Source organism: Taudactylus pleione, unplaced genomic scaffold (assembly GCF_031769625.1).
Source record: "Taudactylus pleione unplaced genomic scaffold, aTauple2 ptg000122l, whole genome shotgun sequence".
NCBI classification, from domain to species: domain Eukaryota; kingdom Metazoa; phylum Chordata; class Amphibia; order Anura; family Myobatrachidae; genus Taudactylus; species Taudactylus pleione.
The window spans coordinates 9,514-153,692 of record NW_028284524.1 but is presented as its reverse complement, the minus strand read 5'-3'; the positions used below and the strand labels follow the sequence as shown (position 1 = coordinate 153,692).

The following is a 144,179-nucleotide window of genomic DNA, read 5'->3' as shown; positions in this document are numbered from 1 at the left end:
CCCTAGATTTTTACTGCACATGAGTGAGATCTATACTGCACATGCCCTAGATCTGTACTGTACATGGGCGAGATCCATACTGCACATGGGCGAGATCTGTACTGCACATGCCCTAGATTTCTACAGCACATGCCCTAGATCTGTACTGCACATGCCCTAGATCTGTACTGCACATGCCCGAGATCTGTACTGCACATGCGCGAGATCTGTACTGCACATGCACGAGATCTATACTGCACGTGGGCAAGATCTATATTGCACATGCCTTATATTTGAACTGCAGATGGACGAGATCTATACTGCACATGCCCTATATTTGAACAGCACATGGACGAGATCTGTACTGCACATGCCCTAGATTTCTACTGCACATGCCCTAGATCTGTACTGCACATGCCCAAGATCTGTACTGTACATGAGCGAGATCTGTACTGCACATGGGCGAGATCTGTACTGCACATGGGCGAGATCTGTACTGCACATGCGGAAGATCTGTACTGCATATGCCCTAGATCTGTAATGCACATGGGAGAGATCTGTACTGCACATGGGCGAGATCTGTACTGCACATGGGCGAGATCTGTACTGCACAAGGATGAGATCTGTACTGCACATGGGTGAGATCTGTACTGCACATGCCCTAGATCTGTACTGCACATACCCGAGATCTGTACTGCACATGCGAGAGATCTGTACTGCACATGAGCAAGATCTGTACTGCTCATGCGCGAGATCTATACTGCACATGGGCGAGATCTACACTGCCCATGCCTTAGATTTGTACTGCACATGGGCGAAATCTATTCTGCACATGGGCGAGATCTATATTGCATATGCCCTAGATTTGTACTGCACATGCGTGAGGTCTATACTGCACATGCCCTAGATCTGTACTGCACATGCCCTAGATCTGTAGTGCACATGCCCGAGATCTGTACTGCACATGTCCGAGATCTGTACTGCACATGCACGAGATCTATACTGCACATGGGCGAGATCTATAGTGCACATGGGCGAGATCTGTACTGCACATGGGCGAGATCTGTACTGCACATGGGCTAGATCTGTACTGCACATGAGTGAGATCTGTTCTGCACATGCACGAGATCTATACTGCACGTGGGCAAGATCTATATTGCACATGCCCTATATTTGAACTGCACTTGGACGAGATCTATACTGCACATGCCCTATATTTGAACTGCACATGGACGAGATCTATACTGCACATGCCCTAGATATGTGCTGTACATGGGCGAGATCTGTACTGCACATGGGCGAGATCTGTACTGCACATGGGTGAGATCTGTACTGCACATGTGCGAGATCTGTAGCGCACATGTCCTTGATCTGTACTGCACATGCCCAAGATCTGTACTGCACATGAACGAGATCTGTACTGCACATGGGCGAGATCTGTACTGCACATGGGCGAGATCTATACTGCACATGCGGAAGATCTGTACTGCATATGCCCTAGATCTGTACAGCACATGGGCGAGATCTGTACTGCACATAGGTGAGATCTGTACTGCACATGGGCGAGATCTGTACTGCACAAGGATGAGATCTGTACAGCACATGGGTGAGATCTGTACTGCACATGTGCGAGATCTCTACTGCACATGCCCTAGATCTGTACTGCACATGCCTGAGATCTGTACTGCACATGCGCGAGATCTATACTGCACATGTGCGAGATCTGTACTGCACTTGTGCGAGATCTGTACTGCACATGGTGAGATCTGTACTGCACATGGGCGAAATCTATACTGCACATGGGTGAGATCTATACTGCACATGCCCTAGAGCTGTACTGTACATGGGCGAGATCTGTACTGCACATGGGCGAGATCTGTACTGCACATGGGTGAGATCTGTACTGCACATGTGCAAGATCTCTACTGCACATGCCCTACATCTGTACTGCACATGCCCAAGATCTGTACTGCAGATGCACGAGATCTGTACTGCAGATGCGCGAGATCTGTACTGCACATGCGGGAGATCTGTACTGCACATGCGCGAGATCTGTACTGCAGATGCGCGAGATCTATACTGCTCATGGGCGAGATCTATACTGCACATGCCTTAGATTTGTACTGCACATGGGCAAGATCTATATTGCCCATGGGCGAGATCTATATTGCACATGCCCTAGATTTTTACTGCACATGAGTGAGATCTATACTGCACATGCCCTAGATCTGTACTGTACATGGGCGAGATCCATACTGCACATGGGCGAGATCTGTACTCCACATGCCCTAGATTTCAACTGCACATGCCCTAGATCTGTACTGCACATGCCCTAGATCTGTACTGCACATGCCCGAGATCTGTACTGCACATGCTCGAAATCTGTACTGCACATGCACGAGATCTATACTGCACGTGCCCTATATTTGAACTGCACATGGACGAGATCTGTACTGCACATGCCCTAGATTTCTACTGCACATGCCCTAGATCTGTACTGCACATGCCCAAGATCTGTACTGCACATGAGCGAGATCTGTACTGCACATAGGCGAGATCTGTACTGCACATGGGCGAGATCTGTACTGCACATGCGGAAGATCTGTACTGCATATGCCCTAGATCTGTAATGCACATGGGCGAGTTCTGTACTGCACATGGGCGAGATCTGTACTGCACATGGGCGAGATCTGTACTGCACAAGGTTAAGATCTGTACTGCACATGGGTGAGATCTGTACTGCACATGTGCGAGATCTCTACTGCACATGCCCTAGATCTGTACTGCACATGCCTGAGATCTGTACTGCACATGCGCGAGATCTATACTGCACATGTGAGAGATCTATACTGCACATGGGCGAGATCTATACTGCACAAGCCTTAGATTTGTACTGCACATGGGCGAGATCTATACTGCACATGGGCGAGATCTATATTGCACATGCCCTAGATCTGTACTGTACATGGGCGAAATCCATACTGCACATGGCGGAGATCTGTACTGCACATGCCCTAGATTTGTAGTGCACATGGGCGAGATCTGTACTGCACATGGGCGAGATCTAAATTGCACATGCCCTAGATTTGTACTGCACATGCGTGAGGTCTATACTGCACATGCCCTAGATCTGTACTGCACATGCCCTAGATCTGTAGTGCACATGCCCGAGATCTGTACTGCACATGTCCGAGATCTGTACTGCACATGCACGAGATCTATACTGCACATGGGCGAGATCTATAGTGCACATGGGCGAGATCTGTACTGCACATGGGCGAGATCTGTACTGCACATGGGCTAGATCTGTACTGCACATGAGTGAGATCTGTTCTGCACATGTGCGAGATCTGTAGTGCACATGCCCTTGATCTGTTCTGCACATGCCCTACATCTGTAATGCACATGGGCGAGATCTGTACTGCACATGGGCAAGGTCTGTACTGCACATGCCCATGATCTGTACTACACATGAGTGAGATCTGTACTGCACATGCCCTAGATCTGTACTGCACATGCCCTAGATCTGTACTGCACATGCGCAAGATCTGTACTTCACATGGGCGAGATCTGTACTGCACATGCCCAAGATCTGTACTGCACATGAGCGAGATCTGTACTGCACATGGGCGAGATCTGTGCTGCACATGGGCGAGATCTATACTGCACATGCGGAAGATCTGTACTGCATATGCCCTAGATCTGTAATGCACTTGGGCGAGATCTGTACTGCACATGGGCGAGATCTGTACTGCACATGGGCGAGATCTGTATTGCACATGTGCGAGATCTATACTGCACATGCCCTAGATCTGTACTGCACATGCCCTAGATCTATACTACACATGCACGAGATCTATACTGCACATGGGCGAGATCTGTACTGCACATGCCCTAGATCTGTACTGCACATGTCCTAGATCTATACTGCACATGGGCGAGATCTGTACTGCACATGGGCGAGATCTGTGCTGCACATGCGCGAAATTTGTACTGCACATGCACGAGATCTGTACTGCACATGCGCGAGATCTGTACTGCACATGCGCGAGATCTATTCTGCACATGGGCGAGATCTATACTGCACATGCCCTAGATTTGTACCACACATATGCGAGATCTGTACTGCACGTGCCGTAGATCTGTACTGTACATGGGCGAGATCTGTACTGCACATGGGCGAGATCTGTACTGCACATGGGCGAGATCTATACTGCACATGCCCTAGATCTGTACTGCACATGCCCTAGATCTATTCTGCACATGGGCGAGATCTATACTGCACATTCCGTAGATCTGTACTGTACATGGGCGAGATCAATACTGCACATGCACTATATTTGTACTGCACATGGGCGAGATCTATACTGTACATGGGCGAGATCTGTACTGCACATGGGCGAGGTCTGTACTGCACGTGCCCTAGATCTGTACTGCACATGGGCGAGGTCTGTACTGCACATGCCCTAGATCTATACTGCACATGGGTGAGATCTATACTGCTTATGCCCTAGATCTGTACTGCACATGGGCGAGATCTGTACTGCACATGTGCGAGACCTATACTGCACATGTGCAAGATCTATACTGCACATGCCCTAGATCTGTACTGCACATGGGCGAGATCTATACTGCATATGCCCTAGATCTGTACTGCACATGGACGAGATCTGTACTGCACATGCCCTAGATTTCTACTGCACATGCCCTAGATCTGTACTGCACATGCCCAAGATCTGTACTGCACATGAGCGAGATCTGTACTGCACATAGGCGAGATCTGTACTGCACATGGGCGAGATCTGTACTGCACATGCGGAAGATCTGTACTGCATATGCCCTAGATCTGTAATGCACATGGGCGAGTTCTGTACTGCACATGGGCGAGATCTGTACTGCACATGGGCGAGATCTGTACTGTACAAGGTTAAGATCTGTACTGCACATGGGTGAGATCTGTACTGCACATGTGCGAGATCTCTACTGCACATGCCCTAGATCTGTACTGCACATGCCTGAGATCTGTACTGCACATGCGCGAGATCTATACTGCACATGTGAGAGATCTATACTGCACATGGGCGAGATCTATACTGCACAAGCCTTAGATTTGTACTGCACATGGGCGAGATCTATACTGCACATGGGCGAGATCTATATTGCACATGCCCTAGATCTGTACTGTACATGGGCGAAATCCATACTGCACATGGCGGAGATCTGTACTGCACATGCCCTAGATTTGTAGTGCACATGGGCGAGATCTGTACTGCACATGGGCGAGATCTAAATTGCACATGCCCTAGATTTGTACTGCACATGCGTGAGGTCTATACTGCACATGCCCTAGATCTGTACTGCACATGCCCTAGATCTGTAGTGCACATGCCCGAGATCTGTACTGCACATGTCCGAGATCTGTACTGCACATGCACGAGATCTGTACTGCACATGGGCGAGATCTATAGTGCACATGGGCGAGATCTGTACTGCACATGGGCGAGATCTGTACTGCACATGGGCTAGATCTGTACTGCACATGAGTGAGATCTGTTCTGCACATGTGCGAGATCTGTAGTGCACATGCCCTTGATCTGTTCTGCACATGCCCTACATCTGTAATGCACATGGGCGAGATCTGTACTGCACATGGGCAAGGTCTGTACTGCACATGCCCATGATCTGTACTACACATGAGTGAGATCTGTACTGCACATGCCCTAGATCTGTACTGCACATGCCCTAGATCTGTACTGCACATGCGCAAGATCTGTACTTCACATGGGCGAGATCTGTACTGCACATGCCCAAGATCTGTACTGCACATGAGCGAGATCTGTACTGCACATGGGCGAGATCTGTGCTGCACATGGGCGAGATCTATACTGCACATGCGGAAGATCTGTACTGCATATGCCCTAGATCTGTAATGCACTTGGGCGAGATCTGTACTGCACATGGGCGAGATCTGTACTGCACATGGGCGAGATCTGTACTGCACAAGGATGAGATCTGTACTGCACATGGGTGAGATCTGTATTGCACATGTGCGAGATCTATACTGCACATGCCCTAGATCTGTACTGCACATGCCCTAGATCTATACTACACATGCACGAGATCTATACTGCACATGGGCGAGATCTGTACTGCACATGCCCTAGATCTGTACTGCACATGTCCTAGATCTATACTGCACATGGGCGAGATCTGTACTGCACATGGGCGAGATCTGTGCTGCACATGCGCGAAATCTGTACTGCACATGCACGAGATCTGTACTGCACATGCGCGAGATCTGTACTGCACATGCGCGAGATCTATTCTGCACATGGGCGAGATCTATACTGCACATGCCCTAGATTTGTACCACACATATGCGAGATCTGTACTGCACGTGCCGTAGATCTGTACTGTACATGGGCGAGATCTGTACTGCACATGGGCGAGATCTATACTGCACATGCCCTAGATCTGTACTGCACATGCCCTAGATCTATTCTGCACATGGGCGAGATCTATACTGCACATTCCGTAGATCTGTACTGTACATGGGCGAGATCAATACTGCACATGCACTATATTTGTACTGCACATGGGCGAGATCTATACTGTACATGGGCAAGATCTGTACTGCACATGGGCGAGGTCTGTACTGCACGTGCCCTAGATCTGTACTGCACATGGGCGAGGTCTGTACTGCACATGCCCTAGATCTATACTGCACATGGGTGAGATCTATACTGCTTATGCCCTAGATCTGTACTGCACATGGGCGAGATCTGTACTGCACATGTGCGAGACCTATACTGCACATGTGCAAGATCTATACTGCACATGCCCTAGATCTGTACTGCACATGGGCGAGATCTATACTGCATATGCCCTAGATCTGTACTGCACATGTGCAAGATCAGTACTTCACATGCCCTAGACCTGTACTGCACATACCCTAGATCTGTACTGCACATGCTCTAGATCTGTACTGCACATGCCCTAGATCTATACTGCACATGGGCGAGATCTGTACTGCACATGGGCGAGATCTGTACTGCACATGGGCGAGATCTGTACTGCACATGCGCGAGATCTGTACTGCACATGCCCTAGATTTGTACTGCACAGGCCTGAGATCTGTACTGCACATGCGCGAGATCTATACTGCACATGGGCGAGATCTATACTGCACATGCCTTAGATTTGTACGGCACATGGGCGAGATCTACACTGCACATGGGCGAGATCTATATTGCACATGCCCTAGATTTGTACTGCATATGCGTGAGATCGATACTGCACATGCCCTAGATCTGGACAGTACATGGGCGAGATCCATACTGCAGATGGGGGAGATCTGTACTGCACATGGGCGAGATCTGTACTGCACATGGGCGAGGTCTGTACTGCACATGCCCTAGATCTGTACTGCACATGGGCGAGGTCTGTACTGCACATGCCCTAGATCTATACTAAACATGGGTGAGATCTATACTGCATATGCCCTAGATCTGTACTGTACGTGGGCGAGATCCATACTGCATATGGGGGAGATTTGTACTGCACATACCCTAGATTTGTAGTGCACATGGGCGAGATCTGTACTTCACATGTGTGAGATCTGTACTGAACATGGGCGAGATCTGTACTGCACATGGGCGAGATCTGTACTGCACATGGGCGAGATCTGTACTGCACATAGGCGAGATCTGTACTGCACATGGGCGAGATCTGTACTGCACATGCCCTAGATCTGTACTGCACATGGGCGAGATCTGTACTGCACATGTGCGAGATCTGTATCGCGCATGGGTGAGATCTGTACTGCACCTGCCCTAGATCTGTACTGCACGCGCCCTAGATCTATACTGCACGTGCCCGAGATCTATACTGCACATGCGCGAGATCTGTGCTGCACATGGGCGAGATCTATACTGAACATGCCCTAGATCTGTACTGTACTGCACATGGGCGAGATCTGTACTGCACGTGGGCGAGATCTGTACTGCACATGGGTGAGATCTGTACTGCACATGTGTGAGATCTGTACTGCACATGCCCAAGATCTGTACTGCACATGGGCGAGATCTGTACTGCACATGGGGGAGATCTATACTGCACATGGGCGAGATGTGTACTGCACATGCGCGAGATCTGTACTGCATATGCTCTAGATCTGTAATGCACATCGGTGAGATCTGTACTGCACATGCCCTAGATCTGTACTGTACATGGGTGAGATCTGTACTGCACATGCGTGAGATGTATACTGCACATGCCCTAGATTTGTACTACACATGGGCGAGATCTATACTGCACATGCCCCGGATCTGTACTGTACATGTGCGAGATCTGTCCTGCACATGTGCGAGATCTGTACTGAACATGGGTGAAATCTATATTGCACATGTGCGAGATCTGTACTGCACATGGGCGAGATCTGTACGGCACATGGGCGAGATCTAAATTGCACATGCCCTAGATTTGTACTGCACATGCGTGAGGTCTATACTGCACATGCCCTAGATCTGTACTGCACATGCCCTAGATCTGTAGTGCACATGCCCGAGATCTGTACTGCACATGTCCGAGATCTGTACTGCACATGCACGAGATCTATACTGCACTAGGGCGAGATCTATCGTGCACATGGGCGAGATCTGTACTGCACATGGGCGAGATCTGTACTGCACATGGGCTAGATCTGTAATGCACATGGGCGAGATCTGTACTGCACATGGGCAAGGTCTGTACTGCACATGGGCGAGATCTGTACTGCACATGGGCGAGATCTGTACTGCACATGCCCTACATCTGTAATGCACATGGGCTAGATCTGTACTGCACATGGGCAAGGTCTGTACTGCACATGCCTAGATCTGTACTACACATGAGTGAGATCTGTACTGCACATGCCCTAGATCTGTACTGCACATGCCCTAGATCTGTACTGCACATGCGCAAGATCTGTACTTCACATGGGCGAGATCTGTACTGCACATGCCCAAGATCTGTACTGCACATGAGCGAGATCTGTACTGCACATGGGCGAGATCTGTGCTGCACATGGGCGAGATCTATACTGCACATGCGGAAGATCTGTACTGCATATGCCCTAGATCTGTAATGCACTTGGGCGAGATCTGTACTGCACATGGGCGAGATCTGTACTGCACATGGGCGAGATCTGTACTGCACAAGGATGAGATCTGTACTGCACATGGGTGAGATCTGTACTGCACATGTGCGAGATCTCTACTGCACATGCCCTAGATCTGTACTGCACAAGCCTGAGATCTGTACTGCACATGCGCGAGATCTATACTGCACATGTGAGAGATCTATACTGCACATGGGCGAGATCTATACTGCACATGCCTTAGATTTGTACTGCACATGGGCGAGATCTATACTGCACATGCCCTAGATCTGTACTGTACATAGGCGAAATCCATACTGCACATGGCGGAGATCTGTACTGCACATGCCATAGATATGTAGTGCACATGGGCGAGATCTGTACTGCACATGGGCGAGATCTGTACTGCACATGCGCGAGATCTGTACTGCACGTGGGCGAGATCTGTACTGCACATGGGTGAGATCTGTACTGCACATGTGTGAGATCTGTACTGCACATGCCCAAGATCTGTACTGCACATGGGCGAGATCTGTACTGCACATGGGGGAGATCTATACTGCACATGGGCGAGATGTGTACTGCATATGCTCTAGATCTGTAATGCACATCGGTGAGATCTGTACTGCACATGCCCTAGATCTGTACTGTACATGGGTGAGATCTGTACTGCACATGCGTGAGATGTATACTGCACATGCCCTAGATTTGTACTACACATGGGCGAGATCTATACTGCACATGCCCCTGATCTGTACTGTACATGTGCGAGATCTGTCCTGCACATGTGCGAGATCTGTACTGCACATGGGCGAGATCTATACTGCACATGGGCGAGATCTATATTGCACATGTGCGAGATCTGTACTGCACATGGGCAAGATCTGTACGGCACAAGGGTGAGATCTATACTGAACATGCCCTAGATCTGTACTGTACATGGGCGAGATCTATACTGCACATGGGCGAGATCTATACTGCACATGCCTTAGATTTGTACTGCACATGGGCAAGATCTATATTGCCCATGGGCGAGATCTATATTGCACATGCCCTAGATTTTTACTGCACATGAGTGAGATCTATACTGCACATGCCCTAGATCTGTACTGTACATGGGCGAGATCCATACTGCACATGGGCGAGATCTGTACTGCACATGCCCTAGATTTCTACTGCACATGCCCTAGATCTGTACTGCACATGCCCTAGATCTGTACTGCACATGCCCGAGATCTGTACTGCACATGCGCGAGATCTGTACTGCACATGCACGAGATCTATACTGCACGTGGGCAAGATCTATATTGCACATGCCTTATATTTGAACTGCAGATGGACGAGATCTATACTGCACATGCCCTATATTTGAACAGCACATGGACGAGATCTGTACTGCACATGCCCTAGATTTCTACTGCACATGCCCTAGATCTGTACTGCACATGCCCAAGATCTGTACTGTACATGAGCGAGATCTGTACTGCACATGGGCGAGATCTGTACTGCACATGGGCGAGATCTGTACTGCACATGCGGAAGATCTGTACTGCATATGCCCTAGATCTGTAATGCACATGGGCGAGATCTGTACTGCACATGGGCGAGATCTGTACTGCACATGGGCGAGATCTGTACTGCACATGGGCGAGATCTGTACTGCACAAGGATGAGATCTGTACTGCACATGGGTGAGATCTGTACTGCACATGCCCTAGATCTGTACTGCACATACCCGAGATCTGTACTGCACATGCGAGAGATCTGTACTGCACATGAGCATGATCTGTACTGCTCATGCGCGAGATCTATACTGCACATGGGCGAGATCTACACTGCCCATGCCTTAGATTTGTACTGCACATGGGCGAAATCTATTCTGCACATGGGCGAGATCTATATTGCACATGCCCTAGATTTGTACTGCACATGCGTGAGGTCTATACTGCACATGCCCTAGATCTGTACTGCACATGCCCTAGATCTGTAGTGCACATGCCCGAGATCTGTACTGCACATGTCCGAGATCTGTACTGCACATGCACGAGATCTATACTGCACATGGGCGAGATCTATAGTGCACATGGGCGAGATCTGTACTGCACATGGGCGAGATCTGTACTGCACATGGGCTAGATCTGTACTGCACATGAGTGAGATCTGTTCTGCACATGCACGAGATCTATACTGCACGTGGGCAAGATCTATATTGCACATGCCCTATATTTGAACTGCAATTGGACGAGATCTATACTGCACATGCCCTATATTTGAACTGCACAGGGACGAGATCTATACTGCACATGCCCTAGATATGTGCTGTACATGGGCGAGATCTGTACTGCACATGGGCAAGATCTGTACTGCACATGGGTGAGATCTGTACTGCACATGTGCGAGATCTGTAGCGCACATGTCCTTGATCTGTACTGCACATGCCCAAGATCTGTACTGCACATGAACGAGATCTGTACTGCACATGGGCGAGATCTGTACTGCACATGGGCGAGATCTATACTGCACATGCGGAAGATCTGTACTGCATATGCCCTAGATCTGTACAGCACATGGGCGAGATCTGTACTGCACATAGGTGAGATCTGTACAGCACATGGGCGAGATCTGTACTGCACAAGGATGAGATCTGTACAGCACATGGGTGAGATCTGTACTGCACATGTGCGAGATCTCTACTGCACATGCCCTAGATCTGTACTGCACATGCCTGAGATCTGTACTGCACATGCGCGAGATCTATACTGCACATGTGCGAGATCTGTACTGCACTTGTGCGAGATCTGTACTGCACATGGTGAGATCTGTACTGCACATGGGCGAAATCTATACTGCACATGGGTGAGATCTATACTGCACATGCCCTAGAGCTGTACTGTACATGGGCGAGATCTGTACTGCACATGGGCGAGATCTGTACTGCACATGGGTGAGATCTGTACTGCACATGTGCGAGATCTCTACTGCACATGCCCTACATCTGTACTGCACATGCCCAAGATCTGTACTGCAGATGCACGAGATCTGTACTGCAGATGCGCGAGATCTGTACTGCACATGCGGGAGATCTGTACTGCACATGCGCGAGATCTGTACTGCAGATGCGCGAGATCTATACTGCTCATGGGCGAGATCTATACTGCACATGCCTTAGATTTGTACTGCACATGGGCAAGATCTATATTGCCCATGGGCGAGATCTATATTGCACATGCCCTAGATTTTTACTGCACATGAGTGAGATCTATACTGCACATGCCCTAGATCTGTACTGTACATGGGCGAGATCCATACTGCACATGGGCGAGATCTGTACTCCACATGCCCTAGATTTCTACTGCACATGCCCTAGATCTGTACTGCACATGCCCTAGATCTGTACTGCACATGCCCGAGATCTGTACTGCACATGCTCGAGATCTGTACTGCACATGCACGAGATCTATACTGCACGTGCCCTATATTTGAACTGCACATGGACGAGATCTATACTGCACATGCCCTAGATTTCTACTGCACATGCCCTAGATCTGTACTGCACATGCCCAAGATCTGTACTGCACATGAGCGAGATCTGTACTGCACATAGGCGAGATCTGTACTGCACATGGGCGAGATCTGTACTGCACATGCGGAAGATCTGTACTGCATATGCCCTAGATCTGTAATGCACATGGGCGAGTTCTGTACTGCACATGGGCGAGATCTGTACTGCACATGGGCGAGATCTGTACTGCACAAGGTTAAGATCTGTACTGCACATGGGTGAGATCTGTACTGCACATGTGCGAGATCTCTACTGCACATGCCCTAGATCTGTACTGCACATGCCTGAGATCTGTACTGCACATGCGCGAGATCTATACTGCACATGTGAGAGATCTATACTGCACATGGGCGAGATCTATACTGCACAAGCCTTAGATTTGTACTGCACATAGGCGAGATCTATACTGCACATGGGCGAGATCTATATTGCACATGCCCTAGATCTGTACTGTACATGGGCGAAATCCATACTGCACATGGCGGAGATCTGTACTGCACATGCCCTAGATTTGTAGTGCACATGGGCGAGATCTGTACTGCACATGGGCGAGATCTAAATTGCACATGCCCTAGATTTGTACTGCACATGCGTGAGGTCTATACTGCACATGCCCTAGATCTGTACTGCACATGCCCTAGATCTGTAGTGCACATGCCCGAGATCTGTACTGCACATGTCCGAGATCTGTACTGCACATGCACGAGATCTATACTGCACATGGGCGAGATCTATAGTGCACATGGGCGAGATCTGTACTGCACATGGGCGAGATCTGTACTGCACATGGGCTAGATCTGTACTGCACATGAGTGAGATCTGTTCTGCACATGTGCGAGATCTGTAGTGCACATGCCCTTGATCTGTTCTGCACATGCCCTACATCTGTAATGCACATGGGCGAGATCTGTACTGCACATGGGCAAGGTCTGTACTGCACATGCCCTAGATCTGTACTACACATGAGTGAGATCTGTACTGCACATGCCCTAGATCTGTACTGCACATGCCCTAGATCTGTACTGCACATGCGCAAGATCTGTACTTCACATGGGCGAGATCTGTACTGCACATGCCCAAGATCTGTACTGCACATGAGCGAGATCTGTACTGCACATGGGCGAGATCTGTGCTGCACATGGGCGAGATCTATACTGCACATGCGGAAGATCTGTACTGCATATGCCCTAGATCTGTAATGCACTTGGGCGAGATCTGTACTGCACATGGGCGAGATCTGTACTGCACATGGGCGAGATCTGTACTGCACAAGGATGAGATCTGTACTGCACATGGGTGAGATCTGTATTGCACATGTGCGAGATCTATACTGCACATGCCCTAGATCTGTACTGCACATGCCCTAGATCTATACTACACATGCACGAGATCTATACTGCACATGGGCGAGATCTGTACTGCACATGCCCTAGATCTGTACTGCACATGTCCTAGATCTATACTGCACATGGGCGAGATCTGTACTGCACATGGGCGAGATCTGTGCTGCACATGCGCGAAATCTGTACTGCACATGCACGAGATCTGTACTGCACATGCGCGAGATCTGTACTGCACATGCGCAAGATCTATTCTGCACATGGGCGAGATCTATACTGCACATGCCCTAGATTTGTACCACACATATGCGAGATCTGTACTGCACGTGCCGTAGATCTGTACTGTACATGGGCGAGATCTGTACTGCACATGGGCGAGATCTGTACTGCACATGGGCGAGATCTATACTGCACATGCCCTAGATCTGTACTGCACATGCCCTAGATCTATTCTGCACATGGGCGAGATCTATACTGCACATTCCGTAGATCTGTACTGTACATGGGCGAGATCAATACTGCACATGCACTATATTTGTACTGCACATGGGCGAGATCTATACTGTACATGGGCGAGATCTGTACTGCACATGGGCGAGGTCTGTACTGCATGTGCCCTAGATCTGTACTGCACATGGGCGAGGTCTGTACTGCACATGCCCTAGATCTATACTGCACATGGGTGAGATCTATACTGCTTATGCCCTAGATCTGTACTGCACATGGGCGAGATCTGTACTGCACATGTGCGAGACCTATACTGCACATGTGCAAGATCTATACTGCACATGCCCTAGATCTGTACTGCACATGGGCGAGATCTATACTGCATATGCCCTAGATCTGTACTGCACATGTGCAAGATCAGTACTTCACATGCCCTAGACCTGTACTGCACATACCCTAGATCTGTACTGCACATGCTCTAGATCTGTACTGCACATGCCCTAGATCTATACTGCACATGGGCGAGATCTGTACTGCACATGGGCGAGATCTGTACTGCACATGGGCGAGATCTGTACTGCACATGCGCGAGATCTGTACTGCACATGCCCTAGATTTGTACTGCACAGGCCTGAGATCTGTACTGCACATGCGCGAGATCTATACTGCACATGGGCGAGATCTATACTGCACATGCCTTAGATTTGTACGGCACATGGGCGAGATCTACACTGCACATGGGCGAGATCTATATTGCACATGCCCTAGATTTGTACTGCACATGCGTGAGATCGATACTGCACATGCCCTAGATCTGGACAGTACATGGGCGAGATCCATACTGCAGATGGGGGTGATCTGTACTGCACATGGGCGAGATCTGTACTGCACATGGGCGAGGTCTGTACTGCACATGCCCTAGATCTGTACTGCACATGGGCGAGGTCTGTACTGCACATGCCCTAGATCTATACTAAACATGGGTGAGATCTATACTGCATATGCCCTAGATCTGTACTGTACGTGGGCGAGATCCATACTGCATATGGGGGAGATTTGTACTGCACATACCCTAGATTTGTAGTGCACATGGGCGAGATCTGTACTTCACATGTGTGAGATCTGTACTGCACATGGGCGAGATCTGTACTGCACATGGGCGAGATCTGTACTGCACATGGGCGAGATCTGTACTGCACATGGGCGAGATCTGTACTGCACATAGGCGAGATCTGTACTGCACATGGGCGAGATCTGTACTGCACATGCCCTAGATCTGTACTGCACATGGGCGAGATCTGTACTGCACATGTGCGAGATCTGTACCGCACATGGGTGAGATCTGTATTGCACATGCCCTAGATCTGTACTGCACGCGCCCTAGATCTATACTGCACGTGCCCGAGATCTATACTGCACATGCGCGAGATCTGTGCTGCACATGGGCGAGATCTATACTGAACATGCCCTAGATCTGTACTGTACTGCACATGGGCGAGATCTGTACTGCACGTGGGCGAGATCTGTACTGCACATGGGTGAGATCTGTACTGCACATGTGTGAGATCTGTACTGCACATGCCCAAGATCTGTACTGCACATGGGCGAGATCTGTACTGCACATGGGGGAGATCTATACTGCACATGGGCGAGATGTGTACTGCACATGCACGAGATCTGTACTGCATATGCTCTAGATCTGTAATGCACATCGGTGAGATCTGTACTGCACATGCCCTAGATCTGTACTGTACATGGGTGAGATCTGTACTGCACATGCGTGAGATGTATACTGCACATGCCCTAGATTTGTACTACACATGGGCGAGATCTATACTGCACATGCCCCGGATCTGTACTGTACATGTGCGAGATCTGTCCTGCACATGTGCGAGATCTGTACTGCACATGGGCGAGATCTATACTGAACATGGGTGAAATCTATATTGCACATGTGCGAGATCTGTACTGCACATGGGCGAGATCTGTACGGCACATGGGCGAGATCTAAATTGCACATGCCCTAGATTTGTACTGCACATGCGTGAGGTCTATACTGCACATGCCCTAGATCTGTACTGCACATGCCCTAGATCTGTAGTGCACATGCCCGAGATCTGTACTGCACATGTCCGAGATCTGTACTGCACATGCACGAGATCTATACTGCACTAGGGCGAGATCTATCGTGCACATGGGCGAGATCTGTACTGCACATGGGCGAGATCTGTACTGCACATGGGCTAGATCTGTAATGCACATGGGCGAGATCTGTACTGCACATGGGCAAGGTCTGTACTGCACATGGGCGAGATCTGTACTGCACATGGGCGAGATCTGTACTGCACATGCCCTACATCTGTAATGCACTTGGGCTAGATCTGTACTGCACATGGGCAAGGTCTGTACTGCACATGCCCTAGATCTGTACTACACATGAGTGAGATCTGTACTGCACATGCCCTAGATCTGTACTGCACATGCCCTAGATCTGTACTGCACATGCGCAAGATCTGTACTTCACATGGGTGAGATCTGTACTGCACATGCCCAAGATCTGTACTGCACATGAGCGAGATCTGTACTGCACATGGGCGAGATCTGTGCTGCACATGGGCGAGATCTATACTGCACATGCGGAAGATCTGTACTGCATATGCCCTAGATCTGTAATGCACTTGGGCGAGATCTGTACTGCACATGGGCGAGATCTGTACTGCACATGGGCGAGATCTGTACTGCACAAGGATGAGATCTGTACTGCACATGGGTGAGATCTGTACTGCACATGTGCGAGATCTCTACTGCACATGCCCTAGATCTGTACTGCACATGCCTGAGATCTGTACTGCACATGCGCGAGATCTATACTGCACATGTGAGAGATCTATACTGCACATGGGCGAGATCTATACTGCCCATGCCTTAGATTTGTACTGCACATGGGCGAGATCTATACTGCACATGCCCTAGATCTGTACTGTACATAGGCGAAATCCATACTGCACATGGCGGAGATCTGTACTGCACATGCCATAGATATGTAGTGCACATGGGCGAGATCTGTACTGCACATGGGCGAGATCTGTACTGCACATGCGCGAGATCTGTACTGCACGTGGGCGAGATCTGTACTGCACATGGGTGAGATCTGTACTGCACATGTGTGAGATCTGTACTGCACATGCCCAAGATCTGTACTGCACATGGGCGAAATCTGTACTGCACATGGGGGAGATCTATACTGCACATGGGCGAGATGTGTACTGCATATGCTCTAGATCTGTAATGCACATCGGTGAGATCTGTACTGCACATGCCCTAGATCTGTACTGTACATGGGTGAGATCTGTACTGCACATGCGTGAGATGTATACTGCACATGCCCTAGATTTGTACTACACATGGGCGAGATCTATACTGCACATGCCCCAGATCTGTACTGTACATGTGCGAGATCTGTCCTGCACATGTGCGAGATCTGTACTGCACATGGGCGAGATCTATACTGCACATGGGTGAGATGTATATTGCACATGTGCGAGATCTGTACTGCACATGGGCAAGATCTGTACGGCACAAGGGTGAGATCTATACTGAACATGCCCTAGATCTGTACTGTACATGGGCGAGATCTATACTGCACATGGGCGAGATCTATACTGCACATGCCTTAGATTTGTACTGCACATGGGCAAGATCTATATTGCCCTTGGGCGAGATCTATATTGCACATGCCCTAGATTTTTACTGCACATGAGTGAGATCTATACTGCACATGCCCTAGATCTGTACTGTACATGGGCGAGATCCATACTGCACATGGGCGAGATCTGTACTGCACATGCCCTAGATTTCTACTGCACATGCCCTAGATCTGTACTGTACATGGGCGAGATCCATACTGCACATGGGCGAGATCTGTACTGCACATGCCCTAGATTTCTACTGCACATGCCCTAGATCTGTACTGCACATGCCCTAGATCTGTACTGCACATGCCCTAGATCTGTACTGTACATGGGCGAGATCCATACTGCACATGGGCGAGATCTGTACTGCACATGCCCTAGATTTCTACTGCACATGCCCTAGATCTGTACTGCACATGCCCTAGATCTGTACTGCACATGCCCTAGATTTCTACTGCACATGCCCTAGATCTGTACTGCACATGCCCAAGATCTGTACTGTACATGAGCGAGATCTGTACTGCACATGGGCGAGATCTGTACTGCACATGGGCGAGATCTGTACTGCACATGCGGAAGATCTGTACTGCATATGCCCTAGATTTGTAATGCACATGGGCGAGATCTGTACTGCACATGGGCGAGATCTGTACTGCACATGGGCGAGATCTGTACTGCACATGGGCGAGATCTGTACTGCACAAGGATGAGATCTGTACTGCACATGGGTGAGATCTGTACTGCACATGCCCTAGATCTGTACTGCACATACCCGAGATCTGTACTGCACATGCGAGAGATCTGTACTGCACATGAGCAAGATCTGTACTGCTCATGCGCGAGATCTATACTGCACATGGGCGAGATCTACACTGCCCATGCCTTAGATTTGTACTGCACATGGGCGAAATCTATTCTGCACATGGGCGAGATCTATATTGCACATGCCCTAGATTTGTACTGCACATGCGTGAGGTCTATACTGCACATGCCCTAGATCTGTACTGCACATGCCCTAGATCTGTAGTGCACATGCCCGAGATCTGTACTGCACATGTCCGAGATCTGTACTGCACATGCACGAGATCTATACTGCACATGGGCGAGATCTATAGTGCACATGGGCGAGATCTGTACTGCACATGGGCGAGATCTGTACTGCACATGGGCTAGATCTGTACTGCACATGAGTGAGATCTGTTCTGCACATGCACGAGATCTATACTGCACGTGGGCAAGATCTATATTGCACATGCCCTATATTTGAACTGCACTTGGACGAGATCTATACTGCACATGCCCTATATTTGAACTGCACATGGACGAGATCTATACTGCACATGCCCTAGATATGTGCTGTACATGGGCGAGATCTGTACTGCACATGGGCGAGATCTGTACTGCACATGGGTGAGATCTGTACTGCACATGTGCGAGATCTGTAGCGCACATGTCCTTGATCTGTACTGCACATGCCCAAGATCTGTACTGCACATGAACGAGATCTGTACTGCACATGGGCGAGATCTGTACTGCACATGGGCGAGATCTATACTGCACATGCGGAAGATCTGTACTGCATATGCCCTAGATCTGTACAGCACATGGGCGAGATCTGTTCTGCACATAGGTGAGATCTGTACTGCACATGGGCGAGATCTGTACTGCAGAAGGATGAGATCTGTACAGCACATGGGTGAGATCTGTACTGCACATGTGCGAGATCTCTACTGCACATGCCCTAGATCTGTACTGCACATGCCTGAGATCTGTACTGCACATGCGCGAGATCTATACTGCACATGTGCGAGATCTGTACTGCACTTGTGCGAGATCTGTACTGCACATGGTGAGATCTGTACTGCACATGGGCGAAATCTATACTGCACATGGGTGAGATCTATACTGCACATGCCCTAGAGCTGTACTGTACATGGGCGAGATCTGTACTGCACATGGGCGAGATCTGTACTGCACATGGGTGAGATCTGTACTGCACATGTGCGAGATCTCTACTGCACATGCCCTACATCTGTACTGCACATGCCCAAGATCTGTACTGCAGATGCACGAGATCTGTACTGCAGATGCGCGAGATCTGTACTGCACATGCGGGAGATCTGTACTGCACATGCGCGAGATCTGTACTGCAGATGCGCGAGATCTATACTGCTCATGGGCGAGATCTATACTGCACATGCCTTAGATTTGTACTGCACATGGGCAAGATCTATATTGCCCATGGGCGAGATCTATATTGCACATGCCCTAGATTTTTACTGCACATGAGTGAGATCTATACTGCACATGCCCTAGATCTGTACTGTACATGGGCGAGATCCATACTGCACATGGGCGAGATCTGTACTCCACATGCCCTAGATTTCTACTGCACATGCCCTAGATCTGTACTGCACATGCCCTAGATCTGTACTGCACATGTCCGAGATCTGTACTGCACATGCTCGAGATCTGTACTGCACATGCACGAGATCTATACTGCACGTGCCCTATATTTGAACTGCACATGGACGAGATCTGTACTGCACATGCCCTAGATTTCTACTGCACATGCCCTAGATCTGTACTGCACATGCCCAAGATCTGTACTGCACATGAGCGAGATCTGTACTGCACATAGGCGAGATCTGTACTGCACATGGGCGAGATCTGTACTGCACATGCGGAAGATCTGTACTGCATATGCCCTAGATCTGTAATGCACATGGGCGAGTTCTGTACTGCACATGGGCGAGATCTGTACTGCACATGGGCGAGATCTGTACTGCACAAGGTTAAGATCTGTACTGCACATGGGTGAGATCTGTACTGCACATGTGCGAGATCTGTACTGCACATGCCCTAGATCTGTACTGCACATGCCTGAGATCTGTACTGCACATGCGCGAGATCTATACTGCACATGTGAGAGATCTATACTGCACATGGGCGAGATCTATACTGCACAAGCCTTAGATTTGTACTGCACATGGGCGAGATCTATACTGCACATGGGCGAGATCTATATTGCACATGCCCTAGATCTGTACTGTACATGGGCGAAATCCATACTGCACATGGCGGAGATCTGTACTGCACATGCCCTAGATTTGTAGTGCACATGGGCGAGATCTGTACTGCACATGGGCGAGATCTAAATTGCACATGCCCTAGATTTGTACTGCACATGCGTGAGGTCTATACTGCACATGCCCTAGATCTGTACTGCACATGCCCTAGATCTGTAGTGCACATGCCCGAGATCTGTACTGCACATGTCCGAGATCTGTACTGCACATGCACGAGATCTATACTGCACATGGGCGAGATCTATAGTGCACATGGGCGAGATCTGTACTGCACATGGGCGAGATCTGTACTGCACATGGGCTAGATCTGTACTGCACATGAGTGAGATCTGTTCTGCACATGTGCGAGATCTGTAGTGCACATGCCCTTGATGTGTACTGCACATGCCCTACATCTGTAATGCACATGGGCGAGATCTGTACTGCACATGGGCAAGGTCTGTACTGCACATGCCCTAGATCTGTACTACACATGAGTGAGATCTGTACTGCACATGCCCTAGATCTGTACTGCACATGCCCTAGATCTGTACTACACATGCGCAAGATCTGTACTTCACATGGGCGAGATCTGTACTGCACATGCACAAGATCTGTACTGCACATGAGCGAGATCTGTACTGCACATGGGCGAGATCTGTGCTGCACATGGGCGAGATCTATACTGCACATGCGGAAGATCTGTACTGCATATGCCCTAGATCTGTAATGCACTTGGGCGAGATCTGTACTGCACATGGGCGAGATCTGTACTGCACATGGGCGAGATCTGTACTGCACAAGGATGAGATCTGTACTGCACATGGGTGAGATCTGTATTGCACATGTGCGAGATCTATACTGCACATGCCCTAGATCTGTACTGCACATGCCCTAGATCTATACTTCACATGCACGAGATCTATACTGCACATGGGCGAGATCTGTACTGCACATGCCCTAGATCTGTACTGCACATGCCCTAGATCTGTACTGCACATGTCCTAGATCTATACTGCACATGGGCGAGATCTGTACTGCACATGGGCGAGATCTGTGCTGCACATGCGCGAGATCTGTACTGCACATGCACGAGATCTGTACTGCACATGCGCGAGATCTGTACTGCACATGCGCGAGATCTATTCTGCACATGGGCGAGATCTATACTGCACATGCCCTAGATTTGTACCACACATATGCGAGATCTTTACTGCACGTGCCGTAGATCTGTACTGTACATGGGCGAGATCTGTACTGCACATGGGCGAGATCTGTACTGCACATGGGCGAGATCTATACTGCACATGCCCTAGATCTGGACTGCACATGGGCGAGATCTATACTGCACATTCCGTAGATCTGTACTGTACATGGGCGAGATCAATACTGCACATGCACTATATTTGTACTGCACATGGGCGAGATCTATACTGTACATGGGCGAGACCTGTACTGCACATGGGCGAGGTCTGTACTGCACGTGCCCTAGATCTGTACTGCACATGGGCGAGGTCTGTACTGCACATGCCCTAGATCTATACTGCACATGGGTGAGATCTATACTGCTTATGCCCTAGATCTGTACAGCACATGGGCGAGATCTGTACTGCACATGTGCGAGACCTATACTGCACATGTGCAAGATCTATACTGCACATGCCCTAGATCTGTACTGCACATGTGCAAGATCAGTACTTCACATGCCCTAGACCTGTACTGCACATACCCTAGATCTGTACTACGCATGCTCTAGATCTGTACTGCACATGCCCTAGATCTATACTGCACATGGGCGAGATCTGTACTGCACATGGGCGAGATCTGTACTGCACATGGGCGAGATCTGTACTGCACATGCGCGAGATCTGTACTGCACATGCCCTAGATTTGTACTGCACAGGCCTGAGATCTGTACTGCACATGCGCGAGATCTATACTGCACATGGGCGAGATCTGTACTGCACATGGGCAAGGTCTGTACTGCACATGCCCTAGATCTGTACTGCACATGAGTGAGATCTGTACTGCACATGCCCTAGATCTGTACTGCACATGCCCTAGATCTGTACTGCACATGCGCAAGATCTGTACTTCACATGGGCGAGATCTGTATTGCACATGTGCGAGATCTATACTGCACATGCCCTAGATCTGTACTGCACATGCCCTAGATCTATACTGCACATGCACGAGATCTATACTGCACATGGGCGAGATCTATACTGCATATGCCCTAGATCTGTACTGCACATGCGCAAGATCTGTACTTCACATGGGCGAGATCTGTATTGCACATGTGCGAGATCTATACTGCACATGCCCTAGATCTGTACTGCACATGCCCTAGATCTATACTGCACATGCACGAGATCTATACTGCACATGGGCGAGATCTATACTGCATATGCCCTAGATCTGTACTGCACATGTGCAAGATCAGTACTTCACATGCCCTAGACCTGTACTGCACATACCCTAGATCTGTACTACACATGCTCTAGATCTGTACTGCACATGCCCTAGATCTATACTGCACATGGGCGAGATCTGTACTGCACATGCCCTAGATTTGTACTGCACAGGCCTGAGATCTGTACTGCACATGCGCGAGATCTATACTGCACATGGGCGAGATCTATACTGCACATGCCTTAGATTTGTACGGCACATGGGCGAGATCTACACTGCACATGGGCGAGATCTATATTGCACATGCCCTAGATTTGTACTGCACATGCGTGAGATCGATACTGTACATGCCCTAGATCTGGACAGTACATGGGCGAGATCCATACTGCAGATGGGGGAGATCTGTACTGCACATGGGCGAGATCTGTACTGCACATGGGCGAGGTCTGTACTGCACATGCCCTAGATCTGTACTGCACATGAGCGAGATCTGTATTGCTCATGCGCGAGATCTATACTGCACATGGGCGAGATCTACACTGCCCATGCCTTAGATTTGTACAGCACATGGGCGAAATCTATACTGCACATGGGCGAGATCTAAATTGCAAATGCCCTAGATTTGTACTGCACATGCGTGAGGTCTATACTGCACATGCCCTAGATCAGTACTGCACATGCCCTAGATCTGTAGTGCACATGCCCGAGATCTGTACTGCACATGTCCAAGATCTGTACTGCACATGGGCGAGATCTATAGTGCACATGGGCGAGATCTGTACTGCACATGGGCGAGATCTGTACTGCACATGGGCTAGATCTGTACTGCACATGAGTGAGATCTGTTCTGCACATGTGCGAGATCTGTACTGCACATGCCATTGATCTGTACTGCACATGCCCTACATCTGTAATGCACATGGGCGAGATCTGTACTGCACATGGGCAAGGTCTGTACTGCACATGCCCTAGATCTGTACTGCACATGAGTGAGATCTGTACTGCACATGCCCTAGATCTGTACTGCACATGCCCTAGATCTGTACTGCACACGCGCAAGATCTGTACTTCACATGGGCGAGATCTGTATTGCACATGTGCGAGATCTATACTGCACATGCCCTAGATCTGTACTGCACATGCCCTAGATCTATACTGCACATGCACGAGATCTATACTGCACATGGGCGAGATCTGTACTGCACATGCCCTAGATCTGTACTGCACATGTCCTAGATCTATACTGCACATGGGCGAGATCTGTACTGCACATGGGCGAGATCTGTGCTGCACATGCGCGAAATCTGTACTGCACATGCACGAGATCTGTACTGCACATGCGCGAGATCTGTACTGCACATGCGCGAGATCTATTCTGCACATGGGCGAGATCTATACTGCACATGCCCTAGATTTGTACCACACATAGGCGAGATCTGTACTGCACGTGCCGTAGATCTGTACTGTACATGGGCGAGATCTGTACTGCACATGGGCGAGATCTGTACTGCACATGGGCGAGATCTATACTGCACATGCCCTAGATCTGTACTGCACATGCCCTAGATCTATTCTGCACATGGGCGAGATCTATACTGCACATTCCGTAGATCTGTACGGTACATGGGCGAGATCAATACTGCACATGCACTATATTTGTACTGCACATGGGCGAGATCTATACTGTACATGGGCGAGATCTGTACTGCACATGGGCGAGGTCTGTACTGCACGTGCCCTAGATCTGTACTGCACATGGGCGAGGTCTGTACTGCACATGCCCTAGATCTATACTGCACATGGGTGAGATCTATACTGCTTATGCCCTAGATCTGTACTGCACATGGGCGAGATCTGTACTGCACATGTGCGAGACCTATACTGCACATGTGCAAGATCTATACTGCACATGCCCTAGATCTGTACTGCACATGGGCGAGATCTATACTGCATATGCCCTAGATCTGTACTGCACATGTGCAAGATCAGTACTTCACATGCCCTAGACCTGTACTGCACATACCCTAGATCTGTACTGCACATACCCTAGATCTGTACTGCACATGGGCGAGATCTATACTGCACATGGGCGAGATCTGTACTGCACATGGGCGAGATCTGTACTGCACATGGGCGAGATCTGTACTGCACATGCGCGAGATCTGTACTGCACATGTGCAAGATCTATACTGCACATGCCCTAGATTTGTACTGCACAGGCCTGAGATCTGTACTGCACATGCGCGAGATCTATACTGCACATGGGCGAGATCTATACTGCACATGCCTTAGATTTGTACGGCACATGGGCGAGATCTACACTGCACATGGGCGAGATCTATATTGCACATGCCCTAGATTTGTACTGCACATGCGTGAGATCGATACTGCACATGCCCTAGATCTGGACAGTACATGGGCGAGATCCATACTGCAGATGGGGGAGATCTGTACTGCACATGGGCGAGATCTGTACTGCACATGGGCGAGGTCTGTACTGCACATGCCCTAGATCTGTACTGCACATGGGCGAGGTCTGTACTGCACATGCCCTAGATCTATACTAAACATGGGTGAGATCTATACTGCATATGCCCTAGATCTGTACTGTACGTGGGCGAGATCCATACTGCACATGGGGGAGATCTGTACTGCACATACCCTAGATTTGTAGTGCACATGGGCGAGATCTGTACTGCACATGTGTGAGATCTGTACTGCACATGGGCGAGATCTGTACTGCACATGGGCGAGATCTGTACTGCACATGGGCGAGATCTGTACTGCACATGGGCGAGATCTGTACTGCACATGGGCGAGATCTGTACTGCACATGCCCTAGATCTGTACTGCACATGGGCGAGATCTGTACTGCACATGTGCGAGATCTGTACCGCACATGGGTGAGATCTGTACTGCACATGCCCTAGATCTGTACTGCACGCGCCCTAGATCTATACTGCACGTGCCCGAGATCTATACTGCACATGCGCGAGATCTGTGCTGCACATGGGCGAGATCTATACTGAACATGCCCTAGATCTGTACTGTACATGGGCGAGATCTGTACTGCACGTGGGCGAGATCTGTACTGCACATGGGTGAGATCTGTACTGCACATGTGTGAGATCTGTACTGCACATGCCCAAGATCTGTACTGCACATGGGCGAGATCTGTACTGCACATGGGGGAGATCTATACTGCACATGGGCGAGATGTGTACTGCACATGCGCGAGATCTGTACTGCATATGCTCTAGATCTGTAATGCACATCGGTGAGATCTGTACTGCACATGCCCTAGATCTGTACTGTACATGGGTGAGATCTGTACTGCACATGCGTGAGATGTATACTGCACATGCCCTAGATTTGTACTACACATGGGCGAGATCTATACTGCACATGCCCCGGATCTGTACTGTACATGTGCGAGATCTGTCCTGCACATGTGCGAGATCTGTACTGCACATGGGCGAGATCTATACTGAACATGGGTGAGATCTATATTGCACATGGGCGAGATCTGTACTGCACATGGGCGAGATCTGTACGGCACATGGGCGAGATCTAAATTGCACATGCCCTAGATTTGTACTGCACATGCGTGAGGTCTATACTGCACATGCCCTAGATCTGTAGTGCACATGCCCTAGATCTGTAGTGCACATGCCCGAGATCTGTACTGCACATGTCCGAGATCTGTACTGCACATGCACGAGATCTATACTGCACATGGGCGAGATCTATCGTGCACATGGGCGAGATCTGTTCTGCACATGTGCGAGATCTGTACTGCACATGCCCTTGATCTGTACTGCACATGCCCTACATCTGTAATGCACATGGGCGAGATCTGTACTGCACATGGGCAAGGTCTGTACTGCACATGCCCTAGATCTGTACTGCACATGAGTGAGATCTGTACTGCACATGCCCTAGATCTGTACTGCACATGCCCTAGATCTGTACTGCACATGCGCAAGATCTGTACTTCACATGGGCGAGATCTGTATTGCACATGTGCGAGATCTATACTGCACATGCCCGAGATCTGTACTGCACATGCCCTAGATCTATACTGCACATGCACGAGATCTATACTGCACATGGGCGAGATCTGTACTGCACATGCCCTAGATCTGTACTGCACATGTCCTAGATCTATACTGCACATGGGCGAGATCTGTACTGCACATGGGCGAGATCTGTACGGCACATGGGCGAGATCTAAATTGCACATGCCCTAGATTTGTACTGCACATGCGTGAGGTCTATACTGCACATGCCCTAGATCTGTACTGCACATGCCCTAGATCTGTAGTGCACATGCCCGAGATCTGTACTGCACATGTCCGAGATCTGTACTGCACATGCACGAGATCTATACTGCACATGGGCGAGATCTATAGTGCACATGGGCGAGATCTGTACTGCACATGGGCGAGATCTGTACTGCACATGGGCTAGATCTGTACTGCACATGAGTGAGATCTGTTCTGCACATGTGCGAGATCTGTACTGCACATGCCCTTGATCTGTACTGCACATGCCCTACATCTGTAATGCACATGGGCGAGATCTGTACTGCACATGGGCAAGGTCTGTACTGCACATGCCCTAGATCTGTACTGCACATGCCCTAGATCTGTACTGCTCATGCCCTAGATCTGTACTGCACATGTGCAAGATCTGTACTTCACATGGGCGAGATCTGTATTGCACATGTGCGAGATCTATACTGCACATGCCCTAGATCTGTACTGCACATGCCCTAGATCTATACTGCACATGCACGAGATCTATACTGCACATGGGCGAGATCTGTACTGCACATGCCCTAGATCTGTACTGCACATGTCCTAGATCTATACTGCACATGGGCGAGATCTGTACTGCACATGGGCGAGATCTGTGCTGCACATGCGCGAAATCTGTACTGCACATGCACGAGATCTGTACTGCACATGCGCGAGATCTGTACTGCACATGCGCGAGATCTATTCTGCACATGGGCGAGATCTATACTGCACATGCCCTAGATTTGTACTACACATAGGCGAGATCTGTACTGCACGTGCCGTAGATCTGTACTGTACATGGGCGAGATCTGTACTGCACATGGGCGAGATCTGTACTGCACATGGGCGAGATCTATACTGCACATGCCCTAGATCTGTACTGCACATGCCCTAGATCTATTCTGCACATGGGCGAAATCTATACTGCACATACCGTAGATCTGTACTGTACATGGGCGAGATCTGTACTGCACATGGGCGAGATCTGTACTGCACATGGGCGAGATCTGTACTGCACATGCCCTAGATCTATACTGCATATGGCTGAGATCTATACTGCACATGCCCTAGATCTGTACTGTACATGGGTGAGATCTGTCCTGCACATGTGTGAGATCTGTACTGCACATGGGCGAGATCTATACTGCACATGGGTGAGATCTATACTGCACATTCCCAAGATCTGTACTGCACATGGGCGAGATCTTTACTGCACATGTGCGAGATCTATACTGCACATGGGCGAGATCTATACTGCACATGCCCTAGATTTGTACTGCACATGGGCGAAATGTATACTGCACATGCCCTAGATCTGTACTGTACATGGGCGAGACCTATGCTGCACATGGGTTAGATCTATACTGCACATGCCCTAGATCTGTACTGTACATGGGCGAGATCTGTACTGCACATGGGCGAGATCTGTAGTGCACATGTGCGAGATCTCTACTGCACATGCCCTAGATCTGTACTGCACATGCCCTAGATCTATTCTGCACATGGGCGAAATCTATACTGCACATACCGTAGATCTGTACTGTACATGGGCGAGATCTGTACTGCACATGGGCGAGATCTGTACTGCACATGCCCTAGATCTATACTGCACATGAGTGAGATCTGTACTGCACATGCCCTAGATCTGTACTGCACATGCCCTAGATCTGTACTGCACACGCGCAAGATCTGTACTTCACATGGGCGAGATCTGTATTGCACATGTGCGAGATCTATACTGCACATGCCCTAGATCTGTACTGCACATGCCCTAGATCTATACTGCACATGCACGAGATCTATACTGCACATGGGCGAGATCTGTACTGCACATGCCCTAGATCTGTACTGCACATGTCCTAGATCTATACTGCACATGGGCGAGATCTGTACTGCACATGGGCGAGATCTGTGCTGCACATGCGCGAAATCTGTACTGCACATGCACGAGATCTGTACTGCACATGCGCGAGATCTGTACTGCACATGCGCGAGATCTATTCTGCACATGGGCGAGATCTATACTGCACATGCCCTAGATTTGTACCACACATAGGCGAGATCTGTACTGCACGTGCCGTAGATCTGTACTGTACATGGGCGAGATCTGTACTGCACATGGGCGAGATCTGTACTGCACATGGGCGAGATCTGTACTGCACATGGGCGAGATCTATACTGCACATGCCCTAGATCTGTACTGCACATGCCCTAGATCTATTCTGCACATGGGCGAGATCTATACTGCACATTCCGTAGATCTGTACGGTACATGGGCGAGATCAATACTGCACATGCACTATATTTGTACTGCACATGGGCGAGATCTATACTGTACATGGGCGAGATCTGTACTGCACATGGGCGAGGTCTGTACTGCACGTGCCCTAGATCTGTACTGCACATGGGCGAGGTCTGTACTGCACATGCCCTAGATCTATACTGCACATGGGTGAGATCTATACTGCTTATGCCCTAGATCTGTACTGCACATGGGCGAGATCTGTACTGCACATGTGCGAGACCTATACTGCACATGTGCAAGATCTATACTGCACATGCCCTAGATCTGTACTGCACATGGGCGAGATCTATACTGCATATGCCCTAGATCTGTACTGCACATGTGCAAGATCAGTACTTCACATGCCCTAGACCTGTACTGCACATACCCTAGATCTGTACTGCACATACCCTAGATCTGTACTGCACATGGGCGAGATCTATACTGCACATGGGCGAGATCTGTACTGCACATGGGCGAGATCTGTACTGCACATGGGCGAGATCTGTACTGCACATGCGCGAGATCTGTACTGCACATGTGCAAGATCTATACTGCACATGCCCTAGATTTGTACTGCACAGGCCTGAGATCTGTACTGCACATGCGCGAGATCTATACTGCACATGGGCGAGATCTATACTGCACATGCCTTAGATTTGTACGGCACATGGGCGAGATCTACACTGCACATGGGCGAGATCTATATTGCACATGCCCTAGATTTGTACTGCACATGCGTGAGATCGATACTGCACATGCCCTAGATCTGGACAGTACATGGGCGAGATCCATACTGCAGATGGGGGAGATCTGTACTGCACATGGGCGAGATCTGTACTGCACATGGGCGAGGTCTGTACTGCACATGCCCTAGATCTGTACTGCACATGGGCGAGGTCTGTACTGCACATGCCCTAGATCTATACTAAACATGGGTGAGATCTATACTGCATATGCCCTAGATCTGTACTGTACGTGGGCGAGATCCATACTGCACATGGGGGAGATCTGTACTGCACATACCCTAGATTTGTAGTGCACATGGGCGAGATCTGTACTGCACATGTGTGAGATCTGTACTGCACATGGGCGAGATCTGTACTGCACATGGGCGAGATCTGTACTGCACATGGGCGAGATCTGTACTGCACATGGGCGAGATCTGTACTGCACATGGGCGAGATCTGTACTGCACATGCCCTAGATCTGTACTGCACATGGGCGAGATCTGTACTGCACATGTGCGAGATCTGTACCGCACATGGGTGAGATCTGTACTGCACATGCCCTAGATCTGTACTGCACGCGCCCTAGATCTATACTGCACGTGCCCGAGATCTATACTGCACATGCGCGAGATCTGTGCTGCACATGGGCGAGATCTATACTGAACATGCCCTAGATCTGTACTGTACATGGGCGAGATCTGTACTGCACGTGGGCGAGATCTGTACTGCACATGGGTGAGATCTGTACTGCACATGTGTGAGATCTGTACTGCACATGCCCAAGATCTGTACTGCACATGGGCGAGATCTGTACTGCACATGGGGGAGATCTATACTGCACATGGGCGAGATGTGTACTGCACATGCGCGAGATCTGTACTGCATATGCTCTAGATCTGTAATGCACATCGGTGAGATCTGTACTGCACATGCCCTAGATCTGTACTGTACATGGGTGAGATCTGTACTGCACATGCGTGAGATGTATACTGCACATGCCCTAGATTTGTACTACACATGGGCGAGATCTATACTGCACATGCCCCGGATCTGTACTGTACATGTGCGAGATCTGTCCTGCACATGTGCGAGATCTGTACTGCACATGGGCGAGATCTATACTGAACATGGGTGAGATCTATATTGCACATGGGCGAGATCTGTACTGCACATGGGCGAGATCTGTACGGCACATGGGCGAGATCTAAATTGCACATGCCCTAGATTTGTACTGCACATGCGTGAGGTCTATACTGCACATGCCCTAGATCTGTAGTGCACATGCCCTAGATCTGTAGTGCACATGCCCGAGATCTGTACTGCACATGTCCGAGATCTGTACTGCACATGCACGAGATCTATACTGCACATGGGCGAGATCTATCGTGCACATGGGCGAGATCTGTTCTGCACATGTGCGAGATCTGTACTGCACATGCCCTTGATCTGTACTGCACATGCCCTACATCTGTAATGCACATGGGCGAGATCTGTACTGCACATGGGCAAGGTCTGTACTGCACATGCCCTAGATCTGTACTGCACATGAGTGAGATCTGTACTGCACATGCCCTAGATCTGTACTGCACATGCCCTAGATCTGTACTGCACATGCGCAAGATCTGTACTTCACATGGGCGAGATCTGTATTGCACATGTGCGAGATCTATACTGCACATGCCCGAGATCTGTACTGCACATGCCCTAGATCTATACTGCACATGCACGAGATCTATACTGCACATGGGCGAGATCTGTACTGCACATGCCCTAGATCTGTACTGCACATGTCCTAGATCTATACTGCACATGGGCGAGATCTGTACTGCACATGGGCGAGATCTGTACGGCACATGGGCGAGATCTAAATTGCACATGCCCTAGATTTGTACTGCACATGCGTGAGGTCTATACTGCACATGCCCTAGATCTGTACTGCACATGCCCTAGATCTGTAGTGCACATGCCCGAGATCTGTACTGCACATGTCCGAGATCTGTACTGCACATGCACGAGATCTATACTGCACATGGGCGAGATCTATAGTGCACATGGGCGAGATCTGTACTGCACATGGGCGAGATCTGTACTGCACATGGGCTAGATCTGTACTGCACATGAGTGAGATCTGTTCTGCACATGTGCGAGATCTGTACTGCACATGCCCTTGATCTGTACTGCACATGCCCTACATCTGTAATGCACATGGGCGAGATCTGTACTGCACATGGGCAAGGTCTGTACTGCACATGCCCTAGATCTGTACTGCACATGCCCTAGATCTGTACTGCACATGCCCTAGATCTGTACTGCACATGTGCAAGATCTGTACTTCACATGGGCGAGATCTGTATTGCACATGTGCGAGATCTATACTGCACATGCCCTAGATCTGTACTGCACATGCCCTAGATCTATACTGCACATGCACGAGATCTATACTGCACATGGGCGAGATCTGTACTGCACATGCCCTAGATCTGTACTGCACATGTCCTAGATCTATACTGCACATGGGCGAGATCTGTACTGCACATGGGCGAGATCTGTGCTGCACATGCGCGAAATCTGTACTGCACATGCACGAGATCTGTACTGCACATGCGCGAGATCTGTACTGCACATGCGCGAGATCTATTCTGCACATGGGCGAGATCTATACTGCACATGCCCTAGATTTGTACTACACATAGGCGAGATCTGTACTGCACGTGCCGTAGATCTGTACTGTACATGGGCGAGATCTGTACTGCACATGGGCGAGATCTGTACTGCACATGGGCGAGATCTATACTGCACATGCCCTAGATCTGTACTGCACATGCCCTAGATCTATTCTGCACATGGGCGAAATCTATACTGCACATACCGTAGATCTGTACTGTACATGGGCGAGATCTGTACTGCACATGGGCGAGATCTGTACTGCACATGGGCGAGATCTGTACTGCACATGCCCTAGATCTATACTGCATATGGCTGAGATCTATACTGCACATGCCCTAGATCTGTACTGTACATGGGTGAGATCTGTCCTGCACATGTGTGAGATCTGTACTGCACATGGGCGAGATCTATACTGCACATGGGTGAGATCTATACTGCACATGCCCAAGATCTGTACTGCACATGGGCGAGATCTTTACTGCACATGTGCGAGATCTATACTGCACATGGGCGAGATCTATACTGCACATGCCCTAGATTTGTACTGCACATGGGCGAAATGTATACTGCACATGCCCTAGATCTGTACTGTACATGGGCGAGACCTATGCTGCACATGGGTTAGATCTATACTGCACATGCCCTAGATCTGTACTGTACATGGGCGAGATCTGTACTGCACATGGGCGAGATCTGTAGTGCACATGTGCGAGATCTCTACTGCACATGCCCTAGATCTGTACTGCACATGCCCTAGATCTATTCTGCACATGGGCGAAATCTATACTGCACATACCGTAGATCTGTACTGTACATGGGCGAGATCTGTACTGCACATGGGCGAGATCTGTACTGCACATGCCCTAGATCTATACTGCATATGGCTGAGATCTATACTGCACATGCCCTAGATCTGTACTGTACATGGGTGAGATCTGTCCTGCACATGTGTGAGATCTGTACTGCACATGGGCGAGATCTATACTGCACATGGGTGAGATCTATACTGCACATGCCCAAGATCTGTACTGCACATGGGCGAGATCTTTACTGCACATGTGCGAGATCTATACTGCACATGGGCGAGATCTATACTGCACATGCCCTAGATTTGTACTGCACATGGGCGAAATGTATACTGCACATGCCCTAGATCTGTACTGTACATGGGCGAGACCTATGCTGCACATGGGTTAGATCTATACTGCACATGCCCTAGATCTGTACTGTACATGGGCGAGATCTGTACTGCACATGGGCGAGATCTGTAGTGCACATGTGCGAGATCTCTACTGCACATGCGCAAGATCTTTACTGCACATGGCCGCGATCTGTACTGCACATGCGCGAGATCTGTACTGCACATGCACGAGATCTATACTGCAGATGGGTGAGATCTATACTGCAAATGCCCTAGATCTGTACTGCACATGGACGAGATCTGTACTGCACATTGGCGAGATCTATACTGCACATGCACTAGATCTGTACTGGACATGGGCGAGATCTATACTGGATATGCCCTAGATCTGTACTGGACATGGGCAAGATCTGTACTGCACCTGGGCAGGATCTCTACTGTACATGTGCAAGATCTGTACTGCACAACCCTAGATCTTTACCGCACATGCCCTAGATCTATACTGCACATGGGTGAGATCTGTACTGCACATGTGCAGATCTGTGTCTGCGATGACGGTCACCGTGCTCCTATGCTGCAGCATGATGGAAGGGGCGGTGACACGGAGCATTCCAGAAAATGCAGCTTCACTGGCTCCGACAGCATAATTTACCAGAAATCCTTAGTAACCTGAGGGTTAATCAGATGTCCGATGGTCACATAGCTGATCCGATAGCAACATCGGATCAGAGAAGCCGGCAGCGGGCGTCTTATCACTTAAGACACCTCATGTGGCTTTTGCAGATTGTAGCACAGCCGCTGTATACAAAGACGCTGCAGCTGTGCTATTGCGTCTATCTCTGAATCAGGCCCTATGTAATAAATAAACTATAACATATACACGTGTGGACTTTTGACATTTTTTGCAGTTAAACAAGATAATTCTGAACCAGTGAGTATTTCCATGGGCCATTCTATAAAATAAATATAATTTAAAGTAGTGTAGGCAAAACATCCATTACAGCAGTAACAATGACATCCCCAGTTACAGTCTACACATGAGTGATCACTTCATACAGGTAAATGTTTAGCTTTTAAGAAGGAGAGGGGAAATTCTTTTGTGATACCTTACTTACCAAGTCAGATTTATTCTATGTGCTTAATGGCTGGAGCTCTGTTATATATACAGTACAGTGAGAAGAGAGATAAACATTTCACATACACAAAGACCTCACAGTAATGTTATGGTGGTGTCACTGGAGAGATATTTCTGCTATATGTTTTCCACAAAACATGAAAGGTAGTCTTTTGTTCATACAGGTATCAATGTAAAATATATATTATTTTAAAACAATATTTAATTTTTTTTTAAACTAAACACCATGCGGAGGCAGCCATTTGTGAAATAAGACGATATTCAATGTAGTCTGTCCATTCACTTGCACTAGTGACCTCATCGAGATTGCAGCCAATCTCTACACAGGGTATCAGTGACATCACTAGTGCGCTGATAGGCTGAATTCCTGTGAATGTTGGTAAAGTCAGAAAATGGCTGCTTCTGCTCTATGAACAGATTCAGTTAAAACACAAACAAGTTTAATTATCCCTAAATTTAAATCTAGATAGGAAAAATAACTTGTAAATGTAGCTACAAGTCTGTGTTATGTCCCTTTCATGACCTCAGTTCAAACACAACACTTTAGTAAACAGTGACTTTAATATCCTCTGAGTAACCCATTAATCCAATAATAAATGTCTTCCGTCCTTTTAGTTGTCATTCACAGTTAAACTTCTAAAGTCAAAGCAGCATTTCTGGTTTTTCTGTAATTATGAAAAGCTCTTGATCTTCCTATGTCTGGGACAAACTAAAACTTATAGCCGATTATCATTATCAGTAGACTTTAAAAAAAAAATGAATTACCAATGTCATCCGGCAATCATGTAAAGCAAATGATTTTCAGCTCTATCTCTCTATCACTGAAAAAGTAGCCAAATAGATGACAAGATGGAAAGTGTGCTCAGTCAACTTTCTAGTGTATGTTTCTGGAATGTAACAATAACTTCAGTTTGACAGTTGCAAGAAATATTATGTGTAGATCTCATTAGTCTTCCTACTATATACTCAGCAGATCAAAGAGTGGGGCTGAACAGTGACTGTCACTGGATTCATAAATATTACTTGTGCAGGTGCAAATTGTTTATCTTAGTACAACTCCTCCAAAAACGATTCTGTTGACAAAATATTAGGTCAATGTATGTTTCCTGAGTAATATAAGAACTTAATAGAATTAGAAATAATAATATATGTAATATATTTTGCTATGATTATTTATTTAATACATATCAGGTGCTGTTTATGGTGTCATTATGTCATTATCTAGTATATACACCTCTCCTGCTGTACCCTATACTACCTACATCACTACTGCTAAATCTTATGCTGTATATATCATATCATGCTTGCTGTAACACATAATGCATGCATCATCCCTGCAATAAAATATACTATTTAAATCATCATTGCTATAATATCTACTGCATTATATTACCAGTGCTATAAGATATACAGTACATTATAGTCCTTCTATAAATGTAGAGTATATAGCATTATTTTAATAACAAACTGCAAACACCACTCCTGATATTAAACATACTGTACTTATCATCCTTGCTATAATATATACTAGGTATACCATCCTGATAATCATATAATAAATCCTATATTTCTTTAATTGTCCCCTAACAGTTTTCCATTTACATGTTCAATGTTCTCTTTTCTTTCTCAATTTCTCCCAGTAGACAGATGAATGCCTCTAAGGCTGGGTACACACCTAAAAATCCGGCAATCGTGCCGATGTTCAGGGCGATTTGTCTTCACCCTGGAACTCGCATGATTGCCGGTACACACCTGAAAGATGTAATGAAAGACAGAACAATCACTGTTCCGTCCTTCATTAACTTGTACAGGCTCACATGCGATATCGTATGATTGACTGTGCAGCACAGCCAATCGCACGAGATCGCATGCGACCGCGGGTACGTGCAAATTGGGCATACACACTGCACGATATGCCGATTTGTCTTTCTGATTTGGCTAAATCGGGCCGATATCGTACAGGTGTGTATGCACCCTAACTCTTTAGCAATAAAGTGTCTGCTTAACAAAATACAAAAGTCTTTAAATATGGAAGGAAGTTTATTTTATATTTTAACATTGTAGCATCTAGTGTACTGAAAACAGATGTAACAAAAATACAAAGCTTTACAATATATACAGTTTTAAACAAATAAATATGTTTGTACATTGCACGAATAATACAACTATGTTAGACTTTATGTATCTACATCTTTGTGTTGCTAGCATGGTCTATTTAAAGTTCAATGAACTTATTTAATAAATACATCCTTTTTGGTGGCAATAAATGCTGCTATTACACTGTACAGCATAAGTAGATCTAACAGCATCTATCCATTATTCTGCACGACAACATGGGGGGAGAATTTAATTCAGCCCGGTGTGCCGCCACCATGCTCAGCTGCACACATTACCACTTAATACGGTAGCCAAACATTGCTAATTCTCATGTACACCTACATGGGGCGAGGGGCAAAATGACCAATGTTATTGGCTGCAAAGTCCCTTCGTACAATCGTTTTGGATGGGATTTGCGTCTACTGCGCCGCACTGAATTCCCCCCAGTGACTATAAAGTTTGTCACTCATACATGTAGCATCTTTTCATGTGTACCATGCATCTTGCTGATCAAGTACAAGAATACATGGAGATATTAGAGCAATGGAAGGGTGATTCCACTGGGTGTGCCATCTTTGTAGGAAACAAAAGCAGACATGACTTTTATATATTCATTTTAATAATGCTTGAAGAATTAGTAGTTTGGGTATCTCTGTCGTGCTAAGCAAACAATAGTACTGGCGCTTGTAAAAAATGTGTTAGTTTAATTTAAGATCTAAAGCAAAAACAAGCCAAAACACAGTAGCGGTGGCCAATGCATCCACAGAGATAAAACACAAAAGAAAAAAGTACATAGCGCTAATCAAATAATTAAAAATGTTAGGTTGTCTCAGTAAAAAAAAAACACACAAAGGGAAGCCAAATGGAGTGTAAAACATAAATCTATATAAAACGAAATAGGCATAAAAATATAAATGAATATAAAACATAAAGCAGCATATGAAAAAAATTATCACTAAATTAAGAGGCAAGCAAGAAAATCGGAGCTATAAGCAGACTACTTAGTCCATCTGGACGAAATACTAATGGGAATGAATGCAGGTATGATCTGGACCAATCTTGAAATAGTCTCATGCCCCAAAACAAGTGTGTGTTTTTTTGCAGAAACAACAGGTTTAATTGATCAGAGCTATACATTTTGGGCCTGATTCAGACCGACTCGCGAGCGCTGAGCGCTCGCAAGCGGGTCGATGTTGGCCCAGTGTGCATGCGAACGACGGAGCTGGCTCCATCGTGCGCATGTGCGAGACCAGGATAGCGACGGGCAAGCCGTCGCGCCGGGTCTTGTACCAAAGGGGGCGTGCTGTCGATGGTGAGTGACAGCACGCCCCCTTTAGTGGGCGTGCCGGGGGAGTGGCTGCCCAGACGGATGCGTTCCCATGGGAACACCTACCATCTGGGGCTGGCCCCACTGACATCACAAGTGATGTCAGTGGAGTGCTTTCGGTTCTGATAGAACCGAAAGCACTCCAGGGCTTGCAGCAACGAGACCCTACCACAAGGGTCTCGTCACAAGCCCGATGATCGCGATGGTCTTGACCTTCGCGACCATCTTCCTGGCCGACTTCCTGGTCACCCACAGCTATACGAGCGGTCAGGAGGCCGCTCTAAAAATTAAAGACGGCCCTGATTCAGAGCGTCCGGCTCTGAATCAGGGCCTTTGTCTTTTTATCTCTGTGGCTTTACCTACCTTGAGACAAGAGAGTTGTTTAGATAAACTAAATGGAATCCCTATATTTTAGTTATCAGGACAACAAATTATCACACATTGCCCAGTTACATGCCAAACATTGTGCTGTTTGAAGACATTTTGCAGTGTGGCTTAGAAAGTGAAAGCACATAAGATTGGTTGTTATAATGACGCCACCTTGTTCCTTCATACAAATTTTCATAAATGCTGAGAGTACTGAGCAGTGATAAATTAGAAATATTTACTGTACTCACAGACACTGTTATTTAGTTGAACCTATTTACTAAGTGCATAGAATCATTTGTTCATTGTGTAAGCAGGTTTGGAGAATAACAAAAGAAAATAAAAGGACATTTAACACCTTTTTAAAAACAATTCCAGGAAACCACATAGTAGCAGAATAGTGTACATATAACAAATGATGATGGGAGAACTGTGTTCAGCAATTTCACAGTAGCAAAAAGTCTAAAGAACAAAATTATATGAAAGCAAAATATATTTGTCTTTTACCATCGAAGACCCAAACAATGGTACCTGATCTAGGTCATGTGACTTCATAGACAAATCTCAGATACTCAAACACTTCTTCAGAGTGTCAGCAGCATCTCTAAGGCCGGATGGGTGATATGGAATAATAGGAAAAAACTAGTGGCGGTGGAATGCAGCCAGTACAATGTAGGGCTCTATATTTTGGAAATTGCAATATACAGTAAGATAGTCAAGTCACCTGGAGCTGTATCAGCCTATCCAGCCCATGCTTTATTTTGGTTGCCAAATAAACTATCCTGTTAGTTTGACAGCATACATAGCAGTTGGAATCATGGGTCAATAAGTGTTGTGCATTTAAAAGATTTCTGGAAGGGAAAAAAATCACAGTTCCTGAAAAACATATGGAAGTCCTAGTACAATGTAACATGGAATAACACACCACAATGTTACAGCATTGACAACCTGTGCGCCTATGTGCTGTGGACAAAGCAATATTCTACCTAACACTTCACTTGAAACTTGTGACATCACTGAGGCATGAGGTACCTGTTCCTCTTTGCCTCAGTGACTCTGTAGTGTGCAGTGAATGTATAAGTTGAATATATTTGTTGGCTAAGGGTTTCATGAAGCGTAGTGGATGTGCATCACAAAATGCTTTAGTAGATCACAGTACACGCCTATTACTCAGGAGGAGGACACATATGTAATGATGTACAATGCAGAAGTGTGAACACGTCATGTCTGCCCCAACCACTAACTTCATTAAATCAATCGTTTCCATTTTCACCCAACGTACTGCTCCGTTTACCGTCATTTATGTCTTATATGAATCATGAGAGTGAGGGGACATTGGCATTGCATCTATTGTATGTGCCACCTTTGGTTGTTTAAAGGTTTCTTTCACATTGGGCAAATGCGCATCTTTGCCAAAGTGCCACTGAAAGGTGCAAAATATGTCCAATGTAAAGTTTCCGATGAGGCCCAATTTCCGCCATCTTTCAGCTGCTGCAAAAATCAACCTGACGGAGTAGAAACGCCCATCCTCGCAGCAACTAGAGACCCTAAAAACATTCCAACTCCAATAATCTTGCTCAGCAATACTGGGATTGCTCCACAGAACTAGGCAACTACTCCAGTCTTTTCTGCTACTCTGCAAATGCCGGTGTTTGTGCCACAAACCCATATGATTTGGTGAAAGTCTAAAATGAGACACAACAACTATAAGCAAATAGCGTGCCTTGATCGATATCCTTTTTATATTGCCTCCATTATGTGCAGTTAATACTGATACATCTACTTTAAATATATGTTTGTATACCTGAACTAGTGTCTATTCACCTGACTGATTGTATTTAGATAGATACCATGAAATAAAGTACTACAATTAATGTTTTCGGCATACAGTTTCTAGTTTGTTCTCTAATGTGTCCAAAAGATTAAAAAATATATATTTTATTTAAAGTGAAGCAATTACCCCAAAACAGTGGAAGCAGCCACTTTGTGCAATAAAGCAACATTCATGAGAATGCACCCCAGGAGCCAGTGTCATGACTGAAAATACTTCACCAGAAACGAGTAACATCACTGAGAATACAGCCTATACATTCACTAGATACCAGTGACATCACTGATCATACAACATTTTGATTCACCAAAAGCCAGTGACATCACTGAAAATCCAGCTTATCCTTTCACCACAAACCAGTGACATCACTGATAATGCAGCCTATCCATTTCCAAGAAACCAATGACATCATTAAGAATGCAGCCTAACCATTCACCAGATATCAATGACATCACTGAGTATAAGCCTATCTCTTTCACAGGAGATCATGACACTCGTGCATAATCAATAACACTTCAGCCAACAAATGCATTTCTGCACTATGTGCAGACAACATGTGTGCTTAGAGACATAGCATACCCAAAGTTCATTTTAAACTCTTGAGGAAGCCATTTTCCTAGTCTCATGAAACGTATAAACATAATTTAAACTCTAAACAATAATACATTTGTTCTGGCAAAACAATCCAGTGTAAATAAGTGAACAGAACATAAAAAAAGGATTATCTACAAAATGTACAACCTACATTACTCAGAAAGTAGCATAAATAACACCTATATACAGTTTAATGATTGGCCCCATTCTTCCTGGTGGTTTTGAAGTCTACGTTATGAGAATCCAGAAAGTGTATAAAAAACATAATAAAAGGCTGAAGTTGTGGAGCGAATGTCTCTGTGAGTTACTGAGGGGAGATGTTGTTGCAAAGATGGCGTCTGTCTCATTCCTGGGCAGAGCTAGGTTACAGATATTCCCTTCACAACACGATGTGCACATCTGGGGGAACAAAGTGAATTCATGTTATTATTACATTAAAGTGAATTACTTTCCTTATACTTTAATCATTTAATTAGAGCAATTACTTTTATTAAAAAGTTGATTACACTTTATAACGATGTCTTCAAGTAAAGGAATACGTTCAATATATGCAATAAATAAACCACTGACATTTCTGTGTAGTTGGCTTAAAGTGTGTGCACATGAGAGGGTGTAAAACACCATCAAAGCTGTACATTTTTCAAATGTCTTATGAAGCCTACAAACTTTATTAATTCATTCTTAAAGATCCGCATAAGCACTTTTATATTTCATCATTGATTCTGATAGAAATCTGAAAAACCTGAACTGCTGGTAGGTGATTGGTAAATCAAAGTGAACCAGTCATCTGCACACAACCCATATAGTGATCGGAAATAGTATTCATGAGAATGAGCCAATCAATTCACTAGAAAACAGTGCCTCATGAGTATAAGTCACGTAGTGTACTGCTATAGGGCCGACAGGAAATCTACATGGCCTTGGTACTAATGGTTGTGAGTATGTATGAAGCAGGGGAGACAATGCTGCACATAAATACCACACAATCTTGGGGTGTGAATGCACCTCCCCTAGCAAGCTCGAGCCTCCAGACATAGACAGGTACTTTACACCGGCTTCCCCACCCCCATCTGCAGCCCTGGTACCAGCGATGTCAATAGTTCCAAGTATAGTTTTGGGCTAAAATGGATTCCTCCAATGTGTGTTGGCGACAGGCCCAATTTAAACCTTATATCAGGGATAGGCAACTTATGATTCTCCAGCTAAACAAAACTACAACTCCCAGCATGCATGCAAGCTTATGGCTGGTTTAGTATTAGAACCTCAAGACAGTTAAAGGTTACTTAAATAGAGTGTCACCTATAGTAGAATGAGGTTCTTACATTGGGGTTCCAGACTATAGACAGACACAGGGGCGGATTGGGACGGAAAACCAGCCCGGGAAATTTATGGAAGCAGCCCTAATAGGTGCAGGGTCTGTTGAGGAGGTGGGGACTGTCTAGGGGGTCGGGATCCCATCTCATAGGGTCTGATTCTGAGATGGACACAGTAGCCTCTGTCCTTGTGTCTTTTGCTGCAGTTGCGTCTGTGACTTTAGGCTATAAACACTACAATGCCCTTCCCTGGTGTATAGCCATGCGTTTGAAAATGCAAGTACTGAAATGCCAACTGTCAGTGTCTAAGGGGTCTATGTACTAATAATCGCGTTACTGCAGCGATTGTTATCGGTTCAACTCGCATGGGAATATTTTCATCTTTAATGAAAAAATCCCCGCTATATACCAAGGGGAGCTCGCAGGGACAGAGGTTGTGGTAACCACTGTCCCTGCAAAGTTGTATCACCAGCAAATTATAGAAGAATTCACGTTTGTGAAAGACTTCATCGGGGGAAGCTGGCACAGCGTAAGCTTCCAGAGCTGGCTGGGGCTGCAGGGGAGAGATCAAAAGATCTCTCTCCTGCCCCTGGAGCCCCCATTGGCTTACAGTGGTTTACAACATCTGAAGATGGTATAAACTAATGGGGCTAAGCCCTGAATAGCATCGCTTTTTGGAGTTCAGTACATAGAGGTCAGATCGTAGTCCCCATTGATAATAATGAGGACTGCGATCTGCAGCGCTAATTAGCACTTTGCTGGAGATTTCTGTGAAATCACCTGCATTGTGTTTTTAGTACAATACATAAAATTATGCAGAAACTGCAGTTTTTGCATAATATTATGTATCAAACAGCTTGATACATAGGCCCCTAAGTCTTTAGACAACCTCCTGTAACTACCTAGGAATACCGAACACATTTCTAACAAACTTCTTGGTGCATGCGTCTAAATCCGCACTGCAACTCAGACCCATGCGCAGACGACAAACAATGCACAAGAAAAAAAATAAAACACTTTGGCCCCCACAGGAAAAAAACACATTAGCCTCCCCAGGAAAAAAACAAAGCACATTGCCCCCACAAGAAATGCATAAAAACACATTATCCTCAACAATAAAAAAAACAAAATACACACCGGCCCCCGCAAAATAAAACAAATACACTGGCTCCCACAAGAAAAAAAAACACATTGGCCCCCACAAGAAAAAAAAACACATTGGCCCGCATAAGAAAAAAAAACACATTGGCCCCCACAAGAAAAAAAAACACATTGGCCCGCACAGAAAAAAATAAGACAATGATCCCCACTGGATAAACAAACACTGGAGAGTAATTCCCTACTATCCACGTGGAAACAGATGGAGAAGATAATCCTGTGGCAAGCGAAGCGAGCCACCGTCTCCAAACCGAGGCGAGCGAACCGAGCCCACGAGGGGACAAATTTCTTTGTTTGGTGGCCTTTATGGGTATGGGACCACACTTCCGCCCTCACCTCATGTCACTTCCAGGTCCTTACAATGAAGGGGAAATAAGCTCAACCCTACAGAAATCAATAAAACACAATGGCCCCTACAAGGAAGAAAAACACATTGACCCCCGACACGTTAAAAAAAAAAACCATTGGCCCCCACAGGAAAAAAAACTCATTGGTCCCTACAGGAAAAAAACACATTGGCCCCTGCAGGAAAAAAACACATTGGCCCCTGCAGGAAAAAAACACATTGGCCCCTGCAGTAAAACAAACACATTGGCCCTTGCAGGAAAAAAATAATAACACAGATCAGATGCAAGCTTGGAGTAGTAGTAGTGTGGGGACAGGCAGGGAGTAGTAGTAGTGTGGGGACAGGCAGGGAGTAGGAGTAGTGTGGGGACAGGCAGGGAGTAGTAGTAGTGTGGGGGCAGACAGGGAGTAGTAGTGTGGGGCAGGCTTGGAGAAGTATTGTGGAGTAGATGAGGAGTAGTAGTAGTGTGGGGCAGGCAGGGAGTAGTAGTTGTAATGTGGGGCAGGCAAGGAGTAGTAGTAGTGGGGGCAGACAGGGAGTAGTAGTAGTGTGGGTCAGGTGGGGAGTAGTAGTAATGTGGGGCAGGTGGGGATAGTAGTAGTGTGGGGCAGGTGGGGAGTATTAGTAGAGTGGGACAGGTGGGGAGTAGTAGTAGTGTGGGGCAGGAAGTAGTAGTAGTGTGGGGCAGGCGGGGAGTGTTAGTAGTGTGGGGCAGGGAGTAGTAGTAGTGTGGGGCAGTCAGGGAGTAGTAGTAGTGTGGGGCAGGGAGTAGTAGTATTTCAAAACAGGTGACAGAAAGGGAGTAAGAGGAGTAGTTCACCTCAGCTTATGGGTCTTCCTGGCCGCCGTCCCTTTCTCTGCCCTGATGGCTGCTACACATAGCCAGAGTAAACCTCCGTATTCTGCACCGCTCCTCCGGCTGCCATGCATGTCCTGCTGTCTACTCCTCCATCCCAGGCAGACTGACCACTGCATACACCCCGCCCCCCTGAATGGTCCCGCCCCCTGGCTCATCTTCCGCAGCCTTGCTCCTACACATCCCACGGAGCTGACGGTGGGCAGAGGAGGATGAGTATGCCAGCAGGTAGAAGTCATCGCTGTGCAGTATGAGAGAGTGTGAGTGAGGGAGGGAGGGGACACCGGCACCGCACAGTCAATGTGGTGCCTGGAGCTTCAGCTTTGCGTTCCATAGCGAAACGTAAACCCCAGAAGCACTGCAGCCGGCAGTCGGTGCCAGTCCTGCCCAGCCCAACCAGCAGAATCGGCCAGCCCAGCAAAGGGGTTTAGGGGTCAGCCCAGCGGGAACTTTCCCGCTGTCCCGGCGGCCCAATCCGCCCCTGTACAGACAGTAATTAGTTAGACAATGTCTAGATAGACATCAGATGTTAATAGTTAGACAAGGATAAAAGTTCGACACACTAAAGTTAGACATGTAAAAAGTTCAACAGGTACAAAAGATCGACAGGGTCAAAAGTTCGTCATGAAAAAGATCGACACAAAAATGGTCGACACATTTTTTATTTATTTTTTTGGATTAGGGTTAGGTTTAGGGTTAGACACTTACTGGAGAGTTAGGGTTAGGCACTTACCCCCACAGTTAGGGTTAGGCACCAGGAGGGAGGGTTAGGGTAAAGATTAGGGCTAAAAAAAATAAATTATTGTTGACCATTTTCATGTCGAACTTTTGACCCTGTCGACCTTTTGAACCTGTCGAACTTTTTACATGTCTAACTTTAATGTGTCTGACTTTTGTTTGTGTTTAACTTTTTTCCGTCTAACTATTGACTGTCTAACATCTTGTGTCTATCTAGACATTGTCTAACTAATTACTGTCTATCTCTTATACCACACCCCTAACATTGTGCACTATGTACTCTGCAGGTATAAAAATAAGAAACACCATATTTCAAATACTGAATTATGCTCATTCCTAGGTGGTTTCCTGCTCATGTCACAGTTCCCCTGCCCGAAAAGTGGTCATGGGGCAAAGGAACTGCAAAAAGAAGGCCACCCAGGAGTAAGCATAATGCATAATGCAGTCTGACTCCAAAGAAGAGTTCAGCTATTTGCAAATGGTGTACGCTCTCTCCCAGGCAATGTAGGGGTGCAATGCCATAGGATGCAGCCAGGGAATAAGGATACAGTATACAGCCCAAAAGCCAGTTCCAGTATTTGCATATTCAATTTGCATCCTCTCGTTCAGGCAAAAGGGGAACTCCAAATGTGTACATATCCACAAGAGACCATGTAAAAAGGTCTTTTTCACACAGGTGACAATGTAAGATCGGTAAGCTTGCCGTAGATGATCATGTTTAATTTCGAAAATTAATCTCTGGTGGCGTTCAGTTATTGGGGAATATATCCACCCAAATAGATAAGCACTCATGCCTTGGTGTCCAATCAGAATATAACACACTGCTATTTTTACAATCTCCTGTGTTGTAGGCATGGGGTGAAGATCTGGTGCAGCATCATAGTGGGCGTACAAAGCGCAATTTGTGTGGGCACTGGAGAACCAAGTGACTGACGATATTTTTAGAATGTGGTCAGCCCAAAAAGTGTTAAAGTATGCTGAGCACAGGGGTGAGAACAGCTTCAGCATCGTCATTAAAGGGGTTGATGCAGTTTTTATTTTATTTTTCAGAATAGACATACAAGTGCTATGTAAAGTCATCACTACAATCAGGAGATCCTGGGACCATCCATTTCATCTAATGAGACAGTTAAAAGGTTGACATGGTCATTAGGTCGACCATCATTCTGTAGACATATATTTGGGTCAATAGGGTTAAATGGTCGACGCAGTCAAAAAGTCAGCATTTAACCTGTCACCACTAAAATGTTGATACATAGTTTTTTCATAATTTTTAGGGTTCGGCTTAGACATTTTACTGTTGACATTCAGAACTAGTCTACCTGATGTCAACCTTCTAAATGTAAACCTTTATACTGTCGACCCTTTATACCACACCCAGTCTGACAACTGTTACTAATAATAATAATAATAATAATGTAGATTCATACCTTGTGACCCTGATGCCCATCTTCTCTGCATCCTGTACTCAGACAGTGCTCCAATGAGGCACAGCGCTTATTCACTAACAAACTCTCCCCCAAGGCATCCATGACGTGCTGAGAGTAACAATATCTTGTATCTTTTAAAAAAAACATATTAGGTTATTATTATATATCTCCATTATTTATCTCAAATTATTATTACATATACTATACAAACACAAGATAGTAAGAAAAATAATAAAACTGGATCAAAACCCCCAATAGGGATATTCATACTAATAAATATTGAATTATAAAAGCAAAGATTCAGTTACATAAAAATAGTGTACATCGCTCATTATTATATTTTTTATTGAGATGTGCATTATGTGTTTTTGATTTTGTTGCTATACAAGGGTCTCATATTTTGTGATCCTCTCTGTATCGTAATGTTTATCAATGTACGCATTTGTGCCTATATGTGCTTTTTATTCCAGATTTTTTGTTGTGGTATACTGTTGTTTTATATATGTCCATGCACTTAAAACTAAAAAAATATATAATTGCAAAATAAAAAAAAATAGTGTACGTCTGCCTCCGTGATGCAATCACACCCCTTTCCCTGATTCTCGAAGCACCCTTGTTGGGAAGTATGGCCTAAGGATGTGTCACTGACATCTAGGCACTGCCGGATATCTATATTTAAAGCCCACCAGTCATACAGGTTTCAGCACAGATCATCATAAACTTCACATACAATTCTTTCATTATAAAGTGCGGTAAATAATAAGTCTTAGATCAGTGGCAGGCAACCTGAAACACCTTGGGGGCTGCATGGGCGACTCTCTAACTTTCACATGGACCTTACAATATTGGGACAGATGTACTAAGCTCTGGAAAGTGATACATTGAAGAGGGATAAACTGCCAAACAAACAGCTCCTAACTGTCATTTTTGAAACACAGCCTGTAACATGACAGTTAGCAGCTGAGTGGCTGGTAGTTTATCACTCTTCAATATATCATTTTCCAGAGCTTATTACATCTCCCCCATTCTTATTCTCAGTAAAGTTAAATCAATCCCTTTTTTTTTTTTTTTAAAGATCTGTTTATTTTGGATTTTCACATTTCAAGTGACAGAAAAAATAGAAAATGTTACAAGCAGATATCAATAACAGTAAATAACAATGTGCAATAGTTATACAAAGGTAACATGGGAAAAGCAAACTGGTGTGTGGATTCAGACGCTAAACATACATTAGGGAAGTAGAAATATAGTCCCAGTTTGAATAATAATTCTATAACAGTACAAAAATAGCCCATAAACAATATTATAAATATCCCCCCCCAAAAAAAGTAAAACAATACATATGGATATCTGGATAAAAACACAAAAATAACAGCAAAAAATACAAATATTAGAAAAAAGGAGGGGAGGGGGTGGAGGAAGAAAGAAAGGCAGCGTTGCAGAAGAATCAATGAAGAGAGAATACGTGGTCAATATCAGGGTGATGTACAGAGCTTGTCCCCTGAGCATACATACTATATATAGGAACATCCAGGTTTACAATTGATCAAAAGGAAATACAATACATAAGAATTTCCTTTTCATTCAAGATAACTGTCTTAGTAAATACCATGAGGTAGTCTCAAACACCTTCAAAATCTGAGCTTGTGTAGGGGAGTCCACTGATTCAATATATGCGCCCCATTTTTTATAAAAGGATGTAACCCCTCCTTCCAGCGCAGGGAAAACTGCTTGTCTATCATAATACAGGGTCAAAAAGGGAGGGGAAGGGGAGGTCCAAGCACATAAAATGACTTTTTTAGCTACGGTGACAATGACAGTCAGTAATGGGACTATGCGAGATTTATCAGGGCCCAAATCCCAGTTTGTGAAATTAGCACATAATAAGGCCAACGGATCACTATAAAGTTTTAGGTGAAAAATAGAGTTAATAAAGATCATTACCTTACCCCAGAACTTTGCGATCTTAGGGCATGTCCAGAAATTATGAAAAAACGTAGCATTCGGGCGCCTGCATTTTAAGCAATCACCCGTCTCCCCTTGCACCATAAAGCTCCTGCGAGCCTGCGAAATATATGCTCTATTAATAGTTTTGATGTGAACCTCTTGTAGCCAGGAACAGCGCAAAAATGTAAGAGTAGCATCATAAGTATGCAACAAGCAGTCCATGGAAGTGACAGTAGCCAGGTCTCTGCTCCATGATAGAAATGTATGTTTCCATACCTTGTCATGCGAACTCCCCACCAGTACTGTAGTAAGATAATTAGTCTTATAGGGGTGTACCACGAGAAAGGATAGGAGACTGTGCAGAGGATCAGGCGAATTAGAGGAATGAACCGGGAATTGAAGAGAACGAGCATAATGAGTGGCTTGAAGGTACATATAGAATTGTCTGTGTGGAAAATGGGCATCAGTATGGAGGGTAGAGAAAGGGAGAATAACCCCACCTGGGTCGAAAATGTCCTTAATTAAGGCAATACCCTTCTGTTTCCACTGGCAAAAGCCAGAGTTATCTAGTCCTGGTGGGAACATAGGGTTACCAGTAAAAGGGATATACTTCGAGGCGGTATAGGGTCTAGATAGTTTGGTGCAAATAGCTCTCCAGGCCAAATAGGTATCATGAAATAAGACATTATGAAATATGTGAGTTGGGATAGATTTTCTAGGCGTATGCAACAAAGCAGCAGCTGAGTAAGGTGAAAACATAGCTACCTCAGTAGGGGAATGGGTATACGTTTCCCTGTTCAACAACCAATCACCAATATACCTAAAATGCACCGCCCTAGTAAATGTGAGAATATCGGGGAGACCCAGCCCTCCATGAGACCTAGGAAGTAGTAACTTTTCACTGCCAACCGGGGTCTGCCATCTCTCCACAGAAATTTGGTAAATAGCTGGGTGCAGGTTTTTATGTTTGCTAGTGACATGCTAATCGGGAGCATTTGTATGGAGTAAGATAATTTAGGAAAAGCTACACTTTTAAGTAATGTGATTCTACCAAGTAGGGACAGGGGTAGCATCTTCCAGGTATCCAGCAATTTAGTCAGTTAAGCAATAATAGGAGTATAATTAAGACGATATAGGGAGGAGGTAACCACAGGAATATTAATAACTAAGTATTTGAAATGGGAGGCTGGATGGGAGGCTTGAAAATGTTGATAGGCAGGATCCCTCAAATCCGCTGCCGTGATATTCGCAAGAGGCATCAATTCTGATTTGTGTAAATTGATTTTATACCCTGCAAATGATCCAAACTGGGCTAACAGAGAAATAATACTTGGTATAGACGAAACGGGGTTGGAAACAAACAGGAGCATGTCGTCTGCAAATAGTGACAATTTAAGCTCGGCCGAACCAATACGTATACCTGTAAAGCTATGTGACTGAAGTAGCGCTACAGCCAAGTGTTCCAGGGATATCGCAAATAAAAGGGGAGACATAGGACAACCCTGATGAGTGCCTCTTTGTACATAGAAGGGAGCAGATAGGAAGCCATTGCTGGATACCTGGGTGGAAGGGGCAGTGTTTAAAGCTTTCAATAAGGAAATAAATTTAGGAGGAAAACCAAATTTCATCAAAGTATAGTACAGGTGATCCCATGTGACTAAGTAAAATGCTTTCTCCGCATCCATGGAAATAATAACCTGTGGGCAAGACGAGACCACAGTCGACTTTGCGAATATTTACAGTGGAGTGGCGACCCCAGATAAATCCAGTCTGCTGATCTGAACCAATAACATCAGGTAATAAAACTTTCATCCTATTAGAGATAATTTTCATGAATAGTTTATAGTCCACATCTAGCAAGGATATAGGCCTATAGGAAGCACGCAGTGTGACATCTCTACCGGACTTGGGCAGAACCCTAAGTATAGCAGAGTTAAAATGTAAAGGTATAGAGGCTTCAGAAAGAATATCATTATAAAATTATACCAAGGGAGTGCATACTTGGGAGGAAAGGATTTTAAAGAATTCCCCAGAGTATCCGTCCGAACCGAGAGCTTTAAGTGCCTTTAAACCCTTAATACCATTGGAAACCTCATCCTGGCTGATGGGAACAGTAAGGGATTCTGCTTGCTCAGGAGAGAGGGCTGGCAAGACCAGTTTATCCTAGAAGTCCTGCTTCTGAGCATGATCTATGACAGGATCAGAATATAATCAGTATAAAATTCCCCAAAGGAATTAACAATGTCCTTCCCCTTTCTGGACACAGTGCCAGAGGGTGCCATGAGTGAGGTAATAGAAGAGGGGGTGGAATGGGTACGCAGCAGATTAGACAGCAGCCTCCCTGACTTATTGCCATGTTTATAAAAGTGGCAGCAATTCCGAAAGGTCTGGCGAGCAGCAGCCTGATCCAGAACCCCGCTGAAGTGCGCCCTAGCCTGTGTGTAAGCCTCACGAGTGGTGGGGTTAGAATCAAGTTTGAATACTCTAAATGATTCGGTCAGTTCTGCCTGGGCCTTTAAGTACAATTTGGAATAATCTTTCCTATATTTAGACATGTAGGTGATTATTTCTCCCCTAAGAACAGATTTGGCGGTTTGCCAGTATAAAGCCGGGTTATCTATATGTTCGTCATTATTCGTTGCATAGTCACACCATTTTGCTTCCAGCATATTACGAAATGTAACTGAGTTGGCTAGGTAGGAAGGAAATCTCCAAGGTTTATAGGATCCCGTATCTACCAAAGGAATCAGCGTGAACCAAATCAGTGCATGATCGGATAATCCGATGGGTTCTATACCTGCATCATCCACTCTGGAAAGCAAAGAGTCTGAAAGTAATGTGTAGTCTATACGGGACAGTGTGGCGTGGGCAGCGGACAAACAAGTGAATTCTCTATCTGTAGGGTGGAGTACTCGCCACACGTCTACCAGGCGTAATTCCGATGCCAGGGAAGGGAGGCCTAGGGACGGGGCAGCACGGTATCTGGAAGGAGGCTGCTGTCTATCCATGTAAGGGGAGAAAACCATGTTAAAGTCTCCACTAAAAATAAGTGAGGAGTCCATACAAGGGCATAAATCACCCAATAGAACCTGAAAAAACCGTCTGGAGTAATGATTGGGAGCGTACAAATTACATATTGCAAACCTCTCACCTGCTATACTAACGTCAGTGATTGTATATCTCCCCAATGGGTGTTAGTAGGAGAAGTGAATTTGTGGGGCCAATTGTTTCCTAATCAGGGTAACCACACCACGTTTCTTAGAGTTATAAGAGGCCGAGGCTAATACAGAAAATCCCATGGTGTTAAGTTTTAAAATTTCAGGAGGCAGTAAATGAGTTTCTTGTAACATAACCACATCAATATGCAATTTACGAATATATGCCAAGAGACGTTTACGTTTTATGGGGGAGTTAATGCCCCCCACATTCCAGGAACAAAATTTGAGATTAGTCATAATGCAATTTTAAGCATAGAAAAAGACCAGGGACAATGCAAATAATACATGAAAATATATAAATATGTACCCAAGGTTCATACAGCTACAGGTTATGAAACATGACATATTGCTGATAAGATAACCACTTGGAAATAGTAAAAGCTCTAGAGACTCTGCGATGCTGCTGGGAAAGGGAAATGGGGTACAAAGTAATAATGAGAAAAAAAAGAGAGAAAAAAAAACCATACATGGAGAAAAAAAATAAATAAAATAAAACAAACCAGGGCAAGGAACATGAGTCCTTGCAAGCCATCAGGCCAGAAATCAGGACTTCCCGGTGTATATATGGAATATATCAGTAAACACAAATAGGAGAGCAGTGAATAAGGCTCCAGGAAGCTGCAGCTAAATCTGAGCAGTTCACCTATATGCATAAACATAGACCAGCCATCAACATAAACAATGTGGGTGGAACAATGTGCAAACATATTGTCAGGACAGTCGCCACCGCCAGCGACAATAATATAACACAACAAATTGTAAGGCATAAATAATTCAAGTAATTGAAACAATTACATCAATAAACAGCAAAAAATAATCACATACATAGATCCAAAAATCGGGAACAATCTATATAGAGAGATCTAAACCTCTGTGATAATAGGCAATATAAAAAAGGTAGAGGATAATGAAACTTATAGAACCTATATGTCAGCCCTGAGAGTCCATATGGGAGCAAGAATCGTCAGCAGCCGTTTCAGTCTCCTTACGAAGAAATGCAGCAGCGTCCTCTGCAGAAGAAAAGTCCACAGAGGAGTCCCCAGTAAATATACGTAGATGAGCCGGGAACAGCAGGGCAAAGCGGCGATTATCCTTAACCAGGTTAGCACACACCTGATTAAAAGCTTTGCGGGCTCTTGTGACCTCTGCCGAATAGTCCTGGAATATGAAGATCTTGCGACCATGCCATGTAAGCGTGCGATGCTTTCTGGAAGCTTGCCATATTGCCTCACGGTGGAGAAAATTCAGACAGCAAAAGAAGGTCACTCGAGGTCGAACCTCCGGGTTGTCTCGCAGTGGGCCGATACGGTGAGCACGTTCTATCACAATGTCGCCACAGGAGTCCCGTATATCAAGCATATCCAACAGAGAGGTGGTGAGAAAACGAGTAAGTGCATCACCTTTAAGTGGCTCCGGGAGGCCGACTATGCGCAAATTGTTTCTCCTTGAGCGGTTTTCTAAATCAGCGAGCTTGTTAAGAATTTGATAATGTTCTTTCTGTAAGGCATCATGTTGTTGCTTCAGTAGAAAAACATCATGGAAAACCTCCCCCACCTTAGTTTCATTAGATTGCACCCTCTGTGTAAGCTGCAGTATATTGTGATTAGCTTCCTGGAGTGCTTGCTTAAAAGACTCAGCTTGTTCCTGCATCAGAGGAGCCATGGATGTTTTAATAGCTTGAACTATGTCAGCATAAGTGGCTAAAGCATGAGGAGGGGTTTCCAGGGCCTTAGAAGCAGCCTGTGAGGAAGAGGGAGAGGCGGCTGGGTGTGGTGACTGTGTGTGAGTTGTGGCCATCTTTGATTCACCCCTCACCTTTTCTTGCTTCTGGCGCTGCTGTTTAGGGGGCATGAGAGGTGTAAAATACTTCTCCATGCACAGCCAAAATGTTCCTTACAATAGCGGTGGCAAAGTCCCGACTTTTCAGACCCTCAGGAGGTCTGGGAGCAGTGTAAAAGCTGCAGCTATAAGGGAGCTGTCTCAGACTGCAGTCATCTCTCACGGGGGCGGAGCCTGGAAGTCTAAATCAATCCCTTTAAGACATCTATCCATAATATTTATTAGCAAGTATTTTAAACAAGATTACAAGCAGGGGTGGACTGGCCATCTGTCTCTTCTGAAGCGCAGATCTGACCTCTTGAAGGCCTGGCCGAGCAGTTCCGCCTCGCAGACCTCTGCTCGGCTGGCATTCTGAGAAGGGGGAGTTCTGCGAAACCACACCCTCATGACACATGGCCACACCCATTTTCCCACCTGCGGCGTGCTGCAAATGCCAAGTATTGCCTCAGCTCGTCCCTGGTTACAAGCTATAACAAACAAATACGACAACAAAGCAGTAAGGAGCTGACGGTCGTCAAAGTGAAGGCTGGGGGCTGCCTGTTGCCCATCACTGCTTTAGATACTTGTTGCAGCCAGAAAACTTTTCACAAAAAAGAGTCATCAACTCTGATGATCTCAACTCACCATGATGTCAACCAACCCTGAAACAAAACAAAACATTTCAAAGCCTTCCCTACAAACTAACACAGAACCCAGAGTGGTGTTAATACAAGCTGTCTGACAAATCTCTCAACTGTGTGTTTCCAACACACAAAACTATCATTCAAACAGAAATATTTACTGGCATAAGTAGAACAAACGACGTCAGAATTCTGGCAGCCTGCGAGTCTGATAAGTGATTTGCACAAAGAGATTGGGGTATTTACACAATATATGCTGGAAATTATTTCAACGATGTGCTCACAACAATGCTGCCAACACTAGAAAATATATTCTGCCGATGTTTTTACAAAAAAATAGCAATACACTAAGGGGCTGATTCAGAATTGCAGGCAGTTCTGCAGATGGATCTACTGCGCAGGCTCCGAACTCAGCGCACCCATCTCAGTCGCATCTCTACCTGCAGCTGAATGGGCATAACTGAGTGGTAATGGGGCATTCGCATATAGACTAATTAGGATGAGGACGTGTCGTGGGCATGTAGGCGGAATTGTGGGCTGTGCAGAGTTGTGTACGCAAAGATCTGTCTAATCTCTTGCACCGTAATAGAGCTGCTGCAAGTGCGAGCTGATAATAATGGCTATTTGGACAAGTGGATTCATAGAGGCGGTGAAGCTGCGGAGATTAGTGCCACTTGCCATTTGGGTGAATACCCGTATTTAGTTCCGTGCATGCCGACTTGCATGCAACTTTGAATCAGCCCCTTAAATTAACAAAGTTGAAAAAAATCTGCTGCCTACAACACTAATTTTCTGCATACTTGCCTACTGTCCCGAAATTCCCGGGAGCTTCCCAAAAATCGTGTGTCACTCTGGGCCCCCCGTAAGAGTGGGCAAGTCTCCTGGCTGGCACCACCCGCCCGCACACCCCGCTGGCGTCTGCTCCCCCCTTACATCATTAGCTGGTCCCGCCCTCGGCTACACAACGCGTCACGTCCACCCGCTGTGCCGAGCTGACTGCCTCCTTCCGGAAGAGGCAGCCAGATTGTCAGCAAGCCTGATTTTGTGATATAAAGAGCTTACTTTTATTAATTACAAGTTATTTATATAGCGCACACAGATTCCGCAGAGCTTTACAGAGAATATTTGGCCATTCACATTACAATCTATAATCCCTATCACAAATACTAGGGTTATTTTTTTGTTGGGAGTCAATTAACCTACCAGTACATATTTTGGAGTGTGAGATGAAACCAAAGTGCCCAGAGGAAACCCACATAGTTAGGGCTGTGGTGGGAATCGAATACATGACTTTACTGTGAGGCAGTCATTCTAACCATTACTCTATCAATGTACTTTTGTTTATATGGGTACATAGCTTTGTGAAATTATGGGTTACACTCCATGGGCCAGATGTTCGACCCTCTAACCTAATTTTTGTCCTTCATCTCATCACTCTTCTAGCAATTATAATCTGCTGTCAAATTCACTTAAAATGAAACAACTGAGTATTACCATAGTTTACAAATGTTATCTGCTCTGAATAGAAAACTATTGTACATTGATTAATCACAGTGCTGTGGTTTCCAGACACATTTTATCATGCGGAGAAAACACATTCTTTGCAGATGTTGATGTTTGGTAAATATGGGTTTACAATAGAGCAAAACTCTTTCCTCCTAGAAGTAAAGAAAACTCAGAGGCTGCGCTGAAACGTCGTCTCCTCACTAGTAGCAGCCGCCAGGTGAGGTGATGAGAGATACGCAGCAGGTGGGGCATAAATCACTGGAGCTGTCAGCAGACTGGGGGCATGAATATGGCTGGAGAATAGTACAAAAGGAAGGCAAATCACCAGAGGGAAAAATGTTTATCTTCAAATTACCAACAGTAATATAACAGCTCTTTCATCCAGTTAATAATACTAATAACATATTTACTGTGGTGGGATAAATGGGGGCAGACAAGTCCTACTCTGTTGAAAAGCTATACAATGTATAGCATAGGAACAGGCAACACAAAATTATTCAGGTGCTTCACAATAGGTCCTTGGAATCCATCTCTACAGTCCCCATTCCCTTGTTACACCTCTCCCACAACTCTAAATCTCTTGCTTCTTATGCTGCAGGAAAAGTGACCAAAAACGGAACAGGCTCTACAAGGGGCCACACATTAGCTTTGTGAAGAAGCATCAGAAGATTAGAGCATGATTATCCAGGTATGGGTGGCCAGTCATGCTGGTTAGAAGACACAACATCCAATCACATTAGGCCTGATTTAAAGTAGGGATGTGCGGGCTCGGATTAGTTTGGATTTTCCCGCCAAGTTTGGGTTTTTCCCGCCAAAAATCGGGTCTTAGAAAGAGGCAAAATGTCATCTTTCATGGACAAACATCATCTTTCAGGAAAATTTGGCGGGAAAATCCGAACTAATCCGAGCCTGCACATCCCTAATTTAAAGCCAAATGTAAAGATGGCCAATTTGTGTATGAGCAAACATACGTCTGCACACTTTAGATTCCCATGTCTGTGTTTTCAGTTGCACACATCTTGAGTAACCTTATCTAGCTAGCATGTACTGTACATGACTGCAGAGCGGCAGTGCCATAATCATCATCACCAAATCCGAAACTATAAGCAGTTAAATTTAGGTGCAAAATGTAAGTCTCATAGGCAACGTATTTCAAGATCTGAGTAACTAAAATAAGATGTATGTTATAGGGGTGTACTTAAGTTGAATATGCACATCCTTAATGTACTGCATTTACATGTTAACACCCTGATCCACCTCTCTAGACACAACTGCAATATAGTGCAACTCTTACACGGACACAAATTGAGTACAAGTGCAGCATGTCAATTAAATAATGTTGTGCAGATGCGCAACTATAAATTAGTCTCATAGACTGTGTGAACAGGGGCGCAGAGAGGGGGGGAGCTGGTACAAATTACACGTGCCCGGGCTTGCTGGAGGGGCCCGGCACCGCCCCCCCCTCCCTTCTACATCACAGCAGCCCGCACACGCTTCTGTGTGCTGGGCTGCAGTGGGAGGCTGCTCACAGCTACTAAGCAGCAGCTGGAGCAGTCTCCTATGCCTATGGGGGGAGCGATCACACTGATCACGCCCCCCATTGGCTGTGTGCCGGGCTGAGGGGCTCACAAGAAACCCTCCATAGAATCACTGGGGATTGGAACAAGAACTAAACCACTACTATAACCTGCAGCCTATATTTTAGTAGTTGCATCTGACGTACAGATCAAAAGTGTCGTTTGCTGTCCCCGTACCTTCCCAGCATACCTTACTGAAGATTTACTGTGAAAGTTGGATAAATCAAGCGCAGGAGGTTTTGTGCCCTAAAGATAGCAGGAATGAATATCTGTTCCTGAAGTTTCAGTGAAATACCATAAATAAAAAGGTCTCCTCTTCCCTTGGGTTCGTTTTGCTGCAAACATATTTTACAGCTTGTCCTGGGACAAATTAATATCCAGTTATGTGTCATACACAGCTATAAACATGTACTAGCAATTACTTCTGCATGGGGTATACTGCTTGTTTGTCCTCAACAGCTTCTGTAGCCTAGAAATTCTGTTTTTGGTATTTGAGACACTAGGGGGTATATTTACTAAAGTGTGGGCTTTTAGAAGTGGAGATGTTGCCCATAGCAACCAATCAGATTCTAGCTATTATCTTTTAGAAGGTGCTAGATGAATGCTAAGCAGATTCTGATTGGTTGCTATGGGCAAAATCTCCACTTCTAAAAACCCTGCACTTTAGTAAATATACCCCTAAGACTCCCTTAGTTTTATGCATTACATTTTACAGTCTCTTTTGATTACCCTGTTCATCATTTTTCAAACTTTAGTCAAAAGATCAAATGTAGTGTCCGTTCTTCTCTGAACTGCAGATCTACCTTGGCTAAGGTCAAGGTGCTATGTGCTAGTGTGTGTATACATCTGGCCAAGTTGTCAGAGCAGGTTCCGTCTTTCTGGGGAGAGCTGAAGATCCAGTTCCCCAATGGAAAGCTTTGGGCCAACCATGGGGAGAATGGGGCCCACCAAAGCCTTGCAGCAGAGACTGGCCTGAAGACCTCTGTCCCTAAGAAGCCTTAGCGGTCCTGTGGTCGAGAATTTCAAGGAGCTCCCCTAGCTTTGGCAAGGGGATTGACAATTTTCCCCTTAAGGGGCCTTATGTCTCTTGGAAGGAGAAAAACAGTGTCCTACTTTTAAGAAAGTCCAAAGACCCATACCCCCAGCACATACTGAGTACTGGACTGGGTAATTGGGGCACACTCCTTGGGCTTCAATCTAAAGGGGAAAAAGTTTGTAATTGTCATCTAACAATGTACCAGTTTGTTTGGAAGTGTACTAAATGCTGCTGTTATCTTGTTTATAACCTCTTGACCTCTCTGCATTGTAAGTCTGTGACCTCAATGCCAACCTTGTGCCTCAGCACACAACAGCATCCCTTAGATCATATATACTCTCCTCTCTCCATGTGTACCACTTAATCCAGCATGCAACATAGGAACTACCCCAGCTACTTTACAATAGAATAGCTACAACACTGTATAATCCCACTGATATGGAGGAATACACAGTCCATGGCATCATTAATGATGACATTACTATTACTTTAACCACTTGTCCTTAATTATGCACCAATGCACTTTGATATGCTCAGAGCAAATAAAATAGCAGGTCAGGTACTGCATGCAGAGAGGTAAAACTAAATCTGAGGAGCTGCCTGTTTCGCCATCCAGGACTCTCAGTCTCTCTCCCAAAACCAAACAGCATTATCCCCTCAGCTCTCCTTTGACCCCATCCTATATCTCCAGCTCTCTCTTCTTTACCTTTCTATTTACTCCCAGTACTCCCTCTTTTTTCCTCCTTATTGATCCCCCCCTCCTTAGCTGACAATCTCTGTTCTAGCTGTCACAATAGGTCCTTGGAATCCATCTCCACAGTCCCCATTTGCTTGTCACACCTCTCCCACAACCCTAAATCTGATATATCCTGTGTTAGTCTGGAAAAGGAAAATTTATAAATAAATGAAGCTCCCCCTACTGCCGCCATCCTAACTGCATACAAATGTCACTTTCAGGGAATTATAATATTACCAAGGATCTGTATTTTCTATCAGCAAAATCTTTTTCAAGCTTCTTTAAGAAAAATCTAGCTCAAGTGACCATCGTTGCCCGGGTTCAAATCTTCAAGTTATTAAGTTTTATTATGTGATGATGTCCAAATCCATTCAGTTGAAGACCCAGAACAGGCTCCCTGGGTCAAAGTTCTGCCCGGCACACTCTGCTGTGAGGTCTCACCGGGACCCCAACTACTCCATTAGGCACCCCAGACCAATTGCCACCACTCTGTATAGTTTTCATTCAAATCCATCATTTGAAAGGCCCAGAACTGGCTCCCAGAGGTCAAGTTCTACCCAGAGTCCGTGGGTCAAAGTTCTGCCTAGCGTACATCAACGGGAGATACGACTAGGATCTCAACCCCCTAGTATGTCTTCTGGGATCCAATGTTACCACTCTGTGAAGTTTCGTCCAAATCCATCCAGTGGAAGGCTAAGAACAGGCTCCACGGGTCAACGTTCTGCCTAGCGTACACCATCGGGAGGTCTGACTGGGACCTCAACCCCTTGTATGTCTTCTGGGATCCAATGTTACCATTCTGTGAATTTTTTGTCCAAATTATGTGATGTCATCCAAATCTATCCAGTGGAAGGCCCAGAACAGGCTCCCTGGGTCAAAGGTCTGCCCAGCGCACTCCATCATGAGGTCCAACCGGAACCCCAACCACTCCATTAGGCATCCCAGAGCAATTGCCACCAATCTGTGTAGTGTTCATCCAAATCCATCAAGTAGAAGGCCCAGAACAGGCTCCCTGGGTCAAAGTTCTGCCCAGCGTACACCAACGGGAGGTTCGTACTGGACCCTAACTCCCCAAAAACCTAGAAAAGATCCTACTGGACCACCTCATGTTGCTTTAATCCAATCTGTGCAGGTGTCTGAATGCATAACATGACACACAAACATACATTCAGTACAAACAAACAGACCAATACATTTTATATATAAGGCAAGTCACCAGGCCAGATGAGCAATGATCAGGTTCGTGGTGATCCTGGCTGGGAGCAGTAACCAGCAACTTACTGTATTGCCAATCGGTATCCGGATAGAAGATCGACAATGTAAAGATTGACGGTTGGTAAGTCGGCATCAGATGGTCGACAGGCAATAGGTCAACATTATCAAAAAGTCGACAGGCACAAAAGGTTGACAAGAGAAATAGTTGACACACAAATAGTCGACACATGCTTTTTCAACATTTTTAAGGTTGGGGGTTAGAGTTAGGCACTTGGCAGAGGGTTAGGGTTAGGCTTTAGACTAGGGGTAAAATTATTCATTGTAACCCTCTTTGAAACTATGAAAGTGGAATTTTGAATTTGTCATTTTGTTGCCACTAATCAACATATTCTTCCTACAAAGGATACAATTATATCACCACTTTATAGAGGTGTGAGGAAGGATTAGGCTCTACTCAGAGAATCTTATGCTTTATTAACAATGTTTTTTGAATCATGGTGCCATGAATAAATATTTTGAGAAATAAAGACTTAAGCTGCCCATCCACTACTAGATGCGGGGACGCCCTAGGGGTGACGTGCATACACTAAACGTTCAGACGTTCAGTGTATGCAGATCAAACATCCCCGAACGGCGGTCGTCAGGTTGACCATCATGTTCAGGCGATGATAGATGTTAAAAACGACCGAAGGGCACGTGCATCGCTGGTCGTTTTTAACATTTTACTGCCCGATTTGCAGGCGATTACCAAGTGATTGAGCGATAAAGACGGTCGTTATCACTCAATCGCTAGATTTAGTCGCCTAGTGGATGGGCAGCATTATACACTGTTATTTGGAAAAAAAAATATTTATAAATACTCATACATTAATATATGTTTGTGAACATATACAAAAGACAATATCTCAAAGAGCTATATACAATATAAGGTCACTGCATGAGCCCCGTGCGGCTCATTTGTCTCTTTTAATCCACCTAATTTCTTTCCTTTACACACTTACTGTAGTTTAAATATTCAGTTTTATCAAATCACTTATGGACTTTTTAGAATAAACAAATAGTTAAAGTTATATTTTAATATCAGTGCATCTACACAACAATTCTTTCTTCTTTGTATTAATGGAACAGCATTCTATCAGCATATAGTAAGCTAAACAGCTTATATTTAAAACATTTTACAATTATTTCAAGTGGATTTTCATTTTGGACACTGGCAAAGTAGCTTATTTTAATATTTTGCATTAATGAAGCTCAAAGAAGTTATTTTATTACACTCTTGTGATTCACATTAACTAAAGCTGCAGGGTGTAAAAAAATGTGAATTTGAATAAAATAATTGGCAAGTACAGTAACAATTAAAAATCCCCATCTAACTGCTGCGAATTGTATTATCTAAAAAAGAGTGGAACACAAGCAGGAGACACTGGGGTAGACTTAACTAAAACATCCACAAAGATTGTAGCTATCGTTTTCTAGACTGCACTAGATAACTGATAACTAGCACCAATGCTTTTTCTTTTTGGATGTTTTAGTAAGCTACCACATTTCTATTAATTGGGTTTTGCTGTTGACTTAAAAACTTTTTTTTTGGCTTTAGGCCATGGGAATAAAATACACAGACAGTGTTTTTTGTGCAGCTGGAATAGACAGTAAGGCAAGTGTGGGATGTAGAGACTTGGATGGATGATATTTAAGAGAATGATACACTATAACTATATACAATACTAGCTTCAGTTTATCTGTCCTGCCCTTGAGTAAACCTCATGTAATATAAGCAATGTGTTATCTGATCGGAGACATTAAGTGGATATCAAAATATTGTGTTGTGCAGATTAACGTCTGATTAGAATCTACAGACTCCCTCACATCTTCCATCTCTTCTACTGTGCAGACCTGAAGTACAGTTTTTTTTAACTGTATTCACATGAACTGGAGTTATAGTGTATGCCTTCAACAAAGCCTGTTTTTCCTTGTTCCGTCTATGCTCACCAAATTCCTCTTGCAGTCTATGGCCTGAGGCGCACAAGCCGGCCATACTGTAATTGGTGTATTGTGTGCATGGAGCTAAATGCAAATTTTTGCCCATAAGCAGAGTTGTACACATTTATGCAAGCGGATTGCATCTATCCATTTGGTTTGATAGCAGTCATCATCATCATAGTCCACTTACACCAGTCTGTACTTGCACCAGTCTGTGCAAATGACACACCTAAAAACAGGCGTATTTACGCCTCCTTCCAACTCCGAGTAGCCCGCAGTTCTGTCGATACGCTCTCACTGAGCTTCTACTATGTGAGTACTCACTGTTATAGTCTAGTCCTCCTCTACAGCCACAAGTGGAGATATGCTTGGAATGCTAAGCTTAGACTACGTGCAAACGCCCAGTTACAACCAGTTAGGCTACCCTTAAAGTAGAGATGCGACTGAGTTTCCTATGTACAGTGTGAAAACATGCAAGATATACTCTGTAAACAGGAGTACGTTCAATTTAGCATCAGGCCATATATGTACTCAGTAATTAGCATGACATTTCTTAAAAACATCTATATCCTCTTGGCCAGTGATAGGAATCCTAATACACTAAATGGGCCGCATAGCTGACCCTCTACTCTTCAATAGGGCTAAAAATTACCCATAATCTCAGTAATGAATTAACACAATATATGTGATCATACAAAATGAAAACTATCTTTTATAACATATTAGCAGGCATATTAAACAAGCATTACACAAATCTAACAATAAAACAGGAAGGAGCATGAGGCCACAGGTGAAGGCTTGTAGGGCCAAATGCAGCTGTAGTGCAACCAGTCGCTGGTCACTGCGTTAGACTGAGCTGTTTATTTTTCATGTCCTGGGATGCAACATATAACTGTCCTGTGAACATCACCAAATTCAGGGCCTGATTCAGAGATGGACGGAATTGCAGCGCCACATACAAGCAGCTGTGCAATTCCGTCCATCAAAATGCTAATGCAGTAGGAGGTGTCTGTAGGAAACAGACACCTCCTTGCTGCATCTGCGATCCCAGGGCTGTGACCGAGGTCGCAGCCTGGGATCAGCATCGCGACCATCAGTCGCGATGGTTGCTCCTTTGGCCAGGCTGCAAAGCTGAAGCTTATCACAGCCTGGCCAGGTCCTGGTCCACCGACGCAAACCCTGGCATCGTCCCTCTCGGAAAACGGAGATGTGCGCTAACCGTTGAGTAAACGTACATCTCTGATACAAGCCCTCAATGCACAGCACTGATCTGTACTGTATCCAAGAGCGACAAAAGAAACAAACCTTTGGGGAATCACAGAAGGAAGCAGGCTCAATAAAACAATCGAATGAGTAAAAGTCACACAAGGCTATACACAAACCAATAAACTATTGGATTCTCCTTCTCCCACTCCTTTGCTGGCTGCCCATCCCTAATGCCAGCAACATCAATATACAAATAAGGAGTACTTTAATAATAATAATAATAATAATAATAATAATAATAATAATAACCCCTGCCAGTGTAGTTTTAGTCACTGGACTGAACATCACCAACACCTCACTACATTTGTGTATTGATTATCTGATATAGTGACAATCAATAATATTAGTCATTTGTTACACCAAGGAGATGGTTATCAGAAACATACATTCATTTATTTCTAACATCTAACAAAAACAACAGAAATTATACACCACACCTTCTGTTTGTCTACATATGTCTCATCCTAACCTGCTGCTTACATGCTTCTTCCTGACTGTCTACCCTATCTGTGTCACCCCTGTCTGTCTCCCCCCGCTATAGAATGTAAGCTCTCACGAGCAGGGCCCTCTTCCCTTATGTGCTTTTCCTTCCCTCACTCATACGATCATCTACTCAAAACTCTCCACAAGGGCACTTAAAACTTGATAGCTGACGCCCTGCTGCTTTTTTGAGTGTTATGATCGCTGCAGCAATGTTTATAAACCATGTTCTTATTCTGTATTGTCTTGTACTGTGAGTCGGTGTTTTACGAGTTTGCTCATTTGTTAATGTACTTTGTGAGGCACTGCGGAACCCTTGTGGCGCCATATAAATAAATGATAATAATAATAATAATAATAATAATAATAATAATATGTCATGATTGGCAGCCACAAGCTCTGGTTTTGCCTATCACATTGAACATAAATAATTTCATATGGTCCTAGACCACCAACCTGTGGCATCCTTGCAAGTGCCCTGCATCACCCAGTTTGGGAATCACTGCACTACAGGTATATTAAACTCTATGAGCAGATGCATATAAATTGACTGCAGGCTATCAGCAGAAACAGGTTGCTAGTATTGCTGACATAACTGACTAGCATTCAAATACCGGTACTTATCCGACTAAACATGTAATTCTAGGTGTTTTTTGCTTATTACAAAGCTATAAAATTCTTATTCCATTGAGACATCACTGTGGTTGTATGTGCTCTATTGATAAAATATGTGTTTCCAAATTAAAGGTTAACACAATGTAGAAGGCAACTCAGAGCCGTAACTAGACTTTTTCGCCCCTTCCCCCCGATTATTTTAACAGAAAATTGACAGGCACGAACAGCGCCCCATGCCCTGCGGTGCCCTGTGCCATGGCACAGGTCGCACTACCCTAGTTACGGCCCTGAGGCAAATATAAGGGTCATGTCAGCCACCTGTAAAGGGGACTACAGTATATACAATGGTACATTTCTTCACAAAGCTTTACACAATTCTTTTCCAGTAAAACAAATGTATTTGTTACGGTGTATTTTTGTTTCTTTTTCTGCAAATAACTATTTATTGATTGATTTTTAATTTTCCACATTGCTGCAAAATATGTTGTCACTTAATAACTGTGCCTGGTATAATACACAGGATTTTCAATTATTTGTGTTCAAATGGGATCTTAGCTACTTCTCACCGGTACCAGCTGATATGTATTCTTTGGTAAGAACAGCATAGAACATGAGAATTGTGCATTTTCATCTTGCACAAAAATAACACAGGCACATGATTAAGGGATTTAGGGGCTGATTCAGACCCGCTCGCGAGCGCAGGACGCTCGCAAGCGGGTCAATGGTGCCGAATTGCGCATGCGCACGACGGAGGGAGCTCCGTCGTGCTCATGCGCGAGACCCAAATAACGACGGCCAAGCCGTCGTTATGGGTCTCGCACAAAGGACGCGTGCTGTCGATGGTGAATGACAGCACGCCCCCTTTGGTGGGCGTGCCGGGGGCGTGGCTGCCAGACGGAGGCGTTCCCATGGGAATGCCTACCGTCTGAGGCCGGCCCCACTGACATCAGTAGTGATGTCAGTGGGAGTGATTTTGGCTCTGATAGAGCCAAAATCACTCCAGGGCTTGTGGTCACCGAGACCCTACCGCAGGGTCTCGTCGCAAGTCCGATGGTCGCGATGGTCTTGACCATCGCGACCATCATCATGGACGCTCGCTACAGCTGTGGGTGGTAACCCACAGCTATGCGAGCATCCATGAGGCCGCTCCATTTTCAGGGAGGAGGGCCCTGATTCAGAGCGAGCACTCTGGTCAGAGCGTCCGACTCTGAATCAGGCCTTACAGAGGGCATTACTGGGGGCTCTCTACAGGGGGCATTACAGTGGGCTTACTACAGGGGGCATTACTGAGGGCTTACTACAGGGGGCATTACAGGGGGCTTACTACAGGGGGCATTACTGGGGGATCACTACAGAGGGCATTACTGGGGGCTTTCTACAGGGGGCATTACAGGGGCTTACTACAGGGGGCATTATTGTGGGCTTGCTACTGGGGGCACTACAGGGAGTTTACTACTGGGGGGCACTACAGGGGGCTTACTACTGGGAGCACTACAGGAGGCTTACTACTGGGGGCACTAAGGGGGCCCTTACTACTGGGGCACTGCAAAGGGGGACCACTACTGGAGGTACTGCATAAGGGGATCATTACTGGGGGCACTACATAGGCGGGACTCCATAAGGGGACCTCTACAAAGGGCACTGCACAGGGGGACCACTACTGGGGGAACTGCATAGGGGGGCGGCAGCTGGGGCTGGCATAGGTGCTGGGGAGGTGGGCACCAACATTCATCTTGCCTCTGGGCACCTGGGATTAAGTTACGCCACTGCTTGTTGGGTCTTCATGATGTCATCACACCAGAACGAGATACCTCCCAGGGAAAACACTGTATACATTTTTACAACTCTGTAAATTGGGGAGAAAGTAATACAAGTGATCTATTTTCAGCCATTCCGGCACCCACAGGCTCCCAGGTACCCTCATATGAAAGAGATCATGATGTGATCACCAGAGAACACCTGCACTGGAGAAATCATTCTGTAGTCCAGGGATGTGGGCTCTTCCCCTTCCTGGCTTCAATAAACTCAGGGAACACTTATTTGAAAGAAGAGAGACCCTCTTTCAAATGATGTGGTACTTTAGTGATCACATGACAATATCAACCCGCACTGCAAAATACTAATATAGCATGTGGATGGGGAAGGACAGTCAATGTGCACAATCTCATTCATCCTGGCACCTATGAACACAGAGGCACGGGTCATTTGAAAGAAGGGAGTCCCCTATTTCAAACAATGTGCCCTCCTAGCACGTACTGTCTGATCATCACCAGAACAGAAAGAGATAGATATCTCTCTATTCTGGAATCAATGATCACTTCGTCCTCCCATATGATGCAGTAGGTAAGTGGTTCCTAAATTCAGCCCTCAAGGCACAGTCTATGGGCGAGATGCAGGAAGGGGAGAAATGCGGTTAAACCCCCGATATGCGGGTCTGACTGCATTTCTCATATGCACCAAGCCCCGTAATGCGATGCACTCCGGGACTTAGTTGCGGTGGGTAATGCCATCTTCCTGATGGCATTACCCAGAGAAGCCTATGAGCTTCTGTGACCTGGCGCCTTTCGTCTAGTACTAAAGTCAGGGACAACTCGTCCGTAGGGCCTTACAGTTTCTAAGGTCAGTACCTGCCTTGGGGTTGTGGTCTGGGGACAGTTTCTGGTTGGCTCTACCTCCACTGGTCTGGGCCGACCCGTCTCCCCTCTGTCTGTACTACCTATCAGACCTGCCCTACAATCCTCCTCCAACGACCTATGACTAGGGGAACCTGCCCTGTCACCTAGGCCTTCTCTCACCACCTTGTCCGCTACCTGTTCCACAGTGATGGCGGACAGATCACCAGCCTGTGAGCTCCGTGTGGCATCCACCACGGGTAGGCTGCGTGTCTTCCCCGATCTACTTGGCACAAGCAGGGGACCTTGCTCCCTAACTGGCCTATCCCCTTCTACCTTCCTGGCTACCCTGTATCTTAACCCTTCCTGCCAGGTCACACTCACTGCCGCTATCCCTGAAAGGCCGCTGCCAGCTTGGCACGATATGCCTTCCAGATGTGGGTCAGCAAGCTGAGCTTTCCTGAACTTCTGTCGGTGACCCTCACTTCTTTCTAAGTAGGGACAGTCTACAGGGGGATATGGGTTGGGATCGCTAGGGTCAGTCAAAGGGAAGTCAGTGTGGTCACTCATACTCACTGCTGGAGTTGGCAAACCACCAGGAACAAGAGCATCACTGGGCACCCTCACAGATCCAACAAGCCGGAACCAACATCCTCTGCGTTGCTAGGGGACGTAGGCATACCAGAGGCAAAAGGCATGCTGGGTAGTCATGCTGATCTAGCCGCTGTAATCTTTTCCTCTGGGCTGGTTGATGCTGTGGTAGGCTGCGCTGGCAGTTGTCTAGCCGCTGTGGTCTTTTCCTCTGGGCTGAGTTGCTCTGGTACAGATGTTGTAGACTGTGATCTGGAAACTTGACTCCAGGCGATGGCGTCAGCAAACGTAGTAACGATTCCACCACCAAGGTCATTCCCCAGGACCACATTGGTTGGAAGGCCATCCATGACGGCAACATCCCTCAACTCTGGGCCAGCTCCCCAAACCAGGTAGACTCTCGCCACAGGTACCTCACGCTCCATTCCGCCTGCCACGGTCACTTTGGTAGTGCGGCCTGGCAGTACTGCGGCAGGATCAATTAGGCAGGGGCTCACAACAGTGATTGAGGCCCCAGAGTCTCTTAATCCTTGTCCCTGCAGGGGCCCCACTTGGACCGTCTGCAGGTGCCATCACATATTTTGGGGTGGCCCCTTGGCCATGCAGGTGACTCTCTCCGTAGAGTTCACCTGATTCTCCCCACACTCCATTGGACTGGCTGGAGTAGGAACAGTCTCTTTGGGCTCACCTCCCCGGGTCAGGCAAGCAAGCCGGGCTCCAGCACTCGGATTTGGGGCACGAGTCTGGGGTGCTTGGGGTGTGGGACAGTTCATCCTCAGATGTCCGATTTTACCACAGCTGTAGCACTTCTTGTCCAGTTGGGGCTTCGGTGGTCTCTGATGATTTGCAGGGACAGGGCAGGGCGGTTGCTGGCCATCTTCAAGCTGAGTGGCTCCCGGTCTAGCACACACTCCTTCACCTCTAGGGCGCACCTGCGGTAGAACTCCTCTTGGCACAGCAGATCAATCAGTGTGTCCCAGGTTGTGGCACCAGATTCCTTCACCCACTTCACCACGTACTGCCTCAGCTGGGTGGCGAACTGCTCATGGGTGCTGGTAGGGTTCTTGGGCAAGTCCCGGAACTTTTTCCTGTAGGACTCAGGAGTGCCAAAGTATTGCTGTAGGAGGGCCCTTACGACTTCGTCATAGTCACCGCAGTACTCGGTGGCCATTCCTCGATAGGCCTCCAGGGCCTCTCCGTGCAGTGTGGGCATTAGGTGTCTGACCCACTCCTGCTTGGGAAAATCATGTAGTTCACAAGTCCTTTCAAATACTTGCAAATGTCCATTAATGTCCCCATTGCTGTCTGCAAACTTGGCAAACTGGATACGATCTGATCCCGGTACAGCAGTCTGCAACAGTGCTCGGGGTACCACGGCCAGTGGTGCCTGCTCGTCATGCCACATCCGAATGATTAGCATACGTTCCTGCTCCGTTGCCCTTTCTCCCAATTCCGCTAGCCGATCCGCTAAGGTATCCATTCGTTTGGATCCCTGCCATGCTGTGGAATGCTGGGAAACATAACTGCTGCGAGAGGGGGCGGGACTTATTGCTCTCACCATGTTCTGAGGGGCGTCCGTTGTTACACCGGCTGCACTTTCGACCGTCTGATGCAACTCCATTCCGCTGTAATCAGTCATCCTGCACGTTCTCCTGAACTGCAGTTACTCCTCTCCTGAGTAACTCGGCTTCTCTCGTCGGGTGACCGAAAAGCCGCCTGGGATTATCCCACCACTATGCCACCAGTTGTGACCGGGCACCTTTCGTCTAGCCTGGCCCTGGTCACGGGTTAGCGCTTTCAGGCTCCCACTCACCGTCAGTGACCGCCTGTCACTGACTCCGCCCACTGCGCCGTGAGTGTGTAACGATGCTGCCACCACCAAACTCTACCATCGTGTTTGGAACTGCTTATTACGTATAATCAGGCTCCTACCTTGGCACCTGGAACCGCTTCTGCTGCGTATACGTTTCACTAGCTGCAGCCACACCCCCTGATTGGTGTCGGCTAATTCCTCCTGATCCCTCACAATGAACCAGGTCTGCACGGTAGCTTGGTAGAGGGCTTGAACTTGGAGACACTTGGGCTCACTCCAGAACAGCCAGAGAACGGAATAGTGTTTGGCGCAATTCTGTTGGTCGCAGGGTACATATGCAATCGAAGTAATGGCAAAAAGGCGTTTATTGCTCAATAGTCTTGCAAAAGACTCCTCCTTCTGGGTGAAGGGATTTACAGCATAGTTGATACAACAGCAGACATCCACAAAGGATCCACAAGGAATATATACATTTCAGAGCCCACAAGCCCTTCTTTTATGCTCCCTCATGGCACAGTGCCACAGGGGGTAAGTCCGCCCTGTGGTCCTTAACCAATCAATTTAAGTGCATGAGCTGTGCATGTGCTGGCCTCATGCACGTTTAACATTGTCCCTTATGGCAAGGGGGAGTGGTGACTCCCCTGTGCCTGGGCTCAACCTCGGAGCTGGGCAACACCCATGGCTCCGCTCCGTCTGGATACAGCCTGGGGAGATAAGGATCTCCCTCCAAAAACGGACTTCCAGGAATCTGCTAAGGGACCAGGCCAGCCACCTCTGCCTGAATCTGAGCTCCAGAGGTGGGCAAGCAGGGTCCCCGGGCACAGTTTCCTGACCACGGAAGGGGAGCTATATGAAGCTCCCTATTCCCACTTAGCTGGCTGCCTTAGCCAGCTCCTTATGCACCCCCTCATACCATTTCCAGGCATGAGGCTGCATAGGAGAATATTTTATTTCCTCTGGAATGGGCTGGGGGTTCCAGCAGCCCACGGAGGACTCTGGATCCCCTGGCCATCCAGAGCATCACCGGTAAGTGCACTTTACTTAACTAATACTTTAGATATACATTTAAACACTTTAAATACATTCACGGTTTGTGCCTGTGCACAGCATCAGGCTTTTAAACACTTGCAGCACTGCAGCCCAGGACCTCCTGTTCTGGCCCAGTGCTGCACATACATTTTAAATACATTTTATTGATTTCCTACATTTTACACTGCCCAGCGCTCAGCGTTGGGCTCCACTAACCCTGCAGTCTGGGACTGATGAGGGCTCTCTCCTGGTGCCTGCTCACAGCGCTGGGGTCCAGGGAGCTGGCTCTCCCTGTCCCCCAGAATCAGTGCACCATCTGTGCTGCACAGGGAGCCGGCTAGCCCAGTCCCGTGTATACCAGTTATCCTGACAAGCCTCACTGCACTGGGAGCCGGCTTCTCCGGTCTCCCAGTGTGTGGCCTCTCCTTTGTGCTGCCGTTTGAGGCTGGGCACCGGGAGCTAAGCTCCGGATCCCCAGCGGTTAGCGCACAGCACCACCCGGGGAGCCGGCTAGCCCAGTCCCCCTGTGCACCACTTAGCCCTGCAGTCCGGGACAATCTTGTCCCGACTGCAGCGGCTTCCTGCTGTCCAGGGGCACCAGGAGCGCTGCTCCCAGTCCCCAGCAGCCAGCTTGTTTCTGGAGGCGGCCTGGGGCTATAGCGCAACACACAGCCCCCCGGCCCTCTGATGCAGAGCACTCAGCCGGGAGCTGAGCTCCCAGCAGTCGGCATCCCGCCCTGCCCTTACTGCCGTCCCGCCGCCGGGAATGATTCGGCACCAACATACAGCCCCCAACTCCGGTGCAGCGTGCCAGGGGTTAACAGCCATTATTGCCACAGCCACCAGAGCCAGCCCGGGGCTGCGGTATAGTAAAAGAACATGCACACCCGGCGCCTAGCACCGCTAAACAAGTAAAACATAGCGCCTAGCGCCCTTTGTTCAATTAAAAAATGGCGCCGCAGCATGGGGGTTAACCCCTTCAGTGCCGCAGCAGCCATTACACACGTGTGTGGCCAGCCTCCGGCCACAGCTTCTCTCCGCAGAGTGCTGATAGAGGGATCCAATCGGATCCCTCGCAGCACTCCCCACAGCGCATGTGTCCTTCTGTGCATGCACAAAAGCACGCCGGAGGGGCTTCTGGGTCATAGACCCAAAAGTCCCTCCATCAAAGAGGGCCGCTCTTACCGACAGTGATCATCATGCATACCGACGTTACCAACGCCGGTATGTATGCGAAGACTGACGGAATGCATCGCATCCTGAGTGTGATGCGTCATGCATCCTGCCCTATGTTTTAAGGATATCCATGCTTGAGCACAGGTGAACTTTTTAGTACCTCAACAGCCACCTGTGCTCAACCATGGATATCTTTAAAACCTCGACTGTGAAGCTAGGTATACACAACTGTATGTATCGTGGAGTGTGAGGGCAATCACAATAATCAGACCATATTTCCTGTTAATTTTCCTGATTACCTCATCCTTTTTGTGGGTCATATGCAAATTATCGATGTTACTGAAAATCTGCAGCTTTTTTATTTAAATTGTATAGTGCAGAGATTCCCAAACTCTGCCATTACAGTCCATATTTTAAGGATATGAGTCCAGATGGCCATGTAGGGCTGCCCAAAAGGCAGAGCAGCCGGTTCCACTGGAAGCCACTCTCTGTGAATTGCAGCTCGGACTGGCAATCCAAGTGGGAGAAAACACCTCCCCCCAGAGGCTGCCTGTCCTGTGTGTGATTGGTAGGTAGCGCTTCCAATGAGATGTCACAGTGTAGCCAGTGCAGTCATGGCAACACTGAGATGACGGATTTTACTTGGGTGATTGAAGCTGTGCAGGCCATTGGTAAAATATGGCACTGGTTGGGAGGTATTTACAGTTTACCCTGAGTATCTACTATATTACCTAAACATTTAATATGATTATTAAATATTATATTATTTAAATATTTTTTTGAAAAAGGCAATCATTTGGCTTTTTAATCAATAATTCTAAGGGTAATGAACTAAAGCAGACTCTACATATTCTTTCTCAGCTATGTCCCGTTGTTTATATAACATTATATAGAAACTGCAGTTTCTGCATAATTTTGTGTTTTGTCACTATGTACTAAAAGCACAATGCAAGAGAATTCACAGAATTAGTGCTGCAGATCACATACGATCTGACCCCTAAAGTGAAGCTGAGTATGACCCTAGCAGTTTATACCATCTTCAGATGGTGTAAACTGCTTTAAGTCTATCGAGGCTTAGGACAGGGCTGGCTCGACAAAACCCGGGGGCCAGGTCGCCATGGCGACCAGATTTGGCTGCCTGGCGACCAGATTTTCAGCACCCCCCTGCCTCCCAGTGGCGTATCTACTGTCCCTGCAGCCCCCGCAGTGGCGCTCAACAAGGGGCGGCGCCAAAGACGTGAGAGGAGAGAGGCAGCCGCAATGACTGCTGTTGCAGCTGTACCTGCACCGGAGACTGGACTGAAACTGGAGTCTGGAGTCACTGTCAGGCGGGCAGCGGGCGCGTGGGAGCTGGCGCAGTGATACAGGGCTGGCTGGGCAGCGGCTGCTCCTCCTGGCTGTGTCACTGTGTGACTGAAAGTGCTGAGTACCGCGGGCGGCTTGCGGGGGCATGGGAGCCGGCGGTCGGTGATACAGGGCTGGGCACGGCTGCTCCTGGCTGTGTGTCACAGTGTGTGACTGTCAAGACAGTCATCGATCATCATCCTGATTCCTGAGGTGAGGACCGCGGGAAGCCTGCGGGGGCGTGGGAGCCGGCAGTGAATGATAAAGTAGTTATGTTTTTTTGTGTGTAAGCGGCACTGCATGAAGGGGGTGGCTGCTACAGGAGGCAATGCAGAGGGGGGGGGTGGCCGCTACTGGGTACACTGTATGGGGGGGCGCTATTGGGGCACTGTACAGGATGGGGCCGCTACTAGAGGCAATGCATAGTGGGGACTACTACTGGGGTCAATGCATAGGGGGACTACTACTGGGGGGACAACTACTGGGGCACTGTATAGGGGAGGGTGCTACTAGGGCACTATATAGTGGGGTGCGCTACTAGGGGCAATGTATAGGGGGGATTACTAGTGGGGGGCACTGTATAGGAGGGACTATGCATCCTGGGCTAATGCATAGGGGGGACCACTTCTGGGGGCACTGTATAAGGGGCATTGTTAATGGGGCACTACTATGGGCACTGCATAGCAGACCACTACTGGGGGCACTGCATAGGGGTGCCCAAAGCATATTCTTGCACCTGGGCCCACCACTCTAGTTCGGCCACTGCTGGCGGTGGCTTTGCTTGCCCGGGGTGGTCTTTCTGGGGTTTGGTTGCCTGGAGAGGGGGGTTAGCTGCTCTGTAATGTGGCTGTGGGAGGGTGGTTTACCTGGGGTACCCCGTTAGTGGTGTGGCCATGGGGGTTGGTTGCCCGGGTCTGGCTCCTACACTTTCATCCTGGCTCCTAGATTTTAGAAATATTTGTCAAGCCCTGGCTCCGCAACTGTTGTCCATGTGAGTTCCCCTTTGTACATAGCAGGGCTATTTTCATTACAAATGAAAATATCCCCTGCGATATGAATACTTCAGGTCCAAACGGGACCTGAACCCCCTAGTATATCTTTTGGGTTCCAATTTTACCACTCTGAAGTTTTCATCCAAATCCATCCAGTGGAAGGCTCAGAACAGGCTCCCCGGGTCAAAGTTCTGCCCCGCGTACACCAATGGGAGGTCTGACCGAAAACCCGAACCCCCCTAAAACCTGGTCAGGATTCCACTGGACTACCTTGCGTTGGTTTCATTCCAATCGGTGCAGGGGTGTCCTCACGCGATCAGCACCCCCATCCACCGGACTGCTGTAGCACTGGCACAGGACTGGCTTTATGTTGTTGTACCTTCTGTAGTCGCACATCAGCGTCTTAGGCTCCACTCTGCTCTTTTTGTATGTGTGACAATACACGGAGCACACAGTGCAGGGGAGAGGAAAGTGAGCCAGAGCGGCACCCGGCAGCTGTCCAATGTGCTAACAATCAGCCGGGCCCAGTACTATGTAAGACAAGCGCATACATTATGTAGCCCTGTCGGTGGGCCCTATGCGGCCGCTTGTGTTGCCTAGCGGTGAATCCGCTACTGCCGCTCATTACTCATAATCTCTGTAGTAACTTAATACATTTAATCAATGAAACAGACACCTATCTATAATGACATATCAGCGCACCTATATATACTGTACATACATTAAAAGCTATAACAAACAAATATGACAACAAAGCAGGAAGGAGGTGGGGACTGCAAGTGAAGGCTTGGAGGGTCGCATGTGCTCAGTAGTATTAGGCTGATTAGATTTTATATTTAATACTGTTGCTATTGGTGTATGTATAAATGTTTTATGTGTTGTGATTATGTTTTACAATTAAATATTTATTTGTGTTAATCAAACAAGCCTTTTTGTATACATAATAGAGAGCAATATATTTAAATTATTTTTTTATTTCTATTGAATAATACTGTAAATCTAGCGTAGTAATTCTTCTTATATTTTCTGTACAGTAGCAAAAATTGGTCCCAATTACTTTCAGGTAATTGAAGCAGATGAAATGAGGGCCGTAAGTAAAGGTGTGCAACATGTGCCGTCATGGAGGGCCCTGGTGGCGGCAACATCGCTGCCCCATGGCCCTTACTACTTGCTAACAGGATAAGTGAAATGGCACCATGCAGCCAGTATTTATGTCAGAGGTAATGACACCCACATTGCGTGCACTGAAAAAAATGCAATGAATCCCCTGTAATTACCCTATGTTGCGTATGCAAGCCATGTGCTCCACCCCATCCATCTGACTGACAACTCTGAATCCCCTGTAATTACCCTACGTTGCGTATGCAAGCCATGTGCTCCACCCCATCCATCTGACTGACAACTCTGAATCCCCTGTAATTACCCTATGTTGCGTATGCAGGTCACATGATCCGCCCCATCCATCTGACTGACAACTCTGAGTCCCCTGTAATTGCCCTATATTGCGTATGCAGGCCACGTACTTCACCCCCATCCATCTGACTGACAACTCTGAATCCCCTGTAATTACCCTATGTTGCGCATGCAGGTCACGTGATCCGCCCCATCCATCTGACTGACAACTCTGAATCCCCTGTAATTACCCTATGTTGTGTATGCAGGCCACGTGCTCCGCCCCCATCCATCTGACTGACAACTCTGAATCCCCTCTAATTACCCTACATTGCGAAAGCAGGACACGTGCTCCGCCCCCATCCATCTGACAACTCTGAATCCCTGTAATTACCCAATGTTGCGTATGCAGGCCACGTGCTCCGCCCCCAAGCATCTGACTGACAACTCTGAATCCCCTGTAATTACCCTACATTGCGTATACAGGTCACGTGCTCCGCCCCCATCCATCTGACTGACAACTCTGAGTCCCCTGTAATTGCCCTATATTGCGTATGCAGGCCACGTGCTTCGCCCCCATCTGACTGACAACTCTGAATCCCCTGTAATTACCCTATGTTGCGTATGCAGGCCACGTGCTCCGCCCCCATCCATCTGACTGACAGCTCTGAAACCTCTGTAATTACCCCATGTTGCATATGCAGGCCACGTGCTCCGCCCCCCATCCATCTGACTGACAACTCTGAATCCCCTGTAATTACCCTATGTTGCATATGCAGGCCACGTGCTCTGCCCCCATCCATCTGACTGACAACTCTGAGTCCCCTGTAATTGCCCTATATTGCGTATGCAGGCCACCTACTTCGCCCCCATCCATCTGACAGGCAGCTCTGAATCCCCTGTAATTACCCTATGTTGCGTATGCAGGCCACGTGCTCCGCCCCCATCCATCTGACTGACAGCTCTGAAACCCCTGTAATTACCCCATGTTGCATATGCAGGCCACGTGCTCCGCCCCCCATCCATCTGACTAACAACTCTGAATCCCCTGTAATTACCCTATGTTGCATATGCAGGCCACGTGCTCCACCCCATCCATCTGACTGACAACTCTGAATCCCCTGTAATTACCATACGTTGTGTATGCAGGCCAAGTGCTCCGCCCCCATCCATCTGACTGACAACTCTGAATCCCCTGTAATGACCCTACGTTTCGTATGCAGGCCACGTGCTCCACCCCATCCATCTGACTGACAGCTCTGAATCACCTGTGATTACTCTATGTTGCGTATGCAGACCAGGTGCTCTGCCCCCATCCATCTGACAACTCTGAATCCCCTGTAATTACCCTACGTTGCGTATGCAGGCCACGAAGCATGCGCAGTCTGCTAGATATCAAGAATTCTGAAAGCAGATGGAATTGCGTGCAACTCTGAATCAGACCGAGAATGTACAGCATTGTTAGGTGTTCCTTTACTATCAGCTACTAAAGCTGCTGTGTTTAATAAGCATTAATATGCTGAAGTTAAGGAGTTCCCCAACTTTCTCAACTTCAGAACCTTCTGAGCCACAGATTAACGTCCTTCAAAAAGAATGCTTGTAATTAACCATGTACACAAAGTCAGGGAGGAACGGATTTAAGATAACAGCCAATTTTCTAAACCAACACATTGCATGGCTCTAACAAATGTGCTTTTATCATAAAGGCGAAAATTCATTGTGTGACAGTCATTAAAGGATTAGAGAACATGATTTCATGCATGATAGCACTAACCTCTTGGGCAGTAGACATCTGGGGCCCAGCGATTGCACTCGTAATTATCTTTTGCCTTTTCACAGGTGAAACATTTAAATCCCCCGGGGTACGGCGTTGCTACGGAAACGATACACCCAACAGTTAGGAAATGCAGGTATGTCACCAAAGTCATTATTGTTGTGGCTCCTACTTTTTCCTAGCATTAAACATTTATTTTTTAATTCAAACTGAACATTTCTCTTTATGGCACTGCATTATTTTTTATATGCACATTAACTGCATCATCCAAAAATAAACAACCAAACAAAAATACACTGCAGGGGAGATGTATCAAACCTTCGAGAGAGATAAAGTGTAGAAGTTCCAGACTGGTACAAGTGCGCCCTGATGATGGTGAGTAGCTAAGCATGCATACAGAGATGGCAATTTATATGCTTTTTTTGTGCCTTATGTACAGTATTATCCCTGTACATATATACAGTATAGCTCGCAGATTTATAAAGAAGCTTCAGACACTTGAATATTGGAAAATTATACTGGGACAAAGTGTAGAAGGGACAGTATAAGTCTCTTAAGAGACATATGGAATTTTCTTTACAATCCTTCAAAGCAATCCTGGAGGCCATAAGATCCGTACTCTGTGCCCCGGCTGTGAAGGCATATTACTTGGCCCGTGATCACAGGCTCTCTCAGTGTTTACAGCTGTGTGAATTACTCTCAGGAACAATATCCGCCAACCACAAGGACTGATTGCATGTAGCAGTGTGTGGTTAAGCATGGAATCTGTGTGTGACATATCTAATATACAGCTTTTATTCAGTAAGACCACAGAAGTGAAAAGTCCGGGCTCAGTTTCACTAGCTGGAATTCAGTCAGGCAGAACTGGATGGATAACTCAGCCCTGCCCATGTCCACACAGCAGCATTCAAGAACACTAAAGCACTAGCGAGCCCAAGGCAAAGATTATATTAGTAGGCCCATAATTCTTTGCAAAGTAGTAACATGTAGCTGTATCCCCGCTGAGTGTCACAAATGTAGTGCTTGACCAACAAAAATGTATTCCTTTCTGTTTTAACTTGTACAAATTGTATTGTGTGGGGTTTTCGTAGTAGTGGTGATGAGATTCAGACATCAGGTTTATTTTAAAACTGCACTTGAGCCAGCGCTGCTGCCTGCAGCTGCATACACATTGCAGCATCAAACACAGGTCAGGCAAACATAGGCTCCTTGAGTGAGTAAGTCTGTGGTCACTCAGACTGGTTGCGGTAACTGAGACGCTGGAGCCCTGTTTCCTGTATATGGGAGTGCAGTTGCAGGATGTGACATGCCCCCAAAACAGTTGAGACATGCCTGCTGCATTTTTAGCAGACACTCTCCGTTGCCTCCCCCAAACGCTCCCTGCCTGTCAATCACACTGTGAATAAAGACTCACAGCGTGCGGCAATGGGATTGTACCTCGACATCATGCACAGTGCAACTCAAGACACATGTGTACTGACAAAAAATTGCTCCATGTGCGAAAACGTTGAATTGTGTATATCACTGAATCAGAGCCATAGTGGCCAGCCCTATACTTACACTAGAGATGGGCCAGACCTTGCTACTCTCAAAATTCTAACTCGGGTTGAGCATTTTACATCCCTTCCACAGGAGCAGAAAATAGTTTTCCCAGGTTCACATATTAACTGTAACTGTATTTGTTCCAAACTGTATATCAGCCTGTAAGTGAATAGATATCTCCTACTACTTTTTCTATCATAATATGCCCAAAGGAGCCCATTTCCATCCATTGTGCAGGACTTCAGTGTTATTCATAGAATCAGGGGTATCTTCAATTGTCATGGATGGTCTAAACCAGGGGTATTCAACATGTGGCCCTTCAGCTGCCGTGGAACTACACATCCCAGCATGCCCTGTCCCAGTTTTAGCATTCTGTAATAGCAAAACTGTGGCAGGACATGAGGGGATGTGTAGTTCCAACGCAGCTGGAGGGCTGCATGTTGAATACCCTTTGTCTAAACACAACATGTTAATGATGGGATGGGGCTAATGGTTGATGGGAAAAAATGCTGCAGTAATGTTAAAGTGTGTGATATGTGCAGATTGATACTATGGATTTATTTTAAGGCTATACAACTAACTAATTATCATTGGTATTTAAAAAAAAAAATATTTGTGCCAGTAAATCCTAGGATCACCTAAAGTCTTTCATATGGCACATGCAGTCTGCAACAAAAGCTCTTTTAGGGCATCGTCTATTCAGGTAGCAATAGCTGGTAATTTAATAATAGCTCAGCCCTGATCACATTTATTACTTTTCAGGCTAATGAGTCCCAATCATACATCATTTCCTCTGCCCAGCTGGAGCAGTGAGTAAGTGTTCATTTGACTCAACCTTAGAATATAACTAATAATAATATATCTCGACGCCTATCATGAATCCCTAGCCGGCATTCTGCCGTTGGGATTGTGACCGTCGGCCTTGCGGCTGCCGGTCACATAACTACATACCAACTGGGACAGCTCCAGTGTGCTCTCTGATATAATAACTGGTGTAATAATACATTACAGAATGGATGATGTGCAAAATCTTACTTGATGGATAGAGAAATACTATGTCTTGAACTGTAAAGTCACGTGAGTGAACCGTTTCCAACCAGTCAGCTATCTGGCTAAATAGCAGGAACCAGGCCACTGCCGGCCAAGTTTCCATCGCAGAACAGGGTCCAGCTCATACAGCCATCAGTCAGCCCCTCCTAATCCCTGAGGATGTAAACAACATAAAGATACATTAAATGCATAGTATGTAATAAGTTGTCTTCCACACTGTAAACAGCGTATCTAGATGTCTATAGTATCAGTTACTATAGCATACAGCACCCCTACAGGTGGTACAAGGAGTCACCATTTTCATTTTCACTAAATTTCTTGCAGACTGCTAAGAAGGCCTAACATGAAATGGCATTAATTCAATACAGCTACTCCCACTGCACTCATCACTCCTAGATCTGGGGTGCATATACATAGTACATTCCTCTTTTATTGGTGATAGGTGGACTAATTCCAGCTTGTGTAAATCTGGACAATTATTTCTAGTGTAAAACTAAGGCCCGTATTCAATTTGAGCCGAGCCGCGTTAACTTAACGCAGCACGGACTTAACGCTGCCTTCGCCTGTTTTCCAGGCGTTAAAGTATCGCGTGGGTGCCCACGTATCCCCATATTCAATTTGAAAGTAGGCGAAACCGGGACCCGGCGATACTTGGATCGGCGAACACAAACTGGAATTTTTGGGAAATAATTGTAGGACCCCCCCTAAAGATGTCCAGACCTCGGGGGGGATCACTATGGGTACCCCCGTTTTTGCCTGCAGAAGAAAGTCGGGGTTTTTAAATAGCCGCGGCTGGTGTTTTTTTTCCCGACATTGAAGAAGTGATGCAGAAGAGCATTTAGCGTTTTTTTTTTTTCGTTTTTAAAAAGTGGTCCCATCAAATTTGGGGTACATGAAAATGGGTACTAGCATATTTTTAAGTCCCTAAAGGTAATTTTATAAATTCTGCAAAAATACACCTGCCGCTACTCTGCGCAATAACAAAAACACCTGCCACATACTTGGGGACCCCACCAGTATTAATTTCGTTAGTGTGGCTTTTTGTTTGACAATTTTTTTTTTTGTCACCCCAAAAAAATTTTTTCTTTGGGGGTGCCTCGATTTTTTTTTTTTTTTTGCAACATTTCGTTTTAAGGGGGCATTCCCAAAAGTACAGGCTAATTTTTATTAGCCTGCCCACGTGGGAACTGTCAGTACCCGGAGCCAATCAGTGGGCCGCTCTACAGTCAGCGCGGCCGCTGATTGGCTCTCGGGACTGCCAGCTCCGTGGATCTGCCGTCAGCTGGCATTCGGGAGCTATGAGTATGTGTGGCAACACACATACTCATAGCTAGTTCGTGGATCGTGAATTTGTTTCGGTTTTTTTGCCAAGTACGTGGATTACTGCGGAGACCAGCGCCAGGATATAGGTGAGTATGATTTTTTATTTGCAGGGCCATGTTTTTGGAATATCCTACTGGAGAAGGGGACAGATTCATCTGGTATAGGTATCTGTGAATGGGTAGGTGTGTGTAATAAAGCTATACTGTCATAGTGTGTGTGTTTTGTCTTTTTTTAACTATTTATCTTACAGTGAAATTACAGGTGCCACATGTCTGCTGGTACTTGTAGTTCCACAAGTGCAAAATGGCAGGTATGCTGGCACTTGTAGTTCCACTGTAAAGTACAATAGTGTTACATTATTTGGCCCCCCTATTACCCCCATACCCACCGCTCCAGGGGGTATGGGGTCCTGTGAAGCCTGTGGTGCTCGGGAGGGGGAGACCCTTTTTTGGTCCCCGACTCCCCCGAGATCACTGGCTTGCACTGACCGACTTGGTGTGTAATGCTTTGGACCTGGAGCCCCGGTGATTGGGTCTCCGGGCTGTGGCATTACACCCCAGTCGGTTGGGTCTGGTGCTGGTCTTAAATATAGGGGGTACCCCACGTCTTTTTTGCGCCCTATATTTAAAACCAGCACTAGTCCCTGCAGCCTGGTGTTGGTTTCTAAAATACGGTGGAATCCTACACATTTTGGTCCCCGTATTTTTAGAAACCACCACTGGCTGGCAAGCCTGGGGCTGGTTTGGCTTTTGGCTTATGTCATTTTTTTTTTTTTATTTTACTACTTTTTTTTACAGGTTAAAAAAAATGGGAATTTTCGGGAAATATTCTAGGGAGCCCCCTAAAGATGTATAGACATGGGAGATCACTATGGGTACCCCCATTTTTAACTACTGAAGGAAGTCGGGGTTTCTAATAGCTGCGGCAGGTGCATAAATGCGGCTTTGAATAAGGTGATGCAGAAGAGCATTTAGAAGTTTTTTGGGCATAACAACTATGGCCATCAAATTTGGGGTACTTGAAAATGGGGTTCAGCATATTTTAAAGTTGCTAAAGTGACTTTAAAAAATCGTGAAAAATCCTCCTGCCGCAAACACCTGCAATCAAAAAAACACTTGGGGCATACTTGGGGACCCCCCCAGAGTAAAGTTCGCTATTTTTTAAGTTTGTACCCCAACTTTTTGTTTCCCCCCCCTTTTTCAAAGTAAATTTTTTGGGTGCCCTTAATTTTTTTTTTTTTTTTTGACACAGATTACCTTTGGGGGACTGTCTGAAGGCTGCACGGGGGTTCACGAAATGTTGCACCCCAAAACCCCAATTCTGCACTTTTTAACGCCTGCCATTCATAGGCGATACTTTACCGCCTATTACATTGCATTGACTTTACGCCTAGGCGGAAAGTCTTTCAAATTGAATATGGAGGAAAACTAAAACAGGCGATAATGACGTCATCGGCGGTAAAATACCACGAATCCGGACTTAACGCCTCAAATTGAATACGGCCCTATGTTTATATAAGCTTGATTTGCCACTAATAAAAATGGGAACTGTACTTGTAATGCTGATAAGAATCCCAATGACAAATTTTTTGCAGTATTAGATAATGTAATGGTGCATACACACGGTCAGATGAACGATGAACTATGAACGATAAATGACGAACGATTTGACCAACAATTTCATGAACTACAAACGATTTTTGACAGTATTAAAATGAATGAAAATCGACCAAATCTGACTGCAAACACATCAGATGTCAGATATCATTATCTGGCAAACGGTAACGCGTATCGTTCAACATTGCAGGGACACATGTCAGATTTTCTTTCAGATACGAACGATTGAAAGATTTTTAAAATCGTTATAGTACAAATCTGAAGGAAAATCTGACCGTGCGTATGCACCATAAGAGAGAGATTTCTAAATGGTTTTCTTTATAAATGTGTAGGAAACGCTGCTCCCACTTGTCTGACACCAGTGTTAGTAGTCTGGCAGCATTCGGAGACAGATACTGCCACATCACATGATCACCCATAGACAGAGGAGAGCAAGCTTGTGAGACAATCCTTCAGCTTCCTTTGGTGTCAATCAATCCCTCATTCATAGTGTCCCTGTAGCCTGCACACAATGCAGGAGGCAAAAGTCTGGCCTGAGCCAATGTTCATGAAGATACATCCTGTCAGTTCACAAGGAAGCTGTGACACCAATCTCAGAAGATATATGGTACAAAGAGTGAGGCTGAATGAAATATCCATTGCTTTTCGTCTGAACAATAAAAAAAAACATATTAGTTGCTTATGATAAAAAAAATAAATTATCTATTCTTTTTCCTGCACATCCAATCCAGTGTTTTTGTAGACATCTACAGCAAAGAAATAAACACTACAAAAGTTGTCTGTGAGAGATTGATCATCCTGTTACAGAACATCAAATAAATGGCCAAAAACTATTAATTTATTTAATTTAAAAAACCACACTAGACAAAGATAAATCATATTATATATATATATATATATATATATATATATCTCGATACATGTTGGTAGCTGCTCAATTACTTCAGTAATATCACTCAGGTGCATGTAAGGTATGGGTTATTCTATACTAGAAACAACAAAAAGTAATCCCCCAGCACTCACAATGAAATCAGCAATAAGATTTGAAAAACTACATGGTGGTAGATAATTCAGAGATCTCAGTTGCATATATTTGCAAAAATATGGATAAGCCTCCAGGCCGCGTCACGGCGTCTCTGATACTGGAGGTCCCTATCACATGGTCTGGGTCTGGGGTCCAGAACCCCAAAAAAGCCAGCGAAGGCCAGCCACCCCAGGGAAGCACACCAGTGAGACACTAAAGTGTTAATATGTGTTAATAAAAATAAAGCAAAAACTATGTGTTACTAAGTGATACATAGGTGAAAGGTGTAATTAAAATGCTAAGAAAAGACTAAAGAAAAATAAAATAAATTTTATATATATATATATATATATATATATATATATATATATATATATGTAAATATGTACATATATATACCAAGAGAAAAAAATATAATTTGAAGGTGTTAAAGTGTTAAATAAAGTGTTAAAGTGTGCCACCCCAGAGCAGCTCAGCCACACCAACCCCTGGGGAGCACCGCACCCCAAACCCATCCCCAAAACTGATAACTATATCCGATTTGGGTCATATAATTGCCCAAAATAAAGCCACATGATAATGGCACAAATATACCTGATTTGAGAGCTAGCTTACCGTGGAGTCACCCCTAAGTCTTCCTAATGGCACTACAAGTACCCGCATGCCCTCCAAACGCTGGTCCCATCTATGCCTCTAAGTACATATATATATATATATATATATATATATGGGTAGAGGGCCCTGCTCTCCCTCTCTATATATACTGTATATATTGTCAGTTGGGCGGCACTCACATTAATAGCAGCAACTTCCCCGGTGCCCTCCTTAGGTACTTAGCAGAGTCCAACATACATCAGAAACGGCGACAATCGGGTAATGACATGCTGAACAGGAAGATAATTCACCAACGTTTCGATGCTTTATTCACATCATCTCTACCACCATATCCTCCCCACTCTCTACAACGGCACACAACCTTGCAGCAATGTTTATAAAAATATCCAATGTTCTGTATTGTATGTCACTTTTGTTCCTCTTTTTGTTCAATGTTTCTGTTTTTGTACTTTGTAAGGCTCTGCAGACCTCTTGTGGCACTATATAAATACTGGGTAATAATAATATAGTGTATAGGTACGTTTTTTTTGTCACAAAGGATTTAGTATAAAGTGGCAGATAAAGTATAAAAATGCACGGCGCAGGTCACTTGTATCAGAACTGTCTTTTGCCTTTTTAAATAGACAGCAAATATTTCCTCAATATTGCATCTTATAGTGTACTAGATACATAGGATTAGTATTTTTGTAGTTAAGTAATTGGTATAATGTCGCAATTTAAGCATAACCTCACATCCAAAATTGATTCCATCTCTCAGGACATCACCTGCCATCAGGCACTCCCTACCCCACCCTCTCCAGTCCGTAACCATCCAACTTCGTCCCCTCCAGTCTCTTCCTATCTTATCGCTCCATCCTGCCAACTCTGACTTCTCTCTCCCGTTTCTGTAGATAAAGTCATGGCCCTTAGCAGGTCCTACTCTCCTTACACCACTCCCCTTTGATTCTATCCCCTTCTGCCTCCTCTGCTACCTCTCTCCCATTGCCTATTTCCATCTTGCCCATCTCTTCAACCTTTCTCTGTCTTCAGACACCATGCTCTTTGCGATCAAGCCTGCTCTTGTCTCTCCGCTTCTTAAAAAACCCACCCTTGACCCTAACACTCTAATTACCACCTCATTTCTCCCTTCCCCTTTGCCTCCAAGATCTTCGAGTGGATTGTCTACAAACGCTTTATCACCTTTCTTTCCTGCCACTTCATGCTTGACCCACTTGTCTTGTATTCATCCTCTCCACTCTACTAAAACTGCCTTTACTAAAGTCAGTAATGCTTTACTGCCAAAGCCAAGGGCCACTACTCTCTGCTTTTTCTACTTGACCTGTCCACTGCTTTTGACACCGTGCACCACCCTACCCTCTTGTACATCCTTCACTCCTTTGGTCTGTGTGTCACAGACCATTCCTGGCTGTATTCTTACCTCTCTGATTCCTCTGTCTCTTCTCATGGCTCAACCTCTCCCCCTCCTCTACTACTAGTTGGTGTTCTCCAATGATCTGTTCTTGGTCTCCTTGCTCTATACTTCCTCCCTTCTTTATGCTGATGACACTCAGATCTACCTCTCCTCCCCTGTACTCTCGCCCGCTATCCTCACTCATGTCTTCAACTGTCTCTCAGCCATTTCCTCCTGAACTGATTGTCTTCCCTCCACCTGAGTTCCATCTCCTCCCACGATTTCATTATCCATCAACAACCTCACCATCTAATCTATCCAGCAAGTCCACTATTTTGGAGTTATACTTAACTCTAACCTCTCCTTTAAACCCCTCCCAGTCTTGTCACTTCCACCTTTAGTGTTCACTCTAGGATTTATTTGGACTAGGTGGTGATCACTGAGGAGGGCACATTTTGGATGCATCGCTAAAGCTGATGTAGTTATTATGCATTAATATAATCAATGTTAATTTATATGTATTCCAATATAATGCCCCTATTTCACATTATGCCACACAGTAATGGTCTTGATTCACATTATGGCACACAGTAGTGCACCCAATTCATAATTTGCCATATAAAATGGTCTAAGATCTTATGTCTTGAGAAGTTCCCTTTAACTATACCTGATAAAGATTTCTATTGTTTTTTACATTGAAGTATATTTGACATGTGGGGCACTGTCCACACTGGCAGCAAAACTTTAAAGTCAACAGGCAGCACTACCTCTGTGGGTACTGTGACTGCATATGAAAAGCTTGTATACCATGTTCTGCAATGGTTTGTACTATAAGTCTCTTGCATTTGTTTTTCCTTTTGTTTTGAGTGTACTGTTTATACTTTTGTACTTTGTAAGGCGCCGAGGAACCCTTATGGCACCATATAAATACTGGATATTAATAATAACATAATAATAACATAATAATAATAAAAATAATAATAATAAAAATGGCACTGGTCACTTGTATCTGACCAATCGTTTTCCTTTTTACACTAGATTATCTAGTTTTCCTAAATGTTATTACTTTTTCCACCACTGTTACTTTTTCTTCAATTTTGCATGTTAGTTTACTTCAATTCTGTGCAAAATGCACGTGTACATTTGGCTGTTCTACACAGTATATTGGTGCCATAGTGATAAGGTCTACTGTGAGTGCCCACCTGTCTTTATGAGAGAAGTATATATATATGGGTTGGGTATGGGTTGGGTATGAAATGCCGACACCGTAGCCCGACAGAGGAGAATCCCGACGGAGCAGGTAAGTCCCCTAGAGCTGCTCCTTCCTGCCAGCCTGGCAGTACAGAGTAGAGAAAGCCTGCCTGGGGGTAACAGTGAGCACACCAGACTCTCTCTATCTCTCTCATATCTCTCCTGCTGGGCCTGCTGGATCGAGACTACTATACTTCTAGGAGTCCTGTCACACACAATAATTAAGACACTATAGTCACACACCATAAGACACAATACAAGACACTACAGTCGCACACCATAAGACACGATACAGTAAAGTAATACACCATAAGTCACTATACCAGGGACGTCCGACTAGTGCACTGCCTTCTGGAGGAGCAAGGAGAAAATCCATGAAGGGAGGGGGCGCAAAATTACTGCCTTGCCCCGGATGACAGAAATCCTAGTTTTGGCACTGATATAGATAGATAGATAGATAGATAGATAGATAGACTCGCAATGTATATATATATATATATATATATATATATACAAACATTTTTTATGAGAGTTATTTAATTATATATGTTTGCCTGAATATATGCATTGTACCGAAGATCTCGTATAATAAAGATAACATTTAATCTCTGAGTAAAAGCTGGCAGCAGTGTTTTACTTGGCACAGTTTTGCAGGATGTTTTTCCAAATTTTTATCCACCCAAAAAAGTCCTGAAAAAACACAAAATCCCATTATGATGTTTGTTTATGTAAGAGTTGCCGCTTTGCTGACCGAAAACCATTTGTGTCATGTCCAGAGTTATTTCTCCAACGTTTTGTCTTAAAGGGACAATGTACTAAAAGGTTATTAAATATAACAAATCCACAACATTGAGTGACATATACATTGTTCTAAACTCATTGTTATAGTTCTGAAAAGAGGAGCTCTGGTAATTGTAGCCATAATCCATAGTAACCAATCAAATTCTCACTGTCAGTTGTCTAGCACTATGAAAACAATGAAAAAGCAGATATCTGATTGTTGCTATACGTTACAGGACTTTTACATGCGCACTAGTTTTCTTAAATGTTCACCATTTCTTAGCAATGTCTGCAAGTCTAATACTATTTATTCATCATAATAATATGGGCTCTAGGTGGCTTTGTTCCATTGGCATCTGATCATATTTCACTTATTTTAACATATTTAAATATGTTAAACATTTGTTATTAAACATTTTAATCAGAATAGTAAAACCTGCTTGTTAATGCTCCATATTTACTATTTATACCTAAAAATGTTTGGATTGAGCCTATATTAAAGGTTACTGCAGCCATATGAGTATTAAAGTGCCAGCTTTCCATGTTGTTTTCTAAGCAGAATTATTGAATTTGTGAAACAACCCTTATGGCTTTTCAATGTCATTTGCAGAGACACCAACACACCTTGTATGTGGTACATATTTATGTTACACTCCAATTTTAAGCTGACATACTGCAACATGTGAAAGATGAAGTGTAGATTTAAAGTCTATAACAAATGTAATTAAAATCCTTTAGCTTTTAAGAGAACATTAAGGACATGTTTGGCTGCAATTTACATTCAAAGACTCATATAATAATAGCCAATTTTCACCCAGATGGTAAGCCTGAAGCATTACAAGATGCACAAAGGTCAGCACCAGTGGCATACGCACCTGGGCTTCATCAGGAAGAGCCCTAAATACTACAAAAGACCCATTTTGTAGGATTTAGGATCTTTTGCTTATGATAAATAGACCCCTAAATCTTTTGAGAGAGAACTGGAACAAGTGGGAAGTTTGTGCTGTGGAGGCTGCAGTACACTTTCTACTTGCAGCAACATACAAGAGTCTTCAGGTTCATCAACAACATAGTCACAACTGAAGTCTTGATTGTTACTCACCAGTTCAATGAACAGGAAATCCTGTATGGCTCCCAACCATAAATGTAGGTCAGCCTTTACTGTATTCACGTTTTTAATCCTCTGGATGTCGAAATGTTCGCTTTATTGTCTAACTCTGAAAGCCCATCCATAGCCTGGAATACAAACAAGTGCACTTATAAATATCTACATATTAATGTATTTGATCAGAGATTAAACACTTATTATGGGGCTCATTCATCAACAAGTTTTAGCACTCAAAATGAGTGATAAAACTCGCTGTGTATGATACAGTGCATCCGGAAAGTATTCACAGCACATCACTTTTTCCACATTTTGTTATGTTACAGTCTTATTCCAAAATGGACTAAATTCATTTTTCGCCTTAAAATTCTACACACAATACCCCATAATGACAAGGTGTAAAACGTTTTTTTGAGATTTTTGCAAATTTAATAAAAAAAAAACCCTAAGAAATCACATGTACATATGTATTCACAGCCTTTGCTCGATACTTTGTTGATGCACTTTTGGCAGCAATTACAGCCTCAAGTCTTTTTGAATATGATGCCATAAGCTTGGCACACCTATCTTTGGGCAGTTTCGCCCATTCCTCTTTGCAGCACCTCTCAAGTTCCATAAGGTTGGATGGGAAGTGTCGGTGCACAGCCATTTTCAGATCTCTCAAGAGATATTCAATCGGATTCAAGTCTGGGCTCTGGCTGGGCAACTCAAGGACATCCACAGAGTTGTCCTGAAGCCACTCCTTTGGTATCTTGGCTGTGTGCTTAGGGTCGTTGTCCGGCTTAAAGATTAACCGTCGCCCTAGTCTGAGGTCAAGAGCGCTCTGGACAGGTTTTCATCCAGGATGTCTCTGTACATTGCTGCATTCATCTTTCCCTCTATCCTGACTAGTCTCCCAGTTCCTGCCACTGAAAAACATCCCCACAGCATGATGCTGCCACCACCATGCTTTACTGTAGGCATGGTATTGGCCTAGTGATGAGCGGTGCCTGGTTTCCTCCAAACAGAACGCCTGGCATTCACGCCAAAGGGTTCAATCTTTGTTTCTCATGGTTTGAGAGTCCTTCATGTGCATTTTGGCAAACTGCAGGCGGGCTGCCATGTGCTTTTTACTAAGGAGTGGCTTCCGCCCGTCCACTCTACCATACAGGCCTGATTGGTGGATTGCTGCAGAGATGGTTGTCCTTCTGGAAGGTTCTTGTCTCTCCACAGAGGAATGTTGTAGCTCTGACAGAGTGACCATTGGGTTCTTGGTCACCTCCCTGACTAGGGCCCTTCTCCCCCGATCGCTCAGTTTAGACGGACAGCCAACTCTAGGAAGAGTCCTGGCGGTTCTGAACTTCTTTCATTTACGGATGATGAAGGCCACTGTGCTCATTTGGACCTTCAAAGCTACAGATATTTTTCTGTACCCTTTCCCAGATTTGTGCCTCGAGACAATCCTGTCTCGGAGATCTACAGACAATTCCTTGAACTTCATGCTTGGTTTGTGCTCTGACACGCACTATCAAGTGTGGGACCTTATATAGACAGGTGTATGCCTTTCAAAATCATGTCCAATCAACTGAATTTACCACAGGTGGACTCCAATTAAGCTGTAGGAACATCTCAAGGATGATCAGTAGAAACAAGATGCACCTGTGCTAAATTTTGAGCTTCATGGCAAAGGCTGTGAATACTTATGTACATGTGATTTCTTAAGTGTTTTTTTTTAATTAAATTTGCAAAAATCTCAAAAAAACTTTTTACACGTTGTCATTATGGGGTATTGTGTGTAGAAGTTTGAGGACAAAAATGAATTTATTCTATTTTGAAATAAGGCTGTAACATAACAAAATGTGGAAAAAGTGACGCGCTGTGAATACTTTCCGGATGCACTGTAAATGGTGCTCCAGCCAATCAGCTCCCAACTGTTATTTTCCAAACAGATGACAGTTGGGAGCTGATTGGCTGGAGCACCATTATCATACACAGCAAGTTTTATCACTCGCTTTGAGTGATAAAACTCGTTGATGAATGAGGCCCTGGGAAATAAAATAGTCATCTCTGGGGGAGTGAGATAAAGAACAGTGGGCCTCATTTATCAATGAGTTTTATTCCTCACAACGAGTGATAAAACTCATTGTGTATGATAATGGTGCTCCAGCCAATCAGTTCTCAACTGTCATCTGTTTGGAAAATGACAGGTGAGAGCTGATTGGCTGGAGCACCATTTATCATATACAACGAGTTTTATCACTCATTGTGAGTGATAAAACTCGCTGACAAGTGAGGCTTTGAATGTATTAGTTCATAACCGGCTAGAAGAGCATATTAAGGGCCCTAAATAATCCAATATGAAATACCATTTGACAACATTCACAAATATATGCATTAATATTCAGAAACCTTGAAATGCGTTACGATATGTGTTATTGTGCATACACATGGTATGATTTGTACCACCAACGACTTGAAATATATCTTTCAAAGATATCTTTGAAAGATCTTTGAAAGATATCTCTCAAAAGGTGCGTACACACGATACAATTAAAATGCACAATATGAATGATAACGATATCGATCATATCGTTATTGTTCATATCGTTCATTTTTCGGTGCATCCAACCCACCAACAGCCTGCAATGCGCGGGCACGATAAGGACGATATGGACGATAAAGATATCCTCCATCGACCGTGCATGCAGGCGAACCTGGTCGATATCGACCAGGTTACTGTAGGTAGCAGGTCGCTAGCCGTTGTTGGTGGGTTGGTGGTGTGCTGGATGATCGACATCGATCATCAACCACACCCGGGAGATCGTTCAACGTTATCGTTGATGATCATCCCGTGTGTATGCACCATAAGATCTTTCAAAGATATCTTTCAATTAAGTCATCCTGCCACATCTCTGAACAGGCAAAGTTGGCGATATCGTCCAAGTTGGCCTGCATGCATGGACGATGAAACATATCTTTATCGTCCATGCGGTAACGTGCATTGTTGGTCGTTGTCAGGTTGGTGACTGCAAAAAAGTGAACGATAACGATATGAACGATATAGTTATAATTCATATCGTTCATGAAAGTAGTACCGTGTGTACACACCATAACGGTTAGAAACTTTGTTGGATTCTCCACTGCAAATTACTGTTCTCTGTTATCAGCTATTGTAAGGTTCCCTTAGAGCAGCGGTGGCCAACCTGTGGCTCTTGAGCCACATGCGGCTCTTCCATTGTCCTGATGTGGCTCCCCTGATTGACACTGACTGCTGTTGAGACACTTGGAGAGGCTGCTGTTGTGACACATGGTGGGCTGGATTGTATTATGTGAATCTGATTTTGTTTTGTTTTTTCAATGTATTTTTTTGTGGATGTGGCTTTTATAGTGTATTTTATGTGTATGTGGCTTTTTCAGTGTATTTTATGTTGATGTGGCTTTCTCAGTGTATTTTATGTGGATCTGGCTTATTCGGTGTCAGTGGCGTAACTAGGGCAGGGCGAGCGGGGTGCGTGCCCTGGGTGCCGTGGGACCAGCGGCACAGGGGGGGCGCCGCCGGCCATGGTACCGGCCCGCCCTAGTTAGCCAGTGTAGCGCTGACCGCAGTGAGTGCGGTCAGCGCTACACATTTACACAGGACTGGTGCTAGGCTTCCAGCGCCGGTCCTGTGCTGCACAGCCTGAGCCCATTCCCTCCCCCTGAGCGCTTGCCCAATAGCGCCAGGAGGAGGGTGGCAGGCAGGCTCAGACTGTGCATAACACACACATCGCCGCCAGCACTGGAGGTGATGTGTGTGTTAATCAGCAGCCAATGAGAGTCAGACAGACTCTCATTGGCTGCTGCACACACATCACTGCCGAGCGGCAGCGATGTGTGTGTGAATCAGCAGCCAATGAGAGTCAGATAGACTCTCATTGACTGCTGTGTGCCAACTGCAAGAGCCGGGCTTCCGTCCGGCTCCTGCAGTGGTAATGGGAGAAACATCATGATGTCATGACGTCTCTCCCATAATGCAGAGCGGCCCGGCCCGGGAGGATGGACGTGCGGACGGCGGAGGGAGCAGGAGCGTGGATACAGGTAAGTATTTTTCGGGGGGGGGGGGGGGCGGACGTGCGATCTATTACAAAGAAGGGGACTACTACTGGAGGGGATACTACTGTGGGCACTGCTTCAGGTGGGGGGGACCAGTACTGGGGACTACTACTGGGTTGGGGATGCTACTGGGGGGAGGACCACTACTGGGCACAACTACTGTGTGGGGGTACTACTGGGGCACTGCCTCGGGGGGGACCACTACTGTGGGGATACTACTGGGGGGGGGGATACTACTGAGGGCACTGCTTCAGGGGGGGACCACTACTGGGGGGGATACTACTGTGGGCACTGCATCGTGGGGGACCACTACTGGGGACTACCACTGGGGGGGTTACTACTGTGGGCTCTGAATTGTGGGGGACCACTACTGGGGACTACTACAGGGGGCACTGCATCAAGGGGGACTCTTACTGGGGGAACTATATAAAGGGCACTGTATAGGAGGGACTACTACTGGGGGCACTACTAGGGGCACTATATAAGGGGCTCACTACTGGGGGCACTGCACAGGGGGGTCCACTACAGGGGGCACTGAAAAGGGAGAACCACTACAGGGGGCACTGCATAAGGGGGACAACTACTGGGGGCACTGTATATGGGGGATCACTACTGGGGGCCTGCACATGAGGGATCACTACTGGGGGCACTGTATATAGGGGATCACTACTGGGGGCCTGCACATGAGGGATCACTACTGGGGGCACTGTATAAGGGGAACTAATGGGGGGCTGCATAAGGGTGACCACTACAGGGGGCACTGTGTAAGGGGCACTGCATATGGGGGACCACTACTGGGGGCCTGTATAAGGGGAACTAATCGGGGCCTGCATAAGGGGGACCACTACTAGGGGCACTGCATAAGGGGGGGACTGTATAAGCGGCACTGTATTAAGGTGCAAATGGAATTAAATGTTCCCAGTGACAAGAAAGGGGTGTGTGTCATGTTGCCACGCCCCATTTTTCAGTGGCCACGCCCATTTTTCAGACGCTCACGCCTGCGGCATGTGCACATAGTGGGGGGGGGCCCTCCATTTTCAAATTTGCCCTGGGCTCCAAATACCCTAGTTACGCCACTGTTCGGTGTATTTTATGTGGATCTGGCTTGTTTCAATGTTTTCTTTTATTGTTCTGCCTTCTTCTTCCCCTTTAATAGTTACCTCCATGGTGATTGTGTGCATGCTCCTACAAAAAAACAAAAAACAAACACATACTAGGGGCATGGCCTAGCTGGTACAAGGCCACACCCCTTTTTGCATGTCCTGGTTGGCCACCCCTGCCTTAGAGCCTTTATAGGTTGCAATTTTGTAATCGACAAAACTGCAACATAACATCACAATATGTGTAATAATTTGTGTCAGTATCTCAGACAAGAAGTACGATGTGCATAATAAGACAGACATTGTACCCCAAAGTGAGCTCTTATCTCTATACAGTACTTATATCTTAAGTTCTGACACAAGCCCCTAAAAAATGTTACTTGTAAATTTGGGAATATTAATAGGAATTCTCTCCCATAAACCAACTTGCGTTTTAGGTTGTGTGGCCCTTAAGATCTGCAACCCACAACGTAATGAATGCACATTTGCATTGCAATTCTGGTGGTCTTATTATAGCGAAGGCAGTCAAGTTCATTAAAAGGCATTACATCTGTTATATGGAGCTCATTTACTAACCTGAAGCTGAATCTGCATGTTTAGTTGACCGCATTGCTAGTTATGGGATTAAGCGAGGAGCCCCCTGATGCTGACCTATCACACAATGCTCTCGGCAGACGTGGATCAGTGTTGCCAAGAGCTCAGTCAGCAGATCACTTAGGATAGAAAATGCTGATGTCTTTGTTTTTGCAGCAGCTGACATCCCCACTTATTCACAGGGTCTTAAAGGAATGATCTAGTAAAAAAGTTTCCTTCCATCCACAACTTTATAATATCTCCATAATGATATTTTTTTTTAACGTTGCTGTGATCCAGCACTGGTCATGTAGTGTACAGAGTCTATCTATTCTGCAGTATGCATGGTAACATCTCTGACAGGTCTATAGACATGTATTATCATTCATAAAATATAGCACATTACAGTAAGAGACGAGCGTTGTGGGGACGCACAGCTACAAAATGTACACCTGTATTAGCTCTGCTGGAAAAGATAATCCGAAAACAGGCATAACTACACGTATGTACAAGTGCAGAACCCGCAGATCCCATGACTCACCCTAGCTAAGCTTAGCCTGTGTGCGAATGCCCAGCTAATAACACCCTGCCACTCCAGCCGCATGTGGAGTTGTGACTGAGTTGGCTATGACTCTGCATTGCCCGTACTTGTGTACGTTTAGCTCGGTTTCTGCATAATTATCTGTGTCCTGGATATGTAACAACAGCCTAATGCAGGAGATTTTACTAAAATCTCCTGCAAAGGGCTAACTACCGCTGAAGACCTAAATCCCAATTAATGTCAATGGGGACTGCAGTCTGACACCTATGTACTAAACTCCAAAAACTAAAGCATTTCGGAGTTTGGCCCCTATGGTTTATGCCATGGTTAGATGGTGTAAACTGTTTTCTGCCTATAGAGGCATTGTCTCAGTAGAGGGATCTTATCTCTCCCTCCGTCCAGCTCCCGAATCTGACATTGTGCATACGTGCACATTTGTGAAAGACTCCTCCGATTACCCTGCTACCACTCAGTGGCAAACGCAGGATTTTGAAATCCTTGGTTACCGAACCAATGAAAAAACATCTAGCCACAAATAAATAAATATATATATATATATATATATATATATATATATACATGTATATAGATAGATAGATAAATAGATACCGTGTTTCCCCCATAATAAGACCTACATCGAAAGTAAGCCCTACCCTTACTTTTGGAAAACGGTCCAAAATAAGCCCTACCCTTACTTTTGGAAAACGGTCCAAAATAAGCCTTACCCCGAAAATAGGACCTAACAAAATCCCCATTTTGTCCGGTCCCTGCGCTACACTAAAATGCCCCCAGCTCCGCCCCCTGTATGAAATGGATGCCGCTGTTAAAGATTTAACAGTGGCATCCAATCACAGCTGCAGCGTCTCACTCTCTCACAGTGAGCGCGCGGCAGCTGGCGTGTGTGGCAGCGTCATTTACAGCAGCGCCGCGGAGGAGAGGAGAAAAAAAGAGGGAAAAAAAATAAAGAACTGTATTGAATTATTGAAATTGCTGTCAATGTTAATTAAAGTAAGCCCTACCCCGAAAATAAGTCCTATGGAGTTTTTTTGACCAAAAAAAAATAAGACAGTGTCTTATCGGGGAAACACGGTAGATAGAAACAGCTTACAAAGGATTTAGGACCATTACAGTAAAATATACCACTCAGCCTGTGACAGGGTACACACACACTGACTGACACAGACACACACAGACAGACACACACACACACCTCTATCACTAAAAAACATGAATGCAGCAGGCAAATAAATACAGCCAGCATGATTTATTAAAGACCCCCCTCCCTTCAGTAGTGCCCATTATACAGTGCCCCCAGTAGTGGTCCCCCTATGCAGTGCCCCTTATACAGTGCCCCCAGTAGTGCCCCATATACACTGTCCCCCTATGTAGTGCTAGTGCCCCCAGTAGTCATCCCCCTATGCAGTGCCCCTTATACAGTGCCCTCAGCAGTGCCCCCAGTAGTGGTCCCTCTATGCAGTGCCCCAGTAGTGCCCCTTCTACAGTGCCCCCTTATACAGTGCCCCCAGTAGTGCCTCTTATATAGTGCCCCTAGTAGTGCCAGTGCCCCCAGTATTGCCCATTATGCAGCACCCCCAGTAGAGGTCCCCCAATGCAGCACCCCCAGTAGTGCCCTCAGTAGTGCCCCTTATAAAGTGCCATCAGTAGTGGTCCCCCATGCAGTGCCCCCAGTAGTAATCCCCCCTATGTAGTGCCCCCAGTAGCAGTCTCCCTATGCAGTGCCCCTTATACAGTGCCCCCAGTAGTGGTCCCCCCTATGCAGTGCCCCCAGTAGTGGTTCCCCCTATGCAGTATCACTAGAGCCCCTTATATAGTGCCGCCAGTAGTAGTCCCCACTATGCAGTGCCCCCACCCCAATGCAGTGCCCCTTACATATAGAGGACAAAGACAAAAAAAAAAACTTACCAGAATCCCCACGCCTGCCGCTGTCCACTTCTCCATCCCCCTGGCCCTCTCGGCACTATGGGAGAGACGTCATGACTTCTCTCCCATCACCCACTAAGGGAGCCATGAGGCGGAGCTCATGGGTGAGCTCCAGCAGTGGGCGCAGCAGCTAATGAGAGTCTGACTGTCATTGGCTGCTAAAACAGACAACCGCTTGGTAGTACGAGTGTTCAACCCGGTGGCGGTGTGCTTGTTACTCACTGTGGTCCGCACTTCACATACTGATCGGCAGGCAGGGGGGGTTCTGGGTACTCAGAAACCCCCCCTGCATGCGCATATGCCCCTGTCCCTGCAAATTACATTTAGTACATTACAGGGATAATAATGTAAAAAAGTATTATCCCAGCTGCGATGTACTATGGAAAACTTGCAATTTTTAGTACATATGCCCCTATCGGGGAGATGTATCAAGCTTGGTAAGAAATTAAGGGCCTGATTCAGAGACGGACGCAAAGGCAATTATGCACACAATGGAGCGATTGTTTGCCATCGCGTATGCGTATAAGCCACACTCCGCGTTCGCACCGATCGCACTACGATCGCGAACGCACATAGGAATCCAATGCAGAGTGAGTGTCAGGTTGTCCGCATTTGGGGGTGGTGACGAGGGAGTGCTCAAGAGAAATGCAGGCGTGTCTATCCATTTAAGCACTGTTACATGGGTGTTCATAAAGTAGCCACTGCGTGTGCATACGCAGCTCTTAAGAGCTTCCTAGGCCGCAGCAGGTCAGACCAGCCGCAAGGCCAAGATGCATCGATGTTACAGATATTTACACAGGTATGCGTCGTCGCACGCAGGTAACAAGGCAGCAGTGAGCGTGCTTATGCTCGGGTGATCTTTGCAGACATTAGCATATTTTCGCTGCTGCGTTGCGTGCAAAATCGCAGCTGTGATCGCATTAGCAGCCATCTCTGAATCAGGCCCCAAGTGGATAAGTTGCCCAAAAGCAACAAATCAGCTTCTGTCATTTTAATAAATGCTATTGATAAATGACAGATGCTGATTGGTTGCTCTCGGCAATTTTTCATCTCCATCTCTCTTCAAGGCTTGATACATCTCACCATATATCTTGTACTGATGAGATCTAATTAGATAGAAAAAGTTCTCCAGATGGGTTTAGGTATCTGCCTTTCTGTCAGTATCCATGTTATTATTACAGTAATGCAGGGTACACACTGGCCAACATACCGCGGCCGATACATTGTGTGTGCGTCGGCCAGTGTGTACCCACCTTAAGGCCGGATACACCTAATTTTGAATTAACATTTTTTTAATGCCACGTTTCAAACACAATCACATTTGATGTGTGTTTGTTACTAGTGACTAGAGCTTGCAGTGCAAATGTTACCCTTCTGCATCTCTATCAAATACAGTAACATTATTAGTAGGTATAGCGGCAAAGGATTCCAGTGACAAACCCATATATCTTAGTTTTGCTAGCATTAAACCATCTCCTCTGGTAGCATTATGAACCCCTTTCCTCTGATATTCATGAGAAAATTACTGTTTCCACATGAATAGCTCACATTTGGGCACCAGGAGTATTATCTTCAGACAGCCTTAGCAGCTCTTTCCAAAGGAAATACTATGAAAAGAGCTAATGCATAGTGTAGAGGGCTCACTGCTGGAACAGAATCTGGCAATGCAATCGCCACTGTGATCAGTTAAAATGCCTTAAACTACATGTGTCAATCTATCATTTCTGGGGTGGTTGATAAACATGGTTTATGGGACAGTGGTGGCTGTTCTATATACCGGCTATGCTAATATATACCATTCATCATGAAAACATAGCCACAGGGGGGCACTCTTCCACTGCTGTCTATGAATCATATTTGTTTGGCCTCAGAATTATAAGGTTCCCTGTTAGAGGTGTGTTTATAATAATTAAACAGATTAAACTGATCATATACCTTTCAATAAGGCAATATCCAAAAATACAACCCTTGTATCTACATAGTTCACTGTTGCTACAGGTTGAGTCTCCCATATCCAAAATGCTTGGGACCAGGGATACAGTATTTTTGGATATCGGAATATTCCATATCTTGGGAATGAGACCCAAATCTAAACACAGAATGCATTTATGTATTATATACCTTATACCCACAACCTGCAGGTAATTTTATACAATATTTTCAATAATTCTGTGGCTCAAGCAAAGTTTGTGTACATACATGAAATTCATTTATGTTTCATATACACCTTTATACACAAACCCTGAAGGTAATTTTATACAATATTTGTAATAATTTTGTGCCTTAAACAAAGTTTGTGTACATCAAAAAACAAAGGTTTCACTATCTCAGTCATGCTAAAAAAATCTGTGTTTCGAAATATTTGGATATGGAAGATTGTATATCTCTAACCCAGGCATCCAGCTAACAACATCATAACCATGCTCTCAAAAGGGGAGTGCTGATGTGTGTAATTAGTCAGTATATTATAGGACACAGGAAAATATATTTATTTTAAAAACAGGTATATGCTACACAAATATTAAAAACTACAAAATACCCGCCAAAACTATTTCTGTTCTTGAAGAGCTGAAAAATATTACAATATAATGTGCTCCCAGACTACAGGGGGATCGTGGGAAAGACTGTGATTTTCTGTTCCTTGACAGCTGTTAAGGTTTGTCTTTCTCCTTGCACCTCAGTCCTTTGGACCATGAGCAGTCGGGGCTGAGACCATGAGCAGTCGGGGCTGAGTCCGTCAATTAAAAATGCATAATCAGGAGTTAAGCCCAAACTGCACACAAATTAATCTTGTGACTGTGGACATATGACAGCCTTTTAATGATACAACCTGCAGCTCTATCTCAAGGTAAAATCATTTGTCTTTTCTACTCCACCTACAATATAAAATATGTGACAGTTTTGTTGTCTATAAGAGATTAGATCGTTTACATCTGTTTATTTTGTGACTAATGGATTCATTTGTAGGAAGGAATTACCAGGAATTCCCCACTCTCTATAATAGGAATTTGGAAATTAGTTATAGAAAAAAAAGCAAACACAGTAAAGATATGCTATTAAGTCAACCCAGATGTGACAGGTTCTCTTTGAAGACAGGAAGTCTGTTGTGCGTTGAAAAATGTTTCCTCCTACAATCTGAACTGTTGGCTCTATTTATGAAAAGGCAAAAAGCCCTGTCTAGTGAGAAGTTACAACAGCTGATAGCACTCTTACTGCTGGAAGTAACACTGCCGGCAATAAGATCCTTTGGTTAGTTTTGCCGACAAAAGCTTCCCTATGAAAGCATGACTAAGCCTATTTAATAAGGATTGCAGTCATACCTCACAACTTGCTGAAAATTTAATGCAGAACTTTACGCATGCCAAGGGGACATGAATTCGGACCGCTAGGCAACATCCCCTGAAGGTGACATTGTAGGAGCACAATCGCATGTCACGCCCCTGTTTCTCGTCACGCTGGGGACAAGCCCAGCACTCGAGTCATGCCATTATTTCAAGGGATGGGGCTGATATAAATTGCTTCAGCCGAAGTCCCAAAAGTTTGCAAGTATGCTGCTGCCGACACCTCCGGCCCCCTTGCGTTTACAAGAGAATCCCCAGCAGTGGGGGGGAGGGAGGGCAGTGGTGACGCGATTCACACTGAATAGCGTCATTTTGAGTCGGCCCACCTCAGCATTGTGTAGCGGGGACGGGGCACAAATTACGCAAACACGTGGCCATGCCTCCCGCTCCGCCCCTCAATGAAGGCCACACCCACCTGTGAGGCCGATCTGCCTACCCCCTCCCGGGAGTCGGCAGCCTTGAGTTTTGCCCATTAGAAACTCGATTTGCATCGCAGAAACTCTGGTGATTTTAGGCTTCTGAAACAGTCAGATTTACCAAGAAGTGCATTTAGCTAAGATCGTGTTTTCCGATGGTGTATGTGATTGAGATTTCTTCCCCGAGTTGCAAGTGGCTGACCACAGCCAAACACTCCCGAACAAGCAGCCTGCACATGTCAGTGAGATATGTGAAGGATGCTTGTGTGTTTTTAATGTAAAAAAGGGTTAAATGTGAGTGGAGACCCCATGTGGACACTTTCAGGAGCCGGAGCCCCCAGCCAATCAGTGGCCACGCTACAGTTAGCGCTACTAGAATACCGAAAAGAACAGATCAAGTCTCTCAGTTGATCAAGTCTCACAAATTGTTGGTCTTTGGATAAATTACTCTATTTGCTGTGAAATGTCCTCTAAATCCAAACAGGTGGACCCCATATGGGATTTCATATATAGAAAGGAGAGAAAATACTCATATAGTATAGTATTTTTTCTAAAAACTAATTTATTCACATTAAAATTAAAACAGCCATACCTCCAACAAATGAGTGTTCCAAAACTTTGGTAATATGAGGAACCGTACCATGTGGGGCTCCAAATGAGGAACAACAAGGTGAGTATGAAAGTAGGGAAAGATCACTGGAGCATCCACAAGGTGTTCTTTTTTGATGTTGCAGATGGGTATCCAATCAAACCAACGCATTTCGAATCTTATCTACATGTCCCTCCCAGACTGCAGTTCTCAAATAAAAACCTTATCTTCACGTCTCTCACAGATTGCAGTTCTCAAATAAAAACCTCACTCCCTGCCACCGCCGGACACTCACTCACCGCGGCTTCTCCTTCCTGGAAAATTGTACAATCTTGTGGTTTTTCAAATATTTATTTTACAGCAGGGGTACGGCTGCCGGACGCCTGCTGGCATTTGTAGTTCCATAAGTGCATAAGGGCAGGCACGCTGACACCTGTAGTTCCACTGTAAAAAACAATAGTTTTATGCTATTTTCAACACTATTACCCCTGCACCCACAAGCCAGGGGTGCGGGGATGAGCCCCGGGCTTCAGCATAAGCCTGGGGTGCTTGAGAGAGGGGAGGCCCATTCATTGGGGGGGGTCCCCACTCTCCCGAGATCCCCGGCTTGAGCTGACCAACTTGGGATGATAATGCTTTGGCCCGGAGAAAGGGTCCCCTGGCTTTGGCATTACACCCCGGCAGGATTTGAGCCCAGTGCTGGTTTTAAAAATAGGGGGATCCCTACGCAATTTTTTCCCCCTATTTTTAAAACCAGGACAGGCTCAGCAGCCAAGTGCTGATTCCTAAAATACAGGGAAACCCTACTTATTTTTTCTCTGTACATGAAATGCTACATTACAGTGTCAGTGGCTGTTTTCCATACCACGTTCCGTTGTGATGATTTTAGACTCGGCAGAACACAAAGCATACACAGGCCGCATATAATTTTAATCAGCAAGTCTGCTTGTGAGTCTTATTCACATCGAATTGCAAATAAGACGCATTTGCGGCAAAAAAGACGACTGGTGTCAGCCAAGTCACACGGAAGCCGATGGCTCTCATGCGCCCTGTGTTACGCAACTCATATGCACCGAGGATACACAAGTGTTGTACAAGTGTTCAATTATCGTTCTTTTAGAACTGCTTGAATTGCTGTGTGTGTAAAGTACTCTGGAATTGACCCCATTCTGCAGAATGGGAAGATAGTCAAATCTGTCGTGGGAAGTCACCTGACCCCTCCAACCAACCAGTGTAATCACAACACACCTTCCTTGACACATATGTAAACTTTTGGCAAATATAAGTGTTCTGCACAGAATGTGAAGGTTAGGGTATCCCCCACCTACACAAGCGGATGATTTTAAAGTTGAACCCTCCTCTAAACTAATGTAATATATGTATAACAAATTATTTTAGTTATATGATTCATCCTAGAAGAAATGTGGCCTAAAATCATGTCAGTTTTGCCTAGATTCTTGCTGGGTCTCTTAAAAAAGACTAATGGTGCCACTATTATGCAGAAATCATTGTGGATTAAGGAGCTTTAGTGTCAGAGGCAACTGTATGAACCCAAAATACAAGGTAGGAACATCAATTTGCCAGAACTCTTTAAAAATATAACCGCATTAACACATAGTTGTGGATTTTGTGGGTCCTGAAGGGGTTGTTCCCAAGGGCACCTACAGGAGTAATGAAGCTGAGAATGACAATCCCGCTACAAAATGAAGAGATGACTGATGCAATTCACAGTAGAGAAACCGAAAGCTTGCATAAGAAAAGAGGTGTTTTAAACCTCTAGGATGGGGGCAGGCATGTATGCAAATTACTTGTGGGAGTTAGCCTATGGCAAGCAGGGGCGGGTTTGTAACAGGAACATTATATAGTGGGCTAAAAGTGTGGATCAAAGCCTCTTTGTTCCAGATTCCTCCAGGACAGGGAAGTGCATTTTGTCAGTTGTCAATTTCCTTAATAAAACTCTCTTAGTGCTTCTCCTTCTTCTCTCCTCCTTTTCCTTATTGTATTTAGTCATTCTTTTCATTTACTTCATATCATTGCTTTTACTTTTCCTTTCTGTCCTCAATCACTGTCTTTTCTGATTTCTTGTTCTGCTGGGGGTGGGTGTAGCTATGTCCTGCCTAGTAATGAGCCTCCCCAGAACCTGGTCCCTGGCTCCACAGTGCCCCCATGTTATTAGGAGCTGCAGGTGTGGTTCCCCTATTGATAGTTCAATCCCCCCTCAGGCTGTTGCAGCAGCTTTGTGGAAGGTGTGCCAGTGCGGGGGAGGGGTACTTCCCTTCAGTCCTTAATGCCCCTGGTCAATATCATCTTTGTGGCTGCAGTGGCCAGCACCATAGGCAAATGCAGGAGGGGTTTATGAGTCCCTTGCCTGAACCCCCCCCTCAGCCCACACCATGATGACTACAATAGAAATAGCATATAATACTAAAGTTGCATGTTTTTTAGGATCCCCTCAGTGTCACAAATGAAATAACTAGCACTACAGTCCCTGTTAATCTTTTAAATGTATCAGCCAGTAGAAAAAGTTAAAAAGCCAGTAATGAATATTGTTGTGCACCAACTAGATCTGGAAAACATGCACTGTACGGGGTGCACTGATATGGACCACCTATTGGATCAATTATTAATACTGGATAATACACAATCCAGTACATAAGGGGACCAATCTGTGCATCTATGTCCAGGACAGAGCATGGTTTCTTTTTCTGCCTTCTCCCAGATTCCCCAACTTGCTCAAATAATCTGTAAAGGAGCCTGCACATGAAATAAAAAGATTCAGCTCAGACAGGATGGCTCTACTTCTACATATAATTGCTTACTGTGTTTGCTGGTCCTGTATATGCCAGAATTATATCATTCAGTACATTCGTATGATGTATTTTATAGCTGGTCTAAGTGCTGATTATGCCCTCTTAATTGTAGAAAACAGTTGCAGCAAACAGTGTCAGTATTATGCTGGGCATTGAGGTATCATTGGGGGAATAGAATGCTTTAGTGATGCGTTATCTGACAGTAAGGGGTAATGGCTTTGACACTGCTTTATTTATGTATAGCACCTTAGATCTAGCTTTTATCTCCTTTGAATCATATTATCAGTCAATAGAGAAGATTGTATTATATACTGTATTCTGAGCATTTAACTTACAAAATAGACAGAATACATGTGCTACAGTGAATTTCTACAGGGTGCACAGCTTATTATTGCAATCACTGCCCCAAGCAGCTATCACCGGGAAGCTCCATTCTCAGCTATGCTCCTACTTTGACAAATATACATTGCTGGAGGTCACGCAGCCTTCGCGTCCTGTCTATGAGGGGTACAACGCGAGCAAAGCAGCTAGTTCAGTTCGTCAGGGCTAACAGCAGGCGTCTGGGGGAAAATGCTTCGCCTTTAATAATTCCACCTGTACGCAGGGACGAAAATGTCGTTTTCGTCACCTCTGCTTGCGATGTGGTGGCAACCACCCAGTTGCCAAGTGTTTCAAGGGGGGTGCCCAGCAGCAGCCTGCACAGCCAGCAAAAGGCACAAGTGCTAAGTAAAGTTCCATCCCCTGTCCGTATCACAGCGATAGCAAAATGGTTGAGTTGGTACCCGGTTCTGCAGGACGCAGAATTTTTGTTAAAAGGCTTCAGTTTTGGTTTTCATTTACCTATTTGCAGGGATGTCGACACATATTCGCCTAGAAATTTGAAGTCTGCCTTTGAATTGCCTCACATTCTTAGGGAAAAAGTGGCTGGCGAGGTTAGTGTCAGGCACATTGCAGGGCCTTTTGCAGAACCCCCATTAGGGATCTTGTGAATTCCCCGGTGGGAGTGGTTCCCAAGAAAATTCCAGGAAAATACAGGCTCATGCAACATCTGTCTTATCCACCAGGCTCGTCAGTAAATTATGCCATACCAGTTCAGGTTTCCTCGGTGGTGTACCAGTCTTTTGACGATGCTTTGGACGTCATTAGGTGTTATGGTCCGGGCGCACTGATGGCTAAGATAGATGTTGAGTCAGCTTTTCGTCTACTTCCTTTGCACCCAGAGTCATTCCTGTTTATGGATTTTTAGCTTGGACAACGGATATTACATAGACAAATGCTTGCCTATGGGGTGTTCTGTGTCCTGTGTGTTTTTCGAGCGTTTTAGCACCTTCCTACACTGGTGCGCGGAATTTATTTATTTAATTTTTGCGGTAGTCATGGAATAGCCCACTATCTCGATGACCTTCTGTGTGTCGGCCCTTCCGGTTCAGGCAGATGCAGTTATCTTTTGTTTTCTTTACGAGCGCTGTTTTTTCATTTGAAGTTCCCGTTGCTGCGGACAAAAAGGAGGGCCCTTCCCCTTGCTTGTCATTCCTGGGTATCGAGATCTGTACCTCGGCGGGTTCTTGTCGCATTCCTCTCGTTAAGCCTGTCAAGTTGCGGAATGCCATAGCGGAATGCACTGCTTCCAGTAGAATTACCCTGCGGCAGGCGCAATCCCTCCTGGGCCTGTAAAGTAATTCCAATGGGCAGTTTTTTCATGTAAATTGGAAAGGGCCACGGCTGGTGTCACTAACCGAGACATTTGCTACGTTTATCCTCAGAGATTAAGCAGGACCTCTCTGTCTGGGTCTCATTTCTTCGGGATTTTAATGGCGTTCGGTTGTGAATGTCTCCAGCCGCTGACAATTTGCAGCTGTTCACCGACGCAGCAGGCACCACGGGGTTCAGATGTTACCTTGATGGCTCCTGGTGCGTTGGCTGGAAGAATGGGTGGGAAAGGGTTTGACTAAGGACTTACTCCTTCTCAAGCTCTTTCCCATAATGGTTTCCTTGGAAATCTGGGGGGAATGGTTACGCAATCGCAGCATCATTATCAGGTGTGACAACCTGGGCGTGGTCCATGCGATACAATCAGCAACGTGCGACTTCCCTGCTGGTTTTGCGCTTGCTAGCGCAGCTGTGCTCACATGTTTGCGCTGTAACATCATGTTTAAGGCAAGACACGTTCCTGGGGTGGAAAATGTGATAGCCGATGCGTTATCACGTTTCCAGTGGGCTAGGTTCCGATCTGTGGCCCCTGGTGCTGACGTTGTGCTTTGCCCCTCTTATGTTTGGCAGGTGATCGAGCCGGCATGGAGGGCTTAGCTGAACAGTCTCTAGCCCCTCCACGTTGCGAGCATATCGGCAGGCATGGAATGAATGGGAAGATTATTCCCGTAGCAGCAAACAGGCAGGTAAGAGTCAGCATCGTTCGATGCTTTCTTTTATTTGGAATCTCCGTTTGGCTGGCAGATCCAGGGCTTCTGTTGCGCGCTCTTTGGGGGGCATTGCATTTTATTGTAAATTGAAGGGCCAACCTGACTTTACTAAAAGTTTTCTGATTGTGAAGGCTTTAAAGGGTTGGGCACGGGTCTCCCGGCCAGTAGCTGACCGTAGGAGACCTGTGGACGCTCATCTGCTTCCGGCAGTATTAGGGGCGGTTCTCGGAGTGGCTCTTTCTGCGTATGAGGCGGTCCTGATTCAAGTGGTGTTTTCTGAGGCTTTTCACGGCACCTTGAGGGTATCGGAGCTGGTGGCATCATCCAAATGGGTTGATGCCGCCATGCTCCTCTCGGATATCCTGGTCAGTGAGAGGTCTGTTCTCTGTAGGATTCGGCGGTCGAAGACTGACCAGACTGGTAGGAGTAGGTGGATCTCGTTGGGTCCATCTAGGGACGAACAGATCTGCCCCGTAGCACTAGCTATGCGGTATGAGTTATTGCGGCCGGATGTTCCTGGTTCATGACTCATGCATATGGACAGGACTCCGCTTACCAAATACCAGTTTGGTTGGTTTTTGAAGAGGTGTGTATCAGTTTTAGGCCTCCCGCCTCAAGAATTTGGTACACACTCGTTTACTTCGGCGGCAGCTGCGAGTTTCTCGGCATCAGAGATTAAGGCCCTAGGACGTTGGAAATCGGATAGTTATATAGGTTACATTCGACCTAGGCGTTAAGGCCCTTTGTTTAAAGTCATTTCACAGTCTGTTCCGGTTACGTTTATATTTTATGCTTGCCTGGTTTTTGTCTTGTCTCATGTACTGTCCTGTCTTGTCTTGTCTGTTACCCCTGTCCGTCCTAAGCGGGATTAGCTACTCGCCATTGCTGGCAATGGGAGTCTTGAGGGATTTTAAAATTTTTACCTGAACTGACGGATTCAATTCGGCTATTCTCAATCATTTAATTAGGCCATAGTCCATCCCTCAGCAGGTTTTTATTTTACCTCTTGCCGAGTTCACCTGTTTTTTCCCAATTCCCCCCCACCCATTCTTCCCCTTTGTGTCTTCTGTTTGTCTTAGCCACTTTAAATAGTAAAGTCGGCGACCAATAGAAAATTTTTCTTTTTGGCAGATACTCACTTATGTTCTATCAGATCCCACTAATACACCATAAAATTTTATTGTTTTATGACGATTACTAATTTTTTATTTACTGCTTTCCTCCACCTTTAGGATTGCTCTTTGACACGCAGGACATTTGGGTGATAGGCCACTCATATATTTTCTGGGCTGCTAGGTTTATGAGTTCAGATCAAGCTCCAATTTTTGAATATTCAGCTAGGGTCCGTTGGATAGGTTCCAGAGGTATGAGATGGCATTCCTTTTGTCCTAAACTGTTAGAGTATGCAAGGCTTTTTGGTAGGCCACGTATTTTGGTGGCTTATTTAGGAGGCAACGACTTAGGGCAGAGGTCCACTGTAGAATTACGAGTTGATATTGTCAACGATTTGGCAAGGGTGCTATCGGCCTGGCCCTTGTGTAAATTAATTTGGTCTTGCATTGTACCTCGACAGGTCTGGCATGGGGTTGGGAGTTTTCCTGCTAATGACGAAGCTAGGAAGAAACTTAATTTCGCAGTTGCCAAATTTGTGATGGCCAATTATGGCCGTGTCATTTACCATAAGAACATTCAATTTTGATTTAGTTATATGTATAGACCTGATGGAGTTCATTTAACAGAGGAGGGTTTGTCATTGTTTATTGGGGATCTTTTTGAGGAGTTGGCGTTATTGGGGTAGTACTTGGTATGGTGGCGGTGCGGCGGTTCTATAAGCAGAACCTTGCTGTGGCGGGAAAGAACGGCAGGTCGCCAGTCCGGGTGCAATTATGATTTAAGGGCGCTCCCTTCGTTGACTGGTAGTTGGCTGTACCAACCTAACGGGGGGCAGTATCACCACCTAAACGGGTGGGAAGTCAAGATGGGGGTGAGCGTTACCTTTTGTTGTTGACATGATTTACATGGTTATGTGTATGCACTCTGGGCGATCTACGCCTGCTATGCCTTTTGTTGTTTGTGTGTGGGCATAGCAGATTTGGCTGATTTCTGGCCGTCCTTTCTTTGCCACCATACATCCTTAAATAAATAATAAATAAATAATTATTATTATTGCTCCAATAAATCGCCATCAAGTTATCTGCCAAATCCACGTCTCAGTGTCTTTATTTTATCTTAGTATGATAAGTGGTTTGCACACATGACAACACCTCATCCGATAGAAGGTTTAAAAAAAACATTTTCACGGCACTGACCTACCCTCTTTGCTGCAGAAGTGAACGGGATTTGGGAGGGAGTTCCCCAAATGAAAAAGTGTCGCTCATGTTGTGTAAATGGAAATTAACTAAAATGACAAAATGTTTTGAAGAAAATTACATTGATACATGTTTTAATTAGGGATGTGCAGGCTCGGATTAGTTCGGATTTGCACGCCAGGTTCGGATTTTTTCCCTCCAAAAAACGGGGCTCAGAAAGAGGCAAAACGTCATCTTTCATTGACAAACATCATCATTCCTGGACAAAAGTCCATGAATGATAATGTTTGTCTATGAAAGATGACGTTTTGCCTCTTTCTGAGCCCTGTTTTTTGGAGGGAAAAATCCAAACCCAGCGTGCAAATCCGAACTAATCCAAGCCTGTACATCCCTAGTTTTAGTAGAAAAATAGTGTGATGATAATAATTACCAGAATAAAATAATAACATGAATACTGTAGCTAATCACACTTACAATAATCTCACAATTTCACTGTAATATTATCCGTCTGAACCAAATTATGGCTCTGTCCATAACACCCAAGGGTTAGCCATCGTCTTCATGTGGTACTAGCCACTGGGAAAACAGCTCAAGTTTCAAATATCATCAAAGGAAAATGAAATAATTTAAGAAAAGCAGCTGCAGGAACAGTGGGTGATAGATTTCTGAGAGATAATGAGCTTGCGCACCACCCCAGGGAAGGTGGAAGGTCAAAGTGGAAAATATATTTAGCTATTACCAAATGAAGTTAGGATTCCTCTGAAGATGAGTGAACAGTGGATGAATGTTTTAAAGTATAAAGTATATGGAATGGTAATGTATTGGTTTATATGAGGCATCTGGCAACTTTATCTAATGCACTAATTATTTTTCTGACTTCTTAATGCGTTTTTCCTTGATTTTTTTTTTTTTGCAACCTAATGTTCTCTCATCAAGAAATTTATGGATTAATTTGTATTAACTGAACAGTTTTGTCTCATAAACAAGGCCCGTAAAAATGAACATCCCTGTCTAGATCATAAAACAATGATGGGCAACAGGCAGCCCTGGGGCCACATGCGGCCATTCAAACCTTCACTTGTTGCCCCCCAATTCCTTCCTGCTTTGTTATCATATTTGTTTGTTGTAGCTTGTAATGTTTAATTGACTTGCTGATATTTTATTACAGATAGGTGTCACTTTTGTTAAATAAATGTATTTATCTACCTTAATACAAATATTAATGGGTCTATTTACTAAGCAGTGTTAGGAGACAGAGTGAAAAGTGATAAGAAAGTGATAAGGTGCCAGCCAATCAGTTCCTAACTGTCGTTTTTCAAACACAGCCTGTGAGATGGCAGTTAGGAGCTGATTGGCTGGCACCTTATCACTTTTCACTCTGTCTCCTAACACTGTTTAGTAAATAGACCCCTAAGTGCATCTCTTTGAAAATTAGTGGGACACCTAATGTTGCCCCCAATGTGTTTATGCAATGTATTTAGTAATAAATTAGGGTTGTATGAAGGTGGGATATCCGGGAGGGAGCTGAATGCCTGCACACAGCGGGGGGGGGGGGCGTGGCCGGGCAGTGACTACATGGGGGTGGGGCCAGGGGCGAGACCACACAATCGCGTCATCGTGGCCCCGCCCCCTCTTCACAATGCCTAAAAAAAGGCATAGTGAAGCAGGGGTGGAGCCACGATGGCGCGATTTAGCGCAAATCGCGTCATCGGGCCCCCCCGCTGTGGGATTTCTAGCTGTAGTTAAGGGGGGGCAGGCGGCAGCCGGGAGGCTTGCCTGCCTTTCCCAGGGGTCGGGAGCGGCACCCGATATTCGGGAGGCTCCCGACCAAATCGTGAGGGTAGGCAAGCCTGGATATCACTAAATACCTACTATAATGGCAGTTTATTGACTAAAGTCAGTGACTACATGAAATAACAGTTTTATCAGTGTTTGTACACAGTACAGTAATTGCATCCTATTTCCTACATAAAATGCATGTACTTGTCCTCCCATACCTCACAGATCTTGTGACTAAGAAGCCAGATTAACTTCCCACTGACCTTGTATTGAAAAATATTATTTTACCGTTTTTTAAATATGTTAACTCTACTTATTTGGCTGATGGCAGCATTTTGCCAGGAAAAATACACATGAAGCGTGCTTTCCCTTCTGTTCCAGAGGAAGTTTATAAATCCTCAGCTAAGACACAGCAACAAAACAAAATAACTTGACTGCTTTGAAGGCTCACACCAAGGGGTAAATTTACTATTTAAGAAGTGATGTTGCCCATAGCAACCAATCAGATTCTACTTCTCATTTATCTAGCACCTTCTAGAAGATAAAACCTGGAATCTGATTGGTTGCTATGTGCAACATCACTTCTTAAATAGAACTCCCATTTTAGCAAATTTACCTCCAAGGGTTATTCTCCAATTGTGCTAATCTCAATTAAGATAAAATTAAATGTACAACGAAAATGATCACCATGCTGTGATGTTATGTATGGGTGTTAGGCATCAGTCACTGGAGTTGATACTAGTGCATTTTGCAGATGGATCTTGCATGTTTTCGCCTTGTGCATGCTCCACACTTCAAAGTCATACCCAAATAAGTCACATCTCCCCTTGCTGCAATAGGAGTGTAGCTGGGCGGTAATGCATACCTCCCAACATGACCCTCTCCAGGAGGGATACAATGCTCTGGTCCTGGACTTCCCTGGTAAGAGGTGGGGCTGCAGTGCAGTGTTCAAAATTCAAATAGGGGAGCCACACCAACTGTAATTTCACACGCTGCCAAACATAACTGGCTGGGACTCACTGGTAGTTGGTGTGACTCCCCTATTTGAATTTTGGACTGTACTGCAGCCCCACCTCTGGAACCTCCACCAATCATAAATTACCAGGGAAGTCCAGGACCAGAGCATTGTGTCCCTCCTGGAGAGGGTAATGTTGGGAGGTATGGTAACGGGGTGCACAGACGTTGTCTAAGATTAATGAGGATGGGCAGAGGGGGGGTGGACATTACTGCGGGCTATGCACCAAGTGTACGTGTGAATCTCTAGCACTAGGGTCAGGGCTGGTGCATGTGTGCACTGATGATAGCAATGAAAGCAAGCGTATGGATAGATGCAGCGCAGTCACATAGATGTGTACAACTCTGCAAACGGACAAATACATACCGCCCAACTGTACGGCATCCAGCGACACAGTTCCGCTTTTCCGGGACTGTCCCGTTGTCCCACCCGTGGGCCGCAGTGACCCGCGGTGGTGGGGAAGTTGGGGAGAGCAGAAACCACCACTCTGCATAGAACAGATGCCGTGCTTTGATCTTGCTAAAAGTATATATCAGAAATCCTCTCATATTGGAAAACACTAATACACTCCCGGAAGTCATGGGAGGCTCATGAATTTTCAGATAACCTCCCGCACCCCTGGAAGTGTAGGCAGATCTCCCTCATCCTGCCCACTTTCTAGTGAAGCGGGCAGAATGGGGAGATTTAATAAGGAATTTGCGGATCTGCGCGGAGGGGGCAGGGCTAAACAGTGTGCTATGTGTGTTTTAGCCCCACCCCCACCTCACGGATGCACGAATCGCGGACTTTTCCGGTAAAGGGGTGGGCATAATCACGTCATCAGTCCGGCCCCGCCCCCTGAACCGGTCTCCTGCGGCAGCTCTCAGCTCGTTACCCGGGCCATTTCACACTGCACAATAACCCGGGTTGCTGCGTGTTCATGCAAAATAACCCGGGTTATTGCTGGCAGTGTTAAATGGGTTTCATTAAAACATAGACATAGAGGTGGTATCTCATTTTGGTAAAGATTTTTCAATGGGCTATGTCCTTCTGATAAATCCGCAGCACAGTTAAGATGGGAGAAAGATTTTGGTCACCCCATTTCTGAATCTCAATGCGGGTTTATCTATTCTATTTCTGTCCAAATATTCCAGTGTTTGAACCATACTGAGACAGGTGCATATTTATAATGGGTGCAGGGTTTGCGGTGCACACGGGCCCCTGGGTCCGCACACCTTGCACCATATTATACTTACCTCTCCAAAGTCCCACGTCAGCGGTGTAATAACGCCTGGAAAATGACCGCCATGGCCATTTTCCTGGTGACCTGCACATGCGCTATAGACTCTGGGCACACTCTAGTGCACTGCCGGCCACCGGACTGAGAGGAGGGGGCCCGTGATGGAGACTGCACACCGGCCCCCTCCTCTTGTAAAGCCCCTGTACTGAGATGCAGGTCAAGTTACTAAATAGACTTTATCTCGCACCTAATAAACTGCATTCTTATTGCTGTTACTGTTCCAAATTCTGTTGGCATAATTGTGGTGAGATGGGTTATGTTTATTATGTTTTTTGGTCTTGCCCCCTTTTGTGTACTTATCGGCTAGATGTATTTTCCGTAATTCATAAGGTTTTAGTGCTATACTTATTCCCTTCCCCATCCTTAGCTCTATTACATATATCATTATTATTATTGTTTATTTATATGGCGCCACAAGTGTTCTGCAGCGCCTTACAAAGTACATAACCCAGTGGTTCTAGTGTATTGCACCAGCACTGTTTTCAAGGCACCCCTAAGCCGAATGTTTGTTACTGAGAAATTCTGAAAAAGTAAAGTAGTAAAGTGAAGTAAATTGTGAACACCTGCCATCCTTAGGGTCAGTTATGTGGTGGTGGACAGATTTGCGCTTCTGTTTGTGCACATATTTACATTAAATTGACCATAAATAATTTGATTTGGTGCTGGAACACCAAGCTGAGGCACCCCTGCAAGTGTCCCAAGGCACCGCACAGTTTGGGAACCACTGACGTAACCAAAAAGGTGACTAACAGTACAATACAAACACAATGCAGGACATGGATAATATATATTGCTACATTAGTGACCATAACATCCAAATAAGCAACAGAGCATAAGCAACCAAGTGTTAGGTGCCCTAGTGCTGAGTAAGAACTAGATGAAAATAAAGTAAGGAGAAGCACAAGAGGGTAGAGGGCCCGGCTTCCATACCGTTGCACCAACAATATATACTTCGGCACATTTGCATTGCAGTCCGCGCTTGCCCAATGCTGGAAACAGCCTCTTCCTCCTCCAATTATTAAGGTGTTCCATTAAGTCCATTTTCATTTATTGATGTAAACAGAATCTGTGCCATACTTCTCTTCTGCGTCCTCTTGGATAATGAAATGGATGGCTTGGCATGAGTATGTAACAGCTGGAGAGGGCGCTGTTTTTCTGACCAAATCATCTTTGTTGGATCCTTTACAATTTAGCCTGAATGAACTTACCATTTGGTTACAGAAGTTCTGTCAATGTATCTTTTTTATTGATTTGTCTAGACTAGTATATTGTTAGTTCATATTATGTACATTGTTCAATTTGTGCTTTGTACCCTTCCTAAATTCACCCACCCATCCTTTTTTCTTTCTGTACCCCTTCAAATTCTTCATTAAAATATTATTTATGTCAAAAAACATACACATCCACCAGCTTAAGAGTGACTATAAGGGGAGGGGGGCGGGATACGCCCCTCGCCCACCAGGACACGCCCCCTGGCCGCCAGGACCCACAGCCAGACACAGATGATGGCCATTCAGTGTGTATGAACGACCATCATCTGCAGATATATCTGTATAGTGTATAGAGGTTCATGCTCTTTCTCACCTGGTGCATTTGTCAAAAAAGTAAAGAGCTGATTCAGGGTTGGTTTGGGTGCGGGGAGGGGGGTTAGGTTTAGGCACCACTGGGGGGAGGTTAGGGTTAGGCACCACCCCGGGAGGGTTAGGTTTAGGGTGCGGGGAGGGTGGGTTAGGTTTAGGCACCCCTGGGGCGAGATTAGGTGCAGGCACCTCTGTGGGGAAGTTAGGGTTAGGCACCACTAAGGGAGGGCTAAAGCAGCAACCCGAGCAGTCTCCTATGCCAAAGGGGGAGCGATCACGCTGATCGCGACCCCCATTGGCTGTGCGCCGGGCTGAGGGGCACACAGCGCCCCCCTCCCCAGCTCCGCTAATGTTTTTTTTGTTTGGTTTATTTCCTAAGGCGGCGTGACCACACCTCCCACTATTAGGCCACACCCCCTACCGTCCCAACGGCCACCGGGACCCGCTGCAGCATGCAGATGATGGTCATTCAGTGTGTATGAACGACCGTCATCTGCAGATATATCTGTCAGGTGTGTACTCACCTTTACTGCATTGTTGTTTTTTTCCATATTATTGATGGTTTTGCCAGAAAAGGAAAAAAATTTAAAGTCAATGCAATTATCTTTGTGCATGTTACATGGCTGAATGATTGCACTTTGCAAACATGACATTTAACTAATAGAAATACGACCACAATGAAATAATGACAGTAACTACCCAGCAGAGTCTGAGTCACTGGAGGCAGAAGATCGCAAAACAAAGTGATGAAAATAGCTGCAGGTACTGTATAGAAAGGAGTATGAATCTAAGACAATGGGAGACTTTACGAAAACTAGATCACACCTATATGAATTATTTCATTAAAATTCTTGATTCATGAATGAAGCCAAAAGAATTTAAATATTGAACTCATCCATGTAAACAATGTCTTATTGATTTTGGTGGTTCAGGAGAGTTCATGAAATGAAATTGGGATGGATGCTTCTATGCAATACTAAAGGGTGAATACAGTCCTAGCTTTCTGTGCCAACAGTAAATACGGTACTCTTCTACTACAATAAAGGAAATAAAACATAAACTACAGGTTGAGTCTCCCATATCCAAATATTCCGAAATACGGAATATTCCGAAATAAGGAATTATTTTGGCATGACTGAGATAATTAAACCTTTGATTTTTGATGGTTCAATGTACACAAACTTTGTCTAAGGCACAAATTATTAAACATATTGTATAAAATTTCTTTCAGGCTGTGTATAAGGTGTATATGAAACATAAATTAATTTCATGTATGTACACAAACTTTGCTTGAGCCACAAAATTATTGAAGATACTGTATACAATTAACAGCAGGCTGTGTGTATAAGGTGTATATAACACATAAATGCATTCTGTGTGTATATTTGGGCCCCATTCCCAAGATATCTCATTATGATATGCATATATTCCAAAATACGGAATATTCCGTTATCCAAAATACCCCTGGTCCCAAGCATTTTGGATATGGGAGACTCAACCTGTATAGTAATACTGAGGTTTTATTCAATTAATTTTATCTCCCAATATGGCCCTCGGACTAAAATTATTTAGCGCCCCTTTGTTGACCTTATAGACGGGTGACTAGAGCCCTATGGGTCCAAGGGAGCTCACCCATCACCGCCGCTTACCTTTTTTTTTCTAGATACACATTGCTTTGGAGGTATAGGTATTCTACCTGTGATGCTGCCTGCTGCTGCTTCTCCATGTTTGTAATGGGCTGGCAGTGGGGCGCTGGACTGTTGTAAAAGCCAAGCACTCCACTGATCTGCACTAGGAAAGAAGTACAGGTGACAATGAGGAGGGCAGTGTGCCTTGTATCATCCCCACCCCCCATCCCCGCCCTGAGCACATGACCTAATGTAGAAGGAGTGGGGCCGCCAGCATCGGTTGCTCCCGGCAGCACTGCAGCAGAATTACTGGCTGCAGAGTGACATTCCAGACACCCTGCTAGCCAGATGTAGGGGCCATGGGGCAGAGACGGTGCTGCCCCAGGGCCATGCGCACTGGGCGATGGCACCACTTGCACACTCCTAGTTGAGGCATTGGTGGCAGGCAGCACCCAAAGGTGAGGCTTTGGGTCATCCAGAATTTATGCACTGGCCCTCGAACTGCTAAAAAAGTCTGGATCCTCCCTGTTAATCGACTCTTACCAATGCTGTATACAGTCCTCTGCTATACCAATACTGGATACAGCTCTCTACTTTACCAAAGGTCAATACTGTCCTCTACTCTCGATACTGATGGGTTAGAGTTACCACTACCCTGCTCTGACACTTTACTCGCTTATGCAGGGTTTTCAAAATATCTATAGAGGTACACACTAGACAGTCATGTTGTGACCTGTCCCTTTGATCTTTGCCCTAAATCTCCATGGTATCATGGAGTAACAGAAACTGCTGACCTGGTATATGGGTGTATTACATAAACTCGTATTATTATATATTATTAGTATTATAAACAGATGTTAATGATAATGGTGTATCGTACTCGGCCATCATAGAACAGGTGGAGAAGACAAATGTCTTACGTAAGCAGGTTAAACAAGTAGTCATCACAGGATAAAAGCCTTTGTGGTTTCATAATGATAGATCATTGTAGATAGCCTGTACCTGCTTGTCCTCTGTCAAGTAGTTAAATACTTACCTATTAGTTCAAGTTCACTGTATATTTGATGGTGCAGACAGTAAAAGACTTAAGAACTGGCTACCAAATGCATCATAAATATGATAAATAAAAGCAAACCACCGCTAATTAATATACACAACACAAAGATCTCTCTCACACCAAGAAGGAACTAACCTTCTGGTATCTTACTATTTAATATACAGTATAACTTCAAAGTTGTGTATATCAACTGAAACTTAGAATTTGCCTGTAAAACAAAACAGGCTAGTCCCTAAAATAATCTATACTTTATATATAGGGGTTGGGTACAGGATGCCAGCAGTTGGGAACCCGGCGGTCAAAATACCGACGCCGGCATCCAGACTGGGTTAGGATACCGACACCTTTCGGTAAGGCGAGCTCAGGGAGGACAGAAACCTCCCGTGGAGCAGAAGGGCACGGGAGGTTTCTGTTAGGATACCGACACCTTTCGGTAGGTATCCTAACCCTCCCCCTCTCACTGCCCCTAACCCTCCCTCCCCAATGCCTAAATCTAACCTCCCTTTCTCCGCACCCTAAACCTACCCCTCCCCCTTAGTGCCTAACCCTAACCATCCCCTTAGTGCCTAACCCTACATACCTTCGGAATGCCGGCACCGTGAATCTGACAGCTGTCGGGATTCTAACGCTGGCATCCCATGTGCTGGGATATTGACCGCATCCCATATATAGGCCTACAAGCTCTATAGATATGATTGAGTGTGTCCTCTGTGCCCTGGTTTACCAGCACAGTTTTTCCACCCAAATGGGATAAATACTTAGCTGAATGCCAGTCGCCATAATTGCTCCTGCATTTTGTGCACAGAATATTTCTTGGTGCAATACTTCCATCTTAAAACAGGTACATTTACGCTTCTGTACAACTCTGAATTGCCCGCAATTCTGCTGACACACCCTCACAGAACATTACCTACATGAAAACCTTCGATACAGCCCAGTTATGCTCATTTAGTCGCAAGTGTAAATGCACCTGAAATGCATATATCTCTGCATCATCCTTAGTTGACTATGCTTGGTTCCGGGAACACAGTGCAAAACCACAAGAAATGCTCCACAAATGGACCTGTGTTCTACTTTGCATCAACCCCAAAATGTTTCACTCACAATACTTATTAACCGTATTTAAACCCCTACTGACCCCACATTTACAGGGTAAGTTGCAATAGGTTAATACAGTGGTTCTCAAACTCGGTCCTCAGGACCCCACGCAGTTCACGTTTTCCAGGTCACCCAGCAGGTGCAGGGCCACCAAGAGCCAAGGCGGGGCCCGGTAATAGGGGGCGTGGCCTAATCGCAGGAGGCGTGGCCACACCCCCTTGCCGAAAAAAAACTAAAGAAAAAAGATTTGCAGTGCCGCGAAGCGGCTCTGCGTGCCGGGGAGGGGGGCGCTCTGAGCCCCCTCAGCCCGGCGCAAAGCCAGGGGGGGCGCGATCAGTGTGATCGCTCCCCCGCACAGGCATAGGAGACTGCTGTGACTGCTGCTCAGCAGCCACGAGCAGTCTCCAACTGCAGCTCAGCACACCCTGTGTGCTGGGCTGCTGTGAGGGAGGGGGGGGCGTCGTCGGACCCGGGACCCCGCCGGGCCCCTCAGGAAGCCGGGCAATCTGTACCCGCTCCCCCCCTCTCAGCGCCCCTGAGCAGGTGCACATGAGTATTCATTACTCACTGACACATTTTAAAAGATCCACAAGTGGTGGCAATTATTTTACTTGTGATTCTGTGGGGATATCTGGAAAACATGCACTGTTTGGGACCCTGAGGTCCGAGTTTGAGAACCTGTGCTTTAGAATGTAAAAACTATGTGTGCAGCCATACATAAATCTATAAACTATGGGCCTGATTCAGACCCACTCGCAAGCGGCTGTCCGCTCGCAAGTGGGTCGATGTTGTGCACTGCGCATGCGCACGACGGCGGGAGCTCCGTCGTGCGCATGCGCCAGACGCGACGAGCGAAGGACTTTCCTTCGCTCGTTGTGTCTGATCAAAGGGGGCGTGTTGTCGATGTTGATTGACAGCACGCCCCCTTTGGTGGGCGTGCCTCCCTGACGGGGGCGTTCCCAAGGGAACGCCTACCGTCAGAAGCCGGCCCACTGACATCACTAGTGATGTCAGTGGGAGTGATTTTGGCTCTGATAGAGCCAAAATCACTCCGGGCCTTGCGGTTGAAAAACTGAACCGCAGGCTCCGGCTCACAGTGGCGATGGTCGCGATGGTCAAGACCATCGCGGCCATCAAACTGCACGCTCGTATAGGCTGTGGGTGGTGACCCACAGCTATACGAGCGTCCAGGAGGACGCTCCATAATTATGGAGGGCGGCCCTCATTCAGAGCGTGCGCTCTGCTCAGAGCGTACGGCTCTGAATGAGGGCCTATGACCATAGAAGTGCAGGCAGGTTACACTGTTATGTCATGTCTGTAACCATTATCATACTAATATCCATATGAGGGAAAACCAGTACCAGAACAGTATGGGATCATGTTCCCCACTGTGATGATTATAGCGATATCACAAGAAGTTCAGCGTCCATATAAAAACAAGGACACATGGAGAGTGCACAGAACTCAGCCAGCAACCTGGCAGGTAAACTCAGCTTTCTGATGCTAATTTTCCAGATTCTGCCTAACAATGACGGGTGTTCCCAACTCTTATCAGTATATCAAAGATATTATTTAAACGTAAGCCAGATGCGAGCTGGGAAGTGCTATATACAGGTAGTGGATTCCTTAAGCTGGGTACACACCTTAAAGATATATCTGCAGATGTTTGTTACAAAATTAGGTGATATTAGAACACAAAATGAGACAATTAGAACAATATTCCTAATAATTGATTTATCGTGGCTGATGAGGATATAAACGTACACCAGTTTGTGGTACAGGTATTACAACCTATTGTGTTTCCACTTATGAATGAAGGGGTGTAACTGGGCTGTAATCAGAAATTGTGCTCCCCCTTCCCCCATCCTGGTGCAGAGATCCAACAAGCCCTGATGCCTATCGCAAGCACATGCTATGATGCCCCTCCCCACATGACATACATACATACATATAGTAAGTGTTAATAATATATATATATTATTGAGAGAGAGCTATAGAATGCAAGAACTGTGGCAGCATTATCCAGATAATCCCAGATGATATATGTATACATTGTCTAAAACTGGGTACACATTGAGACAATGGGCATTCGTTCCGACGAACGAATGCCCTTGAACGGGGTTGCTCAGCCACACTTGAATGAGTTAATGAACGACGGAACGATCACTGTTCCATCCTTTATTAACTTACCATAGGTCGCCTGCGATGTCGTCAGGTTTTATGTGCAGCACATCAAACCTGAGGGAGCGCGCATATTGAGCGTACACATTGGGGATGTGGAGATTTATCGCTAAGAAGCGGCAATCGGCCCATCATCTCTCCAGTGTGTACCCAGCTTAACTGTAATTATATAAATACCAAAGGCTTTTTCCTATTACCTTCACCTCCAGAAGATTTGGAGCTCATCATTTACTATTAGTCTACTTGGAGATATCTTCAAATACTTTATAGTATGCCTATTACTGTCTGTATGACAAGTACATGGCCACTGAATGGACGAAGGTTACAGAGTGTGGGGCATACAGGTGATGATGCTGAGTTGGACAGTTTCCCTTCTAACTCACAGAGGTGGTAGTAAACGTTTGCAGATGTCTTAGTAAACATGCAATGGGCTATCTATGGAAGTCTAGTGCATGCACTTACCTATACTCCTTCAGCAACAGGAACATATGTGCAGGGTTGGACTGGCTCACAGGGGTACAGGAGAAATCCCTGGTGGATCCCCCTGCCTGAGGGCCCACCCTCTCCACTAGGTGTCAGCTTCCAAACCTCAAATCATACATTGCTACTCTATTAGATGGTCAGTTACCCGGTGGAGTAGTACCACTGATCAACAAGGGTGCTTGGTTCGTTTCTATAGAAACTACAGCAAGATTTGGCTATTGGTAAGCCAAGTGTCTGTGGCGGCTGGCCACACCCCCTCTGGTGGCTGGCCACACCCCTTAAGCATAGGTCCCTACCACTTCATTCCCTCGGTAGTCCACTCTTGCCCCAGTCCGACACTGCATATGTGCCAGGGTTAGGACAGGATGTGTGGCTTCACAGTGATATTAAAAAATGTTCAACAATCAGTACACAATTCATATGCATTACTGTACATAGCCAGAAACAGTCTGATTAATAACTAATTAAGTCACAGGGAGCTTGCAAACCAAAATTCAAACAAAGTACAAGTACAGAATATACACATTTATAAACATTTGTCTCATTCCGCCATTGACAGCGTCCTAGGAAACATGCTTTATTAATGTGGACTGATCACTAATTTCACTGTAATCCTGTGAACAGACAGCAGCAACAATATTAACAAAATATTGGCATAAATGGGAAGGACTTATCCAGCCAATCATATGTGCCTGCCAGTCATCATCATCCTCAAGCTTTTCTTAAATTATTTAGTCACAATTTTAATTAAAACCAACTGACCACGAGGAGTTATCATATTGCTTCTACCACTTTTGCCTTTGCGTTTGGTTTGAGAGACTGACCAGCAGACAGTTTTTGTGTGATATTTAGTATAGATATCCTGGAAACACTGCACTGTGCAGTGGTCTGCCTCTGAAATAACTAATTACATTCAGTCTGTCCTTTTCAAGCATCACCTTTGTGGGTGACAAGTCCCATACCTTCCCCATCAGCAGAAACAATGTAAGTGTATGAAACTTTACTGAGAAAAAAAAAGGTATAATTTTATTGCTATATACGTTTTAACAACAATTATTAATACCATAAAAATATTGAAAATGCAAAGTTACCATTAATATAGCCAAATTATAGTACTATGACCTTGAACACATGTTTGAAGTCAATTAAATCAATGGGGTAATTCACTTCCCCACATTGACGCGATGTGTCGTTTTTGAAAGGCACATCGTATCCTGCCAGCACTGCAAGTTTTCCAGCATCGCAACCTGCGATGTTGGCACTACTCTCATTGGCCGATATGTGCGTAGCCAGACATCACTGCTGTACTTCCCACTGATCTGAACTTCCCCCATTGTATGCTAGAAACATGTTTTGTCTCCCAAGCAAAATGACGTCAGCCTTTTAGCAAGGTTGGTACAAAATAAGGGGTCTATTTACTAAGCAGTGTTAGGAGGCAGAGTGAAAAAAGTGATAAGGTGCCAGCCAATCCGCTCCTAACTGCCATCTCACAGGCTGTGTTTGAAAAATTACAGTTGGGAGCTGATTGGCTGCCACCTTATCACTTTTCACTCTGTCTCCTAACACTGCTTAGTAAATAGACCCCTAATTCTCATAATGAGTAACTAGGGACGTTACCATTATGTTAGTTAAAATAGCCCTCTGATCTGAAAAAAAAAAACAATTAAACTAGAATTTTCAAGAAAATATATAGTGGCCATACTACTTTGGCTGGGGACTGTATAACGAGAATTAACTGGTATAATTATTGCACAGATCACTGCTGAGCCCAAGAATTATTTCTACTGCACTTCAAGTAACCTGACCACAACAATCAATTGGTTTGATGAATGGCCATGTCTATTTACCCTATACATATTTAAATTGCTTTCTAGATAGTGGTAAACTTGTCATTAGATAAACTTGTGTAATCACTGTTCCAGATCCCATTGTCCTGGACCTCACCTGACAAACACAACACAAAGGATTTTAAATCCTCTGCTAGAATATAGGTGTGACAGAAAACAGGGGTTTAGTCGTTATGTTTTATTATCATAAGAAAGAATGTTATCTAGAGACTAAATGCAATGTGACCAGGCACCCCTCTGTGTCCCATCACTAAAGAAGTATGGTCAACAAACATATTAAACTTGTCACACACCCTGCCTTTTTTCAACAGATCAATATTGAAATATAATATTAAGTGCATCATTTATCACAAGTAAAGGAAATTAACATAACAAATATAACCATTATTATATCATTATTTTTTACTTAAAATAGATAATAACATCAATAATATAGAAAGCATCTGAAATGCAAATGAAATGTGCACTGAAAATAGGGCAAATATTAGTGAATGCTGTTGTTCCAACAAACTATTACAGCTGTGTAACATTTTAGTATGCAGCACATTCTCTCAAGAATTAAAGGTAAATTTACTAAAGTGCAGGTTTTCAGAAATCAGATTCTAGCTATAATCTTCTAGAAGGTGCTAGATCAGGCATGTCAAACAAGCGGCCCGAATAAACATTTTCTGCGGCCCCAGAGTGTGGGCTCACATATATATAATATGCGGCGCACACCCCTGCCACGATCGGAACACAGTTCCGATTGGGCAGTGTTTAATTGCCAGACTGGCAACGGTGCTCTCTGAAGCGATCAGAAGCCTCTGGTCACTTCAGAGGCCAGCGTTCCCAGTGATGCAACGCCCGCGACGAGCGGAGCCTGCGCCTTCCGCTCTGGATCTAATTAGATCCAGTCAGTGGCAGCGTCTACTGGCGTGGACTGGAGCGGTGCCCAGCGGCCGGCGTGAAGAAAGGTAAGTACTGCACAGACAGGTGAGTGGGACCTGTTCTATACTGGGAGGGGTCATTACTGGGGGCACAACATAAGGCACACAACATAAGGGGCATTACTGGGAGCTCTGTATAAGGGGCATTACTGGGGGCTCTGCATAAGGGGCATTACTGGGGGCACAACATAAGGGGCATTACTGGGGGCACAACATAAAGGGCATTACTGGGGGCTCTGCATAAGGGGCACTACTAAGGACATTACTGGAGGCTCTGCATAAAGGGGCATTACTGGGGGCTCTGCATAAGGCGCATTACTGGGGGCACAACATAAGGGGCATTACTGCGGGCTCTGCATAAGGGGCACTACTAAGGACATTACTGGGGGCTCTGCATAAGTGGCATTACTGGGGGCACAACATAAGGGGCATTACTGTGGGCTCTGCATAAGGGGCACTACTAAGGACATTACTGGGGGCTCTGCATAAGTGGCATTACTGGGGGCACAACATAAGGGGCATTACTGTGGGCTCTGCATAAGGGGCACTACTAAGGACATTACTGGGGGCACAACATAAGGGGCATTACTGGGGACACTGCATAAGATGCACTTCTAGGGGCATTACTGGGGCAGTGCATAAGGGGCACTACTAGGACATAACTGGGAGCTCTGCATAAGGGGCATTACTGGGGGCTCTGCATAAGGGGCATTACTGGGGGCACAACATAAGGGGCATTACTGGGGGCACTGCATAAGGGGCATTACGGTGTAATGGTTATCATTACTGCCTCACAGCACTGAGGTCATGGGTTCGATTCCAACCATGGCCCTAACTGTGCGGAGTTTGTATATTCTCCCTATGTTTGCGTGGGTTTCCACCGGGTACTCCGGTTTTCTCCCACACTCCAAAAATATACCGGTAAGTTAATTGGCTCCCAATACAAATTAACCCTAGTGTGTATGTGTGTGCATGTACATGTGGTAGATAATATAGATTGTAAGCTCCACTGATGTGAATGGCCAGATCTTCTCTGTAAAGCACTGCGGAATATGTGTGCGCTTTGTAAATAACTGACAATAAATAAATTACTGGGGGCACAACATAAGGGGCATTACTGGGGGCACTGCATAAGGTGCACTTCTAGGGCATTACTGGGGCACTGCATTGCATAATGGACACAAATTCAGGGAAACATTGCAAAAGGGGCTCTAATACAGGATGGAATTACATAAGGGGCACTACTACAGGGGGCACTGCATTGGTTATTATTAATAATAAACCTTTCAAAATTGCATATAAGACTTTTTTTTTGTTGCGGCCCACACACTCATAGACCTTGAATATTCGGGCCAGTTGGTATTTTGAGTTTGACATGTCTGTGCTAGATAAATGATAAGTAGAATCTGATTGGTTGCTATAGGCAACAACTCCACTTCTAAAAATCTGCACTTTAGTAAATATACCCCTTAATGTGGACTACCCGTACAATACATTGTATTGGTAAAAGAACAACTCATGCACAGAGTGTGTAAAATGCGTTACTCCTTCAACCACCGGTCCATGGCCATTAGTCTTACCACGATCAGTAGTTACACCCACTCCATTCCATCTTTTTTTTTCTTTTTATAATATGACATTCAATGCATTCGAACTGTGAAGCTGGGTACACATTAGACAATGTTTTGCCCGACCTGGCAGATTGGGCCAACATATCGTCAATATCGGCCAGTGTGTACGTTAGGTCAGCCCTACATGCAGCTCAATCTGACAGTCCGGCTGATGACTCCATGCAGTGCCATACGGCTGGTTCCAACGTATCGGGCGGTTGGGCACCAGATCATGTATATGTGCTGGCCGCCTGATATGTTGGGCCGTTTTCGGTGCGGTCATCCGTCGCATCGCTGGGTACACACATTGTTAAGTGTATACCCAGCTTAAAAATTATTTGCTCTCTGTGGTTATTTTTTGGAATTGGTATGTAATGCCGGCGGCTGATTAGCTGCCAGATCAAATACCAACACCAGAAGACCAAAGGCTCTCCATCCGGACTGGGGCTGTTAAGTAGCCTAACTCTCCCCTGTCCCCTCCCTAACCCTCTATTAGTGGTGCCTAACCCTAACCTTCCCCAGGTGGTGCCTAACCCTAACCCTCCCTTCCTGCACCCTAATTCTAACCCTCCCGCTGGGTGCCTAACCCTAACCTCTCCCCCGGTGGTGCCTAACGCTAACCCCCCTTCCCCTAGCCTAACCCTAACCCTCCCCAGGGGGTACCTAACCCTAACCCTCCCCAGGGGATCTGTAAAACCAAAAGCCAAAACGCGGCTAACGCTAACCTGTCACCGCTTACCTTCGTTCGGGATGTCGTCTGCCGGGATCTCTGCGTTGGGCTAGAGATAGGCGTCTGTATTTCGATGCTTATCTTTAATCCCAAATCGGGCTTTCCCCGTCGGGATTCTGGCAGCCGGCATTCCGGATGCCGGTAACTTGACTACATCCCTATTTTTCTGCTGTCACAAATAAATTGCAAAATACTTTCTGGCCTGACACCTGTAACCTTATCATAACTATGTCACTTGTAACTGTTTATTATTATTTATTATGGCATTGTTAAATTTTTACCTTGATAAACAATAAATAACTAGATTAAAGGGCCCTATCCATTAGGCGACCTGAAAAACCGAACGTCTAGCGTTCAGTCCTTCAGGTCGCCGGGTGCGGTGCCCGCACTGAATGACGTTCACTGAACGTCATTCAGTGCAGGAGACCGACCTCCTATCTGCGAACATGTGGAACCTGACGATCGTCGTCAGGTTGACGAGCATGTTCCACAGATAGTCAGCGTCGGCAAGGACCCAGTATGCACGCGCATCGCTGGTCCTTGCCGGCTATCCATTAGACAGCTTTCTGAACAATCCGACCAAAACCTCATGGTTTTGGTCGGACCGTTCAAAAAGTCGTCTAATGGATAGGCCCCTTAACAAAGGTCTGGACAGATAATTGTTTATTATTTAAAGTGAACAACACACCAAGGCCAGACAGCATGTTGCAATGATGGGTACTGTAGTTGCACTACAAAACAAAAAATGCATTCTGTGTCGTAGAGAATATTTATTTTTACCAAGGGAAGTTTGATGATGGAACGATAGTCTACGGTTGGAATTAATATCTGTTGTGCTATGCGCAAATACTTTATGTCTGGATGCTTTTTCAGGAGCATGAAATTGATGCACATATTATTTTCACTGGGATGTAACGTTTATAAGAAAATTGCATGCATGTGTTTAGATGAGCTTAAGGGTTCAATCCTGACAAAAATGCAAAATGCATATAGCGCTGGTAATGGCAACAGGCTAGGGACGCAGACTCCATTTTCTTGTGATCATTTCTGTGGCATGTACTGTATTTCACTGCTGCTATGTGGGACAGAAGATCACTAGCTGGCTGTATACTCATATTGGGTACATGCTGCGCCTATCTATAATATCATTATCATGAGTGTAATTGTAATGCATCGGAGAAGTTTTTGGAAAGTCTGGACCCATCAGTACCCTTAAAAACCAATTCTCATATCAGATAATAAAATAAAATTAATTCCCGCTTTTATTTTTTCACAACTTTGGCAAAAAAAACCAACAACACATTCACGTGTGCATAAAAATTGGAATTTAGCCTACATCCTTGCTTTACAGATATGCATGAAGTAAGGCTAAATGGTTTGACACACTATGTATAGGCGCATAACGTCTGAAATGGCCAGTCCCCAAATCTTTACAAGGATGCATTTAAAAAAACCTGAGCTTTACATTACATTGTATTCCAGATGGACATAGAAGCTACCTTGGTAGTTCTCAACCTTCGCAGCACACGTCTGTTTGTGCAATAAATGTACACGTGTGAAAGATCTCTATTAATTATGATTTTGTATCAAAACTTCCGTTTGATCGTCCTTAACAATACATTTACACCATCTCAAAAACGCAGGATCTTCACCCCTAGATTCTGGCGGAACATCCTGACTGGCCCTAGGAATCACTGCCGAAAGGCAACAAACACGTTGTATTCTGAATTACTTAACGTGTGAAATTTTCACCATCACTGGACAACTCTGAGCTTTGACACTGATGAATGCCTACATGTTCTTCCCGCCATAGTATACACTGACATCACTGAGATTCATTTACAAAGATGTTTAGAACCACACAGGTCAACCTGCAGGTCGTTTAGATCAATGGCAGCAGAGAACTGCTCCATTCACTTCTGCATGTCTTGGAGAAATATTTGTGAAGACAAGGTGTTTAGACCACACAGGATTTCCATACCTGTTCCCTCAGTCAAAATGCCTAGACAAGTAGATTTTTCAGCCAGCTCACCAGTATTCACTATATAGAAGATACATCTAGGAAAAGTAAAAATTTCTTAGGCTGCATACTAGAAAAAAAGCTTCTATGTACCCGTATCAACACCCACATGCCCCCATAATGACTAAACTTGACACTTTTCAATTTTACAACATATTCAGTACTCAGATAAACTATACAGTACCTATATAAAATACACAAGCACAACATTGCAAGTCCTGTGGGTTTTGCAATGGCAGAAATGGCAAATACCTTTACTGTACTGCTGATAACGTACTAATCGCTGCTATACACCTGTGCAGTTATCATAGCATGCAAGATAACAGGAGAGTGTATACTGGTGATAAGGGTAACACAACCAAACACGGCAGGTATAAAGTGATACTTTCATTCATCCAAGCACGAAACAATTTCATTCACAGCTGTGATATTTACAGAGGTGACCAACACTATAACCTGCTTATACGGATACTGTACAGATTGCTGAATAGAAGTGATTGCAGAAAAGTGAGTTGAAAACCAGGGGTGGATTTAGGGGCCTATGTATCAAAGCTTGGAGAGATATAAAACTGTGAGATATAACTACCAACCAATCAGCTTCTAAATTACATTTTATATGCTGTCTTTGAAAAATGACAGTTAGGAGCTGATTGGTTAATACTTTTCCTCTCACATTTGTATCTCTCATCAAACTGGTCAATTTGAATGATAACGAAATATCAATATCATTCAAATCGACCAGGGAAATCTGACCTTGTGTGTGACCATGCAAGATAACAGGAGAGTGTATCCTGGTGATAAGGGTAACACATCCAAACACGGCAGGTATAAAGTGATACTTTCATTCATCCAAGCACAAAACTATTTCATTCACAGCTGTGATATTTACAGAGGTAACCAACACTATAACCTGCTTATACAGATACAGATGGCTGAATAGAAGTGATTGCAGAAAAGTGAGTTGAAAACCAGGGATGGATTTATATTTGGGCACTTGCATGCAATCTGTTTGTGAAACTTTTTGTGCTAAATATTATATATATTATAGTTGTACTGTATAGTGCTTTTTTTAAGCTGGTTATTTTTATCAAGAGCAACCTTTCACTGAAAAAAAGAAAACCAGAAAAACAGGCAGAAAAGAATGCAGATAATAATAAACAAAATAAAGACTAAAATGCTAATGATATGTCCTAGTTGCAAACTAGCTGAATGTAAGTGATTTTCCTTTAGTGTTGTAGTACAGTGAACTAATCACACAAGGTGGTCATTTCACTCAGTATTTTTTTGTTTTTTGTGACAATGACCTAATTATATACACATAATACACCTGGTGATTTCAGATTGTTTTGCAGAATGGTGAGTTAAATACATCCAGTGACTTCGCTACAGTATTATAGTATATTGAGCTAATTACAAATGGTAATTTCTCACTAGTTCTCTAGCAATATTATATACTAATCATGTGTAATAGTTTCACTACAGTTTTGCCGCATAGTGAGCTAATTGCAAATGGAACATTCGCTTTCATTTTTAAGTTTAGTGAGCTAATCAGACCAGAGCAAAGTATAAAATAGGGAATTTACTATGGATTTTAAAAAAAACAGTTCAGGGTTTGGGTTTTTTAATTTTTTTAGATTACACCCACATGACAAAATGACTAATAAATTAAGAGACAATACCCCCTGCACCATCCCTATATAGCCACTCTCTTTATCACTCTGCATAACTGGTATTTGTATTTTTGATTGACAAATAAAGCAATATTATTATAAGTTTTGGGTTGTGGGACCGTGCTGCACTTTCTGACCACACACGGAAGCAATGGAAAAGTAAAAAGGGATAAAGAACAAAATGTTTTGCTGTGCTAAATAAAATACCTTCTATGTACTGTGTGTAAATGCCAAAGTAACATTTTGCATTACAAATAATTTAAAATATCTGTATTATAACAATTGCATTCATTTTAAATCAATTATAATATTTATTTAAAAAACCCTAATAAGAACTATTTTTTAGGATACTCGCACCCCTGGGGGGCTGTGCACACTTTTCAGTGAATTTCAGCTCAAACTCGCATTTGCGAATGTGAATTATAAATGCGGGTTCCTATTTGGATTACAAAACAAGTTTTCCTCTATGGGAATGTATGTGCGAATAGACTTATAGCGAGTTAAAGCAAATTATTGTAAGTCGCAAGGGTAATTCGATTGTGCAAGTCATGAAACACACACACAAATTATATGCAGTATCATCGCGATTTTAAGTTGCACCTAATTAGATTGACCCTCCAATGTGTCATGTCCTGCGCAATAATACACACCATGTTCTAAATTCTTCCTAGAAAATATAAATAGTTATACTTATTCTTCAAACTGATTTTTGTGCACCTGTAAATATTGTTGTTTACTATTATTTCTCAGATTATTGTTTCTCTTGTATAAAATTGATGTGTCAGATCTTTTAAATAACTGATGATACGTTTTGAGCTTTCACGTTTTTTTTTTAATTAAAGTTCCCTACTAAACAAATCCCATAATTATGATCTTGACTAAAGAACTTGAAAAACCAAAGCCGCCCTCATCACATGAGCATTTCGTCAAGTGCCTGTTTTTATACAAAGTGCCGGATTAACAACAGGGTGGCCCGAACTGTTGCCCAGGGGCCCCCACACATAGCTACATCACCAGCGAGGGGGGCACTGTAGCTCATGTGAACTTGGGGTTTTATGTGGCATAATGTGAACTGGGGGGACTACAATGTGCTTAACACATTTCTGATACTAGGAGTATTTAAACATTTTATTTTTTAATAACAATGCCAGAATATCATATTGACAATTTTATTGGGGGCACCCCACAAGTTAGATGCTCAGGGGCGCCCACAAACCTAAATCCGGCCATGTTTATAGATGTTCGAGGTGTTATCGTACCTGTCTTTTCCGTGAAAGTTGCAGATTGTCTGTTACGACATTGCAATATCAGATTGCACTGCAAGAATCTCACTGGTTTTCACTCACATTTCTCCATGCCCCCGCTATAGAGCATGGCTCCTATTTATTCTCTAATCTGAAAAAATACATGTAATTTCAGTCTCTGTCAAACATAATCTCCTCCAAAATATCTTCACAAAGAACTCTAATGCCAGAGTCCTGTCTCATTCAGAATAGATATGCGGACAATTACACCACAGGAATATATCAGTCTATGAACCCTACACTGTCATCTGCTCACTTAGCAGCAGGTGTTCTTAAACAGCTCCCAAAATAAACATTCATCCTCTCCCAAAAATATTGCCAGCAGCCTGATGATATGTTTTCCAAAGTAACATCGCAAAATGCTTTCTTCAAATATCAAGATGAAGAACTTGCTGTAAACAAATCTTTACTGATGGATGAACCCTGACTGAGCACCTGATTACAAGTCACCAGCCATAATTATAAAAAAAAAAATGGAACTATTGGTGTTAAATAGGTGGAGATGCATTTACCGTGTCTCTGATACATTTCCAATCAGCAATGCCGTTAGTAATGTCGCCATCTTTAAAATTAAATCATTTAAAAAAAAAAAATTACATATAATGGAAAGTAATGACCTTGGAACATAAGAGCTAAAACTAATAAAACAGTGACTATTGTATTAAAACGTGCTATCTGCAAACCGGACATAATTTAATTCTTTATACTTCACTACAAAAATAAAGGCAGAAAAGTTGAACTATTCCAATAACGTTATGTCAGCGGATGTGCTATGAATAAGATAACCAATACATCTCTTTGGAGACTTTGAAGGTGATAAAAAAATCACCTGTTTTTGTGTTCTAAAAATAGTTTGTCTATGAAAAATACTTCTAAAATGAACAATAAATTACAAACTGCAAATTAAAGAACTGGATATTGCTCTAAGGATCTCAAACTATCTATTCTTCTTTTGGCCTGTGGCTGGCTGTATGAACAATGATGTTTTGTCAAGATTGGTGACGTATGGCAAAGGTGTCAATGCATTTTATCAATGTAAAGAGACCTGACAGTGGAATACAAAACATACCTGGGGTGGTGGCTGTTTACACCAGCCACGTCATTATTTACATTGTGTTCCCAATTCCCTATTGCTATTAATATAAAACAAAAATATCACATGGGTACAAGAATAATAATTACATGATTTATTGTTTACATTGTGCTATAATGTCTTACGTCAGAAATCCCCTACCAATAAGCCATCGGCTTTTGTGGAACTAAAATTCTCAGCATGCACTGCCAGGCTCAGGACACAATATTTATATTGTAACATAAAGCCTTTGATCTAATCCAATATTGTTGCATAAAGCCTTAGATCCATAAAGCCTTAGATTGCAATCTGTGGCTCGTCAGCTCTTTAGATAAACATTGCAGAACATTTAATTGAAATATTATAAATACTACTAACATATCACGTAACAACACTGAAAATAAAGGAATCCCAAATCTACCAAAAAGAGCCATTCAATTATATAAGGCAAAAACTGTCAACATTTTAACAAATACACGCCCACCTAAATAAATAAACCACATTTTAACCAATATTTCTACTTACACGCAAAATCAAATTTGATAGAGTCGCAAAGCTATCAGAACCTGGCAGTCTTAAATAATAAATGTACAATGTTTTGATGAAAAAAATATATATATATGTGTATGCATATATTATATATACCGTATATATATATATATATATATATATATATAAAAACACAGAAATTATATGATGCATTCTGTAATTGCTGTTTTGTTAATTTAGGCACTCTAATTAGTGGGATTGCTCACCTGTAATCTAGAGATCAATGCATTACAGTCCAATTATTTAATATTCAGAAAATCATAATATTCTGCAAACCCAATGTCAACATTAAATTCATATTTATTCAAAATACTGTGTATGTCATATACTGTACTGTGTCAGTAAACATTATGCACAACACAGGACAGAAGTTATCAGCGTTCCATAATTTCCTTTAGGCCAGAATACATATATATTATTTTGTAATAATATATAAGTATCCTATATAATGTAACGAGTGAGCAAATATTATATGTTCACAACCAGGTTAGAATCAGAATCAGTTAAGGTCATTAATATCCAGTTTGAACAAAAAATAATTGAATGAAACAAAATGATACTATTAAATGCAAACAAATATAAAGCATTATGATTGACTCAAAACATATTAAACTATTATATACTGTAACCAGGAAAAGACCTGTTAGGGGTTTTAAATGCCTTAAAATAAAGATCTTACTAGCCGTGCCCACTCATTGGCCTGAAACACATGGGCATGGGTTTGCAATGTCATATTATGAGCCTCAAAATAGCATTTAAACATTTAAAATCTCACAATAAGGTGAGGGAGGATTTATAGTACAAATGATTGTGACCCTTTAGGTTTAGGCACGATCAGTGTCCTCTTTGTCAAGTGAGCAATAATCTGCATTACACTGCCCCATGATGCACTAGTCATGTGCCCCCATTGCCTAAGAGCAGACCATCCACTTGTTGCTGCCACTGCCAGCACAAAAACTTCATACTGTACACAAGCCAACTACTCAGGTGCAAGTGTGCAAATTGCAGACCAACAAGAGTGCTACACTCAGACACGTTACACTGGTTACTATTCAGATTATTTCTTTTACACTAGAGACAGTTTAGTTATAGAGAGTGAAGTGTATAATAAAATAGAGAGTAGTTTAACGGCAGCACAGAGCCCACCCTGCCCCCCTCCCCGCAGTATCTCACTCACCCTGCTGTCACTCCATAGGCTGCAGTGTTAGTGATACAGTATACAGAGGGTATACACAGAAGGATACAGTGTCTATAATGTGAGCACGGCTGCAGCTGCCTCTAGCCTGGCTGCTGGGGCCACTGCTGCTGAATAGAATACATTACACGCAGACACAAGACATTCAGCTTCTGCATCCTAACCAATCACCGACCAGTGGGCGTGCAAAGCACAGACAATATCACATCGCTATTGGTTCAGTGACACTGCCAGTCTGCCCCTCCCTGTGTGTTCTGGCAGAGAGGGGATCAGGGAGTGAGATCAATTTCATCTTCAACTCGTGGAAACTGGAAAGTTTGCAGCCCACACTCAGAACTCTCAGAAAAGAAGATTGTGGTATCTGCCTCTATTATAAGTACCTCTTTTATATATATATATATATATATATATATATATATAGAAAGTTAGGAATTTAGAAAAAAAAATAATAATAAAATATATATATATATATATATATATATATATATATATATAATGAGCTGACACTACAGTATAACAATTGGAAAAATTGCCTGGGTGCCCCCCTTAATGTGAGGTATGCAAAGCAAATAACAGCGCACTCAAGGACTTGTAAATCAGATAAATAATACTGCTGGCTAATAGTTTTAATCCAACGTTTCGGTTTTATTTACCTTTTCCAAGGACATACAGATAAATAATACTGCTGGCAAATAGCAGTTTTAGTCTAACATTTCATAGTATGTCCTTGAAAAAGGTAAATAAAACCGAAACGTTGGATTAAAATTGCTATTTGCCAGCAGTATTATTTATCTGCTTTACAAGTCCTGCAGTGTCGCTGTTATTTGCTTTATATATATATATATATATATATATATATATACACACACATATATATATATGTATACATATATATATATAGTCACGGTGGCTTGTGATAACGATATACCTCGCAAGCCACCGTGACTTTCTCGCAAAGGATGATTGCCGGCTGTACGTTCCATGGTGGTGGAACGCACGTGGTAAGTTTGTTTGATTCTTTAAGATGGGAATGAAGGATATGATAGTCTATCAACATTTGACTTTTAATATAGTGACCCATGGCATGCATATGTGAATTTATATATATAGGAGCATATATTGGTCAGTTTATTTGATTAGGTGGGCGTGGCTTATGAGGATGTATCTGGTATTTATAAAGACACCTAAAGATTTTCTGTCCAACCAGCCAACTACTTGATTGGTTGGAATGAAAATCTGGTAAGGTATGAAAGCAAATGACAATCAGCAATTTGCTCCCAAATTCCGGAAAATGCACAAAAAATGTTGTTTGAACAAATTGTTTAGATCAAACATTTAACAAACTTGTCTGAACGACCATTTTCATTGGTTTTCTGGCATTTAGGATACAAAAGAATAAAAAAATTTCTTACCTTATATACATACTCAGTGAGACCACGCCGGTAGCGGGACCGGATACCCATCCGGCAATTGTCAATAATGATGTCATCGAGTCCGGCAGTAACCCGATATGTGTGATGTGTGACCCATCACTATAGTAACAAGAGTAAATAATAGCAGCATGCTGAGAAAGTAATGATAATACAGGAGTTAGGTAGGTAATCAATCTAAACACACACACACATATATATATATATATATATATATATTCCTACAAGTAATTCAACAATCTTTTTACATTCAAAATAATAAATACTTTATCATAAATACCTTATCCATAAAAAATTTGATAAGACTAAGGATCTGTTAAGGCTGCGAGGGGAAATTGTATCCAAATGATGGCTCCATTGTGCTTCACATTGTAATAAGAATTTATTACGGTCACCCCTGCGCACTGGTATAGGAACATGGTCTGTCATACAATAACGCAAGCTGGTAAGATTATGACCACGTTCCGCAAAGTGGCATGCCAGTGGTTGCTCACGGGAGCCACCGAGTAGCGCAGCCCTAATACTAGAACAACAAGTAGCCATTCTTTCTTTAAACTTGCACTGAGGTTTTACGATATATGAGAGGCCACAAGGGCAGATAATTTGGTAAGCAACATATGTGCTATTGCATGTAAAATGGAAAAGAATCTGATACTACTTACCGGAATGAGGGTGATGAAAGCTGTCTCCCTTAATTAAATATCTAATGGTGACATACATCTAAAACAACACATCTTTTTAGTGGATACTATCTGTTAGTAATGTCTAATTTAACCAATAGGTCTCGTAAATTCTTTCCCCTAGAATAGCATGGCATAAGAGCCGTCGAACTTAGTGGCAAAGATGCATCTGATTTTATAAGATGCCAATGTGTCTTTGCTATCTTATTAATGCTAGCCAATGAGGTAGTATATCGATTAACCCAGGTCAAAACCTCTCTAGATGTAGGTCTAATCTTTTTCTTCAGCAAATCAATGCAAATCAATTTTTACATTCAGTGAGATTTATACGAGAACAACCCATACTTGCCAACTCTCCCTCATTGTCAGGGAGACTCCCTGAAATAGTAGCAATCTCCCTGACTCCCTGAAGAGTCCAGTAATCTCCCTGATTGCACCTTACCCCCACTATGAAGCTGTTATAGTAATAAAAAAAACAGAGATATGTACATTCAAATGGGATCATTAGTATCTTTTCCCTGTATTTGGTATAAGGCACAATGATCCCTATGGCTACATGCATTTTCTGATGTATCAGTGTGTTTTCATCAACAAGTAGATCTAACTAACTGTTTTGGGGCTCATTTACATGTGGATGTAAGTCAGTTTTATGACACGCCTCTCAGATGTAGCAGTACACGCCCACTTTACCGCCGCTCTCATAGGTGCTGCTTCACAATCTCCCTGAAAGTAGGCAAGTATGGAATAACCCCGGCATATACATTTCTCTATAAATTCATAAATTTCAGCAATGGTTTTTTTTTTTTTAGTCAATGTTAATTCTCATGATTCTTACCATTTGAGAATATGGTAGCCTTTGCTTCAATTTCTCAGGATGACAACTATGCATATGTAATGGCTATTCCTATCAGTACTCTTAGAATTTACGCACCTACTAAATTTGGATGCAGCTCAGATCATTAATGCATGAAGGCTCCTGCTGCATTAACATAGTTGCAAGGATGGAATTGCAGAGCTTCTTGCGTGCGGCTTTGCAATTCCGTCCACTACTGTATCACCCATATGTACAATAATAACAACAATAATAAAATAGTACTAATAGAGGTTAATGATATACATTAATCTTGGGAATACAACAAAATTAGCATCTGGTAAACTGTACACGGTCCACCGAGGCTCACGTGCTCGTTCTCGTCTTGGTCTTGTCGGCTGTCCCGTTCAGTCGTCCACTAAGAGTGAGTGCAACGGCGCTCAGTACAGTGTTGCCAGATGGGGGGGGTGTTCTCCAAATTTGGAGGTATTAAAGGCCTTGGTGAAAATCTTTAGATAAGTTTTTTTGGGGGAGTAAAATATATATGGGGGCACCAAAATATTTGAAGTGCTTAGGGCCTCTAAATGTCTTAATCAGGCCCTACATAACATATTGCTGGAGCTGATGGCCTCTGAAAAAAACTTAACACAGCCTATTGACCACTATACGGACAGAACTGCTTTTTGTTAATTGTGTGGCCTAAAAATGGTCACTGTTAACCAATTTTTATAGTCACATATTATTGGCATGATAAAATTCCAATGTGTTCTCTATTAATTGCAATGTTTCGGAACCTAGCATACACACATATGGGTGATGCAGAGTTATCCACATTTTAATTGCATCTACACTTACAACTGAAGAGGCAGAACTGGGCTGTAATGGGGCCTTCTCATGTGGAGGGGTAGCTAAGGGGTGGTACAGAAAGCCTTGTGCCATGCAGGTGTCCTTGGGCACTTACCTCTGCCACTCGATTGCACCTTCAGGCCATCCTGGTGGACGGTCCTGGGATCCAGGGCAGGTGAGGACGGTAGAGAAGGACCTGGTGGGAAATATGCGTTAAACAAGCTGACCTTCACTGGGATCAGTGGCTGGTCATCATTGGCACTTTTGGCGCAGACTGGTTACACCCACGTGCCAAGCACAAGATTGCAACCCGGACGGAACCACCCGAAGGGAGAGGGGTAGGGACGACGTACAACACAGACTACAGACAACACAAATTATGCTCACCAAGGCACCCTTGTCCATTTGTTGGACAGATCATCCTGCTCTCAGCACTGACAAATAAACACAAGAAACAGCCCACCCCATGACTACAATACCCTAGTCTCTTGCCCTAGCGTGTGCCACCCACAACACCCTGACTACTCATTCGCACATCAGGCCCTAACTCTAGCTGGCCCGTTGGACAACCCCAGTTGTGCAGACGGTGTGTAGTGCACTCCCTTGACACACTACTTCTAGAATTCCCAACAATGCATTCACTAAATAATTCAATAACCATTATGAAACAATGCCGCATACAGTTACATCACCCAAATGTACAAGCAGGTGTCTTCCCAGTCTACCTTGAATGGGAGCCTGGCCCTAGGCATAGGCATTCTAAGCAAATGCCTAGGGGCATTCCAGGGCTCTATTGCTGCCTTCCTCCATTAAAGCTGCCCGTGCTGCGCCTGCTGTAGTCAGGAATATTTTTTTCTACACAGCCTGCCTCCGATGCCCCGCCTGCGGCTGTAAAAGGCCACGCCCACTTAAAACCAGGCGACGCCCACCTTTCAACCCCCCTCCATGATGGAGCCTGCCAGTGACACCCTAGGTCCTGACCCCTTGCCGAGGCCCCGCCCCAATCCGCGGCCCGTGACACCCTTTCCCCCTTCCCCACCGGAGGCTTAATTGAATGGCCCCCATCAATGAATGACTTCCAGTATTTTATTACTGGCTGGAGGGGACCAGTCACAGCAGCGTCGGCACAACTCCACTTCCTGGAGCTCCTCGCTCTATTCCACTCAGCCTCTCCCCCATGTTGACTGTGCACTATGCAGAACTAGTGTGCTCAGCATGCATCTGACTAATGACAATGGATGGACATGAGCAATGCAGGAGATTTCATTGCCTGACTCCTTTCCTTCTTACTTCTACACAATGATCTTCAGTACAATGATCCAGCTTCAGCAATCCAGGTTCCAGGACTAATTAAATCAGGTGCATCTATATATGTTCTGTCCCCCCCCCACCCATGTTCCCCCCATCTCCACCTGTGTAACTTCTGTCTTTCTATGTTGTTCCCCTTCTCTTCCTCCTGTCTTTCCCTGTTTTTCTCCCATCTCCCCTGTTCTAATCATTCCGGTGCTTAGTACATATTGGAGATGCCGTAAAACCTAATTTAAAACGGCAATGCAATTTTCAGTGGTTTTACCTCATCCCACCCTAGGTCCGTATTCAATTAGGTGCGAAAAGCCATTTTCGGTGACGCCAGTGGAAACTTTTCCCCGTATTCAATTGCAGAGACTTTTCGCCAGTGCAGAAACTCAATGCAATGAACCCTGCGTAAAAGTTTTGCCTATGAATAGGTGTCGAAAAAATTTGCAGAATTAGGGTTTTGGGGTGCAAAGTTGCAAGAACCCTCCTGCACCCTTGGGACAGTCCCCCAACGGTAAACTACGTCAAAAAAAGTTTGAAAAAATACTTTAGATCACCCCAAAAAAGTACATTAATTTTGGGGGCGAAAAAGTACAAAGTTGGGGGACAAACTTAAAAACTAGCAAAATAGACTCCAGGGGGGTCCCCAAGTGTGCCCCATGTGTTTTTAAGTTTGCAGGTGCTTGCAGCAGGTGAATTTTTTAAGTTTTTTAAAACTTCACTTTTGCGATATTTAACCATGCTTGCACCCATTTTCATGTACCCCAAATCTGCTGGGTCTAGTTATTTTCACAAAAAAAACTGCTAAATGCTATTCTTCACCACTTGTGCAAAGACGCTAAATAGCATATACTAAGACCATTTAAGTACCCCAAATACCTTCAGCAGGGCTATTCGGGGTATCTATAGTGATCCCCAATGTCAGTGCATCTTTTGGGGGGTGTCAGGCTGATTTCCCCAAATCTGACAATACTTTTCGCCTGTTAGAGTTTCGCCGGGTCCCGTTTTCGCTGATTTCAAATTGAATACGGGGAAAAGCGGGGACGAGTGCTATACTTTTTCGCATTGAAAACCAGCAATGTCTGTGAAAAGTCCGGCATGCGAAAAGTGCGGGACTTTTCGCACCTAATTGAATATGCCCTAGTGAGAGAATTGGTGTGGAGGGAAGTGGGGGGCGTTGAAGAAGTGTGGAGGGTGACAGTGGGCAGTTAGAGGAATATGTTCTAACTATTATTTAAGCTAGGTACACATTAGACTATTTTTGCCCTGAAATATCGTCAAAATCGTCTAATGTGTACCCACTGTGTCGGCCATTGCGCGCTCCCGTGGGGTTGTCAGCTGCATCGTCAGGTCTTCCCTACATGTAGCTCAACCTGACGATGTGACTGACGACCCCATTTAGCGGGATGCAACAGGGGCTGACATATCAGGCGGTTGGGCACCGGATCATCTAATGTGAACCGCTGGGTACACATAATTTAATGTGCACCCAGCTTTAAATTTAAGGTAGTCTATATTATTAGCATCTTGCATTTAAAGTACTTTCCCACTATTAGTAGATTTCCCAAGACAGCCTTAATAGAAAAACAGAGGCCTAATCAAAGGTGCATGCTATGGCGATGCCGCATGCAAGTGCCCGATATTTTCAGTCTGCTTTTGTCTCCAAGTCCCACTGCCATGCGCCCAGACGGTTACCATCGGGAGATGCAGCACAAATTTGGATGCAGAGAGAGGCAATTTCAGTGGTGTTCCTGAGAGGTGACAGGGCGGTAGCTAGCCAAATGCGGGTGTGTCACGGCCAGCCACCGAGTCTTTTGCCACAGTTGCACTGGCGCTGGTGACCATGTTCAGATGGATATTCTGCACCTCCATAGGGCCGGTGCAATGTCCAATGGTGCGACCAGTGGTGTATCTTTGTATGTGTAACACCCTGTGTTAAATAAATAACCTTTTCCTTGCAAATACAGGACACACACAATGTATATACAGTATATCTAGTGCAAAGGGTGGGTAATAAAAAACTCAGGTATGCTGAATTGAAATGTACAGTTATGGAGGGCTATTTATTGGTATTAATATAAAGGGAATGTACATGGAGCTGTTGTATCTGTGACTAGTGAAGGCAATTCTCCTATATGCTTACTCATGACATCACACGGCCATATAGGTAATTATGGTGCCAAAGTTAGTAAGGATCCTGGAAGGTTCTAGAAATGGCATGCGCTAGGTACAGAGGGGAGGGGCTTGTGGCAGGCTGAGGGGAAGGCTATAAATAGGAGAGAGCTAGTGTCAGTTGGCAGACTGGAGTTCCCCCTTGTGAGCCCTCTGATCTAATGCTGCACCGCGCATGCTGAGGTAACCCAAGGAGGGCGGCAGTAGCGGCTGTGAGGCTGGATTAGAGGAGCCAGTGAGGGCTAAGGAAGGCAGAAAACCCCTGGTGAGGAGGGTACCTGCGGAGGAGTAAAGCAGCTGCGTGTGGTCCCGGCAACGGTCCGGATGCAAGTCGGAAAACGTGGCTGTGCCTGATAAGCAGTGGAAGTCCTCAGTCGGCTGAGAGGGACTGGCTGCTGTGACACACCACAGAGACTGAGAGGATCAGCTGGGGAAGGAGGCAGGCTGTGTGACAGGATTCGCTCCACAGCAATCAGAGGAGTGGCAGGCTGCAGGAGGAGGTGAGCTGGCTGGAAGCACTGTGTCCCTGTCAAAGCTGTTAGTGCAATCATACACACCACCTACCTTATGGCCCTAACTGAATAACACTTCAGCTACTTGAAGGAGGGACTGCTGATTCTGCATAGTTAAGACTGTACTAATACTGCAAGTACTTTTAAGCAGGGGAGGACCATAAGAGACCCAAAGTCTGGTCTACCATAGGACATGCTGCGGTAAAGCAATAAAGTCACTTGTATTAGGGTAAACTGAAATATCAAGCAACTGACATCCAGGATAATCCCCATATTTGGAAATTGAGTCAGTACACACCCATATGCAGTATCTTCATGTATGAATGCTATATGTCCCTCAGACTTCCGGGTCAGATGTAATTTACAGGGTCAGATGTAATTTACAAAGGGAAACAAGCACTATAGTTTCAGTGACGAAAACTCAGAGCAGTCAACATATGGGAGGATTGCCTTCATTTAAGTGATCTTTAAGAAAAAACGGTTTATTTAAAAGCACTGGAGGTGGCTCTTATAACTGAGGAGAATACCTATCTGGTAGTCTATTGACTACAACTAACTGTCATACCGCTCAGGAGCATTGGCGCATCAGGAACAGGAATCCTAAAACATCCAGAAAACTATAACCCAGCGAGTGAAATCAGTTTAAGACTACCAGTTGTAGCTACCAAGGGAAAGTACAAACTTTTAGCACAGTTCCCAACTCAGGGATCCAGTTCAGCTTAAAAGGATTTTGGACCTCATTCAGAGGCGGTCGCTCGCGAGCGATCGGTCGCACCCAAAGTGACCGAAAATATGCAAAACGAGCGCTCAATCGCAACGCACATCGTAAGCATGTACACACCCATCACAATGAAAGCACACCCCTATCTCTACGGGCTAATTCAGCGTCGGTC

At 45.0% G+C, this 144,179-nt stretch overlaps 2 protein-coding genes across 5 annotated transcripts; both read right to left on the bottom strand.

Annotated features, from left to right (window-relative positions):
* Window positions 1-37,939: 37,939 nt before the first annotated feature.
* Window positions 37,940-135,632, bottom strand: LYPD6 (LY6/PLAUR domain containing 6). 4 transcript variants are annotated; one of them, XM_088472390.1, is made up of 6 exons: window positions 135,522-135,632; window positions 90,403-90,536; window positions 81,287-81,454; window positions 78,710-78,808; window positions 47,952-48,082; window positions 37,940-42,509 (listed from the first exon to the last, which is right to left on the bottom strand). In XM_088472390.1, exons 3-6 carry the CDS (start codon window positions 81,402-81,404, stop codon window positions 42,339-42,341), a joined length of 519 nt encoding a protein of 172 aa, XP_088328516.1. In that variant the 5' UTR covers window positions 81,405-81,454; window positions 90,403-90,536; window positions 135,522-135,632; the 3' UTR covers window positions 37,940-42,338. The 4 variants fall into 4 exon arrangements, with proteins under 4 accessions (XP_088328516.1, XP_088328518.1, XP_088328519.1 ...); XM_088472392.1 differs by lacking the exon at window positions 135,522-135,632 and adding an exon at window positions 133,236-133,251; XM_088472393.1 differs by lacking the exon at window positions 135,522-135,632 and adding an exon at window positions 115,520-115,575.
* On the bottom strand, window positions 54,047-55,023 carry LOC148523991 (uncharacterized). The gene has a single exon (XM_088472389.1). The coding sequence runs from the start codon at window positions 54,989-54,991 to the stop codon at window positions 54,047-54,049; it is 945 nt and encodes a 314-aa protein (XP_088328515.1). The 5' UTR covers window positions 54,992-55,023.
* Window positions 135,633-144,179: the final 8,547 nt, after the last annotated feature.

What these genes read in the sequence shown, in the direction of transcription:
- LOC148523991 (XM_088472389.1), bottom strand. Translation starts at nt 54,991, where the DNA reads ATGGAGAAGTATTTTACACCTCTCATGCCCCCTAAACAGCAGCGCCAG.
- LYPD6 (XM_088472390.1), bottom strand. Translation starts at nt 81,404, where the DNA reads ATGGAAACTTGGCCGGCAGTGGCCTGGTTCCTGCTATTTAGCCAGATA. An exon ending in AGATGTCTACTGCCCAAGAG is followed by an intron (nt 48,083 to 78,709) that starts GTTAGTGCTATC and finishes TTTTTTTAAAAG; the next exon opens with ATACAAGATATTGTTACTCT. An exon ending in ATGGGCATCAGGGTCACAAG is followed by an intron (nt 42,510 to 47,951) that starts GTATGAATCTAC and finishes TTGTTCCCCCAG; the next exon opens with ATGTGCACATCGTGTTGTGA.